The 144,179-nt window shown below is 41.2% G+C and overlaps 1 protein-coding gene across 1 annotated transcript; it reads right to left on the reverse strand.

Annotated features, from left to right (window-relative positions):
- Window positions 1-2,651: 2,651 nt before the first annotated feature.
- LOC126481844 (nonsense-mediated mRNA decay factor SMG9) lies at window positions 2,652-97,611 on the reverse strand. Its single transcript, XM_050105807.1, has 9 exons — window positions 97,307-97,611; window positions 86,580-86,764; window positions 69,601-69,659; window positions 68,708-68,903; window positions 48,799-49,092; window positions 32,516-32,663; window positions 25,925-26,072; window positions 17,375-17,495; window positions 2,652-3,021 (listed from the first exon to the last, which is right to left on the reverse strand). The coding sequence occupies exons 1-9, from the start codon at window positions 97,364-97,366 to the stop codon at window positions 2,943-2,945; spliced, it is 1,290 nt and encodes a 429-aa protein (XP_049961764.1). The 5' UTR covers window positions 97,367-97,611; the 3' UTR covers window positions 2,652-2,942.
- Between the last annotated feature and the right edge of the window lie 46,568 nt (window positions 97,612-144,179).

Below are 144,179 nucleotides of genomic sequence, written 5' to 3' on the forward strand. Positions count from 1 at the left end.
AACCAAAGTGAAACTTTTTCTACTAAATTTTTGAATTCATTGAGTTTGTGCAGCTTGAAATGTCACTGCACTGTCTTGAAGACTGGCTTGCTGGTCATTTCATTGAAGAATTTGAACTCACCAAATTTGTGCAAAGAATTAGACCCTGCAACAAAAATCTACAGAATAACATCGTTGAGCCCAATATAATGAACAGTAAAGAAAAAGAGAAGACAGTATTTATACTGTGAATACCTTTAACCTTTATTGACTTGCCCTTGAGTTTTAAATGACTGTAATTTCTAGTGAAGTTGGCCTACAGTATGACAATCAACAGACCACAGGGCTAAACATTCTGATATAGCGGCATCAACTTGAAGGCATCATGCTTTTCACATGGTCAAAATTATGTCAGGTGCTCATGAGTTGGATCTCCTGAAAATTTATTCATTTCCATTCCCAACAACAATGCTGTTATTGACTGTGCAGAATGCCGTGGCCTGTAGACACACATACTGTAGAGCACACGTGGGCAGAGCAGTAGTGATGGGTGTTATGGGCAGGCATTGTAGGGGAAATACCAAGTGCTGGAGGGGAAGCACTATTCTAAACTGAAGCCCGCACTCACATTTTTTGTAAAAATTGAGTGAGGACCCTTCACTCCCACACTTGCATGGTGACCACTTAAAAAAATCTACTGTCACCTCCCCTTTCATTAATATCTGAAAGGGTTCTACCGAAAATGTAGTGATTTTTTTGCCTGGCTTCTTAACCATTTGTAACTTTCAGAGAAGCATCAGGAATGGCGAATTTTGAGTAAAACTTACAAATTTCTCTGGTTGCCATGTTAAAATTTGCTTCTTTTGTGAAACACACCACAGGTTATACAGTCTCACCTCACTAACATGTTGAGCAGACACAATTGAGAGAGAATTCCGAAACAGTGATTTATTAAGTGAGGAGCTGAGGAAAAGTAGGGTCATTAGCTCGTGAAAAGCCATATCCTTGGTATAAAAGTAAATGTGTAATGTCTTCACTTATGTTTTTCCCAAACCCGGAGCATTTCTCGTTTCACCAGCTACTGACGGCCCTTAAAAATTACATTCTTTCATCAAAAAATTCTGTAGTTATTGGAATAACATGGTAATAATGAAGTTTTACATAATAATGATATGGTAAAATACTCTCCTCTTTGTATGCTATCATTTGCCAAAATCTAATTTTTATATCTGAAGCCGTTTATGAACTATGAGGAATGTTGTGGATTTTCACTCTGGCTTTATTGCTGACATGACGTGATGATAAATAGTTGTTCTACATGAAATCAATTTTCTCAAGATTGGCAAGACAGATAACTCTACAGTGGTCTAAAGAAAAATTCAATATGTTAGCTACATTTCATACACAACAACATATTATGTAACAAGCACCAAACACAAAATCATAGTGACCTCTATTTTTCACTGTACGCTTTTCCGAATATCACGTGGTGTCTTACTTCCTGTAAGAGGTTTCCACCCAGCATATGCATGAACTATGAAGAAGAGCAGATAGAAGAGGTTGACAGTCTTAAATTCCTGGGATTACAACTTGATAATAAATTCAGTTGGGAGGAGCACACCACAGAACTGCAGAAACGCCTTAACAAATCTGTATTTGCAATTCGAGTGTTAGCAGACATAGGCAACATAAAAATGAAAAAGCTTGCATACTTTGCCTACTTTCATTCTATAATGTCATATGGTATAATATTTTGGGGTAACTCTTCAAATCAAACAAAAGTTTTCAGAGTCCAAAAGCGTGTAATACGTATTATTTGTGGAGTAAATTCACGGACGTCCTGTAGAAACCTCTTCAAAGAACTGGGTATACTAACTACTGCCTCTCAGTATATTTACTCCTTGATTAAATTTGTCCTAAATAACATATCTCTTTTTCCAACAAACAGCTCAGTTCATACATACAATACCAGGAACAAAAATGATCTGCACAAGGACTTGAAAGCACTTACTTTAGATAAAAAAGGGGTCCACTACTCAGGAACACACATCTTCAATAATTTGCCAGCAAGCATAAAAAATTTAGTTACAAATAAAGATCAGTTTAAAAGGAGCCTGAAAGACTTACTAGTGGCCTACTCCTTCTACTCCATTGACGAATTTTTTAATAGAAACAAATGATGTATTGTATATATTCATACTATTAGTATTGTTATTTCAGCTTTAGAAAAAAAAAAGAAAAAAAAATTACATGTTCCACATCCACAAGGATCTCCTCAGCACAGATCCATGGAACGAAAAACTAATCTAATCTTCCATGTAAGTATCACAATAACTATGATAATTAACAAAATGATGGGCACATCATCATGAAACTGACATATAAAGCTATTGGTAAAGCAAAATTGATTTTTTTTTATCGAATAGTTGCTGTAAAATTGTTTGAGAAAAATTTCAGGGCATGTGCCTTGATTCTGTCATCACTGAATGGGCGAAAGTTGGAAAACACTTGTCAGCCTCCCCTTCTGAATAAATGAACGAACTTGGGCAGTGCTTTGGACAAAAATTGGTCACTGTGCATCCTGCACAGGCTATATAATACAGTGTAAAAGCAACTGTTGTAGCGAAAATGTGAAAGAGTAAATGTGATGAAACAAAAATAACTCTTTTATTTAATAACAACCAAAAATACTCTTCTTTAACAGTAACCCTTAACTCTACTCACACAAAACCAGGTACATGCTGCTCGTTAGGTTAATAATAGCTATTTACGTACTACAAAACTGAAAACAAATAGCATAAATAGTGTTGTCACACTGGTAAAAAATTATTTAATGATCTCTTAATATGACCTGCTGTTAACACAATTACAGCATGTAACATAAATCACATAAATTCTTCCTGAAATACAGATACTGCCAAGTATATACATGTCCAAACTTCAATAAAATTATATCAAGAATTTCATGGCAAGAGCCTGTAATATTCCAGAAAGAATGAATTCTTTTTTATTACATCCCACATCCTTGATGCATACTGGAACCTACAACAGAAAGAAAAGGAAAAATTCAGCTGTTGTATGACAGTTGCTTTTAAAGTAAGTTGCAACATAGATTTTTAACAAAATTTTGCAATGACACATCTAAACAAAGATGGCAAAAAATGTTTTGTGTGTTGAATATCTTACTGATAGCATCTCACTATGATAAAGCATGCAAGCAGTCATTGAGACACTGGACACGTATTCAGGAGGAGCAAAATTTAAACAACTGTCTATCAACACACGGTAAGTTTTCTGCAGTTTCTCCAAATTAAATCATATTGCAAGAGAACGTGTTATCCTTACTGATACTCTTTTAAAACATTTAAGTGTAAATCTGTTCTCTAAGAAAATTTTAGGATATTTGAGTACTTATTTACTTGAGACAAGGATCATACACATAGGATTCTGTAAATTTACAATTTTGGGTAAGGAGAAAGAAAGAATTTATACATATGCACACATACAAAACTGAGATCAAAAAGTCTTTACCCAGAAATGAGCAACTGGTACAGCATTTTCTTGTGCCTTGAACAACTTCTCCTCACTGCAAAAATAAAGCCAACATAAACACTGATGTTTCATTGTCTCTGCTTCTCCAAACTTCCACACAGTGGCTCTTGCAAGTGTCCTGTTTCACTGGGTTGTCCTTAGATTTGCCAGCAGCTTCTCATAACCTGTCCAGTGATCTCCGTGTGGTCCAGTGCAAGTTGCATCTAGCTGGGAATCATTCTGCTGGATTTACTACTGGTTGGAGATGACTTACTTTGGCTGCCAATAGTTTTTCTCTGAGTTTCTTGGATGATGTATTTAGTGCAGATACTGACTGTAAAAATCTCTTCTTAGACTTCAACCTAGGTCTTGATTGAGTATGTCCATGCAATGGTTGAAACTAACATTCTTTGACTTTTTTCCTTTTGGCATTTGGGGCTACGTCTCGGAGTATGTTAGGAGGAGCATTGCCTGCCATACTGTACAATTTGTCAACAAGAATTGGTTTCAAGCATCTAGTAATTAGCTTTGCAACTTCATTAAGAGCTATGTCTACTTCTTTCATGTAGGTGGATTAAAACCATAATGGGCAGGCAAATTCACCAGCCAAGAAGCAGTGCCACAGAGGAAATGCAGACTGTCTGGCATTGAACATCCCAATTACTACCAACAAGTTTCCAGACGAAGATGTTTCAGGCTGTCACCTTATGTTTGGTATTAAGATAGTACTGCCACTAAGTGCGTTATTTGTCTAAGTGCCTTCAGTTGGTTCTTATTATAGGAATCAAAAAAGATTTTCAGAGCTCTTTCCACCTCCTATTCTGCTTCTTCAAAATCATATGTCAATGCATATATGAAACTCTTGCATGTATTGGATCTTGGATGATCATCTGTGTAAATGCTTAAGACCATGACAGACAACAGAATTCCTTGTGGTACAATTTCTTTGGTTCCTCCAAGAGTAGTGTCTCAACACAGAACGTTCAATTGTGCAGTAAAGTACCATTTATTCTAGTGAAACTGTAGTTCTAGATCAGACTGTAGATCTTTGAGTAAGGGTGCAGTATTGTCGAAATACTGGACGACAGTGAATGCGTGCATGAAGTATGGATGGAGCACTGAAACACACACTGTTGGTGGATTCAGGAGGTGCTAAGATGCATGCTAGTGCAGTGAGAACTTATGTACATTTCCTGAAAATGTTAGTTTTGAACTTTTCGATGGATAGACAATTACATCAAAAACACTGAATTTTTCGGTAAAGTTTGTGTTAATTAAACACAGATTAACAAGCTGCAAACAAAATAACTTTAACCAGCAGTAGTTACACAGTGCATAGATTCATTAACCAGGCATTATTCTTACCACAACACACTGAAGAGCCAAAGAAACTGGTACACCTGGCTAATATCATGTAGGGCCCCCGCAAGTACACAGAAGTGCCGCAACACGACATGGTATGGACTCGACGAATGTCTGAAGTAGTGCTGGAGGGAACTGACACCATGAATCCTGCAGGGCTGTCCATAAATCTGTAAGAGTACAAGGAGGCGGAGATCTCTTCTGAATGGCACACTGCAAGGCATCCCAGATAGCTCAATAATGTTCATGTCTGAGGAGTTCAGTGGCCAGTGGAAGTGTTTAAACTCAGGGGAGTGTTCCTGGAGCCACTCTGTAGCAATTCTGGATGTGTGGGGTGACACATTGTCCTGCCGGAATTGCCCAAGTCTGTCAGAATGCACAATGGACATGAATGGATGCCGGTGACCAGACAGGATGCTTACTTACATGTCGCCTGTCAGAGTCATATCTAGACGTGTCAGGGGTCCCATGTGCTTCAACTGCACACACCCCACACCATTACAGAGCCTCTACCAACTAACAGCTTAAACAGTCCCCTGCTGATACACAAGGTCCATGGATCCATGAGGTTGTCTCCACTCCCGTACACATTTGTCTGCTTCATACGATTTGAATTGAGACTTGTCTGACCAGACAATATGTTTAGAGTCATCAACAGTTCAATGTCGGTGTTGACGAGCGCAGGCGAGGCATAAAGCTTTGTGTCATTCAGTCATCAAGGGCACATGAGTGGGCCTTCAGCTCCAAAAGCCCATACTGATGATGTTTCATTGGATGGCTCACAAATTGACACTTGTTGACTGATGGCCCAGCATTGAAATCTGCAGCAATTTGTGGAAGAGTTGCACTTCTGTCACACTGAATGATTCTCTTCAGTCGTCATTGGTCCCTTTCTTGCAGGATCTTTCTCCGGCCACAGTGATGTCAGAGATTTGATGTTTTACTGGATTCCTGATATTCACAGTACACTAATGAAATGGTCTAATGGTTGTATGGGAAAATCCTCACTTGATCACTACCTCGGAGATGCCGTGTCCCATCGCTCGTGCGCCAACTATGCACCATGCTCAAATTCACTTAAATCTTGATATCTTGCAATTGTAGCATCAGTAACTGATCTAACAATTGCACCAGACATTTGTTGTCTTATATAAGCATTCCTGACTGCAGCACCGTATTCTGCCTGTTTACATATCTCTGTATTTGAATACGCATACCTGTGCCAGTTTTTTGGTGATTCATTGTGTAACGTGGAGTCAGATTTTCTTTACAATGTCAAATTTCATGAGTTGTGAACATTAAAAGAACATCTACAGCTAATATTTTTGTATTTTTCAATTTATAATCTTGTAACTGTTTTACATGAGTAATTGTCAAATGCGATTGTTTTCAGTAGAGGGACTTCATATTTTGAACTAAAATAAAAACTAATATTAGAGGTACTTTGATTTATGAAGCTAATTTCTGTAGTGTACACCTATTAATTGTATTTAAGCTGAGCAACATTACACACAAAAGCAATAGAATCATACTACCTGTTGTTAATTAGAATTGGACATGAAGTGTCTTCTCCAAAGTTAGTTTTATGCACCTTAGAAAGAAACTTGCACACAAAAGCTAAAGAAAAACAACAATAAGAAGAAATTTTACCATAGGAGGAGAGAGCTTACAAAGTGACGCTAGGCTAGTTCCTTCAGCAGGATGTGGAAGGGTTATAAATGACAAGTCACAGGTAGAAAATGTATTTAATAATCATTTCTTGAACATAGTAGAAAGCATAGGGACCAACAGTTCAGGAGAAAGATCACAGCTATATATTAAAGAAGTAACCCTCAGAAAATTACATCATGCGTATGTACCACCAACTTCTACTTCTGAAATTAAGAGGGTCATACATTCTCTCAATAATAAAAGATCTTCTGGTTTTGGTGGTGTTTCCAATAGAGTACTAAAGATTTGTTCCCATATAATAAGTCTGGTATTGTCCGAAATATGTAATGCATCACTAACGCAAGGCATTTTTCCAGAGAGACTAAAATATGCCATTGTTAAACCCCTCTTTAAGAAAGGTGATAAGAGAGATGTCAGTAACAACTGACCTATTTCACTGCTGACATTTTCCCAAATTTTTGAGAAGGTGATGTATTCTAGAATAGTATCTTACCTTGGCAACAATAATATCCTCAGCAAATCACAGTTTGGGTTTCAGAAGGGTTGCTCTACTGATAATGCCATTTACATGTTCACACACCAGATATTACAAGCATTAAATAACAAAATAGCACTGGCAGGTATTTTCTGTGACCTATCCAAGGCATTTGATTGTGTGAAATGTAGTATAATCCTAGATAAATTGAAGTTTTATGGGATTGATGGTATAGCCAACCAAAGGATCATGCCATATCTAACCAAAAGAATGCAGAAAGTTATACTTAGTAGTAATTCAACCAACAGAATCCAGGGACATAATTCTGACTAGGGAGAAATCGCGTATGGGGTTCCCCGAGGCTCAATCTTAGGTCTACTACTGTTTCTCATACAGTATATGTAAATGATCTACCATCTAATGTACAACAAGCAGAATTAGTTCTTTTTGCAGATGACACCAGTATTGTAATCACTCCCAGTATATATATATGCAAATGGAAGAAATGGTGAACAAAGTTCTCAAAAGTATATTGACTGGTTTTCTGCCAATGATCTCACCCTGAATTTCACACAAAGACACATCATATTCAGTTCTGCACCTGTTGGGGTACTGAACCAGTGATAAGTGTAACACATGGTGATGAAATAATATCTAGGGTGGAAACTTCAAAGTCCTTAAATGTCCATATTGATGAGAATTTAAATTGGAGAAAACACCTTTTGGAACTCCTAAAACAACTTAGTTCAGCCACCTTTGCACTTAGAATCATAGCAAATTTTGGGGAGAGAGAAATCAGTTGCTTATCTTCACTCAGTAATGTCATATGGAATAATGTTCTGGGGTAACTCATCTTTAAGAAAGAAGGTCTTCATTGCCCAAAAACATACTGTGAGAACAATATGTTGTGTTCTCCTGCAATCATTTTGTACACATCAGTTTAAGGAGTTTAGCATTCTGACTACTGCTTCACAGTATATTTATTCCCTCATGAAGTTTGTTGTAAATAATCCACTACAGTTCAACAGGAACAATAAGGTACATAATTACAATACCATAAGAAAAAATGACATTCATTACTCAACATTAAGGTTGTCTTTAGCACAGAAAGTGGTGCACAACACTGCAACAAAAATTTTTGACCCCTTACCAAGTGATATAAAATGTCTAACAGACAACAACATAAAATTTGAAAATAAATTGAAACAGTTTCTCCTTGACAACTCCTTCTATTCTGCAGAAAAATTTCTGTTTTGTAATGTGTAAAAGTAATGGATAGGAACTGCTAACTCAATCTGTATATCCTGTTTTCATTTGGGGGATTTGGGGGAGGGGGGCGGGGGGGGGGGGGGGGGAGATAATTATACGGTGATGTTCAGAGCACAAATAGATGTACAAATTAATTTGCAATATGAATGTAAAATGACTTGTTCCACATCATGATGATTTATTGTGCAAAATGATCAATGGAACATGACAGTAACTAACTAATTAGTCCTTACATGGCCATGCAAATGACCTGGGGCCTATAAGGTGCTGAAGTTTGACCAATTACCACTACCAGATAATGGACAGTGCAGACATGCCTGGGTTTGCAAAGGGCATGAAGTGTGACATCACTGGTTTTATGAAACTTTACAATTCCTTGACTCTGAACAAGAGCAAATGACATCAGACTTGATGCCCACAAAACTGGGCATGCATGAATTAAATTGCACATGGAACAAAGAAACATTATGAACCACTGACAAAACAGTGAATGTCAGTAGCACCACGTTCAACATTTGAGAGGGGAGACCTCTTGGTACTAAGCAGTTCTCTGAGTGAGTTGTGGTTTGGTAATTATTGGCATCAGAAGGCATTAATAAAAAATCAAATTCAGCATAACCACTCCCACATAATGCAAATTTTATAAACAAAGTATCATCTGATGGCACCAGAGTAGTGTTACCAAATGACAGTTTCAAACACTGTCCCATAACTAATTAGCTAGTTACAACTTCCATATGGACTAACCATCAAAGATTGTACCGTGTGAAAGATATTACTATTTCACATCATTTAATAATAGGCATCACTGAGTAACAATTGTTTGGTTAGGAGTAAATCAAATTTTGATTAATGAACCAATTAATTACCAGTTGTATACCAAACCCTATACCCAATCAAAAGTCCAAGAACACAATGTAAAAGCTGGCGAGAAAACAGTCAAAATTCAGCCATAACACTTTTTGTAGCTATGAGATTTATATTAATTTTATTCAATACTAACCTTTTCCTTACGGCTTAACTTGCTTTGTGTCTGACACATGTATTGCATACTTCTCCTTCACCCCCTCTATGTCCACCTCTTCCTGTCCTTGTCTTTTTTACAGCTTAAATGTATGTTTGTACGGGCCCAAAGTTGTTCAAAAATATGAAACCGTAGGATATAACAGAGTGGAAGAAGGAAAGCAGAGAATCTTTACTGTTCAGGAGTAACAGCATTGGAAGTTACTATTGTATTAAACACAACATCACACATGGAACAGTATCCTGAATTTGATATGCCCAAGAAAGCTTTTTTATCTACCTAAGAATTAAAGAGCAATTATACAATTTTTACGTGATTCTATAGAAAAAGTAAAGCTATCATCAACACAAGGATTGCACACAAATTTTCCCGGTTCACTTGCCGCATGAGAATCAGACATAATTCCAAGCTTTCAATGACATCCCCCATCATCTTCATCGGGGACTAAAACTGATGGTGGATATCAGCAAAAGCTTGTAATTTTATCTGAATTTGATATGGCAAGTGAATCAGGAAATTTTTATGCAAGGACTCCATCACAAAAAGCTTTCTGGCAACACGTACATCAGACTGAACACCACAGCGCATGATCCTACTGGAGGCAGTATGCTGTCATCTTCCTCCCCTTATCGTGCTAGTTATGTGGGGTTGAACATGGACTCAGTAGCACAACTTAGCATTTTTCGAGTTACCAACTACTGTTAGAAGTGATAAGTGACTGATAGGAAACCTAAGAATGACTGGGGAAGTAATTTTTATGTGCATTAGAAACTGCATGCATTATGGTTTGCTACAGTCAAGCAACAATCTGTTTTCAGTAAGGCACAGGATATTACTCATTGAGGAATTTGCTCTACTGTTTACAAATTTGGGTCATCAGCAAATGCATTTTGAGAATCAGCTGGGCTTTTTTGTCGTAGCCCACAAACACCAGAACCCCACAGATTTTCAGTCAGATTCAAAATTGTGTCTTGCATGTAGGCACAGTGGGATAAGCTTCTGCTTCTCATTTTATAGAAATATGTAGATTCATTAGTGACCTATTTCTCAAGCTGTATAATACTCTGACATAACACGGCCCACACTATCAAAGGGTTCTGTCAATCCAAAGAATATATTTATTGTTCTCTACAAGTTATAGTTTAGCTTTTGAAGAGCCTCACATGCCAAAGAATAAACTTCACTTCCAGATGCTCCTTCCCTAATATCAAACTGTGAGTCTACATGGGAGAGTAGTAACACATTGCAGTGTGCCTACATAAACCTTTGAAAACACAGATTGCAAGGAAAAATGTTTGTAATTGTTTCCACTATCTCTTTCTCTCTTTTTGTAAAGTGGTGCCTGTAATACAAATAACTCAGGTGCAGAGTAAAGCATCAGTATATGGTTTAATGATCTTCAGTAACCTGTGTGATAGTCCATCATACCCATGTGAGTCTACTCTTTAATTACTTAGTATTTAATCCAGACTACTACTCACCTGTTTACTGTCATGCAACAACAGCTTGTAAATGTTCAGAATACTTGGCTGCACCAATACATGGAACATGCAAACTGGCAGTGTACTAAGATTACTGAACTGTGTAATTGCATTTCACCCTAGATAACGGTGGTACAGAGTGCCTTTTTATAATTTTCTTACTAACACTACCATAGTTTTGATGATGGCCTTGTAAGCTGAAAGATGGATTAACTAAATAAATTAATCCTGTAGAATACAGATAATATCATGCTTTTCATTTACAGAAATGAAGAGACAGGCACTGTGGACAACTTTCAGTACTCAGGTACGATCCTCTCTTCATATATCATCATATGCCAAGATATAGACGAAAGAATACAAAAAGCTTCCAAATTATGTTATGTATTAGGCCAGGTGAAATGAAGTCCCTCCATTCTTACATACAAATAAAGATTAAATACATCATAGAACAGATAGGACTGGAACGAAAACCTGCAGAAGATCCTTCAAGCTAAATTATTATAGTAGTATGTTCACATGAAGAGAATGGCTCCCCATACAACACTAACGCACACTTTCAATAAAATATTTTTAAAAAGAGATCTAGACAAAGACCCCATAAGGGCTAGATGAAGAAGACTGGCAAGGAAGTCAAAACTAAATATGGCAAAGGGCCTCAAACACATGATAAAGAACCACACTCCTGTTAAGGACTGATTACTGTGTCACCTATCTTGATCTGTGTGTAAATTAGGACTTTCTGCCAGAATAATTTCAGGCTTATCAGCAGCATTTTATCATTATCTTCATCAAGTATTAGTCTTGTTAAGTCAAAATTGGTCTCTATATCTTTTCTGTAGTCTTCCTCTACTAATATTTCCAAGGGCTTTGTATTTACAATCATACAGTATTTTTCTATGTATATTATTGGTTATCCTTTTAAGATAATTTAACAATTTTATCTGAACATACTTCAGTTTATTCTAATATGCTCTTTACATCTAACGAGAATTTTATATCTGCATTTCAGATGCAATTGCCTCTTTTTTTATCCCAAAGTGGAGTATAGAAAGTAGGTTTCCGATGGATGAAGTCTTCATTATTGTTTTTCTGTCAGGTTCGAATACCCTGCTATTTAAAGTATTGTAGAGACTACCATGGTTCAATAAAATTTTATCACTGACTCAACAATATAGCTTGATTAAAATTACTTGATAGTTGACATCTGTCACTTGATGCAACAGTGTTGCCACATCGGCTGCTGGCTACTGCTCAGAAACATGGCAGGTCACTTCACAAATGCTGTTAATCTGTAACACAGAGCAACGTTGGAAGCAGCCACCATGAGGTAATACAGAAACGAGAGATGCTTTGATGAAAGCAGATTTTATGTGGCCAATGACTAAACTGCGGCAAACAAAGCATATTGTAGCCCTGAATTTAAACTCATTTCCTAACCTAACCACAACCTCATGATTTGCAATGTACGAGGGCAGTTCAATAAGTAATGCAACACATTTTTTTTTTTTCGGCCAATTTTGGTTGAAAAAACCGGAAATTTCTTGTAGAATATTTTCGTCTCGTATAGTTTCATTGACTTCCGACAGGTGGCAGCGCTGTACGGAGCTGTTAAAATGGCGTCTGTAACGGATGTGCGTTGCAAACAACAGGCAGTGATCGAGTTTCTTTTGGCGGAAAACCAGGGCATCTCAGATATTCATAGGCGCTTGCAGAATGTCTACGGTGATCTGGCAGTGGACAAAAGCACGGTGAGTCGTTGGGGAAAGCGTGTGTCATCATCGCCTCAAGGTCAAGCAAGACTGTCTGATCTCCCGTGTGTGGGCCGGCCGTGCACAGCTGTGACTCCTGCAATGGTGGAGCGTGCGAACACACTCGTTCGAGATGATCGACGGATCACCATCAAACAACTCAGTGCTCAACTTGACATCTCTGTTGGTAGTGCTGTCACAATTGTTCACCAGTTGGGATATTCAAAGGTTTGTTCCTGCTGGGTCCCTCGTTGTCTAACCGAACACCATAAAGAGCAAAGGAGAACCATCTGTGCGGAATTGCTTGCTCGTCATGTGGCTGAGGGTGACAATTTCTTGTCAAAGATTGTTACAGGTGATGAAACATGGGTTCATCACTTCGAACCTGAAACAAAACGGCAATCAATGGAGTGGCGCCACACCCACTCCCCTACCAAGAAAAAGTTTAAAGCCATACCCTCAGCCGGTAAAGTCATGGTTACAGTCTTCTGGGACGCTGAAGGGGTTATTCTGTTCGATGTCCTTCCCCATGGTCAAACGATCAACTCTGAAGTGTATTGTGCTACTCTTCAGAAACTGAAGAAACGACTTCAGCGTGTTCGTAGGCACAAAAATCTGAACGAACTTCTCCTTCTTCATGACAACGCAAGACCTCACACAAGTCTTTGCACCCGAGAGGAGCTCACAAAACTTCAGTGGACTGTTCTTCCTCATGCACCCTACAGCCCCGATCTCGCACCGTCGGATTTCCATATGTTTGGCCCAATGAAGGACGCAATCCGTGGGAGGCACTACATGGATGATGAAGAAGTTATTGATGCAGTACGACATTGGCTCCGACATCGACCAGTGGAATGGTACCGTGCAGGCATACAGGCCCTCATTTCAAGGTGGCGTAAGGCCGTAGCATTGAATGGAGATTACGTTGAAAAATAGTGTTGTGTAGCTAAAAGATTGGGGAATAACCTGGTGTATTTCAATGCTGAATAAAACAACCCCTGTTTCAGAAAAAAAATGTGTTGCATTACTTATTGAACTGCCCTCGTATCTGAGAAAACAGTGGTTAACAATCTGTGGCAGAACTAAAATCATGATCTCTTTGTTCACAGTGATTAAAGCTAACCTCTACAAGCAAACTCAAGACAGAAAAATTCCAGTTTTAGCACTGAAAAAGAAACTGTAATTTCTCATTATCATTCATTGGCTACCTGAAACTATCCTTACACTGGCTAAATGAACTCTTGCTTTACCAGATGATGAGCAGTTCTGTTTGGTACTTGGTTGTAGATTGTACACGATACTGGCAGATTCCAAACAAAACAATAACGATAGGAAGACAAAATGATGGTAAACAGAAAATTAGCATAATCAAAATGGTACAGCGAAGCAGTAGAAATTAAAAACTTATATTCAAATGGATTAACTGAATAACATAATAATGAAAGCCTTTTGATTAGATTCAGAAATAAAAAAATTTCACTAGCTTTCACAAGTTTCAAACCTACGACCTTGTGCACGACAAGTTCATACGTTAAACATTATGTTACAATACTACCATGCACATTTATGACACATATTATGGTAGCAATGATGAATCGTAGCCTTCAAAAATTTGCCTTGACATAATGTTGCGTGAAACTTCTCTAATGTAAGCCAATCTCTGTGATTACAATAACTGTATATGTGATGCTGAATTGTGTCTTGTGCGAAAGGATCCAGTAGGATTTGGTTAGTTCTGTGTGTGAAATATGTTAGGACTGTTGATATTTTTATAAACATTGGGAATACAATATATCAGTACCGTATTTACTCGAATCTAAGCCTCACTCGAATCTAAGCCGCACCTGAAAAATGAGACTCGAAATAAAGGAAAAAAAAAAATTCCCGAATCTAAGCCGCACCTGAAATTTGAGACTCGAAATTCAAGGGGAGAGAAAAGTTTTAGGCCGCACCTCCAAATCGAAACAAAGTTGGTCCATTGTAATATGAGACACAATTTAGGTCGAATGAATGACGATACAGCTACAGTAGTTTGGTTCGAGTCATAAGCTTAGCAGTTAAGCTTTACCAGGTAGCCATTGCAATGCGTCAGGCGTTCCGTCAGTATTTATACGGGTACCCTTCCTTTTTCACGTGCTTCGTCTCATTTGAATTGATTGCTTATTTTGCTTTGATCTGATAAGTGCCATTTTCTTTGTTATAGGTGTTTACGCCACTTTAAGCTGAAAATGCATTACTGTACTGTGTCATGCACTGTTTGTCGCATTCTGATAGTGCGTGTTTACGGCCTGTCGCCGCTCGCGGCACGGCTTGCTTTTGTGCGCGCTATCGCCGCTTACAATTAAGAACAAAAAGAGAGGAATCGTCTCATTAGCGAAACAATGGCAAGAGACTGCAATTTGTTGTTACTTACACTGCTGCTTTCTTTGATAATGATCAACAAGAACCAAATAATAGACTGCGTATGATAGAACATGTTCTGAACGAGAGTTAGGCGAAAATTTTTCTCCGTTTGAAAATCTTTGCGGCCGCTTCTTTAGTACATCAAATTCTGCACAGAAATTAGTCATCTTAGATTTAAAAATCTAGTCAGGTGCCGTGCTTCATTTCTGACTGTATCACTATTAGGCATAAAAATAATACGAATATAAACATGACACGATACGTATATTCTTCCGCGTTTGCTGTTGTCTCGCTCTAGTTTCGCAGTTTATTAGGCAGACAGGATTTAAATGAGATAGTAGCAAACACGAAAGAATACATGGCAAGATGTTTATATTCGTATTATTCTTATGGTGAAGAGAATAGTGCATGTGATTCACATTTCATCAGTTCCTATTAACAACCATCTCTTCTCACAGGTAGGAAAAAATTCAGAACGTAGAGTTGGCCATATTGACAAACATCCCAAACAGTCTTGCCAGTCGTATTTTCGTAGTACATTGAAATTCTGCTACATTTGAAGATGAACAATACGGAATTTGTATTTACTTCGTTGGATAATGTATGAAAATGGTCGAAACTCGGGACGGAGAAAAAAAGCTCGTCTTCCACCTTTTTTAAAAATTTATTTATTGACGCAGAGGTTTTGGCGCCAGTATTTATCTTTGTGTCTACAAAGCATGCTACATATGTTCGACGGCAGAAGTTAGTTGTGGCGGCACCTACTAACACTTTTCAGAACTTCCGCTTGCTTTGCATTCGATTCTAAGCCGCAGGCAGTTTTTTGGATTACAAAAACAGGAAAAAAAAGTGCGGCTTAGATTCGAGTAAATACGGTATTTAAAAAAAATTGTAATCAGCCCACGATATAAATTAAAAAAATCATCGATATGTCGATGGAAAAAATATCAACGTACCAGCCAAAAAAACCTTGGTTGCACAGTGTACATATACTGCCAGTTTTAGAGTTGTATATTTAAGTCTGCTTCTCCCTCCTAGAGCAAGAACTGAAAGGAAAACGATGCATGTTCATAACTGACAATAATTACTATGCTATCAATGGTCTCGACTTTCCTGTTTTATCATTTCTGCAAACGCCACCAAACTAGCAGTTGTGTCAGAACTGCATGCTGAAGTTAAATCTTGCAGTTTCTGTTGGTGGCACTCAGTGTCGATAATGTCAGCATTTCCCCTTACATGTCTCTGCCCACCGCAAAGACCAATCTTGTCAATTAGATTTTTGTTCATCAGTTTCAGCACCTGTTTTTGCAGAATGCTGATGTGAAGAAATACCACAGCAGTTGCATTAAAAAACATGCACTAATCGCTATGCTACAACCCTACCATACTTCATACTAGTTGTGTTAAAAAAAAATTTTAAAGTAATTGGTGTGCTATTTCTTCACATCGGAAATTTTGTTATTCCATTCACACTGCCAAACCACAGTTCAACTGGACTACTTCTCTGTGCCATCTATACTTGATTCACACAGTCAAAGAGGGAGACTGGATCTAATGGAAACTCAAAAAGTAATAAGACTCTCTCATATACTGAAAGTAAAACTATGTTCTACTAAAATTTCAAAAGAACAATTTCAAATGTTCACTGAAAATTGTGGAAAAAAAAAAAAATATAAAATAAAAATATAGGCACTCAATGTTGCTCTTTCGATATTGATGTGTGTGTGTGTGTGTGTGTGTGTGTGTGTGTGTGTGTGTGTGGGTTTTTTTTTTATTTTTATTTTTTATTTTTTTATCAAATACGGTGAAATACAAAATTCAAGGGCCAGATCCATGATTTGGAATCCAAACACAACAAGAGCGAAAGCCAGATAAGGTGATCAGACCAAGTGTTGAGACAGTTTGGCCGTGACATTGAGCATTCTGATTGGAGGAAACCCGCTCCAACCCATGAAGTGTCGACTATCAAGTGATTTTAATCAGATTATCTCATCATCATCAGAAATTATTTTAACTGCACTGTGTAAACAAGGGAAAAATTTAATTATGGTGCCAATGTCACTGGAACTGTCTAAATCAGTGTCATTTTACCTAGAATTATTTATTTTGTAAGCAATCATATGGTACATGTTGTCTTTTGGGTTGATGTAACATTAAGGTTCATTCTACAAAATAAGACCAATAAGAGTCTTTTTTGTGCTGGCACAATGATCTTATTCAAGCACAGATTCACACTGTAGCTGCAGCTATTTAAGGTTCTTCATTTGATCATGTGAAAATGCGAAACAAAAAGAAATGTGCCACTTAATCCATAAGCAGTGTATGGAATATCTACGAAACAATATCCGAGTGATGCTCTGGATGTTACAAATCCTACCCTTCACCTATATCCAGTTTATCAATAGATTTATTTTTTCTTAAATCTTACCAGTTTTTTTCAGTCAGCGGTGAGTGGGTAAGTGCATTGCGCTCCACGCTCAGTAGTTGACTACGTAGATTATCAATCAATGTAGTAAGGCCAGGGTGTCCATGATACAGCAAACTTGATTCTGTAGAATTATGCAAAATCAGTTACCAATTATCAAAATAGTTCAATGTGTCCTCATATAAACAATACAGGCTCATCATTCTACCTAATTCTCACAGTTGAACATACCATACAAAACAAAGGTGAAAAATGAATTTCATTTAACTTTTTGTGAACGAAGTTAATTAAAATCAATGACAAAGTTTTTTATATTGAGTAGATTCTGAACTGTGTAAGGTTTTAGTGAACAGAAGTGAATTTCAGATAACCTGAAGACACATTATCTCATTTGTTATATCAAAAGGTAGTAATAGATGCATCATGGGTGATTTACGTAGGAAATAGTGATGAGAAAAATTTACTAAAATCAGATAGTTATTATAATTTAAAATTAGCCTTTAATTAATTAAAAACATTCATTTGATTCTATTTTCAGTCTAAGTCTTCAAAAAGTTTGTGAAGCATTACTCTTTTTAGCACTTTGCATCTAGTATTTTCTATTACTTTTACTATCTTTAGTCTACCCACTTCTGCTACTTTCTAAAGTTCTCCGTCTCCAGAACTCTGTGACTTATGTGTTTTCTAATGGAGCTGTCTCTACTCACTCTCAACTTTCAAAAGACTGTAAATAGTAATATGCAAGTTAGTCCTCATCCCCCCCCATCCCCATTCCTCTTTTTCAGAAAATTATTTATGTATATTAGTGGAAAATGAGAAATGAATACCCTGAAGCGGCAGCTCCACACAAGCAAACTCTTATTCATACATTATACACATAGTACATCATAATCACACTTTTGGCAGATTGCCTATGACCACAATTTCAATCTAAAAAATGCAGTCCAGTAACTGGTCTCAGAAGATAGGTCCTAAATTATTACGTCCAGAGTATTTCAGTGTAACTATCCAGCATCAATGGAATGGAAAACATCCCAGTGACATCTATGTGGCAATGTAATTCTGATCAGGCTTAGTCTCTGCAACTCAATCTTCCATAGAGCAAGTGGAATGGTTGAGAGTCCACAAAACTTGCCATGACCTTTTACTGCTCTCCTCGGTGCAATGAGCTTTGACTCTTGTTAATCAAAAGCCTGCGAGGTTTTCTGCCATTGGGCAGCAGAGCTGCATGTTTGACCTGGATTGCTGTGAGGCACTCATCGGTCCACCGTGGTACAGGTTGCCTCCTAAGGTGAGCTGAGAACTCAGTAATTTTCCACTGAGCCAAGTCTGCAAGGGCCAGGGAACAGAAGAAGAGCTCTACGGCTGAAGGTGACCCAGTAGCAATTTTGAAATGAGTAGGATTCCCTGTGTTGAGGATGCACAGATCCTGAGGCACCATGAAGCACTCTAAAACTTGACTCCTGGCACAAGTAAAGTGTGAGCCCTATAACACATTACAAGCACTGGAGTCTTCCAGTTGGAGAAAAGGGCAGGGGAGTTGCTCTATAAGTCTCAGAATATGTAACTATCTGTAGTGGTAAACAGAGAGCAGATTGTAATCCATTGACCCACATGAACTCCAATGCAGGTCAGTAACCAGGGATGTATGTTTCCTGTAAACCTACATGACAGATGACGTTCCTGAGCTAAGAGTTTCAGTTCCTCCACATTTATTGGCATGTGTGTATTATGGGGGGGGGGGTTACTTTACCTTGTCTCTCCTGTGGGATGAGGAGTCTCATAAGTTGTCAACTCTGTTCCCCTATTTTTGTCGAATTTCGAAGATATTCATAAGTAAATAAATACAAAAATTCTTTGGTCAAATATTTGTTTATTTGAACTTTTTGGAAAAATAACCAATCACGAATTGCATTTTGAAAAGTCATTCAGGATTATCCAGTTTATTGTTGTTGTCGGAAAAATTTAAAAATGATAATATTTGACTGAATCGGATGCGGGACATAAGTTTTGCGAAATATCGGTGCGTCTATCAACTGATTAATTGACCAATAATCATTGATCCTTGCCTTTTTTACAATTCTCATACAGATAGCAAGCCCAAACCATTTTCTAAGTTCGGGTGCCGCAACGTCAACAAATTTGGCATTTTTTATTCAGTTTTCTTCTATGGCAATTTTGACTGTAGTACTTGTTGGTTTTGTTGCTAATGTATTCGAAAAGATTGTTCCTAATGTATAATTTGAGGATATCCTCAACGCTCTCTGTATCTTTGGGAAATATGTTTGGACCTGAAGATCCTTCAAATTTATTATTGGTTCTCAGTAAATCAAAGTCTGAGCACTGTGCACTGTCTTCTTTGTCTGAATCGATTGAATCAGTTGGCAACCGTAGAGTTTGCTGAATTCTTGTTGGACATATTTCACTATCTTCCAACGCTTCTGCTTCACTTTCATTTTTTCAATATCCCATGTCTTGTTCCCAATTGGCCAAGTCGTCCAGAACGTCGGACAAGATGTTCACACATTCATCGTAAATAATCGTATTGTCTCTTTCATCTGCCATTATGAAAGGGCACAACTACTTATAAAAACAAAAAACTTGTTGATGTGTGTAACTTATTGTTACCTAAACAAAACATCAACAGAATGCAAAAGATACTAATGTGCTGTCGCCGGCCACTGCACGATACTATGCCCACGACACCACTGTGGTGTCGCCGGCCGTTGACCGCTATTTCGCACACGAGACCACTATGGTGTCGCCGGATGGCATAATGTTAATGTAAAGGTAGGTGGAATCAATAGTGATGAGCAGGGCATCATGTGGTAAAGGGACAGGAACTGTGGAGAGTTGGTGGGGAAAATGGTTGATGCCTTTTATATAGGAGGGTAAGTTCCGGGTAATAGGTTGAAGGTGTTGGTCTACAAGAGCAGCAGAAATTCTCTCAGTAACTGGCCACAAAGGGGCATCCTGGGTGGTTGGGTTTATGAACTTCAGTAAGTATGTAGCAGTTGGGAGTGCAGTGAGTGGTAGGGGTGAGCAGAGGGATGGGCTCCGGGGAGAGGTTCTGGGATGGGCCTAAGGATTTGAGGAGTGACTGGAGATCCTGTTGGATTTCTAGAACGGGGTCACTGTGGCAAGGTTTGCAGGTTGATGTATCTGACAGCTGGTGGAGTCCTTCTGCCAGATAATCCTTGCGGTTCAAAACAAAAGTGGTGGAACCTTCATCTGCAAATATGATTATAAGATCAGGATCAGTTTTTAGATGGTGGACTGCAGTTCTTTCAGCGGATGTAAGGTTAGTTTGCATGTTGAAGGATTTGGGGAATGATGGTGAGGTATGGTTCAAGGTTAAGAAATTCTGGAAAGTTATTTTGAGGTGGAGATTTGGGGGCAGGGGAGATGGATCACGATTGGATGGAGGAGTGAACTGAGTTAGGCAGGGTTGTTCAACATTGGTCCTTAGTTGAGTCTGATTGGTAGGGTTGGTGGCGAAAGAGTTTTTCCACTGTAGGGACCGGGAGAAGGAGAGAAGGTCTTTAACAATCCTGCATTATTGAATTTGGTAGTGGGACAAAAGGCGAGGCTTTCGGAAAGGACTGATATTTCTGTGGGGGCTAAGGATTCTGGAGGAAAGGTTCGCGGCTGTGTTTCAGATCTGTTTAAGTTCTGGATTCTGTGTGGTGGTGGGAGGAAGTTTTGGAGGGTGGGGCAAATGTAGTAGGTCTGCGAGACAGGGTTTGTCAGCTATTGGGGGGGGGGGGGGGGGTGGAGGAGGTTTGGAGGTTGTTGTAAAGCGGATGAACAGTGGTACACCAAGACAGGAGTAGGAAGTGAGCAGGGTGGAGAGATTTTTCAGTTGGCCTTGTAAGTAGAAGTAAAAGTATCTTGACCCTCTCATGGCTCCCAGTACAGTGAGATGGAGTATTTTACTCTATCCTTTCTTGCATTATTTTATGAGGGTCACTCCAAAAGAAATGAACACTATTTTTTTTAAATCCATCTTTTATTCTACATGTTTGAAAGTTTTACAGTGTGTAGATACATCCTTTAGGAACAATATTTTCATTTCTCCACATAATTTTCATCCGTCTCAACTGCGTTATGCCATCTTGGAATCAACACCTATATACCTGCATGGTAAAATTCTGGACCAACCTGTTGGAGCCACTGTTTGGCAGTGTGCACAAGGGAGTCATCATCTTCAAACTTTGTTCCATGAAGAGAATCTTTCAGTTTCCCAAAGAGATGATAATCACATGAAGCAGGGTCAGGACTGTAAGGCATGTGTTTCAGTGTTGTTCATCCGAGTTAAGTGATCGCTTCCATGGTTTTTTGACAGACATGTGGCCGTGCATTATCGTGTAACAGCAAAATATCCTGCTTTTGCCAATGTGGTTGAACACGACTCAGTCAAGCTTGAAGTTTCTTCAGTGTCATCACATATGCATCAGAATTTATGGTGGTTCCACTTGGTATGATGTCCACAAGCAAGAGTCCTTCGGAATCAAAAACCACCGTAGTCACAACTTTTCCAGCAGAAGGTGTGGTTTTAAATTTTTTTTTTTTTCCCTTGGGTGAATTTCCATGATGCCACTCCACTGATTGCCTCTTCATCTCTGGTGAAAAATGATGGAGCCATGTTTCATCGCCGGCCGAAGTGGCCGTGCGGTTAAATACGCTGCAGTCTGGAACCGCAAGACCGCTACGGTCGCAGGTTCGAATCCTGCCTCGGGCATGGATGTTTGTGAAGTCCTTAGGTTAGTTAGATTTAACTAGTTCTAAGTTCTAGGGGACTAATGACCTCAGCAGTTGAGTCCCATAGTGCTCAGAGCCATTTGAACCATGTTTCATCACCCATCACAATTCTTCCTAGAAATTCATCTCCACCATTCTCGTACTGTTCCAAAAGTTCGCCGCATACCATTTTTCTTGTTTCTTTGTGAGCCACTGTCAACATCCTGGGAACCCACCTAGCACAAACCTTTTTTAACGTCAACACTTTCAGTATTTTGCAAACACTTCCTTCTCCTATCCCAACGTAGTGTGATTCACTGTGATGCGTCTGTCAGCAGTCACCAATTCATTAACTCTCTGCACATTGTCTGGAGTGTGTGCAGTATGAGGCCTGCCGCTGCGAGGACAATCCTCAGTATTGCCGTGCCCACTTTCATCACGTAACCTGCTTGCCCACCGCCTAACTGTACTGCAATCGACAGCAGCATCACCATACACATTTTTCAACCTCTTGTGGATGTTTTCCACTGTCTCGTTTTCACAGCACAGGAATTCTATGACAGCACGTTGCTTCTGACGAACGTCAAGTGTAGCAGCCATCTTGAAGACATGCTGTGACGGCGCCACTCACAGGAACAGGTTGAACTAAGTTTGAAAACAAGTGGGAAGGATGTATCTACACACTGTAAAACTTTCACACATGCAGAATGAAAACTGTATTTTTACAAAAATAGTGTGTACTTCTTTTGGAGTGACACTCGTAGCTTAGTTTATTCATGATCCACCAATATGTCATCACCTTCAGAGCACTGAGTGAGTGCCCGAAATGCACGTGGTTCGAATCTTTTAGGCAGTCAGAACATTAACAATCTCCCACCCTCCCTCCCCTCCCCCTCTCACTCTCACTCTCTCTCTCACTCTCTCTCTCTCTCTCTCTCTCTCTCTCTCTCTCTCTCCCATCTGCCACCCCCAAATATTGCTTTATCAAGCTGGAAATATTTAATATTGCAATAAATGTCTACACTATTGTTTATTTCATAGAGTTACTTGCACATGGATCATATTTTTCATCATTTGGTAATTCTGTGACAGGATACAGAACTACATTTTATTTCAGCAATTATTGTAAAGTTATGTCCAAATATAGTATAGCGTTTATCACTGTCCTCATCCCATAACATGTTACAAGGAATTTTTATTGTTCACTCCGCATCTTATTCGGCATAATTCATCTGAGACAGCAGACACAAATTGTATTATAACATAATATATTTGCAATTTTTGAGGATTAATTTACTTAAATTGTTTTACAAATTTTATTTACAAGTTCAATAGTTTTGTGACAGGAAAATGCAAATTTTTCTCCAACTTGAACAATCTAATTTACTAAAGACATTGCATTCTCTATATGTGGTTTCGATGCTTAAGTACTGAAAAAGGGTCTTGTCCACAGTAAACAAGGCCCCCTTGTGTGACACGGCTCCGTGACATTACCTAATACCTGTTACACAAGTGTCATAAACCCTTCCCAGTGGCTGCCACATGAGCGATTTGGTCTTCACAGGCCATAACACGATCACTCTGCAATCCTGTCACCTCATTGCCGTGACTCATCAAACCACACTACCATTACACGGGGCCCCAAACCTCTGCACAAGCAAGAAATAACCATTATCTTTTAACTCGTTACCAATTATACCCTCTTTTTGACTAAATTATAGGATTGTTGAATACACTTAATATCCCCAGCAGTAAGCCTCCCCACCTCATGGTTCTTTTGAATTGTAACTTCATCCTACCCCCAGCCGTTTTGTGATCTTTAGGTCCCCAATTTGGACAACACATCTCTCCGTGAGTGTGTCATAATCTTTCGTCAATGTAGTCACCAGTTCCATGGAATGGGGAAGCTTTATACAAGCTACCATGCACTTAGTGGGTTACTAGGACTAGTTCACACATAATTAAAAAAAAAAAAATTTCACTGCTGGTTTTGCAGTCTATACCTGGCACACTTTTCCTAGGCCTAAATGCCAAATTCAGCCTGTGTTTAAGGCTAGAAGCAGTTAATTCTAGTTGGGGCTGCTGACAGGCAACACTTTTCCAAGTAATACCTGTAGGCAACCATAGGATGTGTGGGAAGTGACTCATGTGCTATCTGCAGTGACATGGTCATAGCAGCCAGTGAGAGGAGCTTGGTCCTTCTGGACTTGGTTTCCAGGCTGGCAGGATGTGCTTTTTAGACTTCAGTCCATCTCAGTACAGCTGCAATGGCTCTTCCAGGTGGTTTGTGGCTAATGTACCTTCCCTAGGATGTGCCCCTTGCATTCTATCTGCTGAATACATTAAGTTTTTAACTGTCAAAATCCATGTTTAATTTTAATAGAATTTGGATGCCTACATCCTTCAGTATGCTATCAACTATTATTACTCAGCTCCCCATGCACTGGTACACTAGCAACAAAAACTGGAGTGTAAAATCTGACCCACAAACAAGGAAACAGCTGTATATATGGCTGTTTCTGGTTATGCTTATTCAATACCAGATGCAGATATCAAAGAGTAGAACAATGGTACTTTGCTGTGCACCATCATAATAAATATGACAGCAACTACTGATTGCTAAACTGGAATATATACACAACAGATTTTTTAAAGAATTTAAGAGAAGTGGCCTAGGGCAGTGCTGTATGGAACTCTTTACACAACATTCATGTTCCTGAACACAAAAGAGCTTAAGCATGCCAAACAGCGACCTGTGATTTCTCTTTCTTATGGAAATGAAATGATTGTGTGGCACTGTCGACTGGGAGGCCCTATCCGCAGAAGTTTGGTCGCTGGGTTGAAAGTCTTATTTCAGGTGACGCCACATTGGATGACTTGCGTGTCAGTGATGATGAGATGATGCTGATGACAGCATAACACCCAGTCCACAAGCAGAGAAAAATCTCCAACCTGGCCAAGAATCAAATCCGGGCCCACTGCATGACAGGCAAACATGTTACCACTCAGCTAAGCAGGCAGACACTTTCTTAGGGATAAAAAACATTTCATATTTGGGAACCATTTGGAGTCCTCGGAATAAGCTATGAAGGACAGAATCATTACATTGGCTGTATCAGGAAGGACTTCACAACTTTGAAAATTCATACAAACTTATTCATATGACTTACAGCCTTAGTCTTTGTGTCATCCTGAAGGAAAATACATCAAGTTTTGATTCATGTAGTACCCTAGTACAGAATTTTGTCTCAAGTGGTAGTGGCAGTTGCAGCAAAGACGACAGCCTCTAACATGCCCAAGCATGCTCACTGTGTGTTTTGGATTAGTGTGCTCAGATATGCTGGAAAACCTAATGCTGATGACCAAGAATTGAGAACACAGATCATGCAAGATGTAGAACTCCACACTACCTCTCTCAAGTCCGGGATTTCCTAAATGTTCGCTTTCCAGGCCAAGAGGGCGCCAATTGCATGGCCCCCCACAGTTACTGGACCGAAAAATTTGACTTTTTCTTTTGAGGATTCATCAATGATACCATGTTTGTTACCACCCTTATCGGCTTCTCTACCAGAGATCAGAGCTAGAATCTGTCTCGCAATTGAACAAGTCATGCCTGACATGCTGCACCAAGTTTGGCAATAAATCTGCTTCAGATGGTAGGTGCACCACATGACCAGTGGAAGTCACACTGAAACTTGATATATTCACTATAAAATGACACAAACTATTTCTGCAAGTTAAATGACTAAATCAATATGAATTTTCATAGTTGTAAAGTCTTTTTTGACACAGCCTTCATAATTAAAGTATTACCTTCTTCATCAAGATCTGGCAGAAGAAACATGTTGATTGGTTCCCCACAGACCTCAGGAGACAGTATATTGATGACACTTCCATTAGCAATACCCAGGCCACTCTGCAATTGTAAATTGGACCTGGCAAAGGTTTGGCTGTATACATCCTGAAACAAAAAACAATGTGTATGTAGGTCTCTAATTTTCAATATTCTTTTCTGTTCAGTAGCTCAGTGCTAGAAAACAGAACCAAGATTAGGGGTTCAATCCGAGTCACTCTTGAATTTTCCTGTGTCGTTTATCACTTCTGTCACCTCTGGTAATGTTTATTAATGGGAAAAATTCCCAGTTGCACCACAGTCTGGAGTTCACATTATATCGTACGTCCCTCTACCAATGGCACAATAAGTCAGTTCAAATGTCAGGGGGAGGCAGTGGCATACCATTAGCTAAAGAGCCACACCTAGTAAAGCCCTGTGGTGTTCAAGCCAACCTTCAGTTTTATGACAGATTTACTTTATACAGAGATGCTTCACTCAAACAAGAGAGAACAGGTACTATTGTCTATTTTATGGATCTAGGCTATTTGTATGCAATTCATTTATTTATGCCTTGAGCTACTAACCTCCCTCTTCTTTTTTTTTACACTGTCTAAATTACAGTGGGTACAAACAGTCAAATTTCCAAAAGTACTGCACTAATGCCTGGCACAGTAGTTTCTCCTTCCTCCACCTATACTCCCAAATAGTATTTCCGGGAACTCTTACTAAAATTAAAATAATACATAATATAGCATTTGTAGTACATGTATTCTGTTATAAAATTACATAATTACCCTTCATTTCCAACGTATATCTACCACACATTATTATGCCAAACAGTCAATATAGTGATAAAATTGGTGGAATTGTGTGATATTGTAGAATCCATGGGATCTGCATTGAAAAGTTGTTCTTTTCAATCAACTTTTTTTTCCTCAGTGCAGTTTCAGTAACCTATGCTGCTATTATTATCTACATCACTATATCAGAATGTTAAAAAGTATGTAATAAGTCAAGAAAATAGATAAACCTGTTCACAACTCAAAGTCTAGTTTGAACATTGCAGCACTTTACTAGGTTTCATCCAAATAGAAATGGTACCCAAGATGCCACTACTTGGATAGTAAAGTGAATTTACTCCCTCACTTTTCATGCGACATTAGATGATAAAGGTAAAAAGAAACACAACAGCAGAGCTCCTCAAATTTCCTTGTCTTGTGCAACATCAAAATGAAACTGCAATGAAAACTCAATGATTATAAAATGTAAGATTGTGACATGTGATGTGCATATAATCAAAGTTAAAGACATTGAAACTACTCAGTTGTTGGAGAAAGTTGTCCTCAGGTTTATGAAGGATGACTCTTTTGTCATCTGTGGTTGTTAAAATGATGTCATTATCAATGAAGGTTTCCATGCTGTTAATGCCTTAAGAAAAGCTCCACAAAACTGAAACATACAAATGCGGTTTTTGACATGCTCCACAGTATGATGTAATTCAAACTCCATGTGTTGACAGGGCAGTAATAATCGCAAAGAAAACATTTTTCAGGTATCTCCAATAGTTTTTCAAATTTTTAGTTGACAGACATACAGAAATTTAGTGGTGAACTTCACACTAATCATAGCCTTCACCTTACAAGGCACAGAAAAAACTTAATTAATTTAGGTAACAAGTGTCTCAACAGTAAACATGTTTTGAACAGATGGCTCATCAAAAGTCAAGAAACTTTTTAGGAAAAGGCAAGCTATCTTGGACAGGTGGCTAATGAGAAAACAGTGTAATGAAACTTTTTACCATTCTTCCACTACATGCTAACAGGCAATTTCAACAAATGGTTGACAAGAAAAAATAATACAAATACCCCTCTCTAGTCACTAATCGAGAGTTTTTTTTAGAACATTAGAAGCCTTTGCAGTAATCTCAATGAACTTACAATGGATGTCAATGATCAAGAAGATTTTGATTGCATCCATATTCTATGTTTCAATGAGCACCATGTTACTCATGGTCTAGGAAAATTAGCAATGAATACTTCCAACATGACAACTTCATTCTGTCAAAAACTGAAGAAACAGGTGGTGTTGCTATTTATGCCAGGAACAGTAACAAGTGTAGTGCACAAAGAGCAACATTTCGAAGTGTATGCCATATAGCATACAAATACTCTTATTTACTGAATTTAATAGTGTATGAGACACTTTCAAGATATTTTAGCCTCTTTTTGAAGCAATTAGACACACTACTAGTGTGCATGTATAGATGTGACAGGTGTGATGATTCTTGGGTATTTTGTTGTCAATTTTCCGACACATTCCAGTGGCAGATCAGACTCAGAAAATTTGATGTCCACATTTAACCTTACTTCCTCAGCCAAATTGTATACCATAATGTAACACTGTGGTACACTAATTGACACTGTATATACAGCTAATGTAAGTGTTAGTCAAGTTCTGAAATGTCTTTCTAATCACAATGGACTAAACCTCATTATTAATGATGTAAATATTAGGAAGAATCTAACTGAGCCTACTGGAACATAGTATGGAGGCTAACTGAGGAAACTATCCAAGCCTTTAAATCATATATACAAGATGCATATTGGATGCTTCCATATGATGAACACAATACCAATTCCAAGTACTATTTCTTCAGTGATTAAATGGCATTAATACTTGAATGCACTTTTTTTCAAAAAGGATATGTAGGGTACAAACCAAAGAATCCACAAATAAGTCAGGGAAGAATACAAGAATACAGACTTCACATAAAAGAAAGTAGGATGTGAATACCAGAGCAACAATTTCAGACTATCCAGCATAGCTAAATCACTACAAAAAGTATTGCGAAATACTAAGCCAGGTTATTAATATATCTCAAAGTTTGTATTTAAGCTGAAAAATAAATAACTGTATCAATAAAATCAAAATTATATGTAAGGTAATAAATAGTCAGATTGGTGCTGCCCCTTTAAAAAGAGGTGATGCTGCAAATGTTACAAATTATTGTCCTATCCACCTTCTTGCAGCATTATTTAAGTCCTTGAAGCATAGCTGTATTCCATGATTGTGAGACCTCTTGACAGCTTAAACATTACTAGTAAAAACCAATGCAAGTTTCAAAAAGCTATCTCTACAATTGAAGCCATAAATTCATTCAAAAACGATGAGCTGGAATGTCTAAACAAGCAGACATTGCCAGTTGGTATATTCTGAGATTTTCCAAAAGCTTCCAACTGTGCTGGTCATAGGATATTTCTTGAAAAAACAAGTCACTTCAGATTCAGATGACAAGTGGATAACTAACTAAATTCTTACCTGCAGGACAGTCAGCAAACAGTAGTTTTAGATGTAAACAAACTGGTGGAAGGGTAGTCTGACTGGGGAATGGTACTTTTTTTCAGTCCCACATGGATTTGTCCTTGGTCCCCTACTATTTATCATTTATGTTAACAGCTATCTTTGTCCTCCAACAGAGCACATAAGTTTGCAATGCTTAGCAATAAAATGAGCACTGTGACTGACAGCGAAATATTTGCTAACTTAAAATACCACAGACAAACAACTGCTTATTAATATTCAGAAGTGGTTTACAGTACATCCACCAGCAATAAACCTATATAAAACTGATTACATCTAGTTCCATTCTGACCATAAAAGCTCCCAGAAGACTGTTTATTGCACATGGACATCAGCAGACACGGTGAGCATTTTGTTCAAAATTCTTAGGTGTCCATATAGGTAGCAAACCTTAGCTGAGACATCACATCATATTTTGCAAGGACTGGACTCATCAATATTTGCGATCAGGTTAACTTCCAGTGCAGGGATTTCAGTACCTCAAAGATTGCTTCTTTTCATTAATTCCACCCACTTCTGAGAGATAGTCATAAAGTTTTAATCATCACCACAAAAAATTAAGCTGAGACCATGAAACATGATGATAGTGTTAGTCACGCTACATGTTCACCGTTCAATGCAGCACATCTTTTGCAATGATGGACTACTTGATGGAGGTCTCAGCTGTGGAAATCTATGTCAAGGCTGTTCAGGAAACGTTCCATCGCAATAATCACCTTGTTGTCATTCTAGAAATGCCTGCCACATGAATGGTTTCTTCATATTAGGAAAGAGAGAAAAGATGATGGGTGCCAGGTCAAAAGAACATGAGGAGAAAAGACTGTGTGCTTTGCAGTAAGAGCTGGGGAATTGTTGTTGAGCAAAAGCAACCCCTTGGACAGCTTTCAATAACCCTTCATCTTGATAGCCTTCCATAACGTCATCAGGAGATTTCAGTAGCATGCTACTGTGACGTTTTGCCCCTTGTGAGCATAATCTGTTATCACTACATCATGGCACTCACAAAAAATACTCAGAATCAATTTGCCTGATGATGGTTGGGCCTTCATGTTCTTTGCTGCTTGCGAATTCACATGTATCCATTGCTTGTTTTGCTCCTTGTCTTGGTGTCATAGTGATGCACACAGCACTCGTCCACGATGATTAGGTGGTGGCTAAAGAAGTCATTTGGATTGGTGTGACATTTCACTGCTGCTTTGCCCCCTCCCAGACATTTTAGAACTACTAGTGACAGTTTCTTTCATTTTTTATCATCATGGAAAGGTTATCCAGCAAGGAATGATATAAGATGCAGACAGAGGTACAAGCTGAAACTTCCTGGCAGATTAAAACTGTGTTCCAGACCGAGACTCAGACCCTTTCATGGGCAAATGCACTCCTGACTCAGCTATCCAAGCATGACTCATGACTTATCCTCACAGCTTTAAGTTCACCAGTACTTAATCTCCTACCTTCCAGACCTCACAGAAGTTCTCCTGTGAACGTTGCAAGACTAGCACTCCTGGAAGAGAGGATATTGCAAAGACATGGCTTAGCCACAGCCTGGGGCTTGTTTCCAGAATTAACTTTTCACTCTGCAGGTAGGGAGGTAGGAGACGAGGTACTAGAGGAGTTAAAACTGTGAGGATGGGTTATGAGTCATACCTGAATAGCTCAGTTTGTAGATAACTTGCCCACAAATGTCCTGAGTTTGAGCCTCGATCCAGTAAAAAGTTTTCATCTTCCAAGAAGATGCAGAGTGAAAATTTCATTCCAGAGATATGAACTGTTGACACTCAGATCTGCATTTTTATCAGAATAATGAAAGTTCTGCCTCCAATGGTTATGAATAATTATTCCAATACATGTATGGTATACAGCTAAACATTATTGTGCATCTGATGAATGTTTTCAAAAACATGGTTATACTGACTGCGGCACACAATTCTACGACACATTTGTGTAAATAATATTGGATTTGGGCATACATTTTATAATCAACACTCACTGCCTGCTGCAAAAACACAATACTTATGATCTATGTTCCAATACATTGTCACAGCATTGTCCTTTTTGACAACAATGAGTACTTTTACTCCACAGGCTTGCTTTTCATTTTACTTATCAAGGGCCACATCAATGTCCCATTCCTCACTAACAACATGATCCAACAATTTGTCACTACATTCAGTCCAGAAGAACAGTGCTGCCGAATGTTTGCCATTTAATTAACAATGAGTCCCACCAAACAGATCTTTTAATGTTTTCTTCCGTCATAGGTGTCCACAGTACTACCAAAATGCCCACTCTCACAGACATCATGTGTTTGTGAAATTTCTGATAAGTGGAACACAGTATATTCTCTCAATCTGTCCTACCCAATTCTCACTCACTTTTGATAGCACTTAACATACATTTTTATACACTCAATTAAAAATTCACATCCATTTACGGACTAATGAGCCACTAAATACCTCGTCCCTGTAAATCTCTGATATTTGATGAAGATTTCTGTTTATCTCATATTTTACATATTTTTTGGTTCATATTCACAAAGACACAATCATTACACATTGCTCAAACCTACATGTAAATAGTGTATAGTTCTTGCCAAAACATTCACTTCTGTGTGGCAAATGCCCAAAATGGCAATCCTACTGTAGTCTCTCATGTTTCTTCAGTGGTATTTGCCTCACTGATCTATTCTTCTTGAATCTTTTTGAGGTGATTTAGAACAAGGGATGGTAATCTCAGTCTGAGTGGGAATACTGCCACTGAAATCGATAGACTCCATATGACCTACCAAATATAAATTACAAGCATTCATTTGATTGGTGAAATTAAAGAAAAATCTTAGATATTCAAAAAGAATCAAGAACAAAGATTTCTCAAAATAAACAGTTTTTGCGATACAAAAAATTAATTAAATAGAAACACACACACACACACACACACACACACACACACACACACACACACAGAGAGAGAGAGAGAGAGAGAGAGAGAGAGAGAGAGAGAGAGAGAGAGAACCAAATATGCTGCTAGTGAAAATTTATTAGCTTTGGTTGAAGAGTAGTGTAATGTAAAATGCTGCTGGTGGTGGTGGTGGTGGTGGTGGTCGCAGTATAAGTTTTTTTTCTTGTAGTTTTGATTCATGGTTGACCCATTATTTAAGTACAAACTAGATTCAGAAAGTTTTGTGAGTGGCACATGAATAAATTGATTATTACCTGCATCAGGCTTACATTCCCTGGATTATAATCATCTGGGGATGTTTTTGTATGAACTAGCAAGAGATGAGGATAATACTCTACTAGCTCATCATCAGCATTGAAGACTGTTGTTGAAGGTTTGAGCATCTCTGCTGTCTGTATAAACCTAGAAATATAAAAATCAGTACTGCACTAGAGGTAAAAGAAAATATTAACTTAAACATTAAATTTTCATTTATAATGATAAATACACTGCTCTGAAAAACTTAAGGACGAGATAGATAAAGTAACATAACACACTAATTATTTTCTGGAAATGAACAAAAGTGTTCGAGTATGCTGCCAGTAGTCTTCCAGTCATGTACGGATAGCTGGGTGTCACATGGAGTGAGACGGACGTGTGTCCACGTGTGACTACAGCACCAAATGGGGCTGGTCCCACAACACAAGGCAGATGAAGGAATGGGAAAAGACAATGGGTGTAAATTAGTGAGAGGTTTTGGTGCACTGGGGTAGTGTTCTTAATTACAACATTGCCCGGAGACAACATATGGATGACTTCATGTGGGGAAGAATCATAGAAAATTGGTCACAATAAATTCCATGGTATACAGTCACTGTAAAGAAACTTCTAAAGGAACAGAGATTACTTCATAATATATGTAAAACAAAGTGTATGGGTACAGATAGGGATATGCTGAATGAAATGCATTTGGCTGCCAAGAAAGCAATGCATGAACCTTTGTACGACTACCATAGCAGAATATTGTCAAATGATCTTTCACAAAAGCTGAAGAAACTCTTGTCATATGTAAAGGCTGTTAGTGGCACTAAAGTTAGTGTCAAGACACTCACAGACAAGGCAGGAACTGAGATTGAGGGTACCAAAGCAAAAGCAGAAATACTTAATTCTGTTTCTAAATGTTCCTTTACAAAAGAAAATTCAGGATAATTGCCCCAGTTTAATCCTCACAGCAGTGATAAGATGACTGAAACAAGTGTTTGTGTCAGTGGCATTGAGCAACAGCCAAAATCACTAAAATTGAGCAAAAGCTCCAAGGCCTGACATAATTCCTATCAGATTCTATACTGAATTTTTGGCCATGATAGCCCCTCTTTTAAATATAATCTGAAGTGACCCAAGGTAAAGAACCACTTATGTTCAGGGTGGGTTGCGGCAACGAATCATGGTGAGGGTGCAGCCATTGTTATCTCACAAAAACATCAGGAAGTTAAACATTTCATCGAGATACATGTTAGTACATTCGCAGCACTGCAGTGTGGCAGCGATGCCCCCTTTTGCGCTTGGGATGGTTTACTCTTGTTGTGCTGCAATTGCCAGCTTTTGGACAAGAAGATGATGGTGATGTCTGTATCCATGAATGCTGATGCCCAGAAGCCCACTTGGCAGCAGGTGCCCTAGACAGGGCAAGGTGTGGCTTCTCAAAGAAGGTGCCAATGGCATAGAAGCCTGCTGGGACTCTTGCAGGGGATCACAGCCTCCAGGAGAGGAACTTGCCCCTGCGAGTGAAGGGGCAAGGTGCCAGGTTACCCCCACCAGCAGCTGTACCACCACGAACTCAATCTGCTGTCCCCCAGGGCAGGAGACTGGCTGCTGCTGAAGTAAGCCTGGGGGCAGCTCACCTATAGGAGGCACGATGAGTAGGGAGGACGACTTGTGCTAGAAGACAGTCTGGGAGAGGCAGAAGCTCAAACTTGGGATGGCTGTTAGCTCACCCATTGCACTCTGGTACCTAGCATAGTCCTCTCATCATAGTAGCTGCTGCAGGACTGTGGATACCTCTGTGAGGATTGAAGCTAATTTATACTGGTCATGCCAATGTACAGCTTCCAGCCACGAACGAATTACAAATCTGTGGTTTGACAGAGTAAAAACTGCTTGACCCATCCTTCAAGAGACTCTCCTCTGCATCGACAGGATTTCAGTGCTCAGGCTGGTAAGCCTTGCAATGCACAAACAGCCTCAATTCTGCAGCCAGCATGTCAACACTATGGTGTCAGCTGGCTGCTTATGGCTTCTTCAATTGTTGTGTCTGAGCTGCCATTTTCCACAGCAATGCCCAAAAAATTATGATGGCACTACAAATCTGTTGCAGATGCCTTGAACAAAAAACTGTGTCCTGTAGTTGGAAAAAAATACAGGTCACACCCATTTGCTAGAAAGGTAACAGAAACGATCCACAAAACTACCATCCCACATCCTTGATATCTGTTTACTGTGACATCTTAGAACATATTCTGTGCTCAAACATAATGAGGAATCTGGAACAAATGAGCTCCTCCATGGCAATAACAGCTCAGACGTTTCAAAGATGATCAGTTCCCTACAGCAAAGTACTATCTGAAAGAAGGTGCATAAATATTCAGTCAGATCTTGATAAGATTTCAAACTGGTGCAAAGATTGGAAGCTTGCTTTAAAGGTTCAGAAATGCAAAACTGTCCACTTCACAAAATGAAAAACATAGTATCGTATGACTATAATATGAATGAGTCACTGCTGCAACTGGTCAACTCATACAGATAGCTGGGTGTAACACTTTCTAGAATGCAAAACGGAACAGTAACATAGGTTCAGTCACAGGCATAGCAGGTGCCACACTTCGGTTTATTGGCAGAATACTACGGAAATGCAAACAGTCTATAGATGAGATTGCTTACAAATCACTTGTGCAACCCATCCTAGAATACCACTCAAGTACGTAGGACCCATACCAAATAGGACTAGCAGGGGATACTGAATATATACAAAGGGCATCAGAAATTGTCATAGGTTTCTTTCACCCATGGGAGAGTGTCACAGAGATGCTGAGGAAACTGAATTGGCAGATTCTTGAAAATATATGTATACTTTCGCTCCGGTAGGGGTTGTGAGGACAAGATCAGACTAATTCCAGCATATATGGATACAGCTATTCTTCCTGCACTCCATATGAGAATGGAATTGGAAAAAGCTGTACTAACTGCTACAGTGGGATGTACTCTCTGCCATGCACTTCACAGTGTTTTGCAGAGAACAGACGTAGCTGTAAATGTATGACTTCTTAGCCTTTCCCAGCATAATAAGTCTTGAAAGTCTCAGAGGATTTGGGTTTGCTGCTGGGTCCTAAAATCAAATCGATTCAAAATTTTTTGGCAATCCAACTGTTCATCATCTTCAGGACAACGCTGCTGCTGCCGCTTCTGAGTGCCACTGAGAACTGATCAGTTCTCAGTGGGACCTCACAGCAGCAGCAGCAGCACTATCCTGAAGACGATGAACAGTTGGATCACTGAGTATTGGATCGAGTTAATTTTAGGATCCGGCAGTAAACCCGAAGAGACTTTCAAAAGCTGTGGATATAGATTTAGTTTCACACAAGGGGCTTTTGTTAAATCTGTGCTGATTCTTTGAGAGAAGTCTGTTTTTCTCCAGGAACCTCATGATGTTTGTGCTTAGAATATGTGCTAGGAGCAGCAAACACTTTGATATCAGAGCTGTTGCTCTGTAATCCTGTGTATCTAGTTTTTACCTTTTTTGTAAGCATGATTGACCTGAGTTCTTTTTCAGTCACATTGAGTAAGGTTCGTCTATCAGAACATCATTTATTCTGCTAGTATGAGATTGGTGCATAACTTCACTCTGTTTTTAGTTTTGCATGTTGGTATTCTGGCTGCTATGAATTTATTTACCAATTGTAGTTCACTGTTGCTATTTGGGTTTACATATTGTCATTTTGTCACCTGGAGATAGTGAGTGGAGCTATGGATGGTAGAAAATGGAGAGCCAAATAGAGAAATCACAATATTTCTACATATTTTTCTGTTTGAGTTCAATAGAGGAGTGACAGCAGCAGAGACAGCCAGAAACATTTGTGCTGTGTATAAGGATAATGTTACTGGACAGAGAGCATGACAAGGAAATGGTTTACTCATTTTGAGGAGGAGCATTTTGACATTAGCGGCTCGATGTTCAGAAGACCTTCACAGTTTGATGAAGATCATTTAAACACATTAATCCACAACTATCCACATCATTGTACTTGAGAACTGACAAATGTGATTAATCCACCATTGTGTGTCATCTGCATGCAATGAGAATGGCTCAAAAATTGGGTGTATGGGTGGCGCATGCTCTAAGCCAAAATCACAAAAATCTGTGGGTGGTCATATGTGCACCTCTGCTTGTGCATTATTAGCTGGCTTGTGGACAATACCGACCATTCCTGTCTTGTATCATTACTGGTGACTAGAAATGGTGTATTTATGCTAACATAAGGAAAAGAAAGAATGGTTGAGCCCAAACAAAGCAGCAACTACCCGCACAATGACCTGTGAACATCCAAAAAAGATAATGTTATGCATCTGGTGAAACAGCAATGGTGTGTTGTGCTATGAAATGTTTCCCCAAGAAGTAACCATCACTGCTGACATTTATTGTCAATAACTGAGACATCTTACAGACGCAATCCAAGAACAATGAGTAGGAAGACTGCGTGAAGAGATGCTACTCCATGATAACACCTGTCTGAATTTGGCTAGACCAATGAAAACCACTATACAGGAGTTTGGTTGGGAAGTCATTCCATAATCACTTTATTCACCCAATCTTAGGCTCCATGATTTTCACCTTTTCCACATTCTATCAGACAATCTTCAAGGAACTTCCTTTCCAGATGAAAATGCTCCCCAAACATGACTTGATGAGTTCTTGTCTCAGAACCATGTGATTTCTACAGTCACAGAATCAAAAAGTTACCTCAGTGTTGTAAACAGTGAAAGAGAATATATTATTCATGACTAACGTCTCTGTCATGTGTATTAAACTTATAGAAAAAAAAACTATGAACTTATGCACAAACTCAATATAATATCGTATTTGAGCACCAAGATTAAGATTAATGCTCTTAGGCAGCAATATAGATTGCTATTGTGGTGAGCAAGAAAGCAGTACGCGCAACTGGAACGATGGTTGCTAGGCTGGCAATACCATATGGTGCTGAAAGTATGCCAGTGGTATGGAAAGACTATGCGAGTCATGATGGTGAATATAACTTGGTAAGTTTAAATGTTGGGGACCATCGAGACTTATGTGCGGTGCTGCTACCTTTCTTACAGAGTGACAATTATTGAACCACATGAAAAAATGTAAATTAGTTACAAACTACGGTGTGCACATGCTATTCAACATGTAAACATCACTATACATATTCAGATTTAGATTATGACATGTTCGATATGCCTGCCATCATTGGCAGTATTTGGTGCAGACAAAGAGTGAAATTCTGCATGACCTGCTGAAGCGTCAGAACATCAATGCTGTCAATGACCTCCTGAATGGCTGTTTACAGCTCAGCAGCGGTTTTGGGGTTATTGAAGTGCACCTTGTCTTTAATATAGCCCCACAACATGGAGACATGTGTTCAGATCCGGAGAATAGGCAGTCAATCAAGGCCCATGCCAGTGGCCTCTGAGTGCCCCAGAGCCAGAATGCGGTCCCAGAAGTGCTCCCCCAAGACATCAAACAATTTTCTGCTTTGATGGAGTTGACCTCCATCTTGCATGAACCGCATCTTGTTGAAATCAAGGTCACTTTGGATAATGGGGCTGAAATCATCTACCAAAACCTTCATGTACTGTTTGGTAGTCACCATGCCATCAAGGAATATCACACTGATTATTCCATGACTGGACACTTCACACCACACAGCCACCCGTTGAGAGTGCAGAGACTTCTTGATCGTGAAATGCAAATTCTCAGCCCCCAAACACGCCAATTTTGCTGTTGACTAACCCACCCAAATGAAAGCAGGCTTAATTGCTAAACCAAACCATACGCAAGCACATAATAATTCCCATCATTCCTCATGGTCAACCATGCAGTTTTTTATTTCATAAAGTTCAATAATTGTCACCCTGTATGTTCAATATTTTGGAAACCAGTACTGACATAATAATTGTTACGTGCAGTCCTAAAGTGATTAAAGCTTTGCTTCTATATTTTTATTATGCAGTAAACTATATTAAGAAGCAAATGATATTTAATATTCTACCAACAATGTACAAATAATTCCTAAGTTATGCAAAGTTTACTAGAGCTTTCTATTGCAAACCAGGCATTTAAGTCAGCAATAGGAGATCTAATATCTGTCTCTCCAGTGGGGAGGGGGAGGGGGGGGGTAAGGGACATCCCCCAATTTTCCGTTATCTTTGAGATTAACTGTAACAAACTGTGTCATTTTGTGATATCTTTACAGTGTTTGTTACTAAATGCAGCAAAAAGGCATTCCGGAATATTATTTAAAGTAAACATAACTAATGAGGAGGTATTGAATAGAATTGCGGAGAAGAGGAGTTTGTGGCACAACTTGACAAGAAGAAGGGACCGGTTGGTAGGACATGTTCTGAGGCATCAAGGTATCACAAATTTAGCATTGGAGGGCAGCGTGGAGGGTAAAAATCATAGAGGGAGACCAAGAGATGAATACACTAAGCAGATTCAGAAGGATGTAGGTTGCAAGGTAACTCAGGGAAGATTAGCCTTAAAACTTCTGGTTCCACGTGAATAACATTGACCAGTTCCACTGTACGTTGTCTCTGTCACCTCCTACAGACATGTAGTTAAACTGAGAATTATTTACAGAGGTTTAGCATGATTGGGGGATCCTGCAACACAGCACTGACTTCAGGAATAATTTTCAAAACATCTATCTTTAGGATATGGGATGCGTTTTTAAAATACTTATGCTGAAGATAAGAAATTCGAAAAGTGTCACAATACATTGGAAAGTTAGGACTCCACAAGAAGTGAACTTTGAATTAAAAGTGAATGTAATAGATGGCTTGCAGACAGCAACACAAAAAAATAATGGCATGTGTCACGGAATATAGTACGTTCATGTTGCAAAAAATTTAAGTTCATGTGCAAGGGTTATGAACATTTTGTGGATGAAATATCATGAACAATCATCATGAAGGCAACGTGAAGAAGAAGACAGACAGCAGCAGCAGATGTGGTGAAGCCAGTCATGCACCCAGAGGTAAGAATCACATTTTGTAGAGACATCACGAAAAGTAGTTCAAAGTCACTGATAGAGTCGCATGGGGGTGCACATGAGGCACATAATGCAGAGAGCCGGCATGCAGGCATGGTGCTGACACATCCTGAACCAGCTACTCCACCCAGAAGGTGCAAAAACTTACTGAAAGTGAGTCAAGGATCATATTAATCACAAGAGGGGATTAAATTATTAGAGTTAGATACTGTGGCATATGCTCTTACTCGGAAGATCTAAGAGGCAAAGGGGACACAAGATGAGTGATTTAGAGTAAACTGAGGAACAGGATGGCAGAAGAAACCGTAGACTCTACAGAAAACATTGCTGAAGCATGTACTCAGCTAGTGAGTGATGGAAAGGAAACTAACAAAAAAAGAAGGCATAAACAGTAACTCGCAGGAAATGTTACAAGCTTTTATGAGTGAAAAATTGACAAAATAGAATCATCTACCAGGAAGACTAACAATAAATTGGAAGATCTTTTAGGGAAACTTAACAGCAAATCTGATGAAATAAGAAGGGATATCAAAGAGAATAATGACACAGTTTCTCAGGATACGAGCAGCAAACTGAACAAAATGGCAGCAGTTCTCACAGGGGAAAAATCTTCAAGGGAATACTAACAGTAAAATACATAACATAATTGAAGAGCTTATTAAGAAAACTATCAAAGAATTTAGAGCATTAAATGAAAGGATTTAATGGCTTCATGGAGGAACAAAAATAGTTACTAATGAGTTATCCAATAAAAGAAGTGCAGTGATGTCTTTCTAATTAAACTTAGTACAGATAAAAGAAATTTAGAAATTCTTTAAAACCTACTTTCAGTGAGGAGACAGAGAAATGTGAAAAGACAGTCTCTGAAATTAATAATTAGATACACACAGCTATTTGTCAAAACAGATTTACTTCAAAATTTTGTTGATAGTAACACAAAGGAGATTTTTGAGAAGGTAAATGGTATTCAGCAAGAGGTCAGTGATTTTGCTAACAGTGGCACTGATATTACTGCTGAAAACATAGAGAAGAAATTAGATTCAAAAATAAGAAGTATGGTCATAGCAAGTAGTAATACTACAGGAATGTTGTCAATGGGAACCACTAGAGCGTGTACTTTCCACAACTTTGTTGCAAAAAGGAAATTACAGGAACTTTTATTAAACAATTTAACAGATTATTACCAGAGGAATTGATGGTAGGAGGAAGGTAGGGCGTTTTATCACTCGGTTGGAAGGTGACACTCTGTCTTGGGGAATGTCAGGAGGCGATACTTGCCACTCCTGGAGAGAGAGAGAGAGAGAGAGAGAGAGAGAGAGAGAGAGAGAGAGAGAGAGAGAGAGAGGGAGAGAGAATACTGGTTGAGTAGTACTTAAGGTAATGTCTAAAACAGCATTTTTCAGGGAAGAAACTACTCAAATAGTGGGTAAATACATAATGTTGAAGGAAAGAGTAAAATAGTAAAGAGACAAGCGTTATTCAAAGTGATGAGTTTGGAAACATTGATGGAGGTTTCTGCCATGGGGGTATCAGATCCATGTGTAGGTTCTTATCATAGGAATAGATCTGCTGGTAAATCACGTGGCTATTACAGATTTTGAAAGAGGTAACATGACCATGACAGTAAGTGGTACCAGAAATGAGGTAAACTTCTCCGACTCAAAGTTCACACTCATGTAGAACTTTCTGGGCATCATATTCGCCAATGACTGAAGAAATTATTTATTTCACAGCTGCAATTTTGGCCTTTGGACCATTTTCAAGTGGTATAGCAAAAGAGTTTGCTTCGAAATAAATAATTTCTACACTCAATGGTGAATACAATGTTCAGAGACAGAGGCAGAGAGGGGGGGGGGGGGGGGGAGAGATAAAAATAAAATTTGTTAATTAAAAATACTTCATGAAGAAGCACTTGTTAGATGCTATTTAAAGGTGAGGCATGAATGTTGTCAATGGGAAGCCAATAACAATGAAAGTACCTCATAGAAAAGAAAGAGTGGTCATAACAATATTGAAACTGAAGTAGTGGGTGATGAAATAAGGTCTAAGGTAAGCAAAATGAAATAATTAATAAAAGACAAAAAGGAGAATTAGAAAATTTGGTTTTGAATTATTAGAAAGTGTTTTCAAATAATCCAAGCTTAATGGGAAATATCCCTTTCAAATTCAACTGCACCAACCTTTTAAATTAAAACTTTATCCAAAACCTTTAGCCAAAGGAAAGAAATCTCAAAAAATGCTGGACTTGCAAATAACCAAAAGACTGACAAGCCAAAACTGCACACTGTTAGCATTTGCAACAAAAGGGTGACTCAGTAAGGGTAATATCAGATGCTAATGGCATAAATAAGACGAACGGAACCTCAGAATGAAAGGTCAGAAGCTCTTGAAAAGTTAGGACAAAACTTTGAAGGAGTTAGCATGTTATCCAGTCCTGACCTAACAACTTGTTATTGGCAAATTCGGTTACCAGAAAATTGCTGGTAATGCATAGCTTTTGTTTATGGATACGAGTGCCACCATTTCGGGGTAATGCCTATTGGAAAAACATCTTGGTGTCAGCATTCATCAGGATGCAGGATTTTATACTAGGGAAAGAGCTGTTGGGTAAAATCACAGTTTATGTTGAAAACATTTTAATTGCTTCCAGTGATTTGCAAGAGCATAACAGGATTATGGACACAGTACTGACTGCTTACCAAAAGGGAAATGTTACTGTCAATCTGGCCAAGTCCAAATTTGAAAAAAGTGAGATCCAATTCCTATAAACATACAATTTCAGAAACAGTGTTACTCAAAGTTAAGAGAAACTGGAAGCAATAGGATGATTTCCATAATCAACAAATAGGTTTATGTAATTTTGTAGAAAATTCGTAAATGAACAATTTTTGAATGCAACTACTTTCCTTAATTTAATGAAAAAGAATACTCTGGGAATATGGATGGAACATTATAAGAAGAATTTGAAAAAATTAAAAAAGCCCTGTCTATGGGGAGTACATTGTTTCACTCTAAATTGAGTCAAGAATTTTGTCTATGAGTTGACAGTTCAGAATTTGGGATCAGAACCCACCTATTCCAATTAATAGAGATGTATGAGAGGACACAATACAGTATGATCAGTTTCATGAGCAGAATGTTGACCAAATGTGAGAGAAAGTATATAGTTACTGAGAAGGAAGCATTAGCTATTGTATGAGATTTCCAAATATTTCAATATTATCTGATGGGTGGGAAAGTCATGTAACATATCATAAAGCCTTAGCTCTCGTAAAGAATTGTTAATTGATACATGGTAGGCTTATCAGGTGGGCTATATAGTGCTACAAGAATACCAGTTTGATATACAGTACAGACCAGGCAAAGAAAACATTGTAGCAGATGCAGTACGTCATCTACTAATGAGAATGAGAAAGGGAGTTTAGGTGAGTTCTGAACCAAGCGAAATCCCTTTACTCTACATAAAACAATGAGAGCATGGAGAGTATACTGAAGAAACTATAATAAACCTCAAAAGCGAACAGGAACAAGACTGAATTAGCAATGATCAAGCAAAGTTGTGTATTGTTTTATACCTCAAGAGGATGGGGAGTTGGCTGCTGTAGTTTTATTCGGGCCACTACCAACAACCAGAGAAGGTTTTAGTTGTGTTTCAGTGATCATGGAAGCTTTTTGAATCTTTTGAGAGTCTATCCCTTACAGAAAAGTACTGGGACTAGTCAACTGAGGAAAAATTACTTATCTACTGTACACAAACCTATGAAAATACTTAGTGATAATGGGCCTCAGGCTTAGTCCAAATCTTGGAATGACACACTGGAAAGGTTAAACATAAAGGCCATATACAAGTAAAATTAATTCCGTTCCATTCTTGTCAGCTGATACAGTAACTATTTTGAATTATTTAAAATTGAAAGATTGTCTGGATTGCAAAGTTATTTAATTTCAATCACACTTTTGGGGTATCATCAGACTGTGCAAAAGTAACTGGTTATGAAACCTATCCATCATAGGTATGGATATTAATATTGTGAAAGCATGGTAAACAGCAATTGAATTTTATCATAATCTGAAGAAAAAGTAGTTAGTTTAAATTTATGTATTTTTGTAATTTTGGAAGCTTTGGTTATTTTGTAGCAATGCACCAAAAAAATAAATTAATGAAGAGTTCATGTTCAAGGAAATCTGTGGTGAAAATCCATTTCTTAATTAACATAATTCAAGGAGCAAGCAGAGAGTTTCATTTAAAACTGTTTTTGATGCTTGGGGAACAAAGTTTGCTGCACAGAGACAAATGACAAAAATATATACATTGCCCGATGTACCATAATTCAATGACCATACTAATTTCAAAATTGGAATTTTGATATCCAAAATATCAATTGTGAAAAAAGGGGATATGTAAGTTTTCTCCTATTTTGAAAACCTTTTATTTTGTTCGTTCAACACTGTATGTGAGCACTACGGTTAAGATGAATTAGTCACTCTCCTAAGCAACAATAGAGATTATGCTGTGGCAAGTAAGAAAGCAGTTCCCATGACTGGAATGCTGGCTGCTAGGGTCAAAATGCCATAGGGTGCTGAAAATATGCCATAGGGAGACTATACGACTTGTTAGTGCAAATCTAACTTGGTGAGTCTAAACATTGGGGACCCACCGACATTTAAGTGTGGAGGTGTTACTCTTCTTATATACTGAAGTGCCAAAGAAACTAGTACAAGCATCTGCATTCAAATACAGAGATATGTAAACAGGCAAAATATGGCACTGCAGTCAGCAATGTCTATGTAAGACAACATGTGTCTGGCACAGTTGTTAGATCGTTACTGCTGCTACAATGCCAGGTTATCAAGATTTAGTCAGTGCATGAGCAATGGGACACAGCATCTCAAAGGTAGCAATGAAGTGGGGATTTTCCCGTACAACCATTTCACGAGTGTACCGTGAATATCAGGAATCCAGTTAAACATCAAATCTTCAACATCGCTGCGGCCAGAAAACGATAGTGCAAGAACGGGACCAGAAATGACTGAAGAGAATTGTTCAACATGACAGAAGTGAAACCCTTCCACAAATTGCTGCAGATTTCAATGCTGGGCCATCAATCAACAAGTGCTTGCATGCGAACCATTCAAAAATATATCACCAATATAGGCTTTCGGAGCCGAAGGCCCACTAGTGTACAATTGATAACTGCATGACACAAAGTTTTATGCCTCGCCTGGGTCCGTCAACATCATTTGACTGTTGATGACTGGAAATATATTGCCTGGTCAGACACGTCTCATTTCAAATTGTATCGAGCAGATGGATGTGTACAGGTATGGAGACAACCTCACTAATACATGGAATCTGCATGTCAGCAGGGGACTGTTCAAGCTGGTGGAGGCTCTGTAATGGCGTGGAGCATGTGCAGTTGGAGCGATATGGGACCCCTGATACATCTAGATACGACTCTAACAGGTGACATGTACTACGCATCCTGTCTGATCACATGCACCTATTCATGTCCATTGTGCTTTCCAACAGGCTTGGGTAATTCCAGCAAGATAATGTGACACCCCACATGTTCAGAATTGTTGCAGAGTGGGTCCAGGAACACTCTTCCAAGTTTAAACACTTCTTCTGGCCACCAAACTCTCCAGACATGAACATTATTGGGCATAACTGGGATGCCTTGCAACGTGCTGTTCAGAAGAGATCTCCATCCCCCCACACTCTTATGGGTTTAAGGAGAGCCCTGTAGGATGCACGGTATCAGTTCCCTCCAGCACTACTTCAGACATTAGTTGAGTCCCTGCCATGTCATGTTGCAGCACTCTGTGTGCTCACAGGGACCCTATACGATACTAGGCATGTGTACCAGTTTCTTTGGCTCTTCAATGTATTACATATTGGAAGCTACAAGATAGTATTATTTCTCAATACATGTGGTATTTATATAAATATCATTCACAAGTCTGTCTGCTGATGAAACATTGGCACAGAAGTATCCTCACACATAAATACATTTTTAAACCTGGTATTTAACGTTTCTGATTTTAATCTACTGTATTCAGTTTAAATATCAGAGGGATCCACATGAGATTGAAAGGAAGGTCTAAACTGATTCACTGACCTTATATATGATCAGCACTTCCTACAGATTTTGACAGATCTTTCACCAAGTTATGAATGTCAATGTGAAAATTACTGTAAGTGCAGATAAGGGAGCTTGTGCGTGCAAGATTTATTCTTGTGCATCTGCCACTCAGGACCTTTACTAAGTGGGGAGTAGTGGCCTATTCTTATATACACTCCTGGAAATGGAAAAAAGAACACATTGACACCGGTGTGTCAGACCCACCATACTTGCTCCGGACACTGCGAGAGGGCTGTACAAGCAATGATCACACGAACGGCACAGCGGACACACCAGGAACCGCGGTGTTGGCCGTCGAATGGCGCTAGCTGCGCAGCATTTGTGCACTGCCGCCGTCAGTGTCAGCCAGTTTGCCGTGGCATACGGAGCTCCATCACAGTCTTTAACACTGGTAGCATGCCGCGACAGCGTGGACGTGAACCGTATGTGCAGTTGACGGACTTTGAGCGAGGGCGTATAGTGGGCATGCGGGAGGCCGGGTGGACGTACCGCCGAATTGCTCAACACATGGGGCGTGAGGTCTCCACAGTACATCGATGTTGTCGCCAGTGGTCGGCGGAAGGTGCACGTGCCCGTCGACCTGGGACCGGACCGCAGCGACACACGGATGCACGCCAAGACCGTAGGATCCTACACAGTGCCGTAGGGGACCGCACCGCCACTTCCCAGCAAATTAGGGACACTGTTGCTCCTGGGGTATCGGCGAGGACCATTCGCAACCGTCTCCATGAAGCTGGGCTACGGTCCCGCACACCGTTAGGCCGTCTTCCGCTCACGCCCCAACATCGTGCAGCCCGCCTCCAGTGGTGTCGCGACAGGCGTGAATGGAGGGACGAATGGAGACGTGTCGTCTTCAGCGATGAGAGTCGCTTCTGCCTTGGTGCCAATGATGGTCGTATGCGTGTTTGGCGCCGTGCAGGTGAGCGCCACAATCAGGACTGCATACGACCGAGGCACACAGGGCCAACACCCGGCATCATGGAGTGGGGAGCGATCTCCTACACTGGCCGTACACCACTGGTGATCGTCGAGGGGACACTGAATAGTGCACGGTACATCCAAACCGTCATCGAACCCATCGTTCTACCATTCCTAGACCGGCAAGGGAACTTGCTGTTCCAACAGGACAATGCACGTCCGCATGTATCCCGTGCCACCCAACGTGCTCTAGAAGGTGTAAGTCAACTACCCTGGCCAGCAAGATCTCCGGATCTGTCCCCCATTGAGCATGTTTGGGACTGGATGAAGCATCGTCTCACGCGGTCTGCACGTACAGCACGAACGCTGGTCCAACTGAGGCGCCAGGTGGAAATGGCATGGCAAGCCGTTCCACAGGACTACATCCAGCATCTCTACGATCGTCTCCATGGGAGAATAGCAGCCTGCATTGCTGCGAAAGGTGGATATACACTGTACTAGTGCCGACATTGTGCATGCTCTGTTGCCTGTGTCTATGTGCCTGTGGTTCTGTCAGTGTGATCATGTGATGTATCTGACCCCAGGAATGTGTCAATAAAGTTTCCCCTTCCTGGGACAATGAATTCACGGTGTTCTTATTTCAATTTGCAGGAGTATATACTGTTTTGTTTGCAATAAACACTCTGCAGATCAGTGAATTTTCAATGTAGGTCATTAATGTAATGAATATGAGACTGTATCATCACCTGCAACCACAAAAGAGAAGTCCACTTAAACTTAATACTACCTGCTCAGCTTTCCTTCAGTGCTAAAGGCCCTTGTTCTGGAAGGTTGAAGTTTGAAGATTTGGGTCCACTAGTGTTTCTTCTCCACTGATAGTGTGTCACACAATACTGTGTGCAACACCATGTAATCTGGGAGATGCGTTATTTTCTACTGAATTTGTCGATACCAAATCTAATGAGGGAGGTTGTAAATGTTTTTTTATATTTTTGTCAGAATATTTTTTCTTTTTGTGAATTGTAATTTGGCTTATTTTATGCTAATTTGCTTATATGTTTGAGAGTGACAGCATATTGATTAATATTAGTAGATGTGATGAAGAATATCAAAGAGACTTGTTACAACTAGAAGTTTTGTGTCGTGTGAAATGTCTTTGACACTGGAGTCGTCTTTGACCATAGTCAGTCGGCAGTGAACTCTCGGTGTGTGGGACAGTGGAACAGTGAGCAGGTCGCCGTTATAATAATTTGCTAGTGAGCAGGAAAAATGAATTATGTTACTAATTTTTTTTTATATAAACATCAAGAAGGAACCACATTTGAAGAAATGGTATTTGAAGCACCAAAACTGAGGCAAACGCATTGAACCAGGTCATTTCTCCAGCCGACGAAACAGCATTGTGGAATCATACTTTCACTAGACGACTGAAGCCAACATAGAAAAGTCAAATATCATCTTATAAACATTTCACGGAAAAGTGAGTACTGTCACGAAATATGCTAAATTAAAGTATATAAAAATAGTGAGCATATTTCAACCACAGCCATAGCCATTATGAATGCTGTGTTTTGGTGTCAGTTTCTTATGGTGAAATGTATGATGAGACTGCCTTCTGTCCATTGCAGGTGCAAACAACAACTTCTTTCCAGAGAAGGAATGTTGTTATAGTAACTTTCATAGATGATCAGTTCAAAGAATAAAATGTAATTATAGAGAATGCTCTGCTGAAGGAAGACAAAATTTTCTCCATTCCCAACACTTGCTTCTTTGCTGCAGTGTATATGCTGAATGGAGCTTGCTTCCTTCAATCTTTGCACCTATGCTGTTCATGCTCAAGAAAAAGAGAAACACATAGTATACCTTTTCCTCTTTCATGTTTATAACCACATTCTTAGATCTACAAATGCAGGAGGAACTGTCAGACTTTATTGAGGTTTGATGTGGCAGTTTGCTAAACTAAGAATATGTGTAATTTGAAGTAATGTATTCAGTATGCTCCTAGAATTGAGGCAAAATCATACATTTGTTTATTATGTGTTATACCAAAAGTTTATTTCTATACTTTTATACAAAATCCAGAAAATCTGAGAAAATAAGTGATACTACAAAGAGTACAACAAAGAATTAAATGAGCTTTTTGACTTTACAAATGAATAGAACACTATAAGAAACATTTTCACAAACCTGACCACAGTTGGATCAAAGAACCAATCTTGAACTAAAATTACAACATGGCAGACAGTCATTAGAAATGCCGTAAGCTGCAATGACTGTGTCTCAACAGCACCCTCAGCCGAGATGAAATCATGTCGTTTCGTAGGATCCTGTGCAGCCAAACGATCTGCTGCTGCTGGTGATAACATTGGTTGTGTGTCAAGAAGAATAAGACGATCTGGTGTAACAAAGACATCCACTCCAAGTGTGCCCTGTCCACCCAATTCTTGCTGCTGAACACGCTGTGGTGCAAATGGTTTTGATCTAAAGTATGGGAAAAAAGACAGACAAAATCTATATTCAACACAATAACAGCACATTGCAGGCAAATGTAATCATCTCATATGTTGCTAGGATACCATCATACTATTTTTCAAATAGCCAATCCTGTAGGTATGAATAAACATCCACCTGAACAAGGGAACCCACCCTGCATGCTAGAACTTTGTGGGAACTTACTCTCTCTTTGGTTTAAAAGTGTGAACCATTGCCTAGAAGTTCCTGAGGCTGAGACATCTTACTATATCTGTATGTTATCACTAGTTGCTGTCAGTCTTCAGCCAGCTGCCTAGCACTTCCTCTTAACCTTTATGAACCACCTTACCTGCATGCCTAAGTGAGGCTAACACAACAAATTAATTGCTTTAACTGACTCCATAGAAAATGCAAACTGGCATAAATGTACCATTTCCTTTAAAGTTAAGTAATCTATGAATTGCTTTCATGATCCTTTCCTCACAACACTGTAACTCCAACAGTGAGGCTCACCTTGATCAAGACTTCTGATGTCTGAATAACACTATCATTAAGAGGTTAACTGAAACTAAATAAATCATCATCACATTCCTCTTTCACTATATGGAACCAAAGGAAAACTAGAAGTGTTGTTAGCAAGGTGTATAAAGTGTATGTCATGACAAATCTGTACTACAAGGACCTCTGTTCAATAGCAAACTGTAATACATCTTCTGATTATCAAAATTTACCATTCCATCCATCTTTTGACTATTTGATAAAAGGGGGTCTTTGGGATCAACATATTGTTTGGAAACATTCATCTGACATTTCATTCTTTTCCATATTTTTTGCAAGATTCTGAAAATCCACTTCATATCTTTGACTTCAAAGAACATTAATTATCCTATAAAATTCCAATTATTCCTTTTATGAGTAACAAGAACAAATTTTAGTATTTTGCATTATTTGATTCCATTCCAAAATTATGTTAAAAACAAATAATGATAATTTTTCTATATTTTTTATATACTGAATACTGTTTTCTTCATAAATGTTAACCCGGGCTGGCAGTGAAAACATATCACTGATGTTCAGCATCATGGAGTTTTAATGTCTTTGTTTAGTTTTTCAAGGGATGGTTTTCAGGCAGTTGTGTTGAATCAAGTCCTGTCAATGACATGGACTGGAATTTTACTTTTTGGACTGATTGCTGTGAACACTGTGTGTAACATGAATGTCAATTTTTTACAATCCTACAACTATGAAAAGCAATGTCATCATCTGTGAGACCAATGTCTATTAAAAGGGACTCTCCTCCTCAAGTTTACAAAAATTTAAAACAGGAAGTCAGTTGTTAGAAAAGTTGAATAACACAATGTACTATCATGTTTTTTTAACTGCAAATTAATATCTTCACTGACACTACACAAACCTGAGACCCCTAAAGAATCATACCCCAAAATACATTTTCACAATGACCTGGGCCACAGATTCTTCAAATGATTGAGACAAGTATTAAAACTGTTTATGGTTAACATAACAACCATTTTGGAATTTCTATTCTACAATGCCGTTTCCTATCACATACTTTTATACATTCACATGTCAGATAGTTCTGCCAAATAAATTCAAAAACTTCGATTATATCATTTTAATATTTTCTTGTTGACTGGACAGTTGGGATGGGGCTGTTAGAGTGTCTTCAGCTCAAATCCAAATCTCTGATTATTTGGCATAGTGTCAGGTGCTTTCTTTAGAGTGATTTCAGAAATGTACTCTCATCACATATCCTCTAGACTGTGGTCACATGTACTGTGATCACACATACCTGAAACATGACAGAACTTGATTTCATCATTTTACTGAATGATAACAGACTAAGATGGTGTTTCATTCACACTCACTGTCTTACAGACACACATTCTCCACAGACATCAGATTCTGGTTAAATCATGGGGAAAACTATTTATATTTCTGAAAGAGTTAATTAATGTCACAGGCGTCATCTAGCACTGGTTTTCACCACTTTCTACAACAAATGTGTGGGTCAATAGTCATTCTACCCTTGGAAAGCTATCACTTTGTTTTGAAAATACTGCAGTAGCATTCTTTCTTTGTATTATAGTGAAATAACCAGCATCTATTATGTAGTAATGAAGGCAGGAAATATTTTTGAGTTGGCTACTGGCTGATGGGTAGTTCCATGTCAATTAAATGCAGAAAAGTAACATTTTCAACCTGACCATCTCAGATTTCTCTCAAACTTGTTGCATCCAGTGAGACAGACAAGAGATGCAAAACTACCAATTTGCAGAGGTATATGACAGTTGTGAAGAAAGTTACAGGTCTGCAAAGTTTGGAAATTGTTTAAAATTTACATGTCTCTCTCTCAACATAAGTGACTATAATTCTGGTTCTAATCCACATACAGCAATGAAACTTTTGTCATCGAAAAACTGATGAGTAGAGCTTTACATTAATATGCAACATGGTGGATTTCTAAGAATTTTCACAGTCAACTTGATCTCAAGTACTCAAAACAACCTACACTCAATTTTTTTCGGAAAAAAACTATTGTATTGCTCCAATGTGCTACTATAAACATGGTAAACATCAAGATGGCACATCAAAGGCATCCTGCCCAAAAATGTGTTTTATCAACATCAGTACACTATCAAAATCCAAAAGATAGCACAAAAACAAAGAGCACAGGAAAAAAAATTGTTTTGTCCACATTATCAATTTGTTCAGGAGAGCAATTTTAAAGTTTGAAACTAAATTTCATGGATACTAATGGACAAAAGTAATGAATACAAAAGTCATTTGGAAGGATATGTAATACACATTAAATTTTATATTAAATGATGCGTTAAATATTTAAATTGTGGTTTTATTGGTATAATATTTAAAGTTATTTCATGCATCACCCAGAAAAAATGTGCTACTTTTATACAGCAGAATAGAAGATACTGCAAGTAAAACTTGTTTTTTGTTAAATATTGTGTGTCAGATTATTTTGTAATGAAAAACAATCTTTGAAACAATAAAGATACTTCTTGATAAGCAGTTTCTCTTTGCAATTTTAATTTCATGTGATAAAATGCTATAAGAATAAACTACAATGTCACTTTGTCCCAACATGCAGTTCTCTGACTAGTGCAAAAAGTTTATATAAAACAATCTAGTTTCTTGTCTGCAGTACTCCTTTAAAACCTGGAGGTACTGATACTTTTCTTTTGATGCTGCCAGAGGACTCATAAAGACAAATTACTACTACTACTACTACTACTACTACTACTACTATTATTATTATTATTATTATTACTACTACTACTTTCAACATCATCATCAGCAGCAGCAGCAAGCAAAATTATTCTAAAATAATATTTTATTGTATTTTTTTATGTTTTACCTCTGTAAGCTGGGAACTGATATACTCCAGGCTGCTGCTCTTGAAGTCTCTGTTGAACTCCCACTATTGATAAAACTCAAGCTCCATTATTAGTTTCTCAGTACCGAATGAGGCAGGGATATTTTTTGTGATGACTATCTCTCTGATGGGCCTTGTTAGGAAAGGACTTTTTCTCAAATATTTCTTCCTCAGAAATCGTATCTTGATTGCCCACTATAACATCAAAAAGCTTAGGTTTACATCAAGCCTCCATCACAATCTGCACCCAGTCCACTGGAATGACTGTTACTGCTTAGGAGTTAATCGGTCCCATATTATTATCTCAACTCACAAGAGTGTCTTCTAACTTTCACTGCCTCCAAAAAATTCAGTTCGCTCACAAGACAAATAAGACACCTTGGTACAGTGTAATTCTTGTTCTGTGTTGAACACACTTCCTTGTGCAATAATTCTATCACAAAGTGATTTAAAAAGGAAACAACTTGATTGGCCCCTTTTGTTCCAATATCTTGAGTATAAATGTAGTACACTGAAGTTGCATTTGAAAGTTGAATAGTGAGAGAGCAGACAGCTGCCTTTTGCAATAGATGTCATTGGTACATATATTTGGCAAACATGCATTTTTTGGTAGTAGATGCAGATTGCTTCTGTTTATTAGACTTTTGGCTTCTTAAATGAGCGTTTTTCTTTCTGGTATAAAATGTTTCAGCTTTCACTTTGTGTACTTTCTTGTCAACAGCAACCTTTCTAATTTCTTTCGAGACTTGTTTCTTCATGTTATTGTTTAAATTTGAAGATAACATTGTGATCACGACTTTTATCACAGCATGTCCACCATGTATCATTCCTTGGATACTCCAAAGCTATACTGAATTTGGTGTTGAATGCTGTTCTATGCATTTCTTATGAAATGAAAAAAATGGGTATTTTTCATGGAACATTTGAGGCAATCTTCTTCACAGAAAGTTCTTCTGGGAGATAGTTCTTGGTCTTGTCGTTGCTGTAATGACTTTATCTACCCTTAAATGAATGCATGTGATCATGAACTGCCATTCCTACCGCTTCCTTAATTTTCCGTGACCTACTTCCATGCTTACCCCTCCACGTACTGCCCTGCAGGCTTTTCTAAAAAATGGCCTGAGCACTATGGGACTTAACATCTATGGTCATCAGTCCCCTAGAACTTAGAACTACTTAAACCTAACTAACCTACGGACATCACACAACACCCAGTCATCACGAGGCAGAGAAAATCCCTGACCCCGCCGGGAATCGAACCCGGGAACCCTGGCACAGGAAGCGAGAAGCACTACGAAAGAAACAAATGTTCTACACGTTGCTCATAGACTTTACCAAAGCCTTTCACCTACTGGAAAGAGATCTCATAGTCCGAAAACTGGAAAACACAATGGGAGTAGATAGCATATGGGCAAGAATAATCAAGTCAATCCTCGAATACAACTTAATCAGAATATCAGACAACCTCTCTTTTTCGAACCTCATCCTGCAATCGAACGGAATCTTACAGGGTGACCATATGAGCCCTTTGCTGTACTTTCTTGCCACTGAAGAAGTACTGTGAACTGGAGAAAATGAAGAAGATGTACACGTATATGCATACACTGACGACATAGCCATAGGTTCAACAGATATGCCGAAGCTGCAGAAAATCATTGAGAAAATAGACAAGTGGTGCAGTGAACACAAACTACACATAAACATAACAAAGACAGAAATGGTGATTTTCAGAAAAGGATGCAAAACACCCAAGAATGCAGAAATCAACATCAGAGGACAAAAAATAAAAATCTCATACGATTTTAAATACCTAGGGGTGACATTTCAACCAACAGCCAAATTCTTCACAAAAACATATAACAGAACGTGCAGCCCAAGCAATAATAGCAATACAGGACATCAAAAACATCCGCCTACTCAGTCTAGAAACGGCCATGAAATTATTCAATGCAAAAATCTTGCCAATCCTGGCCTATGGGATCGAGGTTATATGGGACCACCTGACAGAAAAAAATCTAGAAACACCAGAAAATATAAAATCGACTTATCTACAAAGAGTACTAGGTCTCTCAAATACAACAAGTTCTAGACTAGTGTACCTGCTAGCGAGAGAGACATTGCTAATTGAAGACATCAAACTTTGCTATATGATGCCACACACCAGGGCTTCCAGAAATCAACTGAAGATCATGGAGGACAAATGAGAAAAAGTATGGCCGGAGCTCTATGGCACCGAAGCAATGACAAACCACTCACGGACAGCACCAAACTTCGAACTGCGACATGTCGTAACTAGATTTTCTATTCATGACTTTCATCATGTAATTTGCAAAAATCAAAAGTTATCACAACCCAACCACAACATGTGTATGTGAATTGGGTAACGAAGCCTGTGAACGATATCACATAGAACTGTGCAGTGAAAGAGTGGAATCGATAAATGAATATGCAAAAATGTAAATGTAAATGTAAAATGTTAAGCAAAGTAACCATATATAGCTATTTGGCTGCAATTTTATTAAATAAAATATCATGTTCTGCTTTAACTGTTTTGCTCTTCATACCATGTATCCTGAAGTGGAAAAGTATTTCACAGTTTTCCTCATACTCCAGCTCTTTGGAAGTAATGTCAAAATTCATATTTTGTCACACATACATTCTATGTAGTGAAACTTAATTTCATTTTGGCTACGATTTCTGTACCTCCAATTTTCACATCTTTTTTCTTCAGTCATGCACATAAGTGTGCTCCAACACTCAGGCTACCTTTTTTAATTTTTGATCTGAGTACTTTTTCTCATACTGAAGCCTGTTTCTCTTCAAAGGAGATTCACCATAAAACCGAAGGCTAGTGCTAAAACAATCCAGTGCAGGTCCAATGCTATTTCATCTTCACTTAACATCTACTCGAGAAGTACCTAGCTGAGGAAACATCTGCAGGGATTGATGGCTTTTGTGATACTTGCTTTCTAAATTTACTGCAATTTTTTTCCACCTGGCATTACATTTTGACACTTTTTTCACCATTCACTCTTGAACATTCCTTAAATTCCTCTGTAGTCACGCATGAGTTTCTCCTTTAAATGGATTGCAATGGTACAGTTCTGACTTGAAATCCAGTTTTTACAAACTCTTGCTGAATACTACACAGCACACGTACAGTGTAGTTTGAGTTAACAAGCCACAGCCATGAAACAAGCTAACAGTATTTTGGTAGAAATAAAAGTATTTCTGATTACCTGTTAACAGCTAGAAATTTTCATTCATTTGTCATAAAAGTAACTACTATTATCTGCAATTCTAAAAAAATGGATACACAGCTGCTTACTGCATTTTGTAACTGTAGTAATGCAGACAAAATAAATTTTTGGTCATGATGCCTTTGGGTGTCCTCTTGATATTTACCATGTTTACAGTAGCATATTGGAGCAATACAGCACATTCTTACAAAAAAATTGAAGGTGGGACATTAAGAGATATTCAAGGTCAAAAGTTAAGGTCAGTGGCCACAAATGTGGAAATTCTTAGAAACCACCATTTTGCTTATTAATGTAAAGCTCTAATCACCAACTTTTCAGTGACACAAGTTTCATTGCTGTATATCGATTAGAGCCAGAATTATAGTCATTTATGTTGAGACAGATGCACGTCAATTTCACACAATTTCCAAATTTGCAGAATTGCAACTTTCTTCACAATCATCAACTACCTCAACAAATTGGTAGCTTACCATCTCTTATCTGCATCACTGGATGCAACAGATTTGAAAGAAATCTGAGATGGTCAGGTTGAGTACTACTTTAAACTGACAAAGAATCACCTTGATACCAAATCCTGAAACAGTGTCACACTCCTGATAAGGAACCAGGAATGGATCTTTTACTACAGTTATCATGTGACGTACAAAAGTATCTCAGGAAGAAAAGTATGATCACATTACATCAGCAAGAAGTAGCTCTGAGTTTCAGATTAAAAACTATTTTGGAAAGTAGCTAGTGTTTTACTTTAACTTATTGTGAACAGAATAAATCAATAAGCCAGCAGACTTACTCAATACATGACTTTCTTTTGGGCCTGCTCAGCAACCTGTAATCCACACTCAACACTTCTTAGGTGCTAAAGAGGTAGCCAGCTGACTTGGTAGTGGCACATTCCCATAAGGCAAACCTGACTTAAATGCAATTAGAAGCTGTAAATATTTCAGAAATTAACATAATCTGGATGAAAACCATTAAATTATAACTAAAGTGGGAGCAACATGTTAATGGACAGTTAAGAGGTTTGCAATGGTTTATACCACATCAGAAGAAGTGGCTTAGTAAAGAAAGAGCAAATTAATTCCCTGTGAGCTACACAAGCACAAGTGAGCACCACAATGATGGGAAAGAGGATTTCACAATGAGGCCTAGAAGATCAAAAGGTTATACCAAGCAAATATCTGAATGCTTTACACGACACTTCAAATGTTTAGGTTTTAAATCTTTAGTGACTATTAATTCATACTACAGAACCAGCTGATTGGCCACTGTTAAACTGTGGCAAAGCACAAACGTGATCATGCACTTGCTGAAAAAGCTTAATGACTTCAACAGATGCTTCACTACATGGGCCACTTGAATACTCCTTTCCATCCCAAGTTTCTCTGAACGATGTAGGTGAAAGTTGTCTCTCCAGCAAATCCTGCACTCTTGCAATCCCCCTAGCCTAAATCTCCGCTAACTTGTTTACCACTACCTTACCTTACCTTTCCCCATCCACCATTTCTTTCCTCTTGTGCCTACACCAATCCTTTCCCATCCAGATCATGTACTGCCTTCTCCCACCTTCCACTGCTCCCACGCCCCCCCTCCCCCCCCCCCCTCTCTCTCTCTCTCTCTCTCTCTCTCTCTCTCTCTCTCTCTCTCCCCCCCCCCCCCTCCCCATCACCACCTTCCTTTTCTTTCCTACGCTGTACTCCCTCTCTCTGTCCCTTATATGCTCTACTCTCTGAACTGGACTCCTTTCACCTCGTTGTGCAGCAGCCGAGTGATCTGGAGAAAGACATGCCTCACACTACCTTGCTACTGCCTCCTTGCCTCATGTGTCCTTTTCCCACCAACTCTTCACCTCCATCTACCCAGGCAACTACCTTTGATGTTTGATACCAAACAGTCAATCTCTTCCTCCTCATCAGCAGCTTCCCCTCCTTTCTTACCTTCCTCTCCCCCCCCCCCTCCCCCTCTCTATCCCTTATATACTCTTCCTCTCTGAACTCCTTTCATTTTGTTGTGCAGCTGCTGAGTCATCTGGGCAAAGACCTGCCTCACTCGTCCTTGCGTCATGCGTCCTTTCCCACCCGCTCGTCACTTCCATTTACCGAGGTAACAACTTTTGATAATCGACATTCAATAATCAGTCTTGTACATTGAGGTAGCTTGTGTCATTCTGGGTGTGTGAATGTGTATACTCTTAAGACCAAGAGAGCTAGAAAGTTAAATGTTTTCTATTATATGTTTCTGTGTGCCACACACAAGTCCTCTAACAGTAAGTGGTTGCCTTTCCCTTATTTTACACAACTGCTTATGTTAATATTTTACTGAGGTTCCCCATTATAGTGAGACAACTAGTAATTTCATGAATGTGATACATCTAAGACTAGAGTTATTGAATGTGAAAAAAGCACTCCGTCTTCAGGCCACAAGTGGTCCATTGGGACCATCCGACCGCCGTGTCATCCTCAGTTGAGGATGCGGATAGGAGGGGCGTGTGGTCAGCACACCGCTCTCCCGGTCGTTATGATGGTTTTCTTTGACCAGAGCTGCTACTATTCGGTCGAGTAGCTCCTCAATTGGCATCACGAGGCTGAGTGCACCCCGAAAAATGGCAACAGCGCATGGCGGCTGGATGGTCACCCATCCAAGTGCCGGCCGCGCCCGACAGCGCTTAACTTCGGTGATCTCACGGGAACCAGTGTATCCACTGCAGCAAGGCCGTTGCCCATTGAATGTGAAAAGTGTATACAAATAATGTAATATAACAATAACACAGTTGGCAAGTTGCTGCCCATTAAACACGACCGATAAATCGTAAAAAACCAAACAATGGAAAATCCAGGATGGAATGTAACAATATTATGAGAGGAAAGCTGCCACTCACCATATAGCAGAGATGCTGAGTCGCAGATAAGCACAACAAAAAGACTGTCACAAATAAATAAAGCTTCCGGCCAGTAGGGCCTTTGTAAAAAATAAACGACCGACACACACACACACACACACACACAAAATAAAATGCAATTCACACACACAAATGCAGTCTCAGACAACTGAAACTGCGAGCAGCAGCACCAGTGCATGATGCGAGTGGCGACTGAGTGGGGGTAAGGAGGAGGCTGGGGCAAAGGAGGAGGGATAGTATGGTAGGGGTGGCAGACACTGTACTGCTGCAGGTCAGGCAGAGGACACGGGAGAGGTGGGGAGGGGGGAGGGGAGGGGGGAGTTGCAGAAAAGGAGAGAAGTAAAACGACTAGGTGTGATGGCGGAATGACGACTGCGTAGTGCTGGAATGGGAACAGGGAAGGGGCTGGATGGTTGAGGACAGTAACTAACGAAAGTTGAGGCCAAGAGGGTTATGGGAACGTAGGACGTATTGCAGGGAAGGTTCTCACCTGCACAATTCAGAAAGGCTGGTGTTAGTGGGAAGGATCCATATGGCACAGGCTGTGAAGAAGTCATTGAAATGAAGGATGTCATGTTTAGCAGCATGCTCAGCAACAGGTTGGTCTGCTTGTTTCTTGGCCACAGTTTGTCGGTGGCTATTCATGGTTGTTATGCCTACATAGAATGCAGCACAGTGGTTGCAGCTTAGCTTGTAGATCACATGACTGGTTTCACAGGAAGCCCTGCCTTTGATGAGATACCTCCACTCCTACCTTATACATGCTTCCTAAAGTCCATAAACCTAACCACCCAGGACACCCCATTTTAGCCAGTTACTGTGTCCCACTGAGAGAATCTCCACTCTCATAGATCAACACCTTCAACCTACTACCCGAAACCTACCCTCCTATATAAAAGATACCAGCTATCTCCTCCACTGGCACTCCACAATTCTTGTTCCTTTACCACATGGTGCCTGCCTCTCTTTACACTAACAATCCTAATGCCCACGGCCTTAATGCTATTGAACACTACCTTTCCCAACGCCCGACAGATCCCAAACCAACAACCTCATTCCTAGTCGCCATGACCAACTATATCCTTACCCACAATTACTTCTCCTCTGAAGGCATTACCTACGAACAAATCTGGTGTACAGCTATGGGCGCCCACATAGCACCATCCTATGTCAACCTTTCCATGGACCATCTAGAGGAATCCTTCCTAAACACCCAGAATCCTAAACCCCTCACCTGGTTCAGATTCATTGATGACATCTTTGCGATCTGGATCAAGGGTGAGGACACCCTGTCCACATTCCTCCAGAACCTCAACAACTTCTCTCCCATGTGCTTCACCTGGTCCTACTCAACCCAACATGTCACCTTCCTAGATGTTGACTCCACCTCAAAGATGGCTACATCAGTAACACCGTCCATATCAGACCTACTAACCACCAGCAATACCTCCATTTTGACAGATGCCACCCATTCCATACCAGAAGTCCCTCCCATACAGTCTAGCCACCTGTGGTTGTCGCATCTGCAGCGGCAAGCGGTCCCTCTCAAAATATACTGAGGGTCTCACTGAAGCCTTCACCTTGTACAAAAATAAATCTCCCGTGCCTTATCTTTCCAGTCTTCCACCACCTAATAAAGTCCCACCATCCAGCCACAGAGGAGTATTCCCTTCGTAACTCAGTACCACCCAGGACTGAAGAAACTGAATTACGTTCTCCACAGGGTTTCGACTACCTCTCGTCATGCCCTGAAAAGAGAAATGTCCTGCCCACTATCCTTCTCACCCCGCCCACAGTGGTATTCCACCGTCCACCGAACCTACACAATATACGCGCCCATCCTTACACAACCCTGCTCTCAACCCCTTACCTCATGGCTCATACCCCTGTAATAGACCGAGATGCAAGGCCTGTCCCACACACCCTCCCACCACCACCTACTCCAGTCCAGTCACAAACATCACCTATCCCATCAAAGGCAGGGCTACTTGTGAAACCAGTCATGTGATGTACAAGCTAAGCTACAACCAGTGTGCTGAATTCTATGTGGGCAATGTGGGCATGTCTACCAACAAGCTGTCTGCCCGTATGAATGGCCACTGGCAAACTGTGGCCAAGAAACAAGAGGACCACTCTTTTGCTGAGCACACTACCATACATAGCATCTTTCATTTCAATGAAATCTTAAAAAGCAGTTTAGATGTCTTAAGAACCTAAGTACGATGAAATTATGGCTCACTTAAAACACATTTTTTATTATGACCATAGCAGTGAAAATGTCCTGTTCAGATTTCAGTCTCTGTATATTATTTTTTGTGTTCCGTAGCTCTGGTTGCAGCTGTACATATCACATTCATGGAATTCAGGGTTGTCTCATTTGCCCACTTTTGCATTCTTGTGCACAACAAACAAATTGAGTGCCTCCACATTCACATGCAGACTTTCATACTGAAGCAGAATAATGCTGGTCCACGTGACTAGGCATTGCATCACTGTTGGCAGGGGAATGACTAATCAAGGCTGTGTGTGTGTGTGTGTGTGTGTGTGTGTGTGTGTGTGTGTGTGTGAGAGAGAGAGAGAGAGAGAGAGAGAGAGAGAGAGAGAGAGGGTGGGGGGGGGGGGGGGTAGGTTTTGGGGTTTGATGGGGGCTAAACATGGAGGTAATCAGTCCCTAGTTCCAAACAGACATACTTGTAACAGGCCTATACAGTAAAAGCGTAACCTCTGCACCCAGAGGGAGGGAACACCAAGGGATACAGAGCTAAAATGAACACCGCAGTAACACGCAATAGAGGACACTTAAAAGGAGCAGAGGAAATAGTTGACTAGAGTAAAACAGACTACAGTGGTTGATGGATCAGGTGAAAAGGTCAACCACTCAACGACAAATGAAGAACCTCCAGCTGGAAAGCATTGATAGAGTACCAACACAACTTGTTACCATAAAAGACACTATTTTGGTATCCACGTCACAATTAAAAGTCACTGGAGTGGGTGTAGCCTGAGAAATCATGCGAGAGCCCCCACACTAGAGGGAGTGATAAAACCCAGCTGCACAGATAAAACTTAAAAATGAGTCAGCTATAGAGGCATCATCACCGAGAATTAAAGGAAGTGCAGCTGGTAAATTAAAGGACTGCCGCAAGGGGGCTAAAAGGGGGCAGTACATCAAAAGATGGACCACTGTCAGCCCTGCATCACAGCAACACTTCCCATCGTGTATGTCCAATTCGGAGACAGCAGAAAACAACTGAGTCCCTATGCGTGCCCCTCAAAGATGAGTTCCATACGGCCATGGACGACTTGACCTTGCGGAGCTTATTTGGTGTGTTCAAGACAGACCATTCAGAGCTCCAGACATCGCGAACCTTGCGATGTAGGGCTGACCGGAGGTCTCTTTCCATGAGACCAAGCTCCAGGGGTGGCAAAGAGGTGGCCTGCTAGGCCAACCGATCGGTACGTTCGCTTCCTGGAATGCCGATGTGGCCCGGGGTCCACACAAACGTCGCTGAACGACCACACTCAGCGAGAGCAAAAACAGCATCTTGAATGCTGCGCACCACAGGGTCCCGAGAAAAACACTGGTCAAGTGCTTGCAATCCACTCAGGGAGTCACTGCCTACGACAAATGACTCCCCAGGACTGGAGGAAAGTTGAGCGATTGCACGATAAAGAGCAACCAGCTCTGCAGTGAAAACACTGCTCCCATAAGGCACAGAATGCTGCTCAACGTAGTCGCCGTGGATGAAAGCAAACCCAGTACATCCATCGACCACAGAACCATCGGTGTAGACTACATCTGCATCGCGAAACGAGGCAAGAAGAGCCAGGAATTGTTGACGAAGACTGGCAGGTGGAACGGAGGACTTGGAGTCGCAGGACAAATCCAAGCAAAGCCGCAAGCGAGGGAGGGACCAAGGAGGGGTAGAAGAAGAGGGCCAGAAGGATGGAGGAAGGGGAAAGAACTCTATAGTGACGAGAGAAGGAAATGAACGCAGACCCCTATCGGGAGACCCAACCTAGGCCACTGTCGTGGGGAGGGGAGTGCAGAAGATGGAAAAAGGAGCCTGCGGTTTGGGTGGTCGGGTGAGGCATGGACGCGGGCGATGTATGATGCAAGCAACTGTTGTCGGCAGAATCATAGGGGACGGATTCCAGCTTCTACAAGAAGGCTAGTCACCAGACTAGTGCAGAAGGCACCTGTCGCCAGTCTGACGCCACAATGGAAAATCGGGGCGAGGATCTGCAACATTGAAGGTGCTGCTGAGTCGTATACCACGCTCCCGTAGTCAAGACGGGACTGGACTAAGGCCTTATAGAGCTGTAGGAGGGTTGTTCGTGCAGCCCCCCAAACGGTGTGGCTGAGGCAGCGAAGGATGTTGAGGTGCCGCCAGCACCGTTGTTTAAGCTCGCGAAGATGAGGTGTCCAAGTGAGCTGAGCATCAAACAGCATGCCAAGGAAGCGATGCATCTCCTCAATACGAAGGAGTTCACTGGCAAGGTAGAGCTCTGGATGGAGGTGGACCGTTCAACGACGACAGAAATACATCACTCGAGTCTTAGATGCTGAGAACTGAAAACCATGGTTGGATGCCCAAAAATGTGCCTTACGGATAGCTCCCTGCAGCCGCCGTTCAGCGACACTGATGCTTGGGGAACTGTAATAAAAACAAAAGTCATCGGCATATAGAGAGGAACAGACTGATGAGCCCACTGCAGCCGCAAGACCATTAATCGCCACCAAAAAGAGGGGAACACTGAGAACCGAGCCCTGCGGGACACCGTTTTCCTGAATATGAGCAGAGCTAAAAGATGTGCCAACCCTATCCCAAAAGGAGCGATTGGAGAGAAAATTCCGTAGAAAAATCAGAAGTGGACCCCGTAAGCCCCATTCATGCAGCATAGCAAGGATATGATGGCGCCAGGTGGTATTGTACGCCTTCCGAAGATCAAAGGAAACAGCAACTAGATGTTCTCACCAAGTAACAGCTGTACGAATAGCCGACTCTAGCACGACAAGATTGTTGATCGCTGAGCGGCCCTGACGGAAGCCCTGCTGTTGCTGTTGCTGGGCTAGGAGGCCCCGAGCTTCGAGGATCCACATGAGCCGCTGACTCACCATCCGTTCCAGGAATTTGCACATAACATTGGTAAGGCTGATAGGGTGACAGCTATCAACCACCAGCGGATCGGCACCAGGTTTCAGCACCGGGATGGTAATGCTATCTTGCCAATGAGTTGGGGAAACGGCCTCCTTCCAGATGCGGTTAAACAGGGCGAGTAATTCACCCTGACAGTGCGCTGAGAGATGGCGAAGAAACCGGTTGTGAATTTGGTCTGGACCTGGTGAGGTATCAGGGCAAGCTGTAAGGGCACTTTGGAACTCCCATTCACTAAATGGGGTGTTGTATCGTTCCCAACACTGCGTGCGAAATGACAACTGCGTACACTCAGCCTGCTCTTTAATGGCATGGAATTCTGTGCTGTAGTCTGCTGTCGCAGAAATACAAGTGAAGTACTCTGCCAGATGTTCGGCGATGGCGATCGGGTCAGTGCAAAGTGTACCCCGAAGAGAAAGGCAAGGGACAGACGCATGAGAGCGAAAGCCAAAAATGTGCCGAACCCGCGACCACACCTGAGATGGGGAGGTGCGAGAACCTATGGTGGCAACATATCGTTCCCAGCAGTCCTGTTTGCTCTGCCGGATTAACCGCCGAGCCCGGGCCCGCAGCCATTTAAAGGCAACCAGATTCTCTAGGGAAGGATGACGCCGGAGTCATTGCAGGGCTCGCCGGCGGTCCCAGATAGCTTCTGCAATCTCTGGTGTCCACCAAGGGACTGACTTATGCCTTAGGGTACTTGAAGAGCAGGGGACAGTTGCCTCGGCAGCAGAAACAATGGCCATAGTGACATAGTCCTCTGCCAAATCAATATCACCAGGAAGTGGAGCAATGGCCATAGTAGTTGAGGTGTAGGCTGCCCAATCAGCTCCACGAAGAGACCATCATGGCAGCTGGTCAGGGGGTTGGGAGTGAAGAAGAGAAACCAGAATAGGAAAGTGGTCGCTACCACAGAAGCCATCGTGGACCCTCCAACTGAGGTATGGAAGAAAACCTGGGCTACTAAGAGAGAGGTCAATGGCCAAGTATGTTCCATGAGTCAAGTTAAAATATATGGGAGCACCAGTGTTAAGGAGGCAAATGTCCTGCTGTGCCAAGAGAGCCTCAACGTTCCTACCCTGGCCCGAGATCTGGGCCCCACCCCATAAAGGGTGGTAGGCATTAAAGTCCTCCAAAAGGAGGAATGGTGGGGGGAGCTGGGCAAACAAGGCAGCTAGGTCGGCAAGAGGGACAACCTCATGTGGGGGAAGGGAGAGGGAACAGATGGTAAGCTCCATTGCTGCCCGGATTCTAACAGCCACAGCCTCGAGAGCCGTGTGAAGTGGCACTGGGGCACTAGTAACAGTGGGAAGAGCATAAACACAGACACCGCCAGACACCCTGTCGTATTCTACATGGTTCTTACAGTAACCCCGGTAGCCATGGAGTGAGGGGGTCCGCCTAACAGGAAACTTGGTTTCCTGCAGGGCCAGACAAGTGGCAGGGAAGTGGCACAAAAGCTGTTTCAACACAGCAAGGTGGTGGAAAAAACCACAGCAGTTCCACTGAAGGATAATGGTATCCGACCGTGAAGACATGAAAGAATGTGGGGGGGTTAGGTTATGCCTTAAAAGTGCTCGCTGCCACCGATTGCGAAGTAGCCTGATCAACTTCCATAGGAGCTGTGGGGTGAGCAACATCTAGATCCTGAGGGGGCGCTAGATGCTCCACATCATCTTCAGGGGCAGTGGTGATCTCCTTTTCTGTCTCTATGTCCTTCTCCTTTTGCTTTTTCTTCTTTTGGTAGGGTCCCGTTAGTCCTTCGGTTTATCAGGCTGGGTGGGTTTTTCTGACCCAGTCTTATGGACCGAGGAAGACCTGGAAGGCCCTCAGGTGGTGGCTTTTTCAGCCACTGGGTGACATCTGGAGGGGCAGTAAGCATGGAAGGGAGGGCACCAAGCGATTGCTTCCGCGCGAGGGGAGCCGGAGGAGGCGGGCACTTCCCCAGCTCAGAGGTGGGGACTGAAGTCCCCAAAGGAGGAGGGGTTGTTACTCCCAATGTTGATAACAGGGGAGCAACAGAAGAGGGTGTTCCCCCAACTACCTGGGGGGCAGAAATAGACGGCCAGGCTGGAGGGCCCACAAAAAGCGGCTGAGCTAGGGGGCTCGTTGCCAGGGATGGCGACATCGAAGCTGCTGCAGCAAATGTCAAGGAAATGTGCACAGGGTGAAGCCGGTCGTACTTGCGTTTAGCCTCTGTGTAAGTGAGTCTGTCCAAGGTCTTATACTCCATAATCTTCCGTTCTTCTTGATAAACTGCGCAGTCTGACGAGCAAGGTGAATGTTTCTGTCCGCAGTTGACACAAACGGGGCGGCGAACACGGGACGTTGGGGTGGGAGGCACGTCCACAATCCCGACAGTTAGGGTTGGCGTCACATCTCGATGACATATGCCCAAACCTTCAGCACTTAAAGCAGCGCATGGGAAGAGGGGCGTAAGACTTAACATCACATCGATATATCATCACCTTGACCTTCTTGGGCAGGGTGACTCCCTCGAAAGCCAAGATGAAGGTGCCAGTGACAACCCTACTATCTTTAGGTCCCCTGAAGACACATCGTACAAAGTGGACACGGCGGCATTCCAGATTTGCACGGAGCTCGTCGTCAGACTGCAACAACAGGTCACAATGAAATACAAGTCCCTGAACCATATTGAGGCTCTTATGAGGCGTAATGGAGACAGCAACATCACCGATCTTGTCACAAGCAAGCAATGCCTGTGACTGTGCTGGGGATGCTGTCTGTATGAGGACTGCTCCAGACCTCATTTTAGCCATGCCCTTTACTTCTCCAAACTTGTCCTCTAAGTTTTCCACAAAAAACTGAGGCTTAGTGGTCAGAAATGAGTCCCATCTCTTTGGCTGCAAACCAGAAATTGAGGAGAATACACCTCACCAGGTAATTTAGACCGCCGTTCCTCCCCTGGTGTGGATAGGGAAGGGAACGATTGGGGGTCATACAGTAAAGCATTGAACTTTCCTTTCTTAGAGACTCGTGCTTGGGCACTATTCATATTTCATTTCATGGTGGTCCCACGGGCAGCTAGGGAAGGAATGTCCACCCAGACGGAGCAGTCAGAGCACTGCTTGCCTGGGTAAGCCTAATACAACCGGGGGGGAGGGGAGGGGGGGGGGGGGCAGCAGGTTCCCCAGAGGTCGCCCACTAGCAACTGTTCTACCTTAACAGCCATACGTCTCCTCGGCGCGCAGCACACCTAGCACACCTTGAGATTGAGGTTTTTTTTTTTTTTTATAGAGGTTTATACCATCCTTGCAACCCAGGCAGTTAAGCCAAGATCCCCGGGCTCTGTACTGTACAACGTTCCACCGTCGCACCTTAAGGTGGTCGTTGAAGCACACTCAGAGCTTACGGTATTAAGGACTGGTGGTGCTTCCCAGTCCCCAGCTCAGGGACCCCGGGGTCGCCAAGCCCGGACCCAGCAACTAAATGCTGAGCCCCCTGAGAGGGGGGGGGGGGGCGGGGGAGAGAGGGAGAGAGGGAGAGAGGGAGAGAGAGAGAGAGAGGGAGAGAGCGAGAGAGAGAGAGAGAGAGAGAGAGAGAGAGAGAGAGAGAGCGGGAAAGCAAGGGGACGGGGAGCTAATGCAGATGAGGACGTAGAAGATATATCCTTGATGGACAACACCTCAGTACTACATTGGCAACTACCTGCCTGTTCCATCAGCACTATTGTTAAACCATACCAGAATACTGCCAATTATAGCTGCCATATTGCGGCTACATTGTTGGCAATATTACTATGGCCACAAATTGCCGAAAAATAAGCCCACATAAATGCACCTTTAATGGCTTCACGATGGGTGAGGAGTGGATGTTAAAGTATGTGCTACATGCACTTAGTATAGTACAAACAGAGTTTTGGAGATCCACTATCTGAAGCAGAAACACTATTTTCATCAACAGCCTGTAAGTTCAAGGGCATGTTACAAAGGATTAATAATGGGTTGTCAGATCACAAAGTTTTAAACCTGGAAACAAGGTATGAAAGCCTAAAAAATAAACTTATACAAAGAAAAAGACTGCAGAGCAACATTATCATAAAAACATCTTTAGATTAATTTGTTCATATCCATATTAATCCCACAATATAAAAATTATAGTAAATTCCATAAACTGCTGAAAAATTATTGTCCATTATCTACTAATCACTTCTCGCAAATCTAATCAATAAGTGTTTCATTACAATATGATACGTTAGCTGCAGACAAACTACAATTCTTGATGACAGTGCAAGGAAAAAGTCTTTGTTTCTGCACCATAATTGTGGGTTGGGTTGTTTGGGGAAGGAGACAAGACAGCGAGGTCATTGGTCTCATCGGATTAGGGAAGGACGGGGAAGGAAGTCGGCCGTGCCCTTTGAAAGGAACCATCCCAGCATTTTCCTGGAGCGATTTAGGGAAATCACAGAAAACCTAAATCAGGATGGCCGGACGCGAGATTGAACCGTCGTCCTCCCGAATGCGAGTCCAGTGTCTAACCACTGCACCACCTCGCTCGGTGCACCATAATTGTGCTTGAAATCTTTATTATTTGTAAATTACAATTACGAAACTCACCACACTATCAGAATTATTTATTTATGATAAGCAGTCTCGGTGTGATCTTACTTAGTTGCTATCAGTGAACTGGAGATCAAATTTTTGATACACCTTATACATGTTTCCTTGCAAGATATTTATTTATTTATTTATTTATTGCACACTATTATATGGTTCCCAGGCATTTCAGAGCTAAATTAACAATTCTGAGAAAAGGTTATTGGTACTATATTGTAGCATTATGCAAATAAAGTCTCACAGCACATCATGATTAACACATATGAAACTAAATTAACTCTTTTAATAAAAAAATAAATTAAAAAAAATCTGTCACCTACTGTCCACCAGCTAACAGCGACATGAGGGTAGATTTACCAACACCCAATGAGCCCACAACACCTACAACAAGGAACTCATTATTGCCCTGGTCCAGAAGATATTCCAGTATGGCATCCTGCAGTACTTGCAAATTATCATCCAATAACTTCACGGACCCCCGCATTTCAGGAGGCTGAGATAAAGTATTGCTTATGTCTGAAACAAAAACAGCTTGGCAAATCAGAGACACTAGGCAAACTTGTTACATGAAAAAGTGATGCACTTCTAATTCAAAAACAAAATTTTATTTCCATAAGTGTTTCAAAGTGTTGTGTTTGTAAAAGACAAATTATATCATATGCCATAACAGCAGTAGTAAAGTATTTTATAATACTGAAAGTAAATGAAATATATAATGATCACTCACATCCACACTATATGTTGTTTATCAAGGTAAACTGAAACAACAAATTATTTCTAAGAACTAATATCCTAAATCATGAACCACAGCACCTGTCGTAATAGTTAAGAGATGAACTATGAGAACTTACAATACTGAGTAAAAGCAAGTAATAAATAAAATAAATATTGAAAATCTAAATAATTTAAAACTGAAACAAGAAAGTTTGATAAAGGCAACAGAAGATCTTACTCTCTCACTGTTCTAACTAGGAACACAAGGAAACACATGGCCATAAAACAGATACAATTTATTGAGGCGCGGACTGACATCCCCAAGAATGTAATTAAAGTAGTTTACATGTCTCAAATATATTTAACAACTGAGGTCCCGGAGGTCTGTGAATGCCCATTTTGAGAGCATTTGCAACAATGCTTACAAAGGCTTAATTTACAACATTATTCACATAATGTGATTGTAATTTACGCAATTCTACCACAGAAAAGAACTCACTTTCTCCTGGGGCATGTTTTGCAGCCAGCTGGTACAGCGGTTGAATCTCAGTTTCCTTTCTGCAAAGCATAGAAACAACATAGTCAAGTGCAATCCTTGTAATAAATAAAATGAACAGTTTTATAATTATAAAAGAACAAGTTAGAAAGAGAGTCAAAATTAGAGTATCAAAAATACAATGATGACAAGTGTTCTTTTGAACACACAGTCTTTATTCTCCATTTAAGAATGGTCAGTTAACATAGACAAGTTTACAACTAATACTTGGGATGGAGGGCTGCTGATATGTATAATTCTTAAATTTGAATAAATTTCACTGCGGTCATCTTAATCTGAAACCCTGCTCAACCATTCAACTAGGGATGCAAGTGATATTGCGCACATCTCAGAAGTATCAAAAAATCTTCTATCCCTCATGAAAATAGAGGTGCATTACACCATGCACCTGCACTTGCATCATACACAGAAAGAGGCATATTCTCTCTCTCTCTCTCTCTCTCTCTCTCTCTCTCTCTCTCTCTCTCTCTCTCTCTCTCTCTCTCTCCCCCCCCCCCCCCCCATCTCGTCCTCCCAACTCTCTCTATGCATCTCATCCTCCACCTCTCCCTATGCCGATACCGGCATCCCTCTCTGTGTCCATCACTTCCTCCCCCCTCACTTAGAGTCCCTCTTTTCCTCCCACTTTTCTCTGTCCACCTTATCCTCCCACCTCTCTCGCTATCCATCTCCTCCCCTCTCACTGCTCAGCTGTAGTTATCTGGATGCCTAGCCCCTGCACGCAGTCAAATACTACCCGTACAAAGCAACTGTCACGTAGGCCAGCCTAAATATCAGGGGTAGGAAACACTTTTTCCCATATCTCTGCTCCTGTCAGAGCTATGTTACTCAGCCATCTCTCTATCCAGCTCATTCTCCTCTCTCTCTCACTATCCATTCCTCCCCCCCCCCCCCCCAAATTCTGCCGTGTCCATCCACATGTGTAGCCCCTGAAAGGCATGCCAATACTACCCACACAACTTGCATCCTTCCCTCCTATATCTGCAGATTTGTTGTGAATGTCTCCACAGAAATGTGGGTAATACAACGGGTGTTTCTATTCTCATATTACACGCCCCTTTGAATTGCTGACTACGTGTTAGGGACAGAAAAACCATTGTTTGCCCAAACACACACACACACACACACACACACACACACACACACACACCTTTCCTCCATCGCTTCGCTTGCATACATGTTCGACACACATGTTGCCCACAAACCCTTCTCAACTTTCTCTCTGTCCATCTAATCCCTCTACCTCTATCTGTCCATCATCTCCTCCCCCCTCCCTCCTTGTCCATTTCCTCCAGCCTCCTCCCCCATTCTCCACCTCTTCCTGCCAACATCTCACTTTCCATCTCCATCCTCTCCCTATCCACCTCCTCCTCCCCACCTCCCTCTATTCATCTCCTCCTGTCCATTCCCACAATCTCCTCCTGCCTGCATTTCCGTATCCATCTCCTCCTCCCTCTTTCTTTATGCATTGCCTCATCCCTCCTTTCCTTATCCATCTTCTCCTCCTGCTCCTCCTCTATCCATGGCCATCTCCTCCTCCCTCTCTCTTTCCCCACTTCCACAACCCCCCTCTCTTCCTATCCATCCCCTCATGCCCCATTGTCTCTGTCCATCCACTCTTCTATCCATCTCAGCCTCCCTCTGTCATTCCATTTGGACGTGCAGTGGCCAATATTACTTTCACAACATGCCTGTCATTCCGTGCAGCCTACACGTCCGGGCTATCAAAACTCTTTTTTGCCCATGACATGTACGATACAATGCTTTTAGGCTGATAAAGCAGACCAATACTACTCTCCCCACAACATGCCTGTTGTGCAAGCCAGCCTATACAGCAGGGACTAATAAACACATTTTTGCCCTATCTCCGGTCCTATGAGAGCTAAGAGGTTATGAAACTCGTAGTGCTAATACTCATAGAATTTGCTGTTTGTGTGTCAAATTTAGTTTACACAGATCCAGGGCTTTGGGAGGAGATCCCCCCCACACACACATTTCAATGTGCATCACCAAGTGGCTACGTGCATATGTCCACAGATGTGCTGTGATCAAAAGCTCGAGTACCTCAAATCAATTTGCCACAAATATTGATCAGTCGATATCAAGAGACATTATAGCGGAAAGAAAAAAGGGAAAAGACTACAAGTTTTCTGATAGATATCTCCCTGGGGACTTTTAAAGTAACAGTTTGTTTAAAATGTTTAGAAAATCATCCATTTCATCAAAAGGATACTTTATTTCTCCCTCCATTAATCAATGAAGAAAATGTTATGCAGCATGTAAATTGTTGGTGCAAGATCAGTTTATGTATCAAATCAAGAAACAGAGGAATGCTTTCCTTTGTCTGAAATTTAGAAAGTCTTTCCACAAGAACATTTTAATATGAGGAAACTTTGTTATTTGCAGAAACGACATTCCTTGACAAAGAGACAAAATTGCACATTGTGCCAATGGTGAAAAAAAGAAAGGAAGGAAGGAAAAAAATTGTGCATATTACTGTGTGAGTAGCACAGCTACAGGCAATTAAATTTGGTTTCATTATGATAATATTCCAAGCAGATTACTACATAAGTAGATAAGGATGCATGTTTCCAAATTTGAAAATTCTGGTCTTTGAGGAGAGAATAGAGACCTTATTCTTCAGTGCAGTAAGTCAACAATTTGTCCACATTATTTTCCTTTAGAAGGCCTCCGAATCCTTAAGAACTACTCCTACAGCTTTGTTGTCACCACAGGTGACTGACTTGTTTTCACATAAAGGGACTGCAATCAATAACAATCAGCAGAATATATGATCTGTAGTAATTTTTTACAGCCACAAGATGAGAATTTATTTTACACATGCATACAGACATCAGTGGTTGCTAACTGACATTACAATAAATTTAGTCCAGAAAGATGCAATAAAAATCAATAATTGTGACTACTTTAATAAAAACTGTGTAAGAATAAAGTCTGTAAACAATTATGTATGAAACGAGACAAACAATCATATACTCAATGAATGTGAAATTAAAATGTGCATTTGTTAATGCCTAGTGTAAAAAACTTGTGTAACAACGTATGTATTGTACAAATAACAGAGTCCACTGATGGTGGTGCAACAGTACTGAAACACTTCTGAATGTTAAGAAGAATTTTCTTACAAGTATAAATACATTTACACTGAAGAAACTGCAGTGGGTGACGGTAACATGTTGCCAAACCAGTTTTATTAGGTGGTGGAGGTGGTTGTAGTAGCAGCAGCAGCAACTGTGATAGCGTTAAGTGGCAATGGCATTTGTGCAGGTGGTTAGGGCCTCCCGTCAGGGATACCAATAGCAAGGTGCCACCCTGCCAACATGTGTGTCAATGAGGATTAAGTGATTATGATGAGAAGACAACACAACACCCAGTCTCCGAGGGGAAAAATCTCTGACGTGGCCGGGAACTGAACCTGGGCCCTTCACATGGCATTCTTCCGTGCTGACCACTCAGGTATGGAGGCGGTCAGCAGTAGCATATCAAATGCACAAATATTTTTGATATTAACAATGTTCCCCAAGCATTATTCAGAATCAGTTTCACAAATACTATTATTTCTTTTATCTGTGAAGTCCAGTCCTTGCCTCTTAATGAGCATTTTGAGCAGGAGGTAGGTGGGAATGAGGGAGAGTGAGAGGAAGCAAGAGGGTTCAATATGGTCATGTTCCTCACAGATCTCTTGTAGTTGAACCATGAAATTATGTAAATACATTATGCAGATAACTGCAATAAGTGCTTGTGCAGATCAGTGACCTACTTGTGACGTCATGAATCGCAGACAAAGAAACGGCAAAATTCAAACAACTAGACACTATGAGTAGATGCCTCCTAAAAGTCACCAAATGGACCAATGGGCTCAACATTCCCCTACAACAAATGAATCACCCTCAACAGTGTCTTATGTCCTTATTCTGCAGGAGACTTCATAAATATTTGGAATTTAGTTGAATACTGACACAAGATTTGGTGAACATGACTACTCCCCTTCGATATAAAATTCACATTAGAGGTTTATTTTCACTCTGGGGATTTAGAAAAACCACTTCAGTGTTGAATATCACAATTATTTAATGAGTCTGGGCAAGGAAAGAAAGTTTAGCCTCCAATAATGATACAAATTCTGAGGCACTCCTCTCAGTTTTTTACAATTGTAGAATGAGTATGATTCAAACATAGCATTAACCTATTCTAATGTTTTTGACGACTAAGAGTGTGTGAAGTGTATGTGCAAACTCCCCACTTCTCTTACACGAGTTGACTTATTTGGGAACGTGCAGCTGATCTTCTTCTCTGGATAGCCGGCTTCTGGAACCTCTACAAACTTCTTCTACGAAGAATGATGCTAGTCACAGGAACCTTTAAGTAAGACTCTCTCTCTCTCTCTCTCTCTCTCTCACTCTCTCTCTCTCTCTCTCTCTCTCTCTTTTTCTCTTTGTGAAATAATGAGGTACTCGAAGAATACTTTTCAACAACTATTGGTATATTTGAACTTCCACAAAGAACAAAATTCACACTTCTCACATAAACAACTGACTTCTTGTAAGTCATCCGTGTCATCTCACATTAGAAACAATTAAGTTACATTTACAACAGAGTTGGCTTGATAACCACAACTCTATTACACAGGAATCATACATATGTCTTGCCTTTAGCAAGTTCAAGTTAAAAGTTACTTAAAAGTCTTCTCAACTAAAATGTGCTTTTGTCACTAACAATAGTCACAGTTATAAAACAGCACAGAATAACACAGAAGTTCCTTGGTTCTGCCGTGTGCTTTCATTACAAATTCCAAGGCACGATCGACAAGTACTTGTCGGTGCCATTTGACCACTGTATCTACCATCTTCTCAAGATAAACCTCGGGCCTGCAGACACAGACAGGTGACGTGCAGTAGATAGGGTTCCTTTCTCCCACTTACATCTAAAATATCATGTGTTTGAGATGAAGGACGGCCAAGTGGTTCTAGAATTTATGTGGAAATTCTCGAAACACTACATTTCCCCTCCCCCCCCCCCCCCCAGATCGGACATGCGATATTTTATACTACATAATCATTATGTACATAACATCACTCACAACATTTCATATCATAACAATATACTTTCTTGATACATGTTTCTACATACATCTTTCACTTCAACAACAATCTTTTTTTTTCTCTAGAACAATCTTTAGCTGAGCGTTCCTTTATTCTGTTATTATTTCACCCTGACATCAAAACCTGAACATTTTTTCATGTTTTTAGTCATCTTTTCTAATATTTAAGAATTGTGAGGACTCTTTCCCTATTTCCAATCGTAAACTGCAGGTGTTCATGACACTTGAGTATTCTGTAATTTCTATCCTTTGCACTACCTTTTCTTTAGTATGTACTAGCTTCATTATCTGTTGTAGTTTGGAGCAACTCAGGGCAAAATGAAAGTCTTCTTTTTGACACTTGTGAACTTACATAAAACGTTATAATGCTTGTTGTGCCTAGAATTCAAACTTTCCAGAATAATCCCTACAAAATTTTGTGACATTTGTCACAATACTGTCCCTTTCCCCTAGGATCAGTACCTATACCTTGCCTGTGGGTTGACCATATGAGAGCACTTCCTCTTTCCATTTTGGTAGGTAAGCCCCTTTACAAAACATTCCTATATTTTCAGGCCACACTGTCCTATCTCCAAGTAGGTACGTCTGCCCCATGTTGTTGTTGTTGTTGTGGTCTTCAGTCCACAGACTGGTTTGATGCAGCTCTCCATGCTACTCTATCCTGTGCAAGCTTCTTAATCTCCCAGTACCTACTGCAACCTACATCCTTCTGAATCTGTTTAATGTATTCATCTCTTGGTCTCTCTCAACGATTTTTACCCTCCATGCTGCCCTCCAATACTAAATTGGTGATCCCTGGATGCCTCAGAATATGCCCTACCAACCGATACCTCCTTCTAGTCAAGTTGTGCCACAAATTTCTCTTCTCTCCAATTCTATTCAGTACCCCCTCATTAGTTATCTGATCTATCAATCTAATCTTCAGCATTCTTCTGTAGCACCACATTTCGAAAGCTTCTATTCTCTTCTTGTCTAAACTATTTATCGTCCATGTTTCACTTCCACGCACTCCATACAAATACTTTCAGAAACGACTTCCTGACACTTAAATCTATACTCAATGTTAACAAATTTCTCTTCTTCAGAAATGCTTTCCTTGCCATTGCCAGTCTACATTTTATATCCTCTCTACCTCGACCATCATCAGTTATTTTGCTCCCCAAATAGCAAAACTCCTTTACTACTTTAAGTGTCTCATTTCCTAATCCAATTCCCTCAGCATCACCCAACTTAATTCGACTACATTCCATTATCCTCGTTTTGCTTTTGTTGATGTTCATCTCATACCCTCCTTTCAAGACACTGTCCATTCTGTTCAACTGCTCTTCCAAGTCCTTTGCTGTCTCTGAGAGAATTACAATGTCATCGGCGAACCTCAAAGTTTTTATTTCTTCTCCATGGATTTTAATTCCCACTCCGAAATTTTCTTTTGTTTCCTTTACTGCTTGCTCAATATACAGATTGAATAACATCGGGGATAGGCTACAACCCTGTCTCACTCCCTTCCCAACCACTGCTTCCTTTTCATGCCCCTCGACTCTTGTAACTGCCATCTGGTTTCTGTACAAATTGTAAAATAGCCTTTCGCTCCCAGTATTTTACCCCTGCCAGCTTTAGAATTTGAAAGAGAGTATTCCAGTCAACATTGTCAAAAGCTTTCTCTAAGTCTACAAATACTAGAAATGTGGGTTTGCCTTTCCTTAATCTTTCTTCTAAGACAAGTCGTAAGGTCAGTATTGCCTCACGTGTTCCAACATTTCTACGGAATCCAAACTGATCTTCCCCGAGGTCGGCTTCTACCAGTTTTTCCATTCGTCTGTAAGGAATTCGTGTTAGTATTTAGCAGTCGTGGCTTCTTAAACTGACTGTTCAGTAATTTTCACATCTGTCAACACCTGCTTTCTTTGGGATTGGAATTATTATACTCTTCTTGAAGTCTGAGGGTATTTCGCCTGTCTCATACATCTTGCTCACTAGATGGTAAAGTTTTGTTAGGCCTGGCTCTCCCAATGCTGTCAGTAGTTCTAATGGAGTGTTGTCCACTCCCGAGGCCTTGTTTCGACTCAGGTCTTTCAGTGCTCTGTCAAACTCTTCACGCAGTATCTTATATCCTATTTCATCTTCATCTACATTCTCTTCCATTTCTTTAATATTGTCCTCAAGAACATCGCCCTTGTATAGACCCTCTATATACTCCTTCAACCTTTCTGCTTTCCCTTCTTTGCTTAGAACTGGGTTTCCATCTGAGCTCTTGATATTCGTGCAAGTGGTTCTCTTGTCTCCAAAGGTCTCTTTAATTTTCCTGTAGGCAGTATCTATCTTACCCCTAGTGACATGCACCTCTACATCCTTACATTTGTCCTCTAGCCATCTCTGCTTAGCCATTTTGCACTTCCTGTCGATCTCATTTTTGAGACGATTGTATTCCTTTTTGCCTGCTTCATTTACTGCATTTTTATATTTTCTCCTTTCATCAATTAAATTCAATATCTCTTCTGTTACCCAAGGATTTCTATTAGCCCCATATACTTAGCAAATGCCGGGTATGCCCAATTATCCTGTCTGAGTAGGCCTCATGGTTCATTACCACAGTATATGTTCCTATGTATACTACAATTAAGTATTTTGTGGTAAAGTTACAAATCTACTCTACACCTCGCATATACTTCTTAGAAGTTTATCTAATCCCTAGAGTCCTCTTCCACTTGTCAACTTCTATACTTCCAGTAGATACCATATCTATATACACTATTCAGTAGATAATATGATTACTTAGGCAATTCAAGTCCCACTATCCTACAATTCGTCACTTTATCAGAGTATTTATTATACTGACTTTTCTTAGATGAGTACCATGACCAATTCCACAGTTGCTTGCAGTCTCCCCCCCCCCCCACACACACACATCCTTCTTATGTATACTCCGTGCAGAATTGCCCTAGTTTTTAGATACTTATGTATATGCATGATAGTTTTTTTTATATATATTTCCCACATTGCAACAGGTTTCTAGTCTGTAATTTCAATGTTTGTGTTTAAATGTCTTCTTGTGTGTATGCAGATGTGTGTTCACGTAGTCTGATTCTTCAGGCTTCTTATCTAAAGATAAGATGTGTATTGAAACCACAGAAACCAGGAAGGACTTCAGCGACAGAAGTTAGTGAAAATGGAAAGATAGGCCCTCAAATGCGAAGTAAGACAGGAAAAAAAAAGGGTGTGGTTGCTAAGATTGAAGAAGAGAAAGGAGATAGCCCCAAGGACAGGAAACCCTTCCCACCCCCTCCCCCCCTTCCCTAGGACCCCTACGTCACAGGTACTTGAGTGAGACGCCAGAGGAGGTTCAGTGTTGAATCATTTCCTACAGAATGGGCATTCCTACATTTACCCTTGAGGTCCCCGAAGGAAATATTAGCAACCCTATGGTTGGTTGGTTGGTTTGTGGGGGTAGAAGGGACCAGACTACAAAGGCCATCGGTCCCTTTTTCCACGACCATGAAACACCCTTAAGGATGAAAAATAAGCAACGAAGATGACAAGGGATGACACAGAACAAGAAAGACGTAGACAAAGACCAAAAAAGAGGAATTAAAAACACACACAGTGTTACAGTGGTTGGCTGACATTGGAAAAAAATCCAGCCACCAAGAGAGACACTAGAAACCCCAATCTAAAACTGTTGGCCAAAGGCCAGACTCAACACAAAAAAGACACAAACTCTCAGATCGAGCAATAAAAGCCCCCTGTGCGAATAAAACTCAAAACTAAGCCTGCCATGGCAGCATCATCTATTAAAAGTGCAGGGAGAGTATCAGGCAGTGCAAAAGTCTGCCTGAGCGCAGTTAAAAGCAGGCAGTCCAACAAAATGTGGACCACTGTCAATGCTGAACCACAGCAACAGAGTGTAGGATCCTCACGGTGCAATAAATAACCATGCGTCAGCCAGGTGTGGCCCATGTGTAGCCGGCAGAGGACAAATACAGGTATGCTCCTTGACGACCCAAAATTTGTTGGATGAAGGCAGGGTGCGCCATCCAACACCCCAGGTACCAAGGACCTTCTGCTGCAAAACTGACTGGAGATCACATTCCGAAAGCCAATCTCCATGGCTGGTGCACAGACAGCCTGATTGGCCAGCCTGTCAACCGTTCATTACCCGGCATGCCGACATGACCCGAGGTCCACAAAAAAACCACTGAGCAGCTGCAATGGGCAAGAGTATGGAGGGACTCCTGGATAGTCATCACCAGACGAGAGTGAGAAAAACACTGGTTGATAGCTGGTAAACTGTTCAGGGAGTCACTACAGCTCACTTGGGCAGGAGCAGACATACTCGAGGGTGCAAGAGATGGCTACCAGCTCTGCAGTGAAAACGCTGCAGCCATTTAGTAACGAGCGTTGTTCAGAGCGATCCCCAAGAGTGAAAGCATAACCAACTTGACCAGCAACCATTGAAACGTCGGTATAGACTATGGCGGAGCCGGCGAATGCAGCAAGAATGGAAAAAAATTGGCGGCAAAGGGCCTCAGAAAGGACTGGATCTTTTGAACTTTGCGCCAAATCCAGCTGAAGACATGGACAAGGCACACACCACAGGGGTATACAGACATGGGCCCGGAAAGGAGTGGGACAGGGAAAAACTCAAGCCCAGAGAGAAGAGACTGGACGCGAATCGCAATCAGACACCCCGACTGGGGCCGCCATTCTGGAAGATGGGCGACCAAGTTGGGGAACAGGAGACGGTAATTGGGATGCCTGGGCAAGCTACAAACATGCACAGCATAAGAGGCCAGCAGTCATTGGCGCCGGATCCGCAATGAAGGGACACCAACCTCCACAAGTAGGCTGGTGACAGGGCTCGTGTGAATAGCTCCAGTGGTGAGTCGGATGCAATCAAGAAACTGCACCGCGGAAGGCGATGCCAAACCATAAGTCAGACTCCCATAATCGAGACAGGACTGAATCAAAGCATGATACAGTCGGAGAAGGGTAGACTGATTGGCACCCCAGCTGGTGTTACTCAAACAACGAAGAGCATTAACATGGCGCCAGCACGTTCGTTTAAGCTGCCTAATATGAGGGAGCCAAGTCAACCAGGTATTAAAAAGCAAGCCTAAAAACCAATGCATCTCCACTACGGCAAGAGGCTTGCCATCAAGACAAAGCTGTGGCTTAGGGTGAATAGTGCAATGCCAGCAGAAATGCATGACGCAAGTCTTGGCAGCCGAGAACTGGAAGCAAATGTCATACGATGGCAGATTCCAGGCAGACCAGATTATCGGAGACAGAGCGACCCTTGCGGAACCCACCCTGAGACAGAGCCAGAAAGCCCCGAGACTCAAGTAGCCAACTCAACCTACAGCTCACCATGCATTCGAGCAACTTGCACAGAACGTCGGTGAGGCTAATGGGGTGGGAGCTGTCCACTTCCAGTGGGTTCTCGCCAGATTTCAACACTGGCGTGACGACGCTTTCCCACCATTGTGATGGGAACTCGCCCCCAACCAAGGTACTGTTGAAAAGGTATAGGTGGTGTCACTGGCAGTCCACCGAGAGGTGTTTGAGAATCTGATAGTGGATGCAATCCGGCCTGGGAGCAGTATCGGGGCAGGCGGCTAGGGCATTTTGGTGGAATTCCCACTCACTGATTGGAGCATTGTATGATTCCGAATGGCGCATATGGAGTGAAAGGCTCCGACGTTCCAACTGCTCTTTCAGGGAGCGGAAGGCCAGCAGATAATTCGTAGAAGCAGAACTCTGAGCATAATGTTCTGCTAAGAGTTTGTGTCTGATTCAGTACAGACTGCTCCTTTCAGGGAAAGCCCAGGTATGCTGATGGGGGTCTGATATCCATAGAGTAGCCTAATCTGGGTCAAACCTGCAATGGAGACGTACAGATGCCAATGGTGGAGACATACCTTTCCCGGCACCCCTGCTTCCATCGGCGAACAAGGTGACGGGCTCGAGCACACTTAAAGGTAATAAGGTGGTCCAGGGATAGGTGCCTCTTATGACACTGGAGGGCCCACCCTAACAGCGACAGCCTCTAAAGGTGTTTGAAGAGGGACATGTTCACTGTCAAGAGAGTGAAGAACGTAAACGCAGACTCCACCAGATAACCTCTCATAAGATACCCGATTCTTATAATAATGCCAATAGCCATGAAGTGCGGGGGTTCGCAACATCGGAAACCAAGTTTCCTGGAGAGCAATGCAGAAGAAAGGGTGGAGGCTGAGAAGTTGTCAGAGCTCAGAAAAGTGGTGGAAAAAACTGCTGCAATTCCACCGCAGTTGGGTTGGGGTTGGGTTGTTTGGGGGAAGAGACCAAACAGCGAGGTCATTGGTCTCATCGGATTAGGGAAGGACTGGGAAGGAAGTCGGCCGTGCCCTTTCAAAGGAACCATCCCAGCGATTTAGGGAAATCACGGAAAACCTAAATCAGGATGGCCAGATGAGGGATTTAACCATCGTCCTCACAAACATGAGTCCAGTGTGCTAACCACTGCGCCACCTCGCTCACTAATTCCACTGGAGAATGACACTGTCTGCAGCCGAAAAAGGCGTGAAGGGATCAAGGAGGCAGATTACACCGCTGGGTAGTTGACCGCCACTGAAGGAGAGCCAGAATCTAGAATCAGTGCATCTGAGGTTGGGCGAGATTGAGGTCGTCGGGGGCACCAATATCTGCAAATCGTCCTCAGACTCATAGCTGGTAGGAATAGGGAGCGCACAGGCAACCTGAACCTCACCCGTCTGACCCAGCATAGTCTTCTTCTTCTTCATCTTCTTCACCTCCTCCTGCTGCTCCTTAGGAGCAACCTGGGAGGGAGACTCAGAAGGAGCGTCAGGAACAGACAAAGAGTGGGAAACTCTTCGATCTGCCACTCATTGCTCCTTGAGCCACTGACTGATGTCAGCTGTCGCACTGGATGCAGCCTTAGAAGGCAGACTTCCAAGGGAACCTTTCTGCATGAGAGAAGCCGGAGGAGGCTGGTGTACCTCCGGCTCGGGAAAGGGGGGGGGGGGGGGGGGGGGTTTCCGATATCCCCATCAGTTTGGGGGGTTGGTCTCCCAAAGGAGGTACCTTGGGAGTGCCAGAAGAAACAGCATCCCGCAAGGAGAGCTGTCGCCACCGGGGGCAACAAAGTTGCAGTCGCAGCATACAATGTAGCCATCTGCACAGGATGAAGTCATTCATATTTCATCTTTGCATCCTGATGGGTGAGCCTGTCCAGAAATTTTATTTCCATGATTTGTCGCTCCTTATGTATAACAGGGCAGTCAGGCGAGCAGGAGAAGTGGTGCAGCCTACAGTTGACACAAGTGGAATGTGGTACACATGGAGTGCCTGGGTGCAGAGGACGACCGCAATCCCTGCATGTGGCGCTGGAAATACGATGAGAAGACATGTGATCAAACTTCCAACAATTGAAGCAGCCCATAGGGGGAGGGGCGTATAGTTTCACGTCACAACTGTAAACCATCACCTTGACCTTTTCAGGCAACGAGTCACCCTCAAAAAATCTTTGGGTCCCCTACGCGAGCACCAGACAAAGTGAACACCTCTTCACTCTAAGTTGACACGTAACTCCTCATCTGACTGCAAAAGGAGGTCACAGTGGAAAATAAGACCCTGGACCAAGTTAAAGCTTTTATGGGGAGTAATTGAGATTGGGATATCACCCAGCTTGTCACAGTCGAGCAACGCCTGCAACTGGGCTGGGGAGGCCGGTTGGATCAAAATCGCCCCACTGCACATTTTAGACAGCATCGCCGCTTCCTCAAATCTATCTTCAAGGTGGTCTATGAAAAATTGGGGCTTCATTGCCTGAAAGGTCTCTGCATCAGTCCTGCAGCAAACTAGGTACAGAGGCGAATACGGCTCACGAGACCGAGTCGCCCTACAGCCCTCCCAAGGTGTGGACAGGGAGGGGCACGCTCGAGAATCATAGGTCACAGTATCCAATTCATTTTGTAAGTGCTCCGAGACTGCTGGAGCCGAGCGACCACCAGCTTGAGTCGATTTAACCCATTTCATTGCGGGTCATCCTCTCTGAAGCCACCCACTCCGATCAGGGGCTCTCCCCACAAGCGCCACCTAGCCGCAGCAAGGGCAACCTGGTGGGATGGCCATTGCCGGGAGTCCCGGTGCTCCAGAAAGGATGGGCACCTACTCCTTGGCATATGTGGGGAGATTGCAGCAGTGCAATCCCTGTGTTGTCAGGGGGCTACCACCAAGAGGGTACTGGACAACCTCACCACAATGGACTGGCTACTGCACTGGATTTCGGGTGCCAAAACGGTCCAGAATTATTGGAGGCGTAAAGGATGGTACGGCGCAAGAGACGAGAAGTAGGCAACCTACAAGACTGAGGGGTCAAGCCCGCCACATGACAATAAGCAGCATGCAAGATCTCAGCGCATGATGGACAAACAAAGAACACCACGTAAGGCATCGTTCTCCAAATGGCACGCACTATCAACAGAAATTTAGAAAAAGTGGAGATCAAACCCAAGAGGGGACCATCACAGAAAAGCCAAAATGTTGGAGACTCCTTTTAGTCGCCTCTTACGACAGGCAGGAATACCGCGGGCCTATTCTTACCCGGATCCGCAGAAGGTAGCAACCCAATGGAAACGCCAAATGGTGTAGAATCAGGCACACTTGTTTGCGAGGGTTGTCTGTCTGTGTGTTTTGTGTTAGTAATGATTTATCTGTTGGTGTAAATCATGCTTTACAATACCCACCCCTTTCAAAATTGATACAAACCCTCCCATTTACATCACATCTCATAAAAAGTATCAAATATTCTATACAAAATATAAAAATCTATATGCTACTGTAAAATAATTATTTAGCTCTTCACATTATATTATATTTTACACACATATAAGATACTCTATTCATTTCACTTCATTTCTATAGATCACTTTCTTCCTTATTCTGTGATTCTCGAAAGTTGTAGTCATATCCAGTTTTCTAGGTAATAAGATTATTCGATAGTTTAAGATTTTAGAAATAGATGACAGAATAGTTTAAGATTTGAAGGGAATTCAGTGTGGGAAAACTATTTTGGAAGAAACACCAAAAACAACTCAGGATCCAACTATCATCACTCTGCCCGTTAACTCAGAATTTCCCTGGGGGATAAATGCCTCCGCCCGGATCCCATGGACCTAATATTAACTTCACTTGAGCACTTGCAGACCAATACTTCTCTTCAAATTTCTTTTGAAAATCTCCCCAAGAGGAAAAGTTCTCAATATTTATGGTTCCCCATTCGGATGCTTCTCCTAGAAGGTAAGCCACAGCAAATTCAAACTTTTTAGAGTCCTCCCAATTTTTTGGCAAAGCTTGGTTAAACCTCTTCAATAAATGTGTTGGGTGCACATCTCCATCGGGTTTGAATTTAGGGAATTCTCTTGATAACCCTGAATTCACTCCCCATTGCAAATCATTAACTACTTCACTGGTTAACACAACATTGGACGAAGTTACCCATTTTTCCACTTTGTCCTGGATAAGTTTAAATTCTTCCTACAAGTCACCTATAACCTTTCGGGTATCTGAAAGTTCAGAAGAAACAATAGGCGACATGTTCTCAGATGTTATTCTCTTGGTGACTTCTCAATCTATAACCCCTTCAAATCGTTCCTCCAAACTACTTATATTTACTATATCAGAGTTTGCTACCTTCTCTAGGAAGCTTCTTTCTACATTATTTACTCGAGTACTTACACCTGTAATTTGCGATTGGATTATTGGCATTAACTTATCTTGCTTTTCAATACTCTCTTTTAAAGTATTCAATCCCTAATTTACTGTATTAAACTTAATGTTACATACATTTTCAAATGATCCCAACTTTTCATTAATTTCGGATTCGATCATATTACATTTTTCCCCAATATCAAATTCTAATTTTTTTGTCAAATTCTGAAATTGATCATTCTGTTTGTGATTAAAGTCAGTGAACAGTTGATTTATTGAATATCCAAGGTATTGGTTAATTCCTTCTCTAAGTGTTAATTTCAAATCCTCTACTTTACTATTTAAGGTGTCAAATTCAGTCATTAAAGCATCCATCCCTTCGCATAGATTACCAAATTCTTTGCTCTGTGAGTCCACTTTGGTATTTAACAAACTTAGATTTGTTGCTTGACTATTCAAGGTGTCACTCTGGTTATTTACAATTTCACTCTGAGCATTTAAACTAGAATCTATCAAACCTATTTTTTTCTTAGAGTTTCATTCTGAGCATTTGACTGCTGACTCTGGTCATCTAACTTAGCATTTAAAGTTTTGCTTTGATCATTTAATCAACAATTCAGTAAGCTTAATTATATACTCTGAGCTTTGATTAGATTTACTAATTCAGACCAGTCATGCCCTTCTTTAGTATTTCTCATAGACCTGGCCGGTTCTGACGCCTCTCCAATTTGCTGAACATGACCCATGATTTTACAAACTTCAGACCTAGTGAGCATTTAAAAATTAACTCTAAGTGTAATAACTAGACTAATGAAGTCCATTAAATGGTTTGTATCACTTCTTTCTACGGTACTAAAGTTCCGTTTTGCGCTCACCCAGCGTAGAATTCTCACAGCTTAGGTGAGCGGATATGATGGCAGGTCAGGACCGGTGAAAAGCAGTTGGTGCTGGCGGCGTCGGTTGTTGGTTTCCATGTAGGTGTCAGTGAGCGGAAGTGAAAGCAGGTCAGCACCGGTGAACAGCAACTGTTGCCGGTGGCATCACATGTTGGTTTCCGCATCTGCGTCCCCACGATGCATGTGACAGCTGTATACTTCCTACACCAGATCATCTTAATCAGAGTGATCTCAGCGTACTTGTTCTTAGAGAAACACACTGGAATCTTCTTCACTATTTCTCAATTCAAATTTTTTCTTGTGAATAATTGGTCATGTTCTGATGTCTCAGAGCAAATTCTTTATCACGTTTGGTTTGGTTGCTATGACAACATACAACATCCACCTTTCTTGTTTTTGGTCTTAAAATTCCTGTTTTTCAAGTCTTTTTTCACCAGTCACCATGTTCTAACATTTTTTATGACTAAAAGCGTGTGAAGTGTATGTGCAAACGAGCTTAATAAGAACAAAATTCACACGTCGCACATAAAATTTAATTTCTTGTAAGTAACTCGTATCATCTCACATTAGAAACAGATTTAAGTCCATTTAGAAAAGAGTTCGCTTAACAACCATGTCTCTACTACAAACATATCGTAAAATATGTCTTGCCTCCAGCAAGTCCAAGATAAAAGTTACTAAAAATCTTTTTTCACTAAATTGTTCTTTCATCACTAACAATAGCCACAGTTACAAAACAGCAATAACACAGTTCCTTGATGCTGCCATGTGCTTTCATTACAGCTTCCATGGACCAACCGACAAGTACTTGTCAGTGCCGTTCAACCACCACGTCGACCTTTTGCTCAAGCCTGATTTCACACCCACACACACAGACATGTGACGTGCAGCAGATATGGTTCCTTTCTCCCACTCCCATCTAAAATATTGTGTGTTTGAGACAGTGGAAGGCCGAGTGATTCTAGAATTTGCATGGAAATTATTCTTGAAACACTACACTACTAATGACTTTCTTCCAACGTGAACTTAGGAAATTAAATTAATCATTATAACAGAATATTATTCATTTTGTAAAGTTAAATAAATGTAACAAAAAAAACTCAATGAAAAAATAAATAACAAATATTCAAATCTACATCAGTTGCTTCAAACAGGACAATGCTGTATTGGTGACTGTTGTTACAAAAAATTCATACCTTACAGCATTGCTGGAACTGGGTCGCTGGGTAGGAAATGAGCTACCCTCCCTGTTTCGAAGAATAATTGTCGTTTGATGCTGCTGTTGTGTTGGCTGCTTATTTTTTTCTGGCACAGAGTCCCGATCAGGATTTGCCAATATAATAGGTGATCTTCGTATTCCTGGTCCATATTCACGTTTCTCCTATTACAGGGACAACATTGATTCACAAGAATGCACTAATACTTACAAAGAGAAGACATAATTACACACTAAAAAACATTTTTAATGTGTGCTTTAAATGCGGAAAGCATAAACAAAGCGATTTCCATCAGGTACTTCTACAACATAGCTGATTCTATAAGGGGTGCACATGAGGTTTGTTTCATTTTTATAAACACATTTTTTTATTTTTTTTATTTTTTTTATTAGCCAGCACTCCATCCAGTCCTGATAATGGCAGCTGTAAGAGACTCTGAAGTATTAATGTGATACACACGGAACTGCTGTCCACAAATAAGAATTTTTAAATCCTAGAGATCAACCAGTGAGCTACTTGCAGTAAAGTGGCAGAATATGGAGCACAGCTAAACAGCATGGAGCTCACGTAATACTAGATGCGGAAGACAGACTAAAACCCAAAATTGATAGAAGTAAGCTTTTTTGGTAAATGTGAGCACATATGAACGTATGCGAAATGGAAGTGGAAGATTGTTTCAAGCTGTACTGCATGTGTTGTGGAGTAGTGGTTAGCGTGCTGTGGATCACCAGTTCAAACCACATCACCAGTAAATATTTGTTACTTAATTTTTATGATTTCCAGACAGTTCCTGAAATTTCTTATGTTGTAACATTTGCATATTTTGGAATATTCTATGTCTGAATAAAAAGCAGCACTCCGCAACCAGGAATTCTGTTCTGGCTGTAAGTTGATGGCTTCTGTGCTAAGTTTGGTACTTTACTGAGGACCCTGCTTTCAGATTTGGGCTCGATTGTGGTTATGGTGCGACACTGCTTGGTGGATAATTGGGTACTTCAAAATATCTACATCACTGTATCTCCAATTAGGCAATATAAAATCCATCACTGACATGGGCAAGAACTGGAACAGAAGCAGTACATCATTCCATTGTTCCATACATTCAGGAGACCAATGAATTTCAAGCCAACAGTAAGTCAGCTGTGCATCAGGCATCCGTCAATGTTTTCCAGAGGGGCTGGTCAGGATATGACATGATATGACTAAGTCACCAAATACAACAGGCAAATGTGTACCGTTACTTAGATGGCACAGCCCAGCAATGGCTCGAGAAGAATGAGGAGAAGCTCAATGTTGTTGTTGTTGCTGTGGTCTTCAGTCCTGAGATTGGTTTGATGCAGCTCTCCATGCTACTCTATCCTGTGCAAGCTTCTTCATCTCCCAGCACCTACTGCAACCTACATCCTTCTGAATCTGTTTAGTGTCTTCATCTCTTGGTCTCCCTCTGCAATTTTTACCCTCCATGCTGCCCTCCAGTACTAAATTGGTGATCCCTTGATGCCTCAGAACATGTCCTACCAACCGATCCCCTCTTCTGGTCAAGATATGCCACAAACTCCTCTTCTCCCCAATTTTATTCAATACCTCCTCATTAGTTATGTGATCTACCCATCTACTCTTCAGCATTCTTCTGTAGCGCCACATTTTGAAAGCTTCTATTCTCTTCTTGTCTAAACTATTTATCATCCATGTTTCACTTCCATACATGGCTACACTCCATACAAATACTTTCAGAAACGACTTCCTGACACTTAAATCTATACTCAATGTTAACAAATTTCTCTTCTTCAGAAACGCTTTCCTTGCCATTGCCAGTCTACATTTTATATCCTCTCCACTTCGACCATCATCAGTTATTTTGCTCCCCAAATAGCAAAACTCCTTTACTACTTTAAGTGTCTCATTTCCTAATCTAATTCCCTCAGCATCACCCAACTTAATTCGACTACATTCCATTATCCTCGTTTTGCTTTTGTTGATGTTCATCTCATTTCATACCCTCCTTTCAAGACACTGTCCATTCTGTTCAACTGCTCTTCCAAGTCCTTTGCTGTCTCTGAGAGAATTACAATGTCATCGGCGAACCTCAAAGTTTTTATTTCTTCTCCATGGATTTTAATTTTAATTCCCACTCCGAAATTTTCTTTTGTTTCCTTTACTGCTTGCTCAATATACAGATTGAATAACATCGGGGATAGGCTACAACCCTGTCTCACTCCCTTCCCAACCACTGCTTCCCTTTCACACCCCTCGACTCTTATAACTGCCATCTGGTTTCTATACAAATTGTAAATAGCCTTTCGCTCCCAGTATTTTACCCCTGCCACCTTCAGAATTTGAAAGAGAGTATTCCAGTCAACATTGTCAAAAGCTTTCTCTAAGTCTACAAATGCTAGAAACGTAGGTTTGCCTTTCCTTAATCTTTCTTCTAAGACAAGTCGTAAGGTCAGTATTGCCTCACATGTTCCAACATTTCTACGGAATCCAAACTGATCTTCCCCGAGGTCGGCTTCTACCAGTTTTTCCATTCGTCTGTAAAGAATTTGCGTTAGTATTTTGCAGCTGTGACTTATTAAACTGATAGTTCAGTAATTTTCACATCTGTCAACACCTGCTTTCTTTGGGATTGGAATTATTATATTCTTCTTGAAGTCTGAGGGAATTTCGCCTGTCTCATACATCTTGCTCATCAGATGGTAGAGTTTTGTCAGGACTGGCTCTCCCAAGGCTGTCAGTAGCTCTAATGGAATGTTGTCTACTCCCGGGGCCTTGTTTCGACTTAGGACTTTCAGTACTCTGTCAAACTCTTCACGCAGTATCATATCTCCCATTTCATCTTCATCTACCTCCTCTTCCATTTCCATAATATTATCCTCAAGAACATCGCCCCTGTATAGACAATGACAGGGACAAATTCCAGCCTGAAATGAATGAATGAAAATCTACAGCAAGTCCACTTAGCAGAAAAACAAGTGAAGAACAGGGCTCAACATCATGGTGAAATGACACAGTCTATAGAGAATGTTTGGGATGTGTGCAACATTGTGAATCCAAATTTGACAGAACCCAATAAAATCTCATATTTGATGAAAGGAGATGAAGAAGAATTGTACTAAGCTCTTCTCATAAAGAATGTCACAACAGCAGAGGAATTCATCAACTGGCACTAGTAAAGGCAGTTCAACAGAAAGAGTCAGACAAAAGAGGTATGATCGAGTCCCAAAAGTGGTCTCTGTTGCAGTTATGGAAGAGCACCATGACCTTGCCTCTCCCATGGACTAAGTAGTAAGAGAAGAGGTAGAGTAGTTTATAGCAGCCAGAAATATAAGAGCAAGAATACAAGAGATAGATGCCATGAATGTTGACCCCATATATCAGCAAGTAATGGAGAATGTCAAAGAAGAGGTGCATCAATCTTCAGCACCAATCTCATCCACCAGTTGAATGTGCTATGAAGAAAGGACTCTGCCAACTCAAACTTGGGCTACAGCCACCACATGACAATCCAGGTTGTGACCAATGCAAGTAAAACCAACACAATACAACCAACTCCTCTGTCAAATGTAATGCACCATCAAAGAGCAGACATTTGGAGGACAGAGAATAATATTCCAGTTTGTTTCAACTGCGGATGCCCTGGATATGCTGTGTACTGCTTCACAGAAAGAAGACGAATGTTCAATAACAATCATGCCCCAAGACTTCAACCATCACAACCGCTCCATTTGCCAATGATTATATTCAACCTGTGGGATGAAGTCCATTCTTGTACCCTGGAAGAGGTCATGCCCCAATCTGCCATAACTGCACCCGCAAACGCAGCTCTCACACACATGACTGCAGCCTTTGGCAGATGAAGCCACAACTGAGTTGCATTTGTGTGTGTGTGTGTGTGTGTGTGTGTGTGTGTGTGTTTTACATAACAGCTGCATACTATAACAGTAGACACTTTGTTATATGTGTTTTTGTTCCTCTTTGGTACAGGGGATCCTACGATGGTCTGATCCTAGACCGAAATCAATTGTCTCTAATAAGATATATAGTCGTGTATTGCATTATGCATCTCTTAACATTCATTAAAGCTGTACAACACCACCTCCATAAAATACAGCTGAAGAACATCTAAGCAGCCTATCTGAAGAACATGTAATCAGCCTGTCAACAATGCTGAAGTGCGTTTAGATTGCAGGGCTTTGTATGAATCCAAAAAAGTGGCCCTACATCATCCAACAAATAAAAATCTTGGGGCACCTAGTTAAGGGCAATGGATTTGGTCTCAATCCAGAGAAAATAAAAGCAGTCATTGATTTTCTGACTCCTTGGTTCATTTGATGTGTGTAAAGCTCTCTCTGGAAGTGCTTGTACTACTGCCGATTCATAAAGGGCTTCTGTATCAAGGCATGTCCCTTGCAAGAACTACTGCAGAGAGGCACCAAGTTTTCCTGCAACAAGGTGCAAGGAAGTTCATTCCTTGTCCTTATGGAGGTACTGGCATCTTTCCCAGTTCTAGCACTGTGTAATGAGAATGCCAAGACAGAACTTCACATTGACACTAGCAGGTATGGGATAGGTGCAGTTCTAGTATAAATTTAAGAAAGTGCTGAAATGGTGGTAGTTTATGCTTCCAGAGTACTCTCCAAGTCAGAGATGAACTACGCTACAACCGTGAAAGACTGCCTTGCAGTTGTTTGGGCCATCCACAAGTGCCAGCCATATCTATTGATCAAACCATTTACTGTTGTGTTGGGCCACCATCCTCTAAGTTGATTGACTAGCCTGAAGATCCATTGGGTCAACTGGAGAGATATGTACTGCGGCTTTGGGAGTATGACATCACAGAGGTATACAAAAATGGATGCAAACAACAACAAAGCCACCTGCTTTTCAAGGAAACCTTGGCAGCACAAAGCATCATGTACGAAACCTCAGTCATTGCTGCATTAAATGATGATGTTGCTGACAGAGCGAATATCATGCATTGATGAAAACTGTAGTGGCCTTGAAGGAGGCTTTTCACGACTGTCCAACATCAGGTCACCAGAGATTCATACAGACTCTAGACAGAATCAGACACATGTATCAAGTCAGGTGTATTGTGATCTATCAAGACACTGTGTGAGCTAATGTACGGAATGCCAGTGACAGAGGCATGTGCCACTATTACCAGTGGTGCACATGATACCAATTCAGACTGCAGCTGTGCCTTTTCACTGGTTTGAAAACGACCTCTTGGGGAGATTCCTGAAGTTGACAAATGAGAATTGATGGATATAGTCTCCATTTACTACCTGACCTGCTACAGTGTCACCAAAACTGTGCTTACGGCTGAAGCTCTGGTAATTGAAATGTTCCTTGCAGAAGACATCACGGAGCACCGTGTATGATGATCTCTGATTGTGGCAAAGTTTTGCTATCAAGACTAGTGTCACATATAATTTCATGTTGTGACACCCTCCACAGGATGGCAACTCCCAACCACTCACAGAAGAATGGCCTCCCAGAATGCTACAATTAGACTTTGGTAGTTGTGCTTCCAATGTATGTTCATGTCAGACAGAGAGAATAGAATACAGTACTGCCCATCGTGGCATTCACATACAACAACAAAGCAAAACACTATAAGTTTCATGCTGTTCTTTCTGCTCGATGGTTGTGAAGCCAAAATGACAATGGACACACTGTTCCTGTTTTAAATGGATGCTACTCCGCATGACTCCACAAAACACCTCATCACCAGAAATGAAGAAACAAGACAGCTGGCTTACATACAATGTATTACATATTACATACATCAGATCTACTGCAAACAAATAGGGTGAAACTCTTTGAGGATGTTCACACTGAAACTGGTATCAGTGAAAATGAGGCAGTTGTACAGATAATGATAACCTAAAGGACAACTGAAAGAAATATAAAAAATTGTTTGTTCATTCAGCTTGACAAACAGAACTGTCATGTTTCAAGGAAGAACTAATAACATTTACCTTTGGCCACAAGCATGTAGAGTTATGGCTTAAGGTTATAAAATAGTTGACTAAGCACTGGAAATGTATTATCTGGGGAAAAAGTCATGATGGGAAGGATGCTACATGGTATACGGTCTTTGCAAAACAATTTTTAAAGAAATAATAACTAATGCTCAATGTGTTCAATAAATTTAGAGTTATAGAGATATAAATACTAAAAGTGTGAACCCTAGTGCAGCAGAATTTTATCAAAAAACCTCTTATATAATCAATCTAAATTCTTGTCATATGTTAAGTAACACAGTTTGTGGCCAGGCACTTGGGTGCAGCAGGAATCAAAATTGAGGAGAGAGTAGCAAATGCTGTAATGCTGAATGTCATTTTCAAATTTTCCTTTACAAAGAAAGGTCAGAGGTACTGTAGGCCCTACCAGTTTAATTTTCACAACACTGTGAAGGTGAGTGATACAGATAGTGTCTCTGGCACTGAGAAAGAATTGAAACTGATAAAACTGAACAAGGCACCATGTCAAAGTTAAATCCCTGCCAGGTTCTATATGCAATTGATAACTGAACTAGGCCCTCTATTAACCATAATATAACGTAGAACACTCATACAAAAGACTGTGTCTGGAGACTGGAAGAAAGCAAAGCTCATGCCCTTCTGCAAGAAGGGTAGCAGAAGTGACCTGAAAAACTCCTTTTCAGTATTAGTGACAGTCAGCTAATGTAAAATCTTGCAACACATTATGAACCTACGTACAATGTGATGTCTCAAACATAATGACTTCCTCCATGCTAACTCAATGACTAAGGATTCCAAAAACACATACATCTTCTCGCAAGACATCCTGAGAACCTAAGTGGATCTCAGGTCACCAATGATCAAATTCCTGTTGTTAGAGATAGGAGAACAAGAGCAGTTTTAGGCGGAAAGCAGATAATAGCACCAGCGGTATAAACATCAGAATCAAAACAACCAGTATGAAGGCAACCACCAGTGCAAGTGGTAATGACCAGCACATGAGAGAAGAGCAATACTTCAACCACATTTGGAGGTGTTTCTTGTGTCAAACAGCACTAAAAAATTACTAAGATGAGCGGAGGGGAAGGCATAGATTGAATAGATTCTTTAACATTCCTGCACAAAAAGTACAAATTTTAAAAAGATAAAGGGTGAATTAAAAATACTTCTAAATGACATTCGTAAGGAAGTCCAAGTTCTTTGCACCAATAAACAATGATTGAGGGAAACAGAATCAAGCACTCCTACAGTTACAGATTCTGAAATGAGAAGCTGCTTCTGTAGGCAAAACTATACACTTGGTGGAGCATGTGTATTTGTTAGAAAACTAAAACAGATGAAATGCATTGAGAAAGACTGAATACAATCCTTGTGAAATAGCAAAAAAGATAACTGTTATTACACATCATCAACAGTTAATTTTTCTTTGCTTTAGAAAATATGAAGCTCCTTTTAACATACTGCCCACCCCTTCAAAACAGCAGAGAAATGCAAGATGATTTCAATGTAAATTTTAAAATTGGCAAGTAGTAAAAGCAATCAACTAACGAACTTTTAATCTCTTACGACATGTCTGTGTTGCAGGACTAGTTGTATTTACTTAATTGCAACATAAAAACACACCGTAACTCATACGATGCCTTTATTAGAAAATTAAACAACAGAACAGCATAAAAACAAATGAGGAAACATAAGTCAGAGACTGTGCCAGAGATAGTAATTACAAATAGCAATCACTTGCACACAGCATTACACTGCATGTAACACTACACTTTATCTGTAACAGTACAAGGAACCACCAGATATGGTTAGGAAAGTAAAATAATTGAACAAATATTTTACTGGCACACACACATATGCTTAAGGTTTGAGATGACGGGCACTGGGTCTTAAGATAACAATGCAGTTAAATTTGTGCTTAGAAATGTGCTTCATAATAACAGTAGAAACATGTCACAGAAATCATTAATAAAAATAACAACAGGATTTTCAATTGTTTGCTACAAGAAGTAACTAGGTATAAGGTATCCCAAGACAATGAAAACAATGTGTGTCACTCTTCTTTCTGTAACTATAAACCAGCTGTCTCACTGCACCTTTTCCCACAAACTTTGTCAATCGAATATATTCATGCCAGTTTCAATATGTGACTAACCTCTCACTCCCACCAGCTCCCATAACTGTAACTCCCTCACACTCATTAGGCCATCACTGTAAGCCATTCATACCCATCCACTCCAAATTGCCCATGCTTGCACACTCATTCAGACCAACACATTCTTATTATCTCATTCTGCGTCTCTTAACTGTCATTGTTTCCTGTCTTAGACCCACAGTCACCTTCATTCTGTCCTACTATTACTACTACTATTACTACTGTCTCCTCTCACTGTTGCTCCCTCCCTCTTGCTCTCTTTCACAGCTACTATCTCATTCATTCTTTCTCACTGCTGCTCTCTCTCCTCATTCACACTATCCCTTTTCCTCAGTGTCACTGTCACAGATTCTCAGGACTCAAACCTGGATTTGCAGCTAATCATGAACTCTTGAATCTTGAAAACACTTGAGCTATACATGCACAGCCCCTAGACCAATTCAAACTTCCATATGCCACACCATCTACATCCCCTAATACTGGTACATCATGGGGCTCCCACAACAGGGAGACAGCAATGTTATTAGCATTGTTTTTAGCTCATCTAGACATGTAATACTATTTTATTTTGCATGTCTGAAGGAACAGACATTGCTGACGATCCACAGGTTTTAAATATTAGGAAACTTATTCGCATATTGAGAATTCATTTGATGTCAGTTGTACTAGCTATAGATATACACTCTACAGGAGAGACACAAAAACTTGTGCCAGACCAAGACACTTTCATGTGTCAATAATAGATTGTGTATCTATACCTACTACAGCTGAAGTCAAATGAATTTGAAATTCGTGAATAAGTTCCATAATATTTAATACAGCTGTGGATCATCATCAGTCTGCTCCTTCATATATGCGAGATAAAAAGGCAGAAATGAATTAGGAGTAGTTTGATTTATTTTACATTCAAAGCTTTTAGGAGCGTACATTGATCAAGACAAACTGGAAAAACTATGTAGCACAATTCTCCCAGAGATTCGATTCAACATCTTTTGCTTTGAGACTCATTCCAAAAGTATGCCCCTCAGAAGTTAATAGAAAGGCTTACTATTGTTACTTCCAGTTCTTGTAGCTTATGAATTAGCTTTTTGGGGTAAAATTAATAATAGATTAAATGAAATTTTTACATTGCAGAAAAGGACTATCTGAATTTTGTCACCTATGACTCATTGCAAGCCCAATTCAAAAAGTTGTGCATGCTTACTATACCCTTCTTTTACATAAACAAATGTGTGCTCATGACAAGAGGTTATAACATTTGCAACTGTACGCCCTCCATAGAGCATACAAAGGACAGCTCATTCTCAAACCTATGTGAGCCACTTTGGTGTCATTCCTTGTAATGCAATGTCAACATACATAACAATGTTAGAGATGGAAACAGCTTTTAGAACAAAGTTAAAGACATACTTTGCTGAGAAGTGTTGCTACAATGATGTTTTCTCTTTTCTCCACCTCAGATGCAGTGCAATAACCTCCCCAGAGTAGGAAATCAGTTGCAAGAAACGTAATGATGGATGTAGTGTAAGTGGGTGTTTGTGTGTTTATATTTTTCAGATATGTAATAAAGTGATCTTATTTTTGGAAAGGTAATATAACAGTTTTATATTCTAGTCATATCACTCATCACACTTCTTGTGCATCATGTTAGCCCCTTGTTACATTTTGTTTTGTTTTCTAACCATATGCTGAGCAATGAGTTTCCCACAGTTTATCCCAAGTTGCTAAAGTGAATGCTGGGATGGTTCCTTTCACAAGGCCTTAATTCAGGAGTAAAGGAGACCACTCACTGAAAATTAGAAGTGTCAAGTTGACAACGGGCACACACAAAAGGGAATGAGAACTTTGGTAAAACACACACACACACACACACAGACGGGTGTTGGAGCTGGTGAGGTATGGCATGACGCAGATGACATGGAGGTGCGGATTTGGAAGGATGATACCATAGGGCTGTTCAGTAAAAGGTGTGGGGACAATGGGTTTGCAGAGATTGAGGACAGGAGCATTACAGTTGCGAAGGATGTGTTGCAAGAATAACCCCCATCTACATAGTTTTGGAAAGCTTGTGCTGATGGCGAGCAGCCAGGTGGTATGGGCTGTGCAACAGACATTGAACTCGAGCATTTTGTGCTCATAACAATATTGTACCATTGGGTGGTTAACTTCGTTCTTGGTCACAGTTTGGCAGGGACCATTTATTCTGGTGGACAGGTGGTTGGTGATCATGCCCACACACAGCGCTGCAAGGTGACTGAAGATGAGCTGGTATATGATATGATAGCTTTCAGAGAAGGCATGCCATTTTTGATGGGAACCATCCCTCGCATTACCATAAACTACTACGCCGTCCGACGAATTCATCACCGAATTTTTGGATTGTTTCGGTAATCATTGGTGGATTTCAAACGCGGAGGTCATGAAATTACATCAAAGCATTCGTGGCAGTAGTCGCTATAGTTTTACGCCATGCCAAAACAAGATCTAAAGTTCTATGGAAACAATATAAATGCAATGCACGCCAAGATCAGACTAGAAATCTTAATAAACTATATACGTACCTTACTCACAGAAAAATATCTCCTTGGTCTGCCTTCACGTCCTTTCTCAAAATCTGACATACTGAGCCGTCAAGCACAGTTCGCATGTGCAAATTTACACTGAGCTGGTAAAAGTGGAGAAAACGATGTTTACATATTTATATATGTGATTTATTGATCCCATAAAATAACGTGTTGGGGGTTATGCTTCCTTCAGAAAGGCAAAAATCATCTCTTTAAAACGTATTTCCGGGTCAAATTCTCCGCTTCTTTTCTTGCACTTTGTTTACAAACACACCAAAGATAACTATGCACATGCTCGACGTCTGACCACTTGACCAGTAGCATAGCGCAACGTTTACGTTCACACCATATTTTATTTATTTTTATTTATTTATTTATTTTCGAGTTCCCTGGATCCTTGACGCGACTGTATCGCTAGGATGTAGAACTTGTCAGATTATCACAGTAATAGCCACATGTAGATGATAACGAGGCAATCAATTTAACATATATAAGCAGATACATTAAAAAGGACATCCACATGTCAAATAATTACACACAAAAATTCAGATAACAACACAGATAATAGTACAGTAATGATATAGATGACTGCATAAATAATAGTGCAGTAATGACATAGATGATTACATAAACAAATTTAAAGTAATTCATCCAAAAAATATTCTGCCACCAAGTGATATGCTAATCTACATAATCAGTTCTATTAGGAATGCATGAAATTAAACACAAATTCAAGAAATATTAAACATTATCAAAGAATTCCTACAAAGAATAAAAAGAATTATCCAAAAGATAAAATTTTAGCTCTGTTTTGAATTTTGTAAGATCCCCAATGACTGATTTGATATGGACAGGAAGTTTATTGAACACTTTTATGCTTGAATAATGAACTATATTCTGTATCATGCTGAGATTTTTTTAAATCTTTGTGAAGATCACGTTTTATTCTAGTATTATGATCATGGTACACACTATTCATTTTGTAAATTGCATAATTTTTGTTCACGAAGGACATGTATTGACAAGGCATGGTGAGGATCCCCAGCTGTTTGATTAAATTTCTGCAAGAAGATCTAGGATGCACTTTACTCATAATCCTGATAACTCTCTTCTGTGCAACAAAGACTTTATTTGGTTGTGGTTGATTTCCCCAGAATATAATGCCATATGTCATAAGTGAATTTAAATAACCAACATATGCAGTTTTGATTGTTTCCATGTCACAAACAGATGCAATTGAGCGAATGACAAATGCTGCTGAATTCAGTCTTTTACATAGGTCAGTGATGTGGACAGACCAGTTTAGTTTGTTTTCAATATGTAAACCTAGAAATTTGGAAGATACAACTTTCACTATTTCCTTGTCTCCACATTTTATTTTAATTTTTCCAATTTTTTTATTTACTGTTTGAAACTGAATGAAATCAGTCTTATTAACATTGAGGGACAGACTGTTTGCAGTGAATCATTGTAGAACTTCTTGGAATATAGTGGTTGCAGTGTTCTCTAGACTGCAGTTGGGTACCTTGTCAATCATAATGGTTGTGTCATCTGCAAACAGGGTGAAGTATGCTTCTTGGGTCACACACCATGGGAGGTCATTTACAAAGATTAAAAAAAGTAAGGGACCAAGCACTGACCCCTGCGGCACTCCACATTTTAATGTACCCCACTCAGACCTGGCAGGCGCCTTTGCACAATTGTTTAATACTACCTTCTGATTTCTGTCATCTAGATATGACTCAAGCCACTTCCCTACTTTATCAAAAAATGATCAAATATGCGTGAAATCTTATGGGACTTAACTGCTAAGGTCATCAGTCCCTAAGCTTACACACTACTTAACCTAAATTATCCTAAGGACAAACACACACACCCATGCCCGAGGGAGGACTCGAACCTCTGCCAGGACCGGCCGCACAGTTCATGAGTGCAGTGCCTTAGACCGCTCGGCTAATCCCACGCAGCCCTAATTTATCTTTTAAGCCATTATGCTCAGCCTTTTTTTAGTAGAATCTTGTGATCTACACAGTCAAATGCTTTTGACAGATCACAAAAGATTCCAACTGGTGACATTTTCTTGTTTACTGATTCAAGGAGATGGTTGACAGATGAGAAAATGGCTTGTTCAGTTGAAACACCCTTTTGGAATCCAATTTTTATTAAGGATGTTATATTTATTATGGTGAGGCATGATTCTATTGTACATAATTTTCTCAGGGATTTTTGAAAGACTTGTTAACAATGAAATTGGACAGTAGCCAGAAACCTCTGCTTTATCATCCTTTTTGAAGAGTGGTTTCAAATGGTTCAAATGGCTCTGAGCACTATGGGACTCAACTGCTGAGGTCATTAGTCCCCTAGAACTTAGAACTAGTTAAACCTAACTAACCTAAGGACATCAGAAACATCCATGCCCGAGGCAGGATTCGAACCTGCGACCGTAGCGGTCTTGCGGTTCCAGACTGCAGCGCCTTTAACCGCACGGCCACTTCGGCCGGCTAAGAGTGGTTTAACAACTGCAAATTTTAGTCTATTAGGAACAGTACCTTGATTTATAGATTCATTAAATATGTGACATAGAACTTTATGAATATATTTGTGGCAATGTTTCAGTACTTTGATAGATATAGTACTGAAACATAGTTGATTTCAGCCAAATGCAACTAGAACTGTACTCATTCAGATGCCGCTGATTTTCTTTTTTAATTGGAGCCCCCTCATTGCTTGTGATTCCTGCTTTTCGATGACAGGTAAAGGTTTGAAGGTGCACTTTATTTTTTATTCAGGCGGAGAGGACTTGTAAGGGCCAGGTTATCACCTCGTAAGACTCTCCCTGGATGTATAGTTCACTTACTTTTCCACTTGTGTATAGACTTTGGTTCCCTATTAAGTAGAGCCTTGGGACTTTAAACTGATGCTATTCTTGTACCTGAGAAATGCCTAATCGTGTATGTGCCTAAGTGTTTTGTGCAGTTGATTCAGTGTCGTGTGTAATTTTTCAGAACATCGTTTGATAAGATCTGCTAGCGAGTGGACATTCGCTCCTTCACGCAATGTATCGAAAGTCGCGAAATATTCACCTCAACACTCTATTCTTGAAGGCTTGTAGATTGTGCAGTTGGGTCTTGCTGTAGAGGCCCCAGACCGTGCTGTCATAGCGGAATTTCGCGAGGACAGTGGCTTTGTAGAGCCTGACCTTTGCCAAAATGGTCATTTCTTTGCTAAGGACGAATGGTATCAGCTCTTTGGCCACGCCATAAGCCCTTTGCTAGAGATCCTGTACATGTCGGTGACAGAACAACTGCGTGTCGAAAGTCGCTCTCAAATACCAAACCACTGGGTTCCAAGGACAGTTCCTCCTGTAGATGGTAAGTGACTCTCGTGATTGCGGCCGTTTTCTGCTTAAGTATATTGCTTTGATCTTATTTCTCCTGCACCCTAGTAAGATGGCATCAAGTTGTGCTTGCAACCTCCGAATATTTGCGTTGTGGCGCCGTCCACTGGTGAAAACCACGGTATCGTCGACAAATTCAGCCAAGTGTACGTGAATTACAGTTGGCATGTCATTAACGTAGGTGGTGAACAGCAAGGGCGAGAGTACGGAACCCTACGGTATTCCTGCCATGGCTGTTTTCACATCTGACTGTAATCAACCCACCTTATTCGTCTATTATCCAAGAATTTCGCTATCAGCTTGATAACACTCGTCTATAGTGGTGTCTTCTCGAATTTTGCGCGGAAGGTTTCCTTCCAGACCTTGTCATAGTTTTAACATCGAGGAAGACAGCAGCTGTCGACACCATAGTACTGAAATATCTGGTAACAAACTCAGTGATCCTCAGCACTTGAATGTCTGCAGAGCCGGCCGGTGTGGCCGTGCGGTTAAAGGCGCTTCAGTCTGGAACCGCGTGACCGCTGCGGTCGCAGGTTCGAATCCTGCCTCGGGCATGGATGTGTGTGATGTCCTTAGGTTAGTTAGGTTTAATTAGTTCTAAGTTCTAGGCGACTGATGACCTCAGACGTTAAGTCGCATAGTGCTCAGAGCCATTTGAACCATTTTCAATGTCTGCAGAAATTTTGCTTTGAAACCCGAACTGCTCAGGCCTGATAGTTTCGTCATACACAAAAGATTATTGAAGTCGAGTTTTGATCATTCTTTCGAAGGTCTTTCCTGTCCCCCTGAGAAGACTTACGATGCCAGCCGAGTTTAGGCGGAAAATACGAATTTCAATGATTTTAGCGAGGCGCACAACACGAAGTCAGCTCGAATTTTAGCGCCGACAAATACGTTGTGTTATTATTGAACGATTATGTAAACTCACAGAAATTAAATACACATACAAAAGAAAGTTCTTTTGGGTAGCAGAAGTGATCCACAAAACTACTGCCTAATATCCTTGACATTGTGAGAAGCATCGAATCAGAATAATTATTCCATCTGTCCATATTTTTAGCTGCACTGCTCCCAACGCCAACCGGGGGCGATTACAACCTGCCTTATTTAACAGCTTCAGTACATATTTAGTGAGCAAAGGTGGCAGCCAACTCAGTGTCCAGTAGAAAAATTCTCACCATAATACTGTGCCCCACCAAAATTATTATTGTTATTACTACTATTATTACTATTGTTATTATCATCAATAAACGTAACTGCTTTTGTACAGATTCTTTAGAGCGCGAGTCCTACAGCACTTGTCCAGTTTTTTAGTAAATTTTGCACAAGTGGATTACATACATCATTACTCTTCACATAACATGCTGCATAAGAAACGGTAACTACGCTCTCATCTACGAAATTATATGACACGAAATGCGATTTAAAAATGTAAAGATAAATTTGGGCTCGTTATCGAAGCTTTGCGTTAATACTGCGCCGTATTTATGGGTAGACCATAAATACATACATCATCACGGAATCACAAATGGAAAGCAACACTTCCATCAGAGATTTCCGCATTCTGCCACGTTGCCAGTTCGTGCAGGTGGCTGTTACATGATTTTATTTCAGTGATCAGAAAATCACGTCAAAAGCACGCACTGGGTAGCCAAGGCAGCTAATGAAACGAACAAGGAAATGAATGTATCGAACAGGTTGTAATCAACCTCCAGGGAAGCAGATATCTCATTCTGTGTGGAGCTTCATTCTTCACGATACAATTAGGCACCTATGCTCTGTGTATGTTGGTGGTCTTTTGGATTGCTTTTAGCTACGTATTCTTAAAGTCTGGTTTCGATTCCTGCCTCAGGTAGCCGTTTTTAATGAGAACAGACAGACCATCTTCACCCCTGGTAATTCCAGTTGGAGAAGGCAGGGTTGCATGATGGTTCCATATTCACGTTAAACTCGATGTCAATTCGCTAGCTACTGGAGGAGAGTCGGTGTAAGTTGGGTCATGATAGAGGAGGACGTCACGACAGGTTGAGACTCTGTCACCAGTATTGATGAGCTAATTGCCATGTAAGGCCACAGGATACTTAATTGTTGTTGTGTCTGAACTTGAAATGTTTAAAATATTGATGTTGGTCTGGGATTCGAACTCAGATCTCTTGTTTGGCCAATTTTGACCACTTTGAGATGATATAGTTACACTGTTTCATTGTTTCCCGAAGATTCCAGCGCCTTTATGGTCTCTAAGAAAGGCGCACGTCTGGGTTTGAAACATTTGCTGCCACAGAATTTTCAGTCATGTCATTTCAAGCTGTAGCATGAGCACATCAAGCTACTGATAACAAATAATTATTATTTTTAAATATGCGCTTTTGAACAATAACGACTGGTGATAGTTTGACTCCTAGTCAGACATAGAACTTTTTGTCATATCATTTCAGGTTCAAACATTCCAGTGTCAATGCTCCTTCATGTGCAGTCAGCAATGATTGTATGTGCAGGGTTCACCTCCTAGTCAGTAGAGAATTGTACAACGTGTTATTTCCAGTTCAGACGTGTGCGCATCTCGCTACTTGTAAAATAAAGTGATTTTTAACGTTGCTGACTAGAAGTCCACGACGATAGGTCCTGGGTTCGAGTACAAGTAAGACAAAACATTTTTGTTTAGTCATTACAGTTTCAGTCATGGCGCTATTGGTCAAACATTGCGATTTGTGACATTTGATTGTGCTAGTTACCAATTCGATTAGGTGCTGCATTCAAATCCCTGTCCAACACAACACTTTGTGCTGTGTCATTTCGAGTTTAAACCAGTGCACACTTTATTACTTGTGATTCAAACCATATTTAAGATCTCTTGTGTTTCGGTAACAGAAACAGTAGTTGCAAAATTAGAGTCCCAGCCCAGTACAAAAACATTCATAATGTAATTTCAGGTTGACATTTGCTTTCTGAAATATCATTTACTTTAATAGATTTGGGCTTACAAGCATAATGGCTGCATCATATCTAATAGCATGTTTTCTGATATTTGCATTTAGTGGTATTAATTTACATCTGGATTGATAGCCATACAGAGCAGTTATCTCTTGTGCCCAATTATAAAAACCATTTTCTATAGTCAAACGACTGTACTGAAAAGAGGACCACCAAAAGGGTATGTCATCTGGGTTGCACACAAATCAGGTGAAACCTATTTGTATAATTCCTTCATGGTGCATTACTTTTCTTGCCTAGTGCAATAGTGCAATAGGAGCATCACAATCTTTTCGATTTTGATTTTACATAAGTTATTCACAATTATATAAGTTCTCATGGATTTAATTTTATCAAATATAGAGTCCTAAAGGAGATAGGAAATTTGTTTTTAAACAGGAAAATAAATAATTTAATTATGGAAAACGATCAAAGTCGGTGATGCATTTTAAAAGACCATATGCTAAGTTATATACCGTTTGTAGGCAGTAATACAGAAAGAGACTTTAAAGTTGGGTAGCAACCTGTTACTCAAACCATCAAAGCTCATTTATTGGAGATAAAGTAAATCAATAAAGACTTGCACGCCACAGGAATGCAAATGTTTCTAAAATCTCTAACTTTTGCGAAGTGAAGTTCATTTTCTTATTTATGCCCTTATGGTAACGTGTTATTATCACACTATTAAATGTTATAGTCATAGAGGCTTACTAGAACTGCTTAGACCATATTTGATTTAAAAATTTTCAAATGTGTGTGAATTCCTAAAGGACCAAACTGCAGAGGGTATCGGTCCCTAGAGTTACACACAACTTAAACTAATGCATGCTAAGAACAACATACACACCCATGCCCGAGGGTAACTCGAACCTCCGGTGGGAGGGGCCTCACAATCTGTGACATGGCACCTCTAGTCGCACGGCCACTCCACACAGCAGTGTTTGATTTAAATATGAGCAAGTGTAACCCAGAGTTGCGCAATGATCACGGTATGGTATCATTACATCCAGGTTCCTATAACTAGTAAACATTCGAATGATACCAAAGAAACCCAGAACTGACGAATCTCAAGTGTACATACACTGATCAATCAGAACAATATGACCTACTATCGATACAAACCCATCCAGGCGATAGCAGCGTTACGTGGTGAGGAATGACTGCTAGTTAGACAGATTCATATTGCATGTAGTATCAGTGCTCGTGCCATCCGTGTGTAGAGCAGGGAAGCTGTGCGTCTACCAGAGTTTGACTGAGGACAGACTGTGATGGTCCAGAGTCTCTGCACGAGCGTTTAAGAAAGTGTACAACTTTTCGAGTATTCAAGAAGTGCTGTAATGAGTGTCCTAAACAAGTGGCGAAACTATGTCCAGATATTGTGGAGTTGGGGGGGGGGGGCACTGCTCACTCATAACAGATGTTGGACATCGTAGGCTAGGCAGACTGGTAAAACAGGACAGGTGGTGAACTGTGTCAGAGCTAACATCAGACTTAAATGCTGAACACATAGTGCACCAAACACTCCTAACAATGGGCCTCCGCAGCTAATGATCCATGCATGTGCCAATGTTAACACAATGACATCAGCAGCTACGACTGATATGAGCATGTTACCATTGGCATTGGATGTTGTCGCAGCGACAGAACGTTGCATGGTCTGAGAATCCCAATACCTTCTTCATCATGCCAACAGGAGAGCACAAATCCGTCTTTTCCCAGTAGAACAGCTCCTTGACTCCTGTACTGTGGGATGGAGACAAGCTGGCTGCGGCTCCATTATGCTCTGGAGAACATTCATATGGGCATTCATGAGTCCAGTGAAGCTCTTGCAATGCACCATGACCATATACACCCGTTCATGTCAATCATGTTTCCCGAAGGCAGTGGCATTTTTCAACAAGATAATGCGCCATTTCACAGGGCCAGGAATTTGATGGAGTGGTTCGAGAAACGTTGTGGCGAGTTCCTATTGATGTGCTGGCCCCTAACTCGCCAGTTCTGAACCTAATCGAACACATCTGGGATGTGATTGAACATGGCATCAGAGTTCATCACTCCCCTCCCCAGAATTTAAGGGAATAAGGTGACTTGAGTGTGCAGATGTGCTGTCGACTCCCTTTAGGACCTACCAAGGCCTCATTGCTTCCATGGCATATTGCATCGCCACTGTTATCCATACCAAGGATTGACGTACTTGTTATTAGGAAGGTGGTCATAATGTTCTGACTGATCAGTGTATTAAAATGCAGTCAGGTACATTAATAGGTCATTCAAATACATGGTTAAAGAATCTGTGCCAGTAAGTGGGCAGTAGCAAGAATTCAGCTTACAGGCTCATAACCTCTAGTTTACTGGTTCTTTTAAGTAAAGTTTCTTAACTTATATCACCCACAAGCTGTAGTACAAAACGTATGGAGTAGCATACTGCACCTTAACAGTTCTATCTTCTCTTTTTTCCACTAGTTTATTATCTGAAACCAACTTATCCACCCTTAGTTGAGCTACTTGATTTACTAATGACTATATAGCCTCCTCTCTGGTGACACTTTGTCTCTGATTTACCATTGCCTCACTGTAACTCAGTTTCATGACCAAAAATTAATAATCCATAAACAACACAGAGATAATAATCCAACAATAATGCAGATAGAATACTTCGCTATAGACTCAGCACAAGGGGCAGGAAGCATAAGGAAACTGCACTGTGTACAACACATGGGTTCTAACAATTCATCTCTAGAATTACCCTTGAACTCTCCAGTTTTAAAAAAGTAACGATACGATTATCATGTCACATAATGCTCAACTCCATGTTTGTCACCACAAAAGAAGAAAGTAGTCTCACTCACCTCAAATGACAGTATTGTAGGCTCTGGCTTTGACATCAAACTGTGGGGAAGTGGTGGCATACCCTATGCTGTTCACTGCAGTGACATCAGACGTCAGCTCCCCTGGCACCACTCTGAAGAGAGCAGTTGCACTCAGTGGGGTGAATGGTTAGTGGTGACGAGCTGGAGGCCCGAGTGGAAACCCTGCTGACAATAAAGAATGTTTTATTCAGAGTCGGTATGTACATCATGGCACAACGATGTAGAACACCCCCTCATTCTGTTGACACTTGAGGCGCTGATGTATAGATGTATGAATGGTGGCTTCCACCCTAGTGAGAGGATGCTGCATAGGTGGCTTGTGTTGTTGATGATAGCCCATGGGCAGCTGGTGGCTTCTGTAGGTAATAGCCATGACATCAGTGGTGCACTATTTTCTGTCCACAATGTCGTCAGGAATGGATGGCAAGCTGATGGTGCTGTGGCACAAAGTCCTATGAGGAACTCGGTGCAGGCAGCGATAGGTGCAGCCCAGTCTTGAACCATTGGCTGCTGTGTCGTGGTGGCACAGCTGGACTCGAAACTCAAACATATTTACATCGCTCTGAGTCACATATATTTAACTCAAACCTGGTACCTAGTCACATCACCCATTACAAGACAGTTGCCATGGTGTGGTGACATAGACCTGCCTGTACAGTTTTACTGCTGCATGGTGCAGTTTTCCACTGAGTGCAGCTAACCTCGTTTTGAAATCCACTTACATACATGTTATTCTGATCCACATATTGTCGAACTGCAGCCACTAGCATGCGGCTGCCAGTGCACTACTTCAAGGTAGATTTCTCACTACTTCTTATTTTACTTTCGCTAAAAGACTGGGTAAACGACACTATGGTATGGATACAGGCAATTTCATCTACTAGGTGGAAGGCTGTGATCAATAGGAAGTAATAAGATGCGGCAAATAATCTCTATGGCATTGCACCTCAACACAGTAAGGTTATCGGCCTGATGAAAGACAGAGTGAATGGGTTGCAAATTGTGTTGTTAGTGGGGCTCAGACCGAAAGCGTATGCATACTATACAGACACTGGCGCTGCCTAAAGATGGGCTAAGGGTGTGTATCATGCAGCCTCAATGGCTCTAATGATCAAGGATTATAAGTATGCTGAATGGTGTTGGTGGTACCCCGCCTCAACCTCCACATTTGGTAGACATTCGATTGTGAGAGGATGTGGTACATACTGCATTGCAGCTGAAAGTTGGTCTGTCATATCATGATGACAAATGGTTCATCTGTGGGGCAGGACTGGGATCCTCCTGTTCTCACATTATTCGCTTGACTGGTTGAGTGTAGATGGATATTTACAGTGTATGTGTACATGGAATACTAGTATGAACATTTTGACATTTTGTCATAGGTGTGCATGTATATATGAGTCTGAGTGAATTGATAGCACAGTCTGCCTCGTTTCCCACGTACTGTATACGTCTTGTTAAAAATGAAACTGCACACAAAAAATGATTGTTGTAAGAAGAAGAAAAAATTAATTGTGTAGAAAGCTATGTAAATAGCCAATCAGGAAAGATAATGATAAGCATACTTGACTGGTATTGGTGTAAATAGTATCTCTCTCTGTACATAAGATATACCTGGCAGCAGTATTAGTATACCAAGTGATTATAATTAAACTGGCGATATTCTGAGTCCTGTAACGCTGACTGTTTACACTGTAGCATTCTGAAACATCATAGATATGTTCATTAATCATTGCACTCATGGACTATTCTACAAAGAGTAATTATTCCACTTTCTGCCATCAGGTGAAAATATGTGTACAGTAACATCTGCATGTTATAAGGACCTCCTTGCACGACATGTGATTCCAGCTTTGCAAAAACGCAAAGTTTTCATACAAGACAGGGCAAACCACATGTCGCTTGGCACGTGAAAGATTTGATTTGAGAAACCTTTGATAAGAACTGCATTATCTCAAGGAAATTTCAAGATGTGTGGCCTTCCAGATCCCCTGACCTAAATTCATGTGACTTCTGGTTGTGGGGATATCTAAAAGATTGTGTTTGTCAGAGATATATCCAGACTCTTCCTGAAATGAAGGATGGCATACAACAACATATATCTCTGATTACACTGGGTGTACTGCGAGCAACTGTCGATCATGCCACATTATGGATTGAGTTGAGATACCATATTGAACACATGTTTTAACCTGTGACCATACCTTAATTAATGTGCCAGAACCATAGTTATATTTTGTTTGATCATTCCTCCCCTTTTCCTGCACTCACACTACATTCTGACTGTACTGTTACAATGTGGTACATTTGCCTGGTGGCAGAAAGTGGAACTATTATTTTTTCAGAGTACTCCATGAGCATACGATTCTTTTGTGTCCTGCAATGTATACATCCTACACTACAGCTCTCAGAACACCACCAGTTTAATTACAACCACCTGGTATAAGTGTACATATAATTTTTTATTAAAATAGAAACAAGTAACACACTGTAAAATAACTTTGTAAAAGTTATTGGTAAAAAAAGTTATCAAAACGTGTTGTAAAATAGCGTTTAAAACTTACTGTTAATGAACTAGAATTTTGTTATATATCAGTTATTATTAACAAAGAAAGACCCAAACACACCTTATCCTTTCAGCACAGAGTATGGAGCACAAATGACAGGGCTCTTGCACTTGCTCCAGAAAGAGAATAGGGGGAAGGGAGGGGATATCACCTTTTTAAACAGACACAATTGGTCAAGATCCTTATCTGGGCTTAAAGTCCAACAGTGAGTCGGTAACCTTCATTTTCCCGCCAATTTGGAGCATGGATGTAAATTCTACATGTAGATTCTTATCTCGTCAGCAGACATCTCATCTTATCATGCAGACTTGAACTTACCACTTGAATTTGTACTGATACCCTACCTACACTATTCATAGATAGACACAAGGTGTTTAATAACAGCCCAGCTAAATTGTGTAAGAAATCAGGATGTCATGCACGAAATTCGTAAAGTGGATGTGGAAATGAAGTTCCACAATCGATGCTTATGATAGTCATACATAAAATATGGAAATATCCCTGAAATTCCAGTTGCGTCTCAGGTCATCATTTCACATGGTCAAAACCAATGATCGCTGTTGTCATATTTAATGAGAAAATTTCAGCTATGAACATAGCACAATACTGTTACGAGCACATGAGTTGTTTTGAGGTTCTGACGGATACAGAAGTTTGATTATTTTTCAATTTTTTTCAGTTTAGTGACAGTATATATGAGTATATAGAGCAATTGAAAGACATCAGTCACCTTGGCCAAAGGAAGCCACTGATCTGTACCATGGATGGGAACGCCAAGTTACCATTGTGGTTTGGTTGAAAACAGTGTGAAGCAGGCATTATACTACAGGAAAGCCATATTGGAATTAAATATGGAAATGGTAATCAGACGTGGCAATCGATCTATGTATGAAGGGAGGGCATGTGTGCAATCTATTGTAGACATACCAATAATTAACATGCATGGGGTCAGGAAGATCAGAACCTGGAAAGTCGAAAGAGGCGTCACCATGAGTTTCCACCCAACGAGCTAGAACCAGAATGACATAGGCTGGAATGTGGCTACCCTTTTCAGAAGTGACAACGATGCTCCCTCAAACCAGGGCAGTTGTCCACTGCATGCACTGTGGACTGTGGCAGACGAGAACTGATGTTATTATAATAGTAGGAGACAGCTGAATTTTGTGAAAGGTAGAGTTTTTATTAATGGTAGAATTACTTTTGGTGATGGGAAGTAGTACCGTTTTGTATGCAATAACGTAGATTGTACAATTAGTTGCCAATGTATAGAAAAATATATTTGTTGATAGCAACAATTTGAGTAAGTAATTTAGACACAGCCTGTGTCTAAATTATAGGTAACAGGTTACAATATAATAAATAAATAAATTCATTAACATTGCCTTAGATTCAAATGTAAGTATGCTCCACTTTACTGCAGCCAACTCGCCCATTACAACATAAGGTGAATGTGAAGTAACAGTTGACCTGTGTTTCAGTCAACAGTTCAAATGTGGGTTTGTATTACCAAATGTTATTGAGGCAATATTGGGAGTGGAATCATTTGCTCTCAAGAACTGCAAATAAAGCTACCTACAACACACATCAAGATGGGCAGTGGGATGATAGGCAATATAGACAAAAGTGCTACAATTGCCACTACTGTATCCTTTAATTCTGCTATACCAGAGATCAGACAGGAAGTTATCAGCTGCTTAGGCAAAGTACTGCATACCACAATGCACTACACTAAAACAACACTTAGCTAACCAGTCTCTCAACAGCCATGGACATTGGGACCCAACTGTTTCTCCATGGCAAAAGCAGAATTTGAGGAAATTTTACAAATGGGTGTCATATACATTCTGACAGCCTGTTGGCATGATGATTACATCCAGAGGAGAAGAAGGACGTTCGATCTCCAGCAGGAATCTACAATTAGCGAGTATGACGACATGCTGAGAGGCAGTGCTAGGTGGGCATGTAAGTCAGCTATTCCTTTCTTTTCTCCCCCCCCCCCCTCAACCTCCAATTTACATAGAATGTAAAAGTAGTGACATATTAGCAGCATAGGGGCCTACCCATCATATGGAACCAAATTACAGCCATAGAGAACCACATTAGGAAGAGTGTGCAGTGGAGAAAATGCACCAGCTGTGTGGCCGCCATTGATTGAAGATCAGATGTACAAAACGAACAAGCTGTTGCCCATAGAGAGCGACCAGTGAGGGAGAAGTTCTGGCCAGGCAGTAGTAACATGCTTAAAAAAACTTATAAGGCCAGAGGGAACTATACATCAACAACACAAATGCAATGCTTAAGCAAAATATTCTAGCCAAATCAGGAGTCTGATGGTGTGAAAGCACACAACAGCATCATCAGTCTGGCTGAACAGAGGACGTAGAAAGTACTGACACTATTTCCGAACTAAGACTTAGAACAGACTCTGCTCCTAATTTCTAAATCGTAAATTGTACAGAGGAGTGGAACCTAAAGGAACTTGTCAGCTGCTGTGTAAATGTTTTACTCTGTGTTGGTTTCGGTGCTGAATGATTCTTTCTGAGTTTTGCTGGATCTATTACAGGAGATGGTATAACGCCATCTTTATACTTGGTTAAGCGGCTAAATGAATTACAATGTTCTGATCTGGGAGCTGTAATTCGATTTTGAAAAGTGATGAGACATGCTGTATCTAGGATTGTCCATCCCTGGGCCAGGTGAATTTGTTACATCTACCAGGTTCCAGGACGGTGTATCATAACATCACTTAATATCCTACTTGGTATAGCGACATTCTAGCATTCTTTCAACTACAGAACTGTTGTCTCCACATCACGACTGCACTGTTCAGCTTAACATTGTTCCAAATAAACTTAAATGTTTTAGCCAGGTGCTTTACTTTTCTGGAATTCATTTCAGGTGGCTACTTCTCAATCTTGAAAGCTAAATCCATTTTGTAACTTGAACAACCTCAAAGGCTCTCAACCCTGCCTCGTGGTGTTGTGTGATGAAAAACTTTATGGTAATAGACGATACCTGTCTGAGTGTGAGCTGTTCACGCGAGGTTATAGTGGACAGTGGACTCTCAAATGGTGGTGCTAAATGAGTGACAAATTCTTTTACAGCTGTCTCTGTCGCCACGTCTTCAATTGATATCATAATAAGACAGTGAGAAAAATGGTCAATGATAGATAAAACGTATGGCCAGTGTGGGAAACGGTCCCATGATATCGACTGCTACGATTTCAAAAGGTCCTGCTGCCTCAAATAGTTCGAAGAGGTATATTTGGTCTTCATCCTTGCCCTGTCTCAGTGCAAGGGAGACAATTTTGAAAGTATTCTTCTACATATTCCTTTCGTTGAGGCCACGAATAATGGCTTGCAATGAGTGCTTGTGTGGGGCTTTTTCTGTCATAACATGCCTCTATGCTGTCATGGCTTTGTTGCAGTATTTGCTTGCGATAGCCTTTGGCTCTATCAACTCTCCAAGAGGTGTTTTCTTACATAAAAAGTCATCTTTTGTTATAAAATCCTCTGAGGTAGCCAGTGTCTTACCTCAGCACCAGATTCTTGTGAGTTTTTTAATCCCTCAACAGGCATATCTTCTATTTGTATGATCTTAATTTTCCCTCTCAAGGCATGAACATTCTGATTTAACTTGGCAGGCTTGTGTATCACTATGTAGTCATACTCACTGGGTTTTAAGGCCCGTCTAAATAGCCTACTGCTGGGATCTTTTATATTCGAAAGACGTAACGCCACATGATCCGCAATGGTTGTAAACTGTCGTCTGTATAGACAACACTGCAGTAATAGGTGGCAAAAGCAAATGCCAGAAGTTCCTTTTCTGTGGTTCTGTAGTTTTACTCAGGTTGATTTGGCTGGTGTGGTGTGTAACCAATTGGCTTTTGTTCACTGTTTATTATTCGATCTAAAATGCAGCCAACAGTGACGAAGCTAGCATCATAATGACAAGATAAAAGATCGTGCAACTTCAGATAAACAGGGACAGACGAACTTGTAAGAATGTATTCAGTTTCAAAATGGCACTCTCACAGTCCGCTGTGATTGGATGAAACTGCACTTTTCTAATTTCATGCTTAGATTAGCGCCACTAGCACAAGTTAGTATGTTCCTTAGTCGCTCTGAATGTACTCTCATCACACTTGAAAAGATAGTTATATAATCCAGTTATAATGGACACATGGTTGGCTTCAAAACTCGTGAAACTAAATCAGCAAAACGTTCAAATGTAGCAGGACCGTTTCGTAGGCCAAAGGCCATCCTAAGGTTTTCATAATACCCAGAAGGTGCAATAAAACTGTCATTTGCCAAGGGTATACAGAGTGGCATCAGCGCTTAGAAGGGGATAAGTATCAAGTCTCATGAACTTAGTGGCTGTTCTCATGTCCACACAAATACTATAAGCCTTTTCTCCAACTGGTTTTCTTGGGGACAAACACTATAGGTAAAGAATACCGGTGTGCTTGTGCTGCTAGCAAAGCTGAAATATATTTCTCTACTACAGGACGCAACTGACAGGGATACAATATGGTTTCTGGGCTACACTGATCGACGCTTTGGTGTCGAGTCAGGCGACAACAGAGACGTTTTCTGTTCTACTGCCATCTCTATCACTGCAGTAGCCACCACTGCCCCTCCAGCACAGCCAATTTCCAGATCAACATTTTGGAAAGTTTTGGGTAAATTACCTTCTTTCCCAATCTGCACAGTCTATAATGCGGCGGTTTTAATTCTCGACTGCGAGTAAATTTTAAGAACAAAATACTTATTTTGTGAATCTATATCAGTGATAAAGGTAGCCTGTCTACAAGTGATTTCACCTTGCGAATTAAGTTTTCCGCCTGAGCAAGGCCTTCCTCTCTTACTGGATTCGCTTAGCAGAAGGGGAGCGAGGTGCAGAGGCAGAATCATTCCCATATGTGCTTCCGACATTTGTGTCCTTTGAACGCATTGGTAAGCTATTTGTTAGGTCAAACAATGCAATAGAGATGTACATTTTGCTCTTTCGTATCCAATCTTTCTACAATAGGCACATGCCAGTGTCAAATACCTAGGAGATTTGTTACCTGGGCGTTTGTAAAGTGTGCAGCATGTCTAGTGGTAATTACCTTGGTGAAAGACTGGACGGATTACCGGGCCTCCTCACATATAAATGAAAGCTGTACAGACTCCTTAAGTATGCACGGCAAAGCACACTTCACCTCGGAAATCGTGTGGGTCAGTCCCATTAAAAGACGTACGTTACAATAGGCACCTCTTTCATTAAACTAGAAGTCGTTAATTTGCATAAGTACTATATTATTATTCCCAACTGCTTCTATTACATCTGACTGGTACTGATGCCTAGAGCAATTGATCTGTGGGACCCGTGTTTTATTACATTTTAAGTGCAATTTGCGATCAGCAGCCTCTACTCTGTGCTTGTTCACTGCCATGCACGAAAACGCATAATACATGCGTTGGGACAAACTTCTTGTCTGGTTTGTAGGAGAAGGCCAGGGAGAGCTTTAGAGGGACAATGGCAGGATGGGCACACTAAAAAACAGTTGGAACGAGCAGCTGCACATTCCTTTAATGATCTACGTGACTTGTGAGGCATACGAGAGTGGAAAATCTTTCCTTCCGAATTTTTGGGCGAGACGTTTCATTGGCTCCGATGGAGTCTCGGTGGAATCTTCGAAAAGGTTCTTGTAGCTTTCTCCATCCACAAGGGCGCCAAAAGTGTCTTCGTCCTGTGCCTTTTCTTGGGCTCTGGTTGGGCCTATGGAGACACCTTTTCTTCTGCCACACCAGACACTGGCTGTGAGTGTCGACGAGTCCCCGCATGCCACCACTGCTGCCCGTGCCAACGTGCGGCTGGCTCCTCGGTTGCCGTGACAGCCATGTCTCCTGTAATGCCAGTCTGGTCGACGCCAGGCCTCTCCATGCCACCCTGTCAGTGCCTGCCTGATCGACGCTCGGGTGTCAGTTCAGGCGACAACGGAGACGTTTTCTGTTCTACTGCCATCCCTATCACTGCGGCAGCCACCCCTGCCCCTCCAGCACTGCCTCCTGTGCTACCAGATCTGCCACGGCTGGCTCCGTCGACGCTGATGACAGTCCCTTTGCCGCTGGCTCTTTCAAGAGACCAACATTTCGGCCACGGTTACAGTGGTCCTCCTCTGAGTTTACTGCTCTGTTTTAGCTGAGGATTCGCTTATATTTAGTCATTACTGATCACTGAGCATGGAATTACGTCATAATTTTAGAAGGTCATAATTATGATTGGCCATTTGAGGCAGAAGGAGTGGGAACTTTATTATAATAAATTACTACAGTAGAGGGTGTGAGGATCAGCTGTTATATATTGCTTCTTGAATTGTTTGCTATGATTGGCACACATCAGCGAATGAGGCATAGGCTCCTGTTTTCCTCTGCTTGACACAGGCCACACGGCAGCTGTTACTTGCCATTAGCGCTCACATCACATGTTGTTGTTGCGGCCATTTGTAGTCTGAGAGCTAGCTGCAAGGTTTGTACAAGCTTGTATCCATCCTCTCCCTTCATGTTGTTAGGTGTTTTATTGTTTCTATGGCTTCTCTGATCTTGTTTTCTGTTCAAGATGCCTGCTTAGCAAGTACATGGGTTTCAATAAATTTGAATTCATTGCCACAATCTTGTCGGTGTTTATCCACTGCAGACTTCTGCGCTGCCCCAAACGAATGTATTCTTCATGTTCTTGTATGCACGTTTCTATAGACCAGACTGCATCAAAGAAATCAAATTTAACGAAACTCACCTACTAGCTAAGCAGCCAGCTTTGACGAAACGCAAGATCAGAGAAGCCATGGAAATAATAAAACACCTAACAAATGAACAAGGATGGATACAAGCTTGCCCCTTCCTGATTGCCAGCCCTCAGAGCCCAACAGGCTGCACCAACAACACATGACGCAAGTTCTAGCAACGGGTAACTGCCGCCGCGCTGGCTATATCCAGCACGAGGAAAGCAGGAGCCCACTCCTTATTCGCTGATGGGTGCTAGTCGTAGCAAAAAATGCAGTAAACAATAGACAACAGCTGATCCCCACTCTCTCCACTGTAGCAACGTATTACGATAAAGTTTTCGCTCCTTTCGCCTCGAGTGACCAATCACAGCTAAGACACATCAGTGGAGCCAGAAGAAACGTTGGTTTCTCCAGTATAGTATTTTACTTTGCGACATGGTATGATAATCGAAAAAGCCTACACAATTATATCCTTTATGTATTTTAGACATAGAGATACCATTGTAACACTTCATATAAACGTTGTATTTGTTCCTGACGTAATTTTTTTCGTCGACAAGATGAGGATATAACACTGACAAGCTGATAATATAGTCTTGCACCGTAAGGAAGCAAGGGAGAGGATGTTGTTATGGGTGGCCAGTATCCTTTTTCTACAACACAAATGCGCACATTGATTAATACGGTTCTTCATTTACATGAACTTGATGTATTTACTTAACTTGAATAGCCTCCATGTGTTGTGGTACAAGCTCATCAGCAATAGTCATCTTGTACACAATATCGGTAATCTTGCTATTACAAACAGTAATCTCATTGCTGGTAAAGTACAAGTCCCTCTATAGTCACTAATGTGGTTGCTATGCACTGTCGTAGCCTGTGATGAACTGAGCCCACTCTGCGAGTATACTGACAGACGCCAAACAGGAAGAGTGAGTCTGTGAGGCCCTCTGGTCAATGGCAGAGGCCTAAATACTTGCTGTTGAGAGGGCGTTGGCGACGCATTCCTTGTTGGTGTGTCTCTAGCCCCTCTCATCATGGGCACACTTGATCCAGTGCTTTCTAATCGATCTTTGCCAACTAGTGTAACGATGACAGCTTATGCCAGCACATTCCTCCCCCCTGAAATGCCGCACCGTTGTCGTGTAGGGAGGACACGTACGACAATGGAGGGGGGGGGGGGGGGAGGCAGGACGCTGGACATAGAGATGAGCTGGGAGCTGTGACTGTGGAGGACAGCATACTCCTGACTGTACCCCACCATCTGACTTATGCGCTAATAGGAACATCCTCCAGAAAACTGCTGCCAGGGCAAACGTCCAGACATGAGTGAGTGTCATGGTGTGATGATGGCGACAGCAACAACAGGTCCACGTCCATCATGTCAGCAAGTGGGAACGGCATGAGCGAGGGCGCATCGTCCATACGATCCTCCTGGGGTGCACACTGGACTCGCATTCGGGAGGACGACGGTTCAATCCCGTGTCCGGCCATCCTGATTTAGGTTTTCCGTGATTTCCCTAAATCGCTCCAGGCAAATGCCGGGATGGTTCCTTCGAAAGGGCACGGCCGACTTCCTTTCCTAATCCGATGAGACTGATGACCTCGCTGTCTGGTCTCCTCCCCCCAAAACAATCTAATCCTCCTGGGGTGCCCTGCTGGCACCAGAGGCTGTGAATGTGGGGGAAGAATGGTTCAAATGGCTCTGAGCACTATGGGACTCAACTGCTGTGGTTATCAGTCCCCTAGAACTTAGAACTACTTAAACTTAACTAACCTAAGGACATCACACACATCCATGCCCGAGGCAGGATTCGAACCTGCGACCGTAGCAGTCGCACGGTTCCGGACAGCGCGCCTAGAACCGCGAGACCACTGCGGCCGGCAATGTGGGGGAAGAAAAGCAGTGGAATCACAGGGCATATGACATGCACAAATTTGGTTCTGGTGGCGGCACTGCAAACCATCGCGACCTGCATTCAAGTACGTAAAAGAGCCAATGCGTTCCTGGATCACACCTCTTTCCCAGCGCCCACAATTGCCATAAACCCTGAAAAGAAAAATATCGCTCAGTGCAAAGCGATACCTGCAGACCATTGGCGGTACAAGATTCAGCAGTGGGTGTAGCAAGTGTAGCAGCGTCCGATGCCGGCGGCCATGCAGAAGTTCCACCATTGATGGTCCATCTCATGAGTGGGAGCAACAGGAGGCGACAAAAAGTTGCAGCACCTGTTCCCATACGTGGGTGGTGGGAAGCTTTATTGATTGATTGATTGATTGAGAGGGGTTATTGAACAAAACAGTGAGTTCATCAGTCCCGCGATTCCAAGTTTAGTAACAGAAGAAAGAGGGTCTGTAACGCCGGAAATGCATATCCTCCTATTTCCATCTATTGTACTATAAGTTGTTTTCCTTATTTTTGTTACCTGAATATATGACATTTCTGTGTCTTTACATATTGTAATTGTTTTACTATTTGTATGTATATATTTGTGCATTTATGTCGATGTATAATTGGTTTGTTTCGTAAATATTATTTGTATTTTACGCTGGGTCTTGCCTAGGGAAAACTGCTATCGAACGATTACATCGATAGGTCGTGTGAAGACTCAAAGTGTGTAGGATCTTTGGTAGTGTTAACTCTGCCACGTGGAGCGCGGGCAGAGCTGTGGGAGTCTGGCTGGAGTAGCGAGTGGAGCAGGTGTGTTGTGTGACGCTCCCGCGAGTTGCCGCGCTTTCGGGGTTTGGCAGCATGTAATTGCGCTCGACTCGCGATGATAGTTTCTGACATGGTGTCGCGGACGGGAAGCATTAGCTGGCGCACATCAAGAACCCGTTTCGCCTGGTGACTGTGTCGAGAAGAAGGCGCGCCAACATCCAGCTTCTGCAACAGCGACGGCCGACAATGAGTGACTGTCGCCACCTCTTCGATCGACGGCTTCAAACCTTCAATCAACCAACAAGGAAGACTAAAAGCACGTAAAGTTTCAGAACTGTATGGCAGACCTCAGCTTTTCAAATTGTTCCATTTGCCTCGCAAAATTACAGCAACTTAGCATGAACCTTTGTTGCTCATTGTCCCAATTGCATTGCCAAGCAGGGTCCCTTCCTTTTCCGAAATGAACCCGAGTGTCGTTGAAATTCAAACGCCAGCATAATTCCATTTCACTGCTTTAATTTCAAAGTTCAATTTAAGTATTCATAGCTGGCTACAATAGTTAGATTACACAAGCACAAATTAAGAGTGCAAGTTTTGTTACCGTATTTTAGCTTACCTGTGACTGCAGCTCAGCTAGGTACGTACTAAATTTTACTATTGTTAATTGTTCAGAATCGTTTAATTCAAGTTCAAAGTTAAATCTCTTCTTTCTAAATTGCGTAGATTCAAGTAGCTTTAGAAATGATTGTTGAGGTAGTCCAAGACTAACTGTATTTCGATGTGCTTCAGAAAGAAAGCTCACTATTAACTTCAGTCACTAAATTAACTTTCGATTTTCCGGTTTCATTAATTCTTTTGCTAAATTAAGTGTAGCGAAATTTATTACTTCTGACAAACTTTCAGTTTTCACACTACACGTGTCAACCTTCAGTTGCCACGCTTCTAGTGCTAATTATATGTGTAATAACCTTTCTTTTTTAGTTATTATAGTAATTGTCCATAGGACTGGCGACTGTAATTTCCCCCAAATCTCAAATATCTAATTACCGCTAGTTGATTGTTAACGTAACGGCCGCACATTTACTTTCTTTATTAACTTTATCCCTATTTCAAAATTAATTTCCACCAGTTTCACTTGCATTTTTCCTTTCATTAAGATGTAACCCTTTCCTCCCTCTTTACCGACAGGTTAACTTCGGTGACGATTGCTTTTCCAAAATTCCCATTAGGTACGCGCGCTTTCATTTTTCACTGTCATTAAGGTCGATAAGTGAGGGGGAGGTTACAGGTCCACTAAAAGTGTGCGGGTCTAGTCAGGGGAGTGAAATTATAAAATAATAAACATTAAACACACACAGTAAAAGGCATAAAAGGTGAGACCAAATCTAAAACCTTGAAGAAAGGGACGGTCATGGAGTCACAGGCCAAGAAGACTGGAAAAAGAAGTCCCAATCACAACCATCCTGCCCCTGCTCCAAGACTAAAGTAGACCCTTACACCTGGAAATAAAAACCACTTTTACACAGTAAACTGAGGACCAGTTCAACCATCCATGTATCGTCTGCTAATATTAAATTTAAGGAAGATGATACTTAGCACAAAGAGCCAAAAGAAGGGGACATGCCACCAATATGTGGGATACCGTCAGTCTGGCTCCACAACTGCAGTGTGGGGGTTGGTCGTTACATAGGAGGAAACAATGAGTGAGCCTGTTATGACCAATGCATAGACAGCATAAAACAGTGGACTCTATTCGAGAGGAGCAGAAGGAAAAGCGCCAAACTGCAGTAGACCCCTTGACTGTGTGGAGATTATTACTGTGAGGAGTAGCATATCAGATGTCATTCCATTTTTGGGCAAAGAGAGATTTGTCGCAGATTCGCATATCCACAGCTGGAATTATGTAAAGAAATGGGGGTAAATATCTGCTTTTCTAGACAAATGGTCAGCAGTTCATTCCCTGTGATGCTCACATGACTTTGAGCCAAGAGAAAGGCAACAGAGCAGGCGGCATGGCCAAGGGCAGAGATAAGGTCACGGATAGCAGAGGCCAAAGTGTGATGAGAGTAGCATCAGTCGATAGCCTGTAGGCTGTTCATTGAGTCTGAACAAATTAAAACACTGTGGAGGGAGTCCTGAGAAACAAAAAGGAAGGCTCTGTGAATGGCTAAAAGCTCTGCTGTGAACACACTACGTGATATCGGCAATAAATAGTGTTCTAAGCCAGTAGGAAATGTGAAAGCGTATCCCACCTTACTGATTGTCTTAGAACCATCAGTGTAAAATATGGTAGCACTCTGGAACCCTGCAAGGATGGCACATACAAGACGCCAGAAAACCATAGGAGTGACAGAGATCTTAGGACCCTGGAATAGATCAGTCCTAATCCGTGGGAGGGCGGGGGGGGGGGGGGGAGGGCGGTATGGGAGAAAAGACATGGGGTGCATACCAGTGAGTGGAGATGAAGATCCCAATAGGGGGTAGTGAGATGCATGCCAACCAGCAATCCCACCCATGGGCAGGTCAGGAGGAAGATATCCCTCGTTGGCACAGCATACACAGGATGGTCAGGGAATTGGCGAATGGCGATTGTGTAAGAAACCAGGAGTTGGCTCCATTGTGTGTGTAGAGGGGGGAATCCCTGCTTCTGTGAGAAGACTATCAATGGGACTTGTGTGAATGGCACCAACATTCAGGTGCACCCCACAATGGTGAGCAGTTTTAAAGTGGAAGGAGCTGCTGAGCCATAAACCTGACTACCATAATCTAGTCTGGACAAGACCATAGCATGGTAAAGATGAAGGGCGAAACGGTCTGCACCCCAAGATGTGTGGGCTAGGAGGCGGAGAGCATTAAGCTTCTGCATACATGTAGTCTTTAGGTGGCGAATGTGGGACAGCCATGTCAGCTTGTTATAAAAATAGTGGCTGAAGGAACGAGACTGTGCTACAACATCGAGGAGCCGGTCGCCTAAATAATGTTCCGGACCGAGGTGTACTGTGGGTCGACAACAAACATGCATAACTCGTGTTCTGGAAGGAGAAAACTGGAAGCCATGGGAGGTGACCCACGCAGAGAACCGTCGGATGGCGCCTTGGAGCAGGCCCTCAGCAGATGTACCGATTTGGAGCTGCACCAGATGCAAAAATCCTCGATGTACAACGCCAGCGTAACCACCAAATGTCAGAGGCCCACTGGTGGCAATGAGGAAGAGTGTGACTCTTAGCACAGAACCCTGTGGGATACAGGTATCCTGAATCTGAGGGGCGCTGAGTGAAGTGCCAACTCGAACACAGAAGAGCTGGTGAGATAAAAAGTCTTGAATGAAAGTTGGAAGGGGTCCATGGAAGCCCCAGTCATGGGGGGTAACTTAAATCCGATGGTGCCAAGTCATGTTGTATGCTTTATGTAGGTCAAAGAAGACAATGACAAGGTGCTGGCAGTGAGTAAAAGCCTGTCAGATGGCTGATTCCAATCAGAGTAAATGGTCACATTGATACAGGGACAAAAGGCCCCGAGATTTGAGTATCCAACATAATCTGAAACTGACCATCCTTTCAAGCAATTTACAAAGTACATTCATCAGGCTAATTGGGCTTAAGGACGGAATAACTATACTGTCTCGTCATTGTAACAGAATAGCACCCATGAGCCAAATGCAGTTGAAGACCCTGAGAAGACGTGGCCTCTGGGGAACGTCCAAGTGTTGGATCGTCTGGTTGTGGATGAAATCCGGGCCTGGGGCCGTGTCTCGTAAAGAGCTAAGAACCTGGAACAATTCTCAATCAGTGAAGTGTTCATTATAGAGCTCAGTATGGTGTGGCATGAAGCAGAGGGGTGGGGGGGGGGGGTATGTTCAGCTCTGTGTTTCTGCTGGGAAAGGGTAGTAGGGTAGGAAGAGGACGCTGATGCCACAGCAAAGTGTGTCGTGAGGCGTTCTGTGAGGCTCAATAGATCAGAGCATAGAACATCTTGGACGTTAAGACCATTCACAGTTGACTGCCAGAAGGCTACGTAACTTGGACCAAACCTGCAATGAAGGGGCATACGTCCCCAGGGAGGAAACACAGCACTCCCAACGTTCCTTTTTACTCCACTTAATAAGCGGAGCCTTAGCATGGAGACGCTTAAAAGCGAGGAGGTTGGTCTGTGAAGGGTGTCACTTAAATCGCTGCAGCGCCCGTCGGCGGTCCTGGACAGCAACTGCGACATCCTTGGTCCAGCATGGTACAGGTCGACGACGAGGGGGACCCGTGGATAGGGGGACAGCAGTGACATCAGCATGAAGAATAGTGGCAGAGATGCCTTGCACGACTACATAAATGGAATTCGAGTGGGAGATGTCTAAGTGCACAGCAGACATATATAAAGGCCAATTGGCCCTGCAGGATGTCCGACGTGGAGGCTTGTCTCCCTGTCGGCAGCAGGAGAACGATACAATCACTGTAAAGTAGTCACTGTCACAAAGGTCATCATGAGATGACAAACATAGGGAAGCCATGAGGGCAGGGGATGATATCGTGAGGTCAATAGCTGAGACGGTGCCATGAGCAGCACTGAAGTAGTTAGGGGAACCATCAGTGAGGAGACACAAATCGAGGTCCATGATAAGTTGGTCAATTAGGATACCCCTACCCATTGAAGTGACACTCCCCTACAGTGGCAAGGAGGAGAAACGGGGGTGGGAGTTGCTGGATTAAGGTAGACAGTGCAACGTAAGGAGGTAGGTAGATATTGAAAATGGTGATTGCCATTGTCTTTTGTACTCGAACCACTATTGCTTCCAAGTTGGTACATAGGGGGATCCAGTCACTAATGATATCAGAGCGAACCAAAAGTGCAGACCCCACCAGATGCTACCCCAGGGCCAGCACAGTTCCGATAGAACATCCGATAACAAGGAAACGTTGGAGAGTGGTCATCACGAAAATGCGTTTCTTGAAGAACAAGAGAGAACAAAGAATAGGAGGAGACATAACTTTGCATTTAGGTGACGATAGTGTCCTTTGCAATTTCACTGGATGATCGTGTGGCGATAATCCAAGTTAGACATAAAGAAGCCGAGAGGAGCTCATGTTACTCGGTCAGTAGTTGTCACTGACAAGGATGGGGTGACATCCATAAATAAGATGTCTGACTCAGGTTTGTGAGGGGGCAAACGGCACCTCCAGGGCCTGTGGGAGGGCCTTGTCTTGGGATTTATATTTCTTCTTCTTCTCTTTAAGAGGTGGAGCATGACAGGGCACAGGGGGAGTACAGGCTTCTGCAAGATCTGGAACTGAAAGACAGTGGGTGACCTTGGGGCACACAGATGGTGCGTCTCATGGCTGAATGGTGGTAAGAGTCTTCCGGACTGAGAGATGACAGGGAGAGGGGTCCCGGGAGGGAGCCTGATCACCGGCAGGTGCAGAAGTAGAGGGGCACTCCTTTGGCCAGGGAGGGGGAGCGGTTCACGGATGGGAGGTCGTGGGAACTGCAGGAGATGGGGAGGGGAGAGGAGGATGGGCCTGCTGTAAGGAAGAGGTAGGAGGAGGAATTGAAATAACAGAGGCAAATGACATGTGATCCAGGGACTTGAATTCTTGGATCTTCTTTTCTCTCTTGTAAGGCAGGCGATCCGGTGAGTGAGGTGAGTGGTGGCAGTCAGCACAATTGACACACATAGATGGCGGAACACAGGAGCTTCCATCTTGGCATGGGTGGCCACAGTCACCACACAGAGGGTCCCCCCCTACAGCGGGAAGGCATATGCCCAAAATGCAAGTACCGAAAGAACCACATAGGTGGAGGGACGTATGGCTTCACATCACATTTATAGCACATAACCTTGACCTTCTCATGGAGGGTATCCCCCTCGAGAGCCAGAACAAAGGCACCAGTATCAGTGTGGTTGTCTTTGTGATGCTTCTGCACCTGTCAAACAAAATGAACGCCACACTGCTTCTGATTAGCCTGGAGTTCCTCATCTGCTTGCAGGATGAGGTCCCTACGAAAAATCACTCCCTGGACCATATTCAGATATTGGTGAGGCGTAATAGCCACTGGGACATTGTCAAGACGATCACAGGTACGAAGAGGTGCTGATTGGGTGCCATCAACAGGGAGCCCGACTGCATCTTACTAAAAGACTCCACTGCACCAAACTTGTCCTCGATATTCTCCACAAAAAACAATGGCTTTGCGGTGATGATTGTGTCCCCATCTGTCCTAATACAGACTAGGTAACAGGGAAAGTGTTTGATTCCAAGACAGTGAGCCTGGCCCTCCTCCCATGGTGTAGCCAGGGAAGGGAAGGTCGCCGGGTCATACGAAGCAGCATTCAACAATCCTTCACCATTCTACATCTACTTGATTACTCTGCTACTCACAGTAAAGTGCCTGGCAGAGGATTCAATGAACCACCATTCAAAGAGACGGCCATTTGAGAACAGCCAGATTTTTGCAACTTGATACACTTCATGCTCCAAACATCTGCCCTGATACCACCCACTCCAACCAGAGGCTATCCCCATGGGTGCCACTCAGCCACAGCAAGAGCTGTCTGGCACGGCAGTAATTGCCAGGAGTTCTGATGCTCCAAGAAGATAAGCAGCCACTCCTTGGCATACATGGGCAGGGAACAACTCAGGTATTAGTAGTGTGATCCCTGTGTTGTCAGGGGGCTCAGCCATATGCGTACATAACAGCCCTACTACACGGACTGGCTACACATGGTGGTGACCTAGCAGGGTGGAAGGGAGCTACAGTGGGGAAGGGAGAGGAGAAGGAAGGGGGGGAGGAATCCACGCCGTAGATGTTAGGGAGGGATTTCTTCCCCAAATTGCTCACACTAAAAACAGGATATTTTGAAGTGGAAGTCAAAGATAAAGTGGAGACCTAAACGCCAAAAAAGGATTAAAGAACAGGCAAAAGGAACAAAATTGCAATCAGTGCAGGAAACCAGGTGGATAGCCAGGTTGATATAAATCAGAATACCGAGAGAGGGACAGGAGGGGGCAACAAAGAAGGAGCGAGGAGATGGAGGGAGGGCAGGGTGAAGGAAACTCAGCCAGGGAAGTAAGCACTGGCTGCAATAGCTAGGGGACCTGTATGCGACATCCACGAACTCACGAAACAATCGTGAGGTCCCCTGAGGGGGGGGGGGGGGGGGGCATGCGAAGCTTGTCCATCTGTTGTATAAAAGTGTGAAGAAGAGTTCTGCTTCTCCGCTGGACTGGGGGTGAAACGGGGCACTTGTTAGATGACGGTGACGAACGCCATTTCGTTTCCAAAACTGTTGAAAATCGCGTGAAGTGAATTGTGGTCCATTGTCCTACACAAGTACTTCAGGCAAGTTTTCCATGCTATATGGAAGACAGTGCTTGAATGCTGCTACGTGATATAGTAGAAGCCATAGGCACCACAAATGGGAACTTGCTAAAAGAGTCTACCACAATAAGCCAACGAGTGTACCAGAATGATCCTGCAAAGTCAATGTGCACTCGTTTCCATGGCGATTGAGTCTTAGGCCAAGTTGTGAATGTCTGTGGGGGAGCTGACTGGTTGTCCGCACACGCGCGACATTGTGGCACCATCTGTTCAATGTGGGTGTCCATGCCCGGCCAAGAACAGTGCCGTCGCGCTAACTGTTCAGTGCGAACTATCCCCCAATGCCCTTTGTGGAGAAATCGCAACACATCCCTTTGGAACACTTTGGGGATAAGCACACGCGATTGTCCACCGTCATTTTGAACTGGAATCACACCCTGTTCAACTGAAAGATTATGGCGACGTGCAAAATATCAGTGCACTACTGAGTTCTGAATATTGTTTAATGAATGAGGCCAAGACGTGCGAATGTAATGTAACTAAATCTTGAGATCTGGGTCTGCTTCCGTGGCCCGTGCAATTTTTCTGTCTTGCAAGGGAAAAGATTCCAGCAATTCAGAGTCCTGCGCATCGATTTGGCAATAAGATGCGGCAGATGCATTAAAATCAGAGTATGGGCCAATCGGAAGGCGAGATACGGCGTCTGCATTACCATACTTCGCCGTAGATCTGTACACAATTTAATACTGATACTGCGAGAGCAACAATGCCAAACGTTGCAATTTTTGAGGACCACAGCTTTGACGATTGAATCTAGGACTTCAAAGGCTTGTAACCTCTCACTAAATAGAACTTGCGACCAAACAGACAGGGATGGCATTTTGCCTACCCATACACAATAGCGAGAGCCTCTTTTTCTACTTGAGAGCAATTACACTGAATTTGAGTTAACAACTTTCGCAAAAGCAATAGGCCTGTCTTGTGCACCAATTCTGTGAGAAAGCACAGCGCCGATTCCGTAAGAGGGAGCGTCGGCTTGCAAAACTACTGGCTTGGCAGGGTCAAAATGCACTAAACATCTATCACTACGCAAAGCATTTTTGAGTTCCTGAAATACACCTTGACAATCTTTAGTTCAGACAAAGGGTACATTTTTGCGACGCAAGCGATGCAATGGTGCCGCCCTCTGAGCGGTATTAGGTATGAACCGAATGTAGTATGTCCTCTTGCCTAGTACTGACTCCAATTCAGACACATTGCGAGGAACAGGCAGGTCACGGATTGCAAGCAAATGAGGTTGGAGGGGTTACACACCCTGACTGTTTATCACATGACCTAAATACTGTAGCTCAGTTTGAAAAAGGTCTTACTTTTCGAGACGACTCTTGAATCCTACTTCTGAAACACTCGAAAAAGAGACGCAAATTGGCAATGTGTTCCACTGGTGTACGACGTGAGACGACAATATCGTCAAAGTAGTTTGAACAAAATGGAACTTTTGCAGTCAGCTGTTCCAAGTAACGTTGAAACTGGCGGGTGCGGAAGCACTGCTGAAGGGCAGACACAAATACTTGAACAGTCCTAAGTGTGTATTTATAACAAACACTTTCTGTGATTCTTAGTCCAATGGAATTTGCAAATAGGCATCCCGAAAATCTATCTTTGAAATGTAACGTCCTGCATCAAGCCTGTCCAAGAGTTCCTCAGGACGAGGTAACGGACAAGTGTCAACTACTGTCTGTGGGTTGACTGTATTCTTGAAGACAACACAAATGTGAATGCGACTAGAAAGCTTAGACAACAAAACGAGAGGACTTGCCCATTGACTAGCCTGAATGGGAGCAATTATACCATTATTTTGCAATTCTTGCAATTCACTGGCTACATTGTCTCTGAAAGCAATTGGAACATACGGGCCTGGAAAAACTTAGGCTGTGCATTGTTTTTCAATGCAACTCGCGCTACAAAGTTATTAGCTTTTCCCATCCCTTCTGAAAATAGTTCAGGAAATTCTTTAAACAAGCTAGCTACATTGTCCTCTGGATCAAAAGCAGACACTGAAAGTACGTTGTCTTGGATGCTAAGTCCAAACACATCAATGGCATCGAACCACATATCTTCTCACTGTCTCTTGATTCCATCACAGTAAAATTCACTGTCCTAGTGTGAGAATTGTAAGTGACAGGTAAACTACATTGTCCAAGCACTGGAATATCCTGTCGTTGTAAGCAATGAGTGCTTGCTAGATTTAAAAAGGCGTGGTGAGCCTAACTGTTCGCATGTGGCACGACTAAGCAAAGATACTGAGGCACCCGTGTCTAACTGAAAGTTCACACGACAGCCACCAGTTCGTAATGAGACAAATAATTTGTTAGAACTTCGTTGCACAGCACTAGGATGAGAAGGAGGCACAACATTATTCTTACTTTTGTCAGGGCATGCTGTAGGTTTTGGAAACACAACGTTCACTGCAAGTGCAAGAGGCTGTTTTTTCTGTGAGCGGGCAAAATTGGCGTTTTGGTGTTGTTGCAAACAAACTGCTCGGACATCGCCTTTTTTTTCACACGTGTAACACGTTGCGTTACGTGATGGCAATACTGTCTTTTATGGAGAACAAAACATGTAGGGTAAGACTTCACCAAATTCACAGGCCTCTTTACATGTCTACGGGGCTCTGCACGGGGATGTGTACGCGCTCGTTCTTGTGGCTGCTTGGGTCGGTCACGAACAAGGGGCGACTCGACCCGACAAATCGGGGCCTGGTCAGACTTATCGGCCACTATAACACCCAAATCATAGATTAGATTAGATTAGATTAATACTTGTTCCATAGATCATGAATACGACACTTTGTAATGATGTGGAACGTGTCAGGTTAATAAAAGATGTCTGTACAAGATATTACATTACACAAAATATTGCATGACACTAATGTTTAAGTTTTTTTTCCCTTAATTTATATCTAAAAATTCAGCCAATGAGTAGAAGGATTTGTCATCTAGAAATTCTTTTAATTTATTTTTAAATGTTAGTTGGCTATCTGTCAGGCTTTTGATGCTGTTTGGTAGGTGACCAAAGACTTTTGTGGCAGCATAATTTACCCCTTTCTGTGCCAAAGTCAGATTTAACCCTGCATAGTGAAGATCATCCTTTCTCCTGGTGTTATAGCTAGGCACACTGCTATTACTGTTGAACTGGGTTGGATTATTAACAACAAATTTCATAAGTGAAAAATATATACTGTGAGGTTACTGTGAGGATCCCTAGATCCTTAAATAGATGTCTACAGGATGACCGTGGGTGGGCTCCAGCAATTATTCTGATTACACGTTTTTGAGCAATGAATACTTTTCTACTCAACGATGAATTACCCCAGAATATGATGCCATACGAAAGCAGTGATTGAAAGTAGGCGTAGTAAGCTAATTTACAGAGATTCTTACCACCAAAATTTGCAATAACCCTAATAGCATACGTAGCTGAACTCAGACGTTTCAGCAGGCCATCAATGTGTTGCTTCCAGTTTAACCTCTCATCAATGGACACACCTAAAAATTTTGAAAATTCTACCTTAGCTACAGACGTCTGTTCAAAGTCTACATTTATTACTGGAGTTGTGCCATTTACTGTACAGAACTGTATATACTGTGTTTTATCAAAATTTAAAGAGAGTCCGTTTGCTGAGAACCACTTAATAATTTTGTGAAAAACATCATTTACAATTACATCACTTAGTTCTTGGTTTTTGGATGTTATTACTATACTTGTATCATCAGCAAAAAGAACTAACTTTGCATCTTCATCAATGTGGAATGGTAAGTCATTAATGTATATCGAGAACAGTAAAGGACCTAAGACCAAACCCTGTGGGACCCCGTACTTGATAGCCCCCCCCCAGTTTGAGGAATCAGCTGTTGTTTTAACATTACATGAACCACTTATTTCAACTTTCTGCATTCTTCCAGTAAAGTATGAATTAAACCATTTGTGCACTGCCCCACTCAAACCATAATGATTTAGCTTATCTAAAAGAATTCCATGACTTACACAATCAAAGGCCTTTGAGAGATCACAAAAAATACCAATGGGTGATGGCCGGTTATTCAGAGCATTTAATATTTGATCAGTGAAAGCGTATATAGCATTTTCTGTTGAAAAGCCTTTCTGAAGACCAAACTGACATTTTGTTAGTACTTTATTTTTGCAAATATGGGAGGCTACTCTTGGATACATTACTTTCTCAAAAAATTTTGATAGAGCTGTCAGAAGAGAGATTGGGCGGTAGTTGTTGACATCCAATGTATCCCCCTTTTTATGCAATGGTTTTACAATGGCATATTTCAGTCTATTGGGGAAAACACCCTGCTCCAAAGAGCTATTGCATACGTGGCTGAGAATCCTACTTATCTGTGTGGAACCAGCTTTAAGTACCTTGCTGGAAATGCCATCAATTCCGTAAGAGCTTTTACTTTTCAGTGAGTTTATTATTTTGCTGATTTTAGAGGGAGAGGTTGGTGGAATTACAGTTGTTTCAAACTGCACAGGTATGACCTCTTCTGTTAGTAGCCTTGCCTCTTCTAGTGAAGATCTAGATCCTATTTTCTCCACAACATTTAAAATATGATTATTGAAAATATTTTCAATTGCTGATTGTTTGTTAGCACACTTGTCATTCAGTTTTATGGCACTAAAGTCTTCCTGTGCTCTTGGTTGCCCTGTTTCCCTTTCAATAATATTCCAAATTGCTTTAGTTTTATTATCAGAGTTACTGATCTCAGACATGATACACATGCTTCTGGACTTTTTAATAACTTTTCTTAGTACTGCACAACAGTTTTTATAATATTGAACAATTTCGGGGTCAGTACTCCCTCTTGCTGTTAGATACAGCTCTCTTTTACGGTTGCAAGATATTCTTATTCCTTTAGTTAGCCAAGGTTTTTTATATGTTTTCTTGGAATTATGTTTAACTATTTTCTTGAGAAAACAATTTTCAAATACCCTTAAAAATGTATCATGAAATAAATTATATTTCAAGTTTGCATCGGGTTCCTTATACACTTCATCCCAGTCTAGCTGCTGTAGGCTTTCTCTAAAGTTTGAAATATTTATATTGTTAATTGAACACACTGCTTTGAAAGTCTGATTTCATATACTGCATGGAATATGTCATGTACTGTAACTAGCTGTGCACCATGATCTGAAAGACCATTCTCAACAGGATAAGCATTTATGTCCTTAAACTTATCTTGGTCTATAAAAAAGTTATCTATCAATGTACTGCTGTTCTTTGTTATCCGAGTAGGAAAATCAATGACGGAGCTCAAATTGAAAGAACTGAGTAATACTACAAGGTCATTCTTCCTATTACACTCTTTGAGGGAATCAACATTGAAATCCCCACAAATGATAATTTGCTTTTCCCTGTCTGACAGATAGCACAACAAAGCATCCAAGTTTTCTAGGAATAGCTAGAAATTCCTTGAGGGGGACCTATACACTATTACAATTATGAAAGTTCCATCATTTAGTTTAAGTTCAGTGGCACATGCTTCCATATGTTGCTCTACACAAAAATTTTTAGTTTCTAAATTTTTTACACTGTGGAAGCTTTTGACATATATGGCAACTCCTCCTCTCATCATATTATCTCTACTTACATGTGCAGCTAATTTGTACCCATAGATGCTAACCTTTTGCATATCAGTGACAATGTGATGCTCAGACAGGCATAGTACATCTATTACATTCTCAGTTTCTACATCTAAACAAAGCAGAAGCTCCTCAATTTTATTATTCAATCCCCCAATATTTTGATGAAATATACTAACATTATTTTTCACTTTACTTTTATGGGTATCTTGAACTTTTTTAACATCTTTAGTACTTGCCTGGGAGAGTTTCCCACTGGACACTGATCTTACACTAAAAAAGATAGGATATGCAATACTTGAGAAAGTGATGGATCTGAGTACTTTAAGATCTGTTCCCGTATTCTACTATCCAAGAAATATAATGTTATTGCATCATATATCATTATATCACTGTGGAAGTTGCCACAACTATACTTAAATTTACACTTCCTAGTCATGCCCGTTAATTCTGTGTACCACTGGCAGTACGTCGGTACGTCGGTAGAACTGATATCTAGCTGCAGCTACTTGGACTTGCTGGTCATAATATTGAATTAATGCAGCGATTACTTGGTCATAGCTGAGTTCATCAGGAGATGCGGTTGGGAACAGTTTTTGTATTAACCTGAACACTGAGAACCCGCAATCGAAAGGACGTATTGTAAGTTTATAGTACCTTGAACACTATGAACTTGACGGAATGCTTGGAACTGGGTCAGGTACTCAATCCACTCCTCTTCTGTTTTCTTAAATTGCCGGAATGGTGCTATACTGGTCGGCGGCACTTATTAGACTGGTTGCTTAGTCGCTTGCGGCTGTGCAGCCGACGCAGCTTGTGCAGCCAATAGTTGTACCATTGTCAGTAGGGTAACAATTTGTTGGTTCTGAAACTGAAAAGCTCGTGTTAGATCCATTATATTGGTCGTCTGAGGCTGAGGCACGGGGGCAGGGGTTGGAGGGGGCTGGAAATTCATGGTTTACACAAATATGTCATACAAAAAGCAATCAAAGCCTCTGAAAAGAGGAAAACATGCAAAACCACAACAATAAATTAGCAAAGAGAAACATTTTAACACGATCAGTCCTGCAAGCTAAAATACAGGAGAAGTAAGCAAAATCTTCAGCCATGTAGATTATCTTAGATCACCACTACAGAGTCTTGTGCTGTAAGGAAGCGAGGGAGTGAATGTTGTTACGGGAGGCCGGTATCCTCTGTCCACAACACAAATACGCACATGGATTAATACAGTTCTTTATTTACATGAACTGCATGTATTTACTTAACTTGAATAGAGTCCGTGTGTTGTGGTACAAACTCATCAGTAATAGCCCTCTTACAGACAGAAACGGTAATCTTGCTATTACGAACTGTAGTCTCACTGCCAGTATACACTACGTGATAAAAATTATACGGACACCCCCAAAAACATATGTTTTTCACATTAAGTGCATTGTGCTGCAACCTACTACCAGGTACTCCATATCAGCGACCTCAGTAGTCATTAGACGTCGTGAGAGAGCTGAATGGGGCGCTTCGTGGAACTCGCGGACTTCGAACGTGGTCAGGTGACTGGGTGTCACTCCTGTCACACGTCTGTAAGCGAGATTTACACACTCCTAAACATCCCTAGGTCCACTGTTTCCAATGTGGAAACGTGAAGGGACACGTACAGCACAAAAGTGTACAGGCCGATCTCGTCTGTTGACCAACAGAGACTGCCGACAGTTGAAGAGGGTCATAATGTGTGATAGGCAGACATCTATCTAGACTATCACACAGGAATTCCAAACCGCATCAGGGTCCACTGCAAGTACTCTGACAGTTAGGCGGGAGGTGAGAAAACTTGGATCTCTTGGTCGAGCGGCTGCTCGTAAGTCACACATCACGCCAGTAAATGCAAAACGACAGCTCACTTGGTGCAAGGAGCGTAAACATTGGACGATTGAACAATGGAAAACATTGTGTGGAGTGACGATCACGATACACAGAATGTCGATCCGATGGCAGGGTGTGGGTATGGCGAATGCCCGGTGAACGTCATCTTCCAGCGTGTGTAGTGCCAACAATAAAATTCGGAGACGGTGGTGTTATGGTGTGGTTGTGTTTTCCATGGAGGGGGCTTGCACCCCTTGTTGTTTTGTTTGGCACTATGACAGCACAGGCCTACATTGATTTTTAAGCACCTTTTTGCTTCCGACTGGGGATGGCGATTGCATCATTCAACACGATCAGGCCCCTGTTCATAATGCACGGCCTGTGGCGGAGTGGTTACACAACAATAACATCCCTGTAAGGGACTGGCCTGCACAGAGTCCTGACCTGAATCCTGTAGAACACCTTTGGAATGATTGGAACTCCAACTTCGTGCCAGGCCTCACCAACTGACATCAATACCTCTCCTCAATGCAGCACTCTGTGAAGAATGGGCTGCCATTCCCCATCACATAGTGTAGTACAGGTCACTAATCTGTGCACTGTCGTAGCCTGTGATGAAATGAGCCCGCTCTACAAGAATACTGATAGATGCCAAACTGGAAGGGTGAGTCTGTGCGGCTCTCCGGCCAGCAGCGGCGGCCTAAATATTTGCTGTCGAGAGGGCGTTGCCGGATTGTTGATTGTCAGTGTGTCCCTAGCCTCTGTCGTGATAGGCACGCTTGATCCTGCGCCTACTAATCGATCTTCGCTTCATCTTTGCTGACCAGTGTGCTGGCGACAGCTTATGCCAGCATAGCTAAACATTGTTATTCTGACGTATTTTTGCAGACGTTTTAGTTGTTGAATTGACATTGTGACAGTTGACAAGCGAAATAGAAAAATGTATGTGTGAAAACATTTAATTTGAAGGTCCATTGTGTCTTAACACACAGGGTAAATCCAAAGATGAAATTAACTGCATTCTTCCCATAGCTGGCAGTAGTTCAGATTGCCTATTTGTTTGTGTTCTTGCCTGCTTAACATAGTTGTTTAACTTTGTACAGTTATAAGCTGGACTGACTTCATTTAGTTTAAGAATACATTATGACCCTCAGTGTGTCATTACCATAAGGACTGCAAAGAGAAGACTGGGCTAATTACAGTGCTCGCAGTGACATTTAAGCTATCGTCCTTTCCACACTTCATACACCAAATGGAGCGACCAGGAGCACTCTTAAGTGAAACAATGGGAAGTATCCTCTGCCATGCATAGTTTGCAGAGTATAGAAGTAGGTCTGGTCCGTCTGATGCATCGAAAGAACATGAGAATATAAATCAAATGCATCACGATAACTTTTACCAAAAACAAGTACCTGGTTACAATGAGAAGCTTAATGGCACCATTTCATATTTGACACATGTGTTCGGCACCTTGCGATACTCTTTAAACACTTCTCACAATTAGCTACAGAATCGGTTTTGACTATAACTTGTGCAGAGCGCCACAATAACGTACTGACGTCCTGAGAGCAGACGAAAGAAAAGTCAATTAATTTGTTCAGTAATACAGGGTTTCTGTATCTGCAAACAACGGAGGCCACAATCCCCTCGACACGAATGAGCATCAAGAAACGAGAATTCTCTGTGAGTTAAATGATAGACAAGCGTGAGTGAACAGAATTTTCGCCAGGTTTTGCTCGTGTTTTGATGGTTGTTGGTCTTTTAGCGAATCATCAAAGTAGTTTCACGTCCCCTGTACTTCAGCAGTGCAGAAAGTTTTCATCTGCTGTTTTGCATGTGAAATGCAAACTTCAATGGTTTCGCTTGATGATGGCTGATTCTGAGTCAGTGAAAGTCGGTAAAAGTCGAATGGCTTCAGCCAATAGACATTTGTTTCTGGTTGCAGCAAATGTTAGTTAGCTGACGGTAATACAAGACATACACATTGTTTTCTGCTGCGTAACTTTGCTGGACTTCACTTTATTTAATTGTATTTCCTTTACTTGCATAAGTGCAGGTGATAGCTGCGGTTAGCATATTTATCAAACATGTCAATAAGTAAAGTGATTTCAGTATTATTAACGAACAACATTTAAGTGATTTTTATCTCTGCATGTGATTTCTGCTTTCGCAGAAGCATTAGGTACGGTTTATGGAGCCAACACTGCAGTGACCAGACATGGCTTGTTCCCCACTACACGTCTCCTCACTCCGTGATGGACTACATGGAGGTCAGTCTTACTTCCTTCCCTCCCCCACTACTGGAAATGGCCAACTTACAAATAACATCTTGTACTTTGTTCTTGACATGAGTTGTAAAAGAATTTAATATTGGTGATAGAAGAATGTGCCCCATCAGTTGCAAAAGTTTTGAGACTGAATTAACAGAAAATAGAGAAACATTGAGATGGTGGTTATAATGCTTCACGTGCTCAACATGCCCCCCCCCCCCCTCCACCTCCCATTGTACACTTGAGTACAATGCATAGAATATTCATACAACTACATGAAACTATCAGACAAGTTGTTCTTTGGGATGTTGTTCAACTCATGCATCACATTGGCTTGAATGTTGATCACGTTATCAGAGTGTGCCCCTTCATGTGAATTTCTGCACTTTATCGTTTTATGATAAGTCATACTGATAACACCTATTTTCGTCACCTGTCATGATATTCTCTAGAAAAAAATTGTCCTCTTTAAGCATTTCAGTCCAGATGTGGCAGGCTACCAAGCATTATTGTTATTTGTTCGGGAGTCAATGTGTGAGGGACAAACTTTGCACATTTTTTGCCTTCTCCAAAATATACTGGAGAATGTCTTCAACACTCGATCTACAGATGTTGCTCCATTGCGATCTGTGATGCAATAACGTTGACACATCCACTACAACACTGAATGTTCACAACCGACTGGTCGAATAAACATCTGTTGGTTACAGTTGTTACATCAAGCTGCCACCCGTTACTGCGCTGACATCGCTCGTAAGCCAGGGAAAAAATCAGTCTTGGAACTTTGTTGGTGGATGGTGCCGATGTCATAGGTGCTTGTGTGACCCAGTAGATCCACTGTACAAAATGCCGAGCAAAATGAGAAATGATCACTAACAAATTGTGAAAGCACTCAAAGTTCCAACTGGGGACGTGAGGAAGATGATATATTCATTAAATGCTTCCATCAGGCGGTAACAGAAGCAATAGGCACAAGTTTTGTATCTCCTTTCATTAAAAAAGAACAGCACAGTAAATTTCCTTGAAAATGTACAAGTACAGATATGCTGATAAAAATTATAAATATACAAAATACCTTATCATTTTCATCGATTACGTTCATTGTGGCTATAATTATATCACTGGTGTGTCATTGTTATTTTAGACGTTTTTGGGTATCGTAAATTAATGCATGAAAATCGGTTTCCTGCAATCACTGTGTGACGACTGTTAACGGTAAACCAAAAAGCTTCGACAAGTAAGTGAAGATCTTTGACTTTAGTTTGCTTTGGATCATTTCTGTATATGCGCAAGTTTATTGTAGTGTGTTTGAGATACAAATAAATAACAGAGACACATCGACTAGTTGGCTTTCGGTGTCTGTCTCCACCGACTTTAGTACCTGAAATCCACACTGGTGACTTCTCTTGCCGATATACATATCCTCTATGGCGAGCCTCTAGTGTTACCAGCCAAACTCTGAGCCTCCACCCGGGGATGAGCTGCCCACCCAAGTCAAGCGCGTCCAGTCACACCTTACGAACATGTGCACGCTACAGCCATTCTCGCTGCATTTGGTGTTTGCACGTAATGAATTGGCTCACTGTGAATTCGTCACGTTACACGATGAAACGGTTCGTGCAGCACTTCAGCTGCCATACGCAGACCTGCACAGGGTACTCAGCTGGGCGAGTAACACTATGAACATCTTACTCAATGGGAAATGCCAAATGGTTTCGCCGGCCGAAGTGGCCGTGCGGTTAAAGGCGCTGCAGTCTGGAACCGCAAGACCGCTACGGTCGCAGGTTCGAATCCTGCCTCGGGCATGGATGTTTGTGATGTCCTTAGGTTAGTTAGGTTTAACTAGTTCTAAGTTCTAGGGGACTAATGACCTCAGCAGTTGAGTCCCATAGTGCTCAGAGCCATTTTTTGAACCAAATGGTTTCCATCAACAGAGTAAAACACGCTTGGACCCTGGACGAAGGGGCCTTCCTCGGCTACTGCCACTGATATGGAAGTTACATGCCATATGATCACCTTACCTTGTGTAACAATGACTTCATCCAGTGTGACAACCCTCCCCCCCCCCCCCGGTTCCTCATGTACAGTCGTGCTCAAAAGTATCCGAACGACCTGAATTGCATTTCGCCTTATTCGATTCGCATGCAACCCGCATGACGCAGCTGTCTAGCAGGTCCTCTAATCGCTCCTTGGTGCAGTCGTTTGACTATTGAAAATGATTCCAACAAGTCACCACTAGAAAACACTGCTCTGTATCGCAATAACTCAAGATGTAAAGTAATACCTCGATACTACAAATATTAGGGAACACCTTATCACAGATAAGACTGTCCTTAAGGCATGTAAGCTCACATTTATTACAGTAAATGACATACGTGAAATGTTACCATTCTCATTATTATGTCAGATAGGCAATGCACGTAGAAAGTTCGTCGTATTCATGATTTCCTTTTCAAAGTAACACACTGTACTTATTATTTAACACAAAATGACATTAAAAATTTAAGTTATTCACGAGCAGAATACGTATGAACTTCAAATGACACGACGAACTGTCTCGTTCTGCATATGGATTCAAACACAGGTCATACAGACTAAGCAAAGATTTCGTGACTGACGGAAACTAACAGTCATTCCTGACTAGGCATGCAGAGAGTGATATACCTCGATTTTAGACAGTATCAGTTAGCAAATATCAACTTTAAATAACATAATGTAAACATTTTTAACGGACGCGAATTCCTACCCAGCATCTATTGTCCCTGTTAACGAACTACGAGAGATGTTGAATACTTCTTCTTCACAAATAACTTTCTTGAAATGCCGTGAGGTGAAGCTTTGTGTTGGACAGGGATTCGAACCCAGAACCTAATCGGATTGTTATCGAAGCACAATCAACTGAGACGTATCGGATTTTTTCGACAGTAGCAAGATGTTTTAACTGAAATGACGAGACGAAACATAAATTTTTTCCCTCTCAGGACTCCAACCCGGGACCTATCACTGCTATATTCTAGAGAAAACGAAAGTTAAATATGGGTTTGTTACACCAGCAGCGACATGTGAGCATGTTTGAACTAGGAATAATATGACAAAGAGTTCAGTGCTGACTGGTAATCGAACCCCACACATATCGTTGTTGACTACACACAAAGAGACGTCAGCTACCGAATTTTTCTCCACCAGAATCTCGGAATAACATCCTTGAACTTACAGTGATCTTGCAAATAGTGGCTCTGAGCACTATGCGACTTAACTTCTGAGCTCATCAGTCGCCTAGAACTTAGAACTACTTAAACCTAACTAACCTAAGGAAGATGGTAAGATGACGTCAGTTGCGGAAGTATTGAATATAGAAGTTCGCGAAAATAGTGTTTTACAGTGTGTATCTTGCAAAAAGTGCACGAAACCTGTTAAAAGTGGCTTCGTCTGTGTCCAGTGTAACCATAAATTTCATTTTCGTTGCGGAAAGGTTGATCCTTCCCTGACAAGGGAACCTCCCCATCGCACCCCCCTCAGATTTAGTTATAAGTTGGCACAGTGGATAGGACTTGAAAAACTGAACACAGATCAATCGAGAAAACAGGAAGAAGTTGTGTGGAACTATGAAAAAAATAGCAAAATATACAAACTGAGTAGTCCATGTGCAAGATAGGCAACATCAAGGATAACGTGAGCTCAGTAGCGTCATGGTCCCGTGGTTAGCGTGAGCAGCTGCGGAACAAGAGGTCCTTGGTTCAAGTCTTCCCTTGAGTGAAGAGTTTCTTTTTTTTTTTTCAGACAATTATTATCTGTCCGTCCGTCCTTTGCGAGGTAACTGCGCCGTAGCATGAGGATGCTACACCTAAACAAACATTGAAACACACGACGTCAGTCGACAACAGCGCACGGAAGAGAGAGTATTCCTGCTAACGAGGCTCCCTGGCTGGCAGTTGACTGGTCGCTACTTTGGACGGGAGTGCATTAAATACGTGAGATGTATTCCGTGGGCAATATGAATCCAGCAAATATAGCTCGCGGCTTCAACAACAAGGTCAATGAATATTTTTCGAACTGTAAGTTTGCGGTGCGGTCGCAAAACATAGACATCAAACTTATTACAGTGAACAGAGACGTCAATGAACGAACGGACAGATCATAACTTTGCGAAAATAAAGGAAGAAAAATTTTCACACGAGGGAAGACTTGAACCAAGGCCTTCTCACTCCGCAGTTGCTCACGCTAACCACGGGACCACGGCACTCCTAGGCTGACGTTATCCTTGATGTTGCATATCTTGCACATGGACTACTCAGTTTGTATATTTTGCTATTTTTTCATAGTTCCACAAAACTTCTTCCTGTTTTCTCGATTGATCTGTGTTCAGTTTTTCAAGGCCTATCCACTGTGCCAACTTATAACTAAATCTGAGGGGGGTGCGATGGGGAGGTTCCCTTGTGAGAAGCGACGATAATTGTGCGACTATGTGGAACTATGCGCATTGTAAACAAAGGGCTGCATCCCTTCATGATCAAGAAACGTGTACGTGTGATGCAACAAGGAAGACCGACAGTATCAAAAAGGTAAACCTATCATATATTACAATTATTGGACTCTAACAGGACGAATTAAAAAAACTGTACGAGAAATATTAATTAAATCCACACAAGTCGGAGCAATGGCGTGGTAAAACAAAAACCAAAGATGTGAAAATCGGTGCTTCATCCTCCGAAAATGATCTGTAGTTAATTATTGCTGAGCTACGAGAGGACACAAAAATTCTGAGTGATGAAAACAGAAGACTCAAGCTTAAATTGGAAGAGAGTGGTCATCAGGTATGTCTTAATATCCCCAAACCTATGGAAGGATTGCCAGAAAGTGAAGCTACGACTAAAACGGCTCACAACAGGCCTAGCAGGAGATGGGTAACTGTAAAATCGAAGGGGGGCGCTTACAAACATATTAACAATAAACATAGGCAGGACATTGTGTTACCATTAAATAACAAATATAATTCGCTTCAAAACACAGATGACATATAAACTGTATCAGCACACTAATCTGATCAGATGGTGCAGGACTCTCAAAACTTAGCGAACAGCCAAGAAAGGTATAAGAAAAAACGCAAAATCAAGATTTATTCAGACAGTTACGCCAGAGGATTAGCAGCTATGTTAACGGAAAGCGGACCTCGTGTGATTAACGAGTTTGAAATAGAAGGTACCGTTAAATCAGGAGCTGGTTTACGAGATGTTTCAACATCAATCAAGAAAGAAAGCATAGTCCTCGCGGACAGAGACTTTGTAGTGGTAATGGCCGGAGCAAACGACGTCAGCAGAAACGAAAGGGAGATCGCTACTTCGACATTGAAGAAGACTCTCGGAATGTTAACCCACACCAACGTGATTGTTGTTAATGTGCCACATCGACATGGTTTGCCCCAGTGGTCATGTGTGAATAAGGAAGTGGAGCAGACAAACAAGGAGTACAAAGCTATCTGTAAGCACTTTAAGAATGTTTCGCTAATTAACACCAGTAGTTGTAGCAGAGAATGGCATACCAAGCATGGTCAACATTTCAGTTATCTAGGTAAACGTGTTTTAAGTGATGCAATTCTCGGAATAGTATTGGATAAGCTAGAGAAGGAAAAAAGACCAGCAATGTGTTTGGATTATGTTTCAACTGAGATGACAAAAAACTTGTATGCATAGACCAGGTTGGGTGTTCTAGTAACATAAGGACACAACCTGGTCAACTTTCATGCAGTAACAGTAGGTCATGTCAACTAAGAGAATATGCAAAAAAAGAAGTGCCTAAAGTAGAGTTTAAAATAAAAAATAAAAATAAAAACCTCAATATTCAGGGCATGGCAGATAGAAACTTAATTGTCAACGAATTTTCAAATGAAAACATGATAGATATTCTATGTTTAAGTGAACATTGGTGTAAAGAGGATGAGCTTGGGTACAAAGTATTGGTTGATTACACACTACTTAGTTGGTATTGCAGAAAACAGCACTTACGTGGTGGGGTAGCAATATATGCAAAAACACCTCTTGCACCAAACTGTGGCAGGATAGATCTCAATACCCTTTGTGATGAAATGCATTTTGAAATGTCAGGTCTAGTAATTGAGAGCCTTAAGCTAATGGTAGTACTAGTGTACAGGCCACCTAGTGGTGACCCCCATATCTTTCTGGAGAAAGTTGAGGAACTCTTAATGTACATATGTATACCGAAATGGAAAAAATACAATGTTGTCATTTGAGGGGATATCAATTCAAGTTTTGATGTCCTGCAGGACAGAAAAACTGTGACAGAGCTCAAAAATGTGCTTTGACAATTTAACCTGTACTATGTTAACTGCAAACCTACCAGAGGCTCATCCTGTCTAGACAATATATTTACAAATATTAAAAGAACTTGTATGTTCACTGATGTAATTAGTTTCCCTTTCTCAGACCATGATGCAGTATATCTTAGTCTTAATAATGTGACTTCAGACTGCACCAAACCAGAATCTAAAACTGTGATTACTAGACCAATGAGCAGAGAGAGGATGGATAGGTTTAGACATGCCCTCACTTATTTCAGTTGGGACATATGTTTTATTAGGCTTCAACACTGTTCAGCTGATATTGTATTCACAAAGTTTTTCTCCATCTTTTTAAATGTATTTGAAAATAACATCCCTCTGAAAAAATGTACAGTGAATATTAGTAGTAATTACAAGAAAAGGAAAACGAAGGAATGCTATACTCCACAGTTAGGGCAACTGAAAAATACTGTTATGCTGTATTCTAGTCTGTGCAAAACCAGTAAATCAGAACTGTATGAAGACCTGTACGCTAAAGCTAAATGCAAGTACAGGAAGGCAATAAATGACGCAAAGAAACTGCATAACATAGTAAACATTGAAAAATCTAACAATAAATGCAAGAAGGCCTGGAGTGTAATTAACTCCATTGCACACACTAAACACAAAGAGGAAATTGCCATTACCCCAGAAGAATTTAATAAATATTGCATTCAGTCCATTGAAGAAATTAGTAGTTCAATAATCAAACCACCTGAAAATGCACTTAGTATTATGGACAGCTGCTTTGAAAAGCTTCCCCCAAGCACCTTCACTTTCACAGAAGTGAGCCCAAATAATATCCTAAAAATAGTGAAAAATTTCAAACCTTCAGTTAGTGTTGATTACTATGATATGTCATGTAATTTGTTGAAAGATGTTATTAATTGTGTGATTTATCCTTTAACCTTTTGTGTTAACAAATGCCTGGCTGAAAGTAAGTTCCCCGACATACTAAAAATTTCTAGAGTTGTGCCCATATACAAAAAAGGGGAAAAGAACTGTCCCGCTAGTTACAGACCTATACCCACAACCCCAGTTTTTTCAAAAATTTTAGAAACGATTATGTATGAGCAAGTTAGTGCCTACTTGGGTAAACTAAATATAATTAGTGATAAACAGTTTGGATTTAGGAAAGGTAAATCCACAACAGAGGCAATGGACTCCCTCGTAAAATTAGTCCTAGATGTGTTCGAGGCTAGGGACTATGCCCAGGCTACATTTTGTGACCTGAGCAGAGCCTTTGACTGTGTAGAGCATGACACTGTGCTGAATAAGATAGTTTACTATGGTTTTGATGACAACAGTATAAATATGTTCAGGTCTTTTCTAGAGAACCGTCAACAACATTTGTAGGGAGAAATCAAATTTGGTTAATGTTAGGTACGGAGTGCCTCAAGGGTCGGTGCTTGGACCTTTACTGTTTATACTAATGATTAATGAGCTGCCCTTATTCATAAATTCTCATCCAATATTGTATGCTGATGACACAACTTTTCTACATAAAAGCTCTGATCTAGGTACACTGAAAACACTGACCGAAAATACCCTTGCTCAGCCCTCATTATGGTTCAAAGCTAATGGCTTCTTGCTAAATGAAAACAAAACCCAGACACTTTACTTTAGCCTCAAAGAGATTCCTAACTACCAGGAATTAGAAACTGTTATATTTTTGGGTGTTACTATTGACAATAAATTGACGTGGGAACCACACATTAAAAATATATTGGGTAGACTTTCAAGAGTTATTTTTCTAATTAGATATTTAAAAAGACATGTTCCCAATGACTATGTGAGATCAGCATATTTTGCCTTCTTCCAAAGCATCATCTCTTATGGAATTTTGCTGTGGGGCAGTAGCTGTCATGTAAATGATATTTTACTTTTACAGAAGAAAGTAATAAGAATAATAACGGATTCTGATAAAAACAGAACATTGTAAACCTCTGTTTATTAAATTGCAGTGTCTTACAGTAGTAAACTTATTCATTTACAATGTTTTAATGTACATTAGAGCCAATGTGTCTAATTTTGTGTTCAGAAGTGATATTCATAGCCATAATACTAGAAACAGAACATCTGTAGACGTACCATATCATAGATTATCAAAATCGTATAACTCTTACCTAGTTCTTGGACTAAGGATGTTTAATAGACTAAGTGCTGGCTTTAAAGAACTGCCTGTAAATATCTTTAAAGCTAAATTATACAAGCTA

This window comes from Schistocerca serialis, chromosome 1 (assembly GCF_023864345.2).
Source record: "Schistocerca serialis cubense isolate TAMUIC-IGC-003099 chromosome 1, iqSchSeri2.2, whole genome shotgun sequence".
Taxonomy (NCBI): domain Eukaryota; kingdom Metazoa; phylum Arthropoda; class Insecta; order Orthoptera; family Acrididae; genus Schistocerca; species Schistocerca serialis.

Coding starts and splice junctions, on each gene's coding strand:
- LOC126481844 (XM_050105807.1), bottom strand. CDS start 97,366: ATGTCAGATTTTGAGAAAGGACGTGAAGGCAGACCAAGGAGATATTTT. Junction 17,496..25,924: donor GCCAGATCTTGATGAAGAAG/GTAATACTTTAA, acceptor ATAATTCTACAG/AATCAAGTTTGCTGTATCAT. Junction 3,022..17,374: donor CCGCTGACTGAAAAAAACTG/GTAAGATTTAAG, acceptor TTTCTGTTGTAG/GTTCCAGTATGCATCAAGGA.